The following is a 144,179-nucleotide window of genomic DNA, read 5'->3' as shown; positions in this document are numbered from 1 at the left end:
CAATGAGACTGTTGCCTGGACTGGGGGGATAACCCCACGGGTCAAGTCCCCTACGCCAGGGTGGGTGGCAGCATCTCACACCTTCTCTGGCTGTTCCAGCCCCTGGGTATTCTTGCCTCCCTACCAGATGTTCTGCTCCACAAAAGAGCTTATCTTTAGCAGGTTTTCCTCTGCTCTGTTGGGGATAGAAGTTGCCTTTAAGTAAAGGGAGAGGTGACAGAGAAAAAAAATCTCACTAATTCAGTTACGTGCTTCTGACTGCCAGAACCAGCTTGCATTTCACATACCTGCTTTAGGTGGTTGCTGCTGCCAGGACCTGGTGCTGCTCCATTTGACATTGGCAGAGAAGGCTCAGTTTTGGTCCTGGCTGACACCATGGATCCTTGGCTAGTGAACATCAGTGTGTCCTTGACCACTGATGGCAAACATGTTCCCTGCACATGAGAAAATGAAGCCCTGATAAAAATGGATCCTACTGCTCTTAAGGCCTTTTTAGAAAAGTTGGGGATAACTTGCTCTGATCACCTTTGCCTGGATGGGGCTTTCCTGACTTTCATCTCTTTAGTTGGTCGGTGGTTCATTTAATGCCCTTTCATTTTATCGAATGTTAAAAGATCTGTGGTTTTCCCAATTTCCCCTTGCTGTCCTGGGAGACAGGATGTTTTCCCCCTCACCTTCTCTCATCCTCCCCGAGGTGCTGGGGACAGTCCAGAGGTCTCACACAGGTCCCTCCAGCCCTAGGGCTGTGCATGGCTGTGTCCCACTGCTCTGTTCCTCTGCAGGGTATCTGTGCTCTGGCAGTCCTTTTTCTGCCTATGACAGCTCCTTTTCCTGCTAACTGTTATTGAATTACACAGCCTCTTAATTGTCTCCTTTTCCTTGAAGACTAAATCAAAGCAACTCTTTAGTTCATTAGTCTCCTTGCTGTCTGTCAGAACTGACTTTTTTGACTGAGCCTGTCAGGTGATGCTCCTCCTCCCCTCTCTCCCAGCAACTCTGAAGGAATTCAACCTCCAGTGCTGTTTCTTATGCTTCAAAGATGCATTTTGGGGACTCCCCCTGTGATTTCCAGTGAGAACCACTGCCAGTTGCATGGGGGGATGAACCGAAGTGAGGGGATGAGATGGCCTGTCCTGTCCCACCTGTACAGTGCTGCACCCCCAGTGGACAACTGAGCTTCCAAAACCACTCAGTTTGAAGCTGAAAATCTGACTGAGAGTGCCATATCCAAAGTTCCTGGCCTATGGGGCAGAAGCATCTCTTCCCCCAACTCTGGGACCGTCGGACCTCAGGAAACCAACAGCTTCTACTAACAAAATTATGAAGGGCCTTAAAGCTGAGGGGGTTGAGATTCAGTTAGTGAGGCTAAATACTACTTGGGACAAACAGTGTTATTTTTACATCATGTGAGAGCTGTGTTTCCTGACAGTCTGGTTTTCTTCTTTGGGACTCCTTGCAGAATACAGCAGTGGTCTGACTGCTTTGGAATGAGGCTGCAGAGATGCCATGGATCCAGATACATCAGACCTCAGCTGCCAAGATCAATCCCAAGCAACACTGAGACAAGAGGCAGAAAGGTAGGATGGTCCCTCTCTCACAACAAGAGATCACCCATCTGCGATGCAGAACCAAACCTACAGGCTTCCCCTTTGCCTGCCCAGTTTGACCAAACCTAGATAAAATGAGTCCATGCTATTTGGGTGTTCCCACAGAGATATGTGGGACTAGTCGTGTGTGAGAGTACAGCTGCACTTGGAGAAGGCTGGCAGGATCCGGCCCATGGAGGCTGACATATGGTAAAGCAAGATATGTTTCCAAGCATGTGGATCTAAAAATTATTCCTACAAGGTGCAGAGTTACATTGATTGTATTACTGGATTATCAAATGATTAAAGCCATTAACAATCCACTCTTGAGCAATCAACATAACAATGTTTAGTTGCCTCGCAGTAACAATTAAAAGATGAAGCAATTTGCAATAATTAGGTAGTATCTGGAAAAAAGTAGTCCTCATTAAGAGAAGTTAAAAAGACTTTTTCTTATGGTTGAGATGAACTTAGCAGGCCAATTTTGCTCCTTCTTGCCCTCTCTCCTTCCCTCCCTCCCCCCTCCATTTTAAGAAAACAATCTGTTCTTTTTTAGCCTTTTATTCTGGAAAAGATCAAAGGGGACCTAATGACTGGTTGTCTCCCTCTACACTCAGGGGATAGTGGGAATCACAGGACCATGGTGCTGAGTTTGGGAGCTCCTTTTCCTGGGGAAGCTGTCCTGAGTTGGTGCTGAGTTGTCAGGCTGTTTTGCTGCCCAGTGGGATTTCAGACTGCAGAGTCTCAGCAGTTTCTCTAGCAGGGGAGGTTTAGGGAGCGAGCACTTGTTCAGGCATGTGCCTGGCTCTTCCGCTCCCTCAGCCCCTCAGAGAGGACTGGGCATCCCTTCCAGACTTGTGTTGTCTTGGCAACTCATCGGGTGTCAGTGAGGGAAACGGGAGGCAGAGCAGTCTTGGACAGGGTCAACAGCAGACCTGGCTGCTGCAAGAGGTGATGTGTTCTCCTTGTGGCACTGAAGCAGCCACTTGCAGAGGGGTCAGAGCTGCTGCCCCAGCTATGAGGTGCTGCTGCATGCCCAGATCCTGCATGACCACAACAAACACATGCAGATGGGCTCACATGTGAACTCTTGTACATGAGAAGATAGTGCATCCTCTCTGTTCAGGAATAGGAAAGGGAATAAGAGCCCAGTATTTATTTTCTTTATAATTATTTAGCTGAACTCAAGCATTTTGGGGCCCTGAGTCAGGATTATGGATCACTTGATGCTGAACATACCACAGATGAACGCTGGAATTCGCTCTAAAGGGAAGCTCATCTATATACATATATTAATATTAACAGGCTTTGCTGGGTTTGGTGATTCAGAAGATGCTCCATTTCCTCATGCAGTGAAACAGTAGACATACTCCTCTTCTGAGTCCAGTCTCCAGGCACATACTTGGGTGATATTCCTTTGTGTTTGGTGCCATCAGCCACAGGGAAGTGGAGAAAGAGGGATGTGGGTTGTGTTTTGTGCTCAGGCTTTGAAAGAAACTTGTGTGTACAAGTGTTTATGTATGAAAATAAAAACTCATCCAGTGCCTGTGCATGGAAGTGAATATCCATTGAGGAGGTGTACTGATGAACTTCCAATAACAGGTTTCTCAGATCCATAGCTCATGCAGGGATGGGTATGTTACTTTACTGAAAAATAATCTCCTTGGTGACAGTCCAATCATCCTGTCTGGACAATTCTGCTCCAGAATGTCAAACAGATTTTCTACCTGAAGGTACAAGTGAAGATGTTCAGGTCAATAAGTAATTACAGACATTGGGATGTGGCTAGTATCCTGGGATTCCCTCTTCTCCTCTGGCAGAATGAGCAGTGGCCAGGATCTCCTCTGGCTGGCAGCAGGCAGGGCTTGGATTTTCTGCTCCACCCAAATGGCAGCTGGTCTATGGCCTCCAAACCATACTGGGACACATGTGACCCTGGAGAAATGCCATCTATCTCCACATGGAGTTCATAGCTATCCTGATGGTGCTCAGGAACTTGTGGGTGGAGCAGAAACAGTGCAAGCTCAGAACAGCAGCTTGGGGCAGAGTGCAGACAAATAGGGTGGCCACACTTGCCTGCAGCTCCCTGAAGCAGAAAACTAAAGAGGCCTCCACCACATTTTGGGTCTCTGTAGGATGCAGAAATGAACAGAGAACTTGAGATATACGATCCCCAACACCATGTACAGCCTTTAGAGAGAATATGTTGAGGGGGAAGGGCCTGGATTGCCACTGGTGATGCAGCACCAGTATGTCCTCCTCTGCTGTGTCCATATGGAGTACCATCTGGTGGCAGGATGCAGACTGTGCCTTCGCGCTTCCCTGGAACACGCAGCTGCTGGGATACGCATTGCCATTCGAGGCACAAAAATTAGAAATTATATCAGATACTGTAAAGTTGTCATGAACGATACGAACTGATAGGAGCCGATGTTCTTTAGCAAACTACTGCTGTCACAAATAGAAAATGAGAATGGATTGAGCTACATTAGGACTGTGAGAGTAAATCATCTGCAGTTTCTGGAATATTTAGAAATACGAGGATACCCTGAAGGTATGCTTTGCTGATGAGAAGACTGGAGTGAAAAAGGCATTTAAATAGTGGATAGACAGGAAAGATGTGGTCACTGTGATTATTTATATAATCCTCAGAAGCAGAGCAGCATTTGAAATAAATGGTCAAATATACCTCAGAAAATACTCTTGCATGTATTGCCTACAGCTTTTTTGGTCTTTAGTGTCCTGGCTGAAACAGGGCTGACACCAACAGAGATCATTCCATGTCTGCTCTTGGGTGTGATAGATGTAGATCAGACAGGTTTGCTCTCATGTTCAATGAAAGGTGAACATGGATTACAGGGCAGGTGTAGCAACAAGGCCCCGACTCTGTACATCCAAAACTAGTTGATGTTGACTTGAATACATTGTCCATTTTGAGCCCAAAGTTCATGCAAACCAAGCACTCCCAGCAGGATTAAAGCTGGGGAATCCCTGGCACACGTGCGGCTGGAAGGAGCCCTCAGCTCAGCTAAAACCTGTGTGGTTACACCAAACCTCAGGGAGAGAGCTGGAGGCAGGCTCAGCAGCCTGGCCAGAGCTGAGGGTCTGAGCAGGGCTGCTGTTGGGGTGTGCAGTGCTCTTGGGCCAGCTGGGAGCTGGCACATGAGGGTGGCAGAGCATGGCTGGGTGGCGTGGGCAGCGTGGCAGTCGCCCCTCACTTCTGCTCTGGGCAGGTTGGTGGCAGCCCTGACCTCAGTAAGAGGGGCTGTAATGCAAAAGCAAAGTGACTGAATGATGTTTTGATGATTCTCTTCACTGTCATTCAGTATTTCTTAAAGAATACTGCTAGCTGCATATTTAGATGGAAAACATTCTTTTTCCACTGCTGTCCTCTTCAACTGCTGCCCATTTTTTCTCAAAAAGTACCAGAGTGCTCTCTCTCCCACAGGGAAGTGTCTGCTATTAATCATTCCTTGTAGGGAGCCCTAAGGGACCCCAGCCCTCCCCAGTGCTTCTTGTTTGAGGTGCCCATGGGCTGTGTGTGCCCAGGCTTGCAATGAGAGTGCTGGCACTGGGTCTCTTGGGTGTTGGCACAACTCAACATGCAGCAGCAGCAGCTGACTTGTGATGAGGGTGGGTGGGAAGAAACCCGGGTGTGAGGCTGCTGCTTTCCATGTGGCCGCAGAGTGAGCCCCTTGATGATGGACCCAGGGCCTGTGGGCAGCAATGGGAGGATTCACACTTGGTGCTTTGACTTGTGCTCAGCAGAGGTAACGTGGGAGTCTGGGACAAGTGCTGCAAATGTTGGTGACAGACTAGCGTTAGTCTTGGTCTATATTTATGTTGCCAGCTTGGTATTCAGACTACTTCCCAGAGTAATGGGCTCTGCCAAAATAATTTATTCCTGATTTCAGCAATGTGTGTGCATCTTTCTGCTTTTATTCACAAATAAAAGTTATGTGGAATGCTGTCGTACAAGAACAGAAATATATTTAGTGATTCAGGTGGTGTTATAAAGCATGAAAATGAAGCTCATGTTGTCAGTCACTGGTAGGCTAAGACGTATTTATACCTTTGGTCATAATTTCATTGCTTTAAAATACCTGGTTCAGGGTTTGAAGTTGCATAGGAAAAACAATAGCACTTACAGAAGAAATGTAACAGAAATGCTTTAAAGTTCTGTGTGTGTTTGTATACGTATATCTAATGTATATTTTGTAATATCTATTTATCTGTCTATAATAGGTTTTAAAGAAAATATACTGTCAGTGCAAGACAGAGCCCTGTACTTTGCTGAATTTCTTAGGAATTTTCAGAGTCTGAGCATGTCATATGAGCCCTGAATTGGCAACACTTATTAATGCTGGGGTTTTTATTTTAATGGGGCTAGACACCCTGCTGTACTGGGCAACACACAGCTGCCTGCAGCAGCTCATGGTGCTGCTGCAAATTAATAGAAGTAAGTTATTTCCATTTTGGAAAGGGAGATGAATGGTATATTTGGTCCCATCCAGGAAATCTGCAGCAGAGTAGAAAACTGAGCCTCTGTCACTGAGTCTCCTCCAAGCACTGCAGACATGAGCCTGTCCCACCTCTTGTCTCTATCAAAGGTTTCCAAGAGTTTTGAAGTCTTGAGCTCAGTTTGGCACAGTTCTATGGTGCTTTTATGCCAATCCTGAAAGCAGTAATTATATAATTGCTTGCAAAATCACCTATAGCGAAAGATTACACAGTTCCTGACTACAGTTAGATCTCCTGGAATGCCTTTCAGACTGCTGCCCGCTCCCCTGGGCCATATCCAGGTAGATGTGAGGTGCTCCACACAGGTCCTGCTCTACCATCATGAAGACCACCTTATTTCTGTTTTCATCCCTGTGTGGGTTCCCATGTACAGCAAGCCAGCCATGAAGGAAAGCTGAGCCCAGGCTCTCTGACAGCTGGCAAAAGGAGCTGTTGGGGAGGGACTGCCATGACCACCTCCCATGTCGTGTTGATCCCTGGCTGTTGGGGCACGAAGTGTTTTGGGTGCATGAAGCAGACTGAGCGCTTCCATGCTATGATTTATGCTGGCACTACTTGTCCTTTTCCTCAGGAGGGGAACAAGGCACACCTGCCCTCTCAGCAAAGGAAAATCTCATGAAAGCAAGGTCCATGACCCTTCCTCCAGCCCAGGTGAATTTCCCTGGCTAGTGGCTGGTCATAAATTCTCATTAGGCTGGTGTTGCCACAATGATGGGTGGCTGAGGGTTGGCAAAGGATAAGTCAGCTCCTGACTACTCGGTCATATTCACACTTGGACTAATTTCTGGTTGCAATGACGGCTGCTCAGCAGCACACACAGAGCACAGTATGTGGGGAATTAATTAGCTGTGTACTTCTCCAAGGGAGTTATTCTGCTGGTGCCTTGGGCACTGCAGTGATAACGTGCCTTCTCGAAGCAGCAGGGTCAGCCCTGCCTTTCTGCTGCCATAGCAGCTCTAGAGCAGCCAGGGCAGAGTTTTGCCTCTGTTTCTGCATTTTTCTCTGCTGAGGAGGTGAAGGCACCTCCGGGGCTGTCCCTCTGGCCCCTGCTGGGCCAGCAGCAGCTCCCGCTCCGGTGAACGTGCTGCTCACCCTGCTGTGCTGGTGAGGAGGCTCGACCTGCCTGAGAGCTCTCTGCACCCACAGTAGGGGATTATTATTTTATTTTTTCCCTACTTGATCTTGTAATTTCACCTTGGGCTGCTGTGGAAATAAGCTGGGAGATGGGCTGGGTGGCAGAGTTGGACCAGAAGCTGGCCAGAGGCCCTTTGCATATGTAGTTGTTTGATGTCTGCTCCCCATCCTGATCTATTTATAACGAAGAACTTTCTGCAAATTTGATATTCGTTTTATGAAAACTTACCCAAACTTTCTTTAAACGCTTCCTTGTCCCTGCAGTTCTTGTGGAAAGGTCAAACTGTACTCATCAATGCATCGATTACGCATTTCTCCTTCTATTGATCCTGGTTAAAGACTCTCATGATAGGTGCCCTGGATACTAATCGCTAAGTGCACTGGAGGCTGCAGGAAAAGAAGAAGAATCTCCTAAAATTTTTTCAAGGTTTACTGGCTTTTTATATATCAGGCAATGATTTACCCCCATAGAACAGTCCTGAAAGCTTGGAGAAAAGATGATTCCTCTGATTTCAGAATTTTTGATGTTAGGTATTTAGGGAACAACAAAGATTTAGTTGCTCTGTGCAGCTTGAAAGGAGGAAGTGTTTTTTTTTTTTTTCCCTATGCCAGCTTTGTGAAAGAGTATCTCTTTTGTACCAAAATACAGAAGGAAAAATATAATCCCGGTTGAGACCCATCCACATGTAACTTGTCAGAAGTCTTTATGTTTCAGCCTCAGCAGCTCCTCACAGCCAGGAGGAGCTGTACTTCTTGTTACTGATGCAAGGCTGTGGCTTATCAGGAAATCTTCATTTCTTTTATTATGGGGCAAAAGACCCATGGTGGCAGATACATTTAGTTGAATTATCTCCTGTAGTGTTGTCACGGCTCTGCTGAAACTCAAGTTTCACTTTCTTACACCGTGTTCAGTCCAATTCTGTCAGCTTCATTGCGAATTCCTTTCAAGCTGCAGGATGTAACGCAGTAATTAGCACCATTCCCTGCACAAGCGCCGGAAAAGAGGCACCAGGGGATTGAACTAATATCCCCTCTGTAGGGGCTTCTTGCAAAGCAGTGGACAGGAGCAGAGGAGAAGGAGAAAGCCTCAACCAAAGTGTGCAGCTGAACACACTCCGAAGGTTTGGCACGGCAGGGGAAAGGAAAACTCCGGGCGGGAAGCCAGGCCAAGCGGGGTAATCATGTCAGGGATGTGATGGAGAAGTTCACCTTCACTGTACGAAGCAGATAATTTAGCAGGAACCTGTGGCTGATTATGTTTGAGCACAAGAGGATAGTTCCCGGTGGCACACCTGGCAGATTTCTGCTGTGCCCTATATAGCAGGGCCGGCTCCATGCTGTGCCAGCTCGGCACACAGAGCTCCTGGGATGAGGAGGAGGAGTGGAGCGGCCAAGACAGGGCTGTTTCTGCCACCTGTAGTGGTTTAGGTGACAAGGACAGCAAGCATGGCAAGGGCTGTCTGACCACCCTGCACAGAGATAAAAGAGAAGCAGGTGCTAACCACTCACAGACCCAACCAAACCGCCCTACGACCATTTGGCTCTAGTTAATTAGTTGCCAGAAAGATGGTAATTGGAGCCATCTTTGCTGCTGTCAGTAAAAGAATTTAATGTGCAAAGACCTCGTGCCATCCAAGACACTCGAGACCCTGAAGGCTGCAAGCAGAATGAACACAACAAGCTTCAAGAGGATGCTGGTCAATAGCTGCCTGGGTGGGAGAGGTGCCAGCTCCAGCACTGCCTGGCACAGCCCCTTGCAGCCACCGCTCCACGTTTGCTCAGCCGCGCTTCAAGGCAGAGCAGCTCTGCAAAGACAACATCGATCTGAAATTTAAATCCAATCTAGTAACTTAAGCATTTTCAAATGCCTCTGAATCAATGAAAATGATTGAAGTAAAAATCCAGATGGCCACATAGCTGTATCATATAATACCGGCCAAAGGTTGTCTTTTTCTGAGCAAGGGTATCTTCTAACACAGACTTAATCTTCAAAGATTTTTAAATGCTGCAAAATACTCATCCTAGCAAAAGTCTTTAATATGAGCCTTTTCTCAGCCCCCCTTAGTAATCGTCAATGCTGTCACTGGGATTGTGGTCTAATGCTTTATGGATGTTTTTCTGCTTCATGCTTCCTAACGTTCCGGCAGTGAGTCATGTGCGCTGGTGATCCCAGTACCAGAAGCGAATCTGATTGAAAAATGCACGGAGATTGTCTGAGAATACTCTCAGGGTCTCCCAGGATCTTTGCTGCAGACCGTCGTAGCAGTTCTAGCTGGATAAGCCGGAAGATACTGAATGTGATGGGTATTTAGGATTTGTTTTCAGAGCATAATCCTACTAATACTTCCCTCTCCATTTGTCTGATCGATGCAAACATCACTGAAGCAAGCTGGCCAAAGCCTGAAGGATGATTAGGTGGAAGTCATTGCCTCTGATCACACACAAGGGACTTGGAGAGACAAGGAGTGAGGGACCAGGATTTCTTATGGTACCTCCAAGGTCCTTGCACTGAATTAAGCTGTAAATGTATGGGATTTGCTCAGGGTACTGGACTTGAAGGAGGAGCTATCATAGAAGTCCTATCTTTAGAAGGCTTGACTAAGCCCATGCCCACGTGTGCCTAGGGAGTCTTCTCTGATATGTTTCAATTTAATATAAAAAAGAGCTTCTATTCCTTGGACATCAGTGACCAACAGCACTGTGTGCCTGCAGAAGGCATTTTGGGGCCTGCTGTACTTTAGTTTATACAGCATGGGAAAAACTTATTGCTTCGGTTTCTTTTGAATCTGCTATTAATCATTTCTAGACAGTGATATCTCCTACTTCTTGTGCTGTGGGAAACAGTAAATCATTGTCCCCTTTATTTTTCCTACATGACATTCCTGCTTTTATAGCCTTCTTAGTTATATCTATCCCAGGAGTAGGGAATCCCAGCCCAGGTGATGGCTTCTTGGATGGGAGCCCTTTCACAGCTATGTTCACATCTGTACTCTTTATGTATCGTTTCCAGTTGAACTCATCTGGAAGCTGCAAACCAAAACCGAGCATTTCCCATTTCACATAGAAATATGTTGGGCAGACTTGAGTGCAAATAGCTTCCTCCACTGCAAGCACTGACCATTTATTCCCTTTTTCAGTTTTGTTTCTTTGGAACAGTTGTTATTTCAAAAGAAATAACAGCACCTTATTTTCTTTAAAGACCCTTGGTGCCAACAGCACTTTGAGGACTCCCATAGGTTGCATCAGCTGGATCCCCTTTATTCCCACACCAAGGGGAAATAATCTGGTTTTGGTGCTTTCCACAGGTACCTCCCAGGACAGACCAGCTGATAGGGTATTTACAAACAGGTGGCATCAATGCCTGTGTTTCAATCTCTGTCCCACATCCTAAATTTCCAGTTTCACATGGCCTCTACAAGGTCAAAAATCCAAGCATGAGACACTCAGCTATTCCAGTGGTGAAGACTCTACGTGCACACAGGTATACATAAAGATTATTTCCACCTTCAGATTGGAATAAAAATTCCACATGGGCCATTTGGGACTACCCAATCTATAGATTTTATCGAGCTGGAATCCTGTCTTCTGAAAAATCCCTGTTGTAAGGTTTTGATTGCGTCTCAGAAACTGCTAGAGGAATTGTATTTTAATGTGGTTTATTTTCCTCTCACGGCTCTCGGGAGGCACACACCCACATGAGGCTATTCTAAATGATAGTGTCGTTACATTTGAACCCTTAGTAAAAGGGTGTTTTTCAGCAATTGAATTCAAATGTTTAATTTTAAATTTTTTATTTGTTTCTGTATACAAATTAAGGTCTCTGCCAGTACAAACACATCTTTCTAGTAAACCTGGAGGTGTTGAAATGAAAATTAGAGCTGTGCAAAGGTGGTGGGGGTTTTTGTTTGATTTATTTTTTTTTTTAAATGAGGTCTGTAAGGCATGGGTTTGAGTTTGCTGCAACCTGAAAGTTCAGTCCAGACCTGAATTACAGCAGTGTTCCCAGGGCCTGGCATTGTGGGACCCTTGTGAGTGATGTGTGACATGGGTGAGAGGAGCCAGCTCTCGGTGACAGCAAATGCACCCTTAATGCCCTTTCACATGCTGAGCAGTCACATGGAGTGGTGAAGTCATGGGTTTGGCAAAGTCAGGAGAACTTGTGGTAGCCATTGGGTCCTTTTGCACATACTAGGGATGCCTGTGTTAGGATGTAGAATCATAGAATTGTTTGGGTTGGAAGGGAGCTTCAAGATTATTCAGTTCCAACCCCTCTGCCATGGGCAGGGACAACTTCCACTAGAAAAGGTTGTTCAGAACCCCATCCAGCCTGGCTTTGAGCATCTCCAGGCATGGGACATCCACAGCCTCTCTGTGCAACCTGTGTCAGTGCCTCACCTCCCTCACTGTAAAGATTTTCATCCTAATATGTAATTAGGAACCCAATATCTAATGTCTAAACCTGCCCTCTTTCAGTTTAAAGCCATTCCCCCTTGCCCTGTCCCTCCAGGCCCTTGTCCAAAGTCCCTCTCCAGCAACCCTGTAGCCCCTTTAGGCATTGGAAGGTCTCCTTTGAGCCTTCTCTTCTCCAGGCTGAACAGTCCCAGCTCTCTCAGCCTGTCTCCACAGTACAGGTGCTTCAGCCCTCTGAACATTTTCATGGTCTCCTCTGAACTCACCCCAACAGGTCTCTGTCTTTCCTGTGCTGGGGACATGCTGTCTCGAACACTAAGGACTGACCTTTTTCCTATGACCTGAAGTAAATCATCAGAATGCTACTTTGTCCCTCAATGCACAAAAACTGTGTTTATGTGTCTTTCCTCTGGACATGGGATTTTACCACCTGTGCTCCATCACAGCAGAGCAGGAGCAACAGAGACCCTGATTCCTCTCCTTGCATTTTAAGTTATGATTTGGAAAAGCAGCAAGTCCTTACTTCCCACATCTGGGTTATGAGATATCCATGTCTTGAATTATAATGTTTTAATACAGACACATAAAACTTCCTGCCTTAAGACACAAAATGATCTGTAACTATTAGGGATTACAGTTGAATGTTCCTGTTGGGGGAGTTTGAATCCTAAGGCTGCTCATGGGATTTTAATACTCTTGTCTGGAACAGCTGGTGCCAGTGGAAGTGTGCTGGATGAGACAGGCAATGGGCCTTGTCTTATCTCCCATTCCTCTTTTCATATATTTTTATTTCCATCTGTGCCTGTGTTTCAAGATATGAGCAGAGAGCAGGCAATGTGGATTATCAGTGGAAAAACTGAAGAGGGAGGCAGGAGAGCCCAGAGAAGTAGGAATGCGGCAGGGAGACAAAGCAGAACTGGAGACCAGGAAATGGCAGAAACAAGTGAGGGTTTTGGTGGGCCATGAGTGATAGAAGCAAGAGAGTTGGATGGTGGAAAGGCAGATGGGCAAAAACTCCAGAGGGAGACAAAAATTGGGGATGGGTAAAAACAGAGAAGGGAAGAAGTTTGAAATGGAGAGCAGGCACTGGACAAGAAAAAGGCAAGGGTTGAATGTGAGGAGAAACCAGCAGAAAATATCTTGAGGTGATGCCATCCCTGCACTGCATCACAAAATATCCAAAGGGGAAGAACCAATTTCCCTATTATTCTGCAGCATCAGCCACAGATTCTATATCATGGAGCAGGACCACAATGTATGTGTTGCTCTACAAAAAACTTGTCTCCCCCTTACAAAACTTTTCAATTTAGAGAAAAGACAAACAGAAACACAGACATTGGAAAAGTAGAGGATAATAAGACCATGGTCTGGACATGCAAAACACCCTTTTAGATGCTGTTTGCAACACACCAACAGTCTAATTAATGTCTATCTTTTTGTAGCACAAACTGGTATCTTAAGGAAATATTTGGGGAGAACAACAGAGTGAATGTTTATGAAGACTCTGTGTAATCCTGAAGGGTAAAGAAAGAAAGTAAGAAAATGTTTCCTCAGGAATAGAATAGCAGAGGTCTGCACCATTAGGCTAAAAAAGTGAGTGTCAGTTTGGACTGGGGATGATGATCAGTTGTGTGGAGAACACGGGGAGATGTACAGGTTATGTTTGGTACAACAAGGATCAGGGCTATGGGAAGGCTGTACAGAGTGGTGATGTGGTCAGGAAAGGTGCTGATTTTGTCAGCAGTGTTCACTGTGAGATTTAGTTCCTCAAGATCAGAGAAGATGTAATGTTAATGGAGGTCTGGAGATAATGAGAGTGCAGACAACAGCTCTGGTGACGTAGCTGAATGCAAAATGCAAGGAGACATAATGCAGAACCTTTAAAAATTCAGACGTGCCCTGGATGTGAGGTTGCAAAGGCTCCAAGTGGGAGCTGGTGTCTGAGCAAGGTGCCTTAATGACCAGCACCACAGTGATAGTATGAGGAGAAGGGAATGACCATATGAGGGAAAGGGGTGTCCTTTGCCTTGAGAAGCTGGATCCACTGTCCGTGGAGGAAAATGAGGACAGCAGACAATGGAAAGAAAAAGTTATCTTCATGTGTGTAAGAAACATTCTTTTAGCACAGAAAAAATTTACCCAGGGCAAGAGAAGAAATAACACCACCCACCTGCTCTTCTCAGGCATCTTTGCTAATGCCTCACTTCAGTGTGGTACTTCCCCAGCTGAGGCAGACTGAGATGAAGAACTGTGGTGCGCAGCTCCTCCATTTACCCTTCTTTCATCCTCCCAGAAACCTCTCAAACATCCAAGTGCAGGAATATTGCAGGGTTATTGTTCATCTGTGAATGCAGAGTGCAAGTGTGCAGTACAGGCTCACAGCTGCTGAGACAACCTGTGCTTATACCCAGCTGGGCAAACATCTGCTTAGGTGCTTGAAGATGATGATTCTGTTGGTCATTTGTGTTTAACTCATCCTGTGTATCCCAGGATACTGTAGGGGAAGAAGAGAGAATCCTAAGCCATTAACTGTGAGCATTAACACCAAAGCATTGGATTTTATTCAGCGTCTACATCCTCAGTTTGGCAACCAAAAGTCCCTAAGGCAAAAGCCCACTTGCCAGTGGCTGTGCTTGTACCATAGGCTTGTGGTGACTTTCAAAAGAGCTGTTCCACAGTGCACTTCTTAGGGCTGGGAAACAGTTAACACCTCCTGTATTTCTCTGCATACTTCCCATGCTGCTCTACTTTATGCAGTGTCATTCATCACAGCATGAGAGGTGCTTAGTGAACACCCACGCCAGCCAGAGCATCACTGGAATGCCCAGTCTGGCTCCGTCCATGCCTTGCCATCCTCCTCACACCCATCCCCTGGGCTGCTCTGGGAAAAGACATCTCAGCCTGCCTCAGGAGCACCATTAAGGGAGAAAACAATCTGGCAGATATCAGTTTTGAGCCACTTTTATCTGATTTATTGTGGAAGTCACCTCTTTTGATTTAGGTGGTGCTGATAGTGAATGAGAAAACATGTGTTTCTAAAACAATGGCAATGAAAACATTTCTTGTCAGGGACTGTAGTTTATTGTCTTACTGCTTGAAAAGTAAAATATCCAGCAGGGAAGACACTGTGTCATCATAAAGCAAATGTGGATTATACAATACGACAATAACTTCACGGGTAATGCTCAGAGCCGCTTCTGAGCACAAGTTATATCAAGTTGTTTGTGCTTGGCGATGGTGCAAGCCCCCTTCATCACCCTGAGGTTTTCCAGGCCTGGCTTTCTACAGCTGAAAATGTGACACCTCTGGCTGTGACTCTTATTCTTCATTTCATATTAGCTCAGGGGAAGGATCCCTGTGGTTTTGTTCAGCACCTCCTTGCTTTCCTGTGTTAGGTGGCCCTCGCAAATGCAGCTCCACTGAGACACGTCTCAGGGCACCTGGGCGGAAGAGCCTCTTCAGAATCAGAATTTGTGTTCATATTTAGTGTCTGAGACAGAGCATAACTTTGGCTTCCCTTCTCAGAAGGAGCTGCCGGTGTCGGCATCTCTCTGCCCCTCTCATTTCGCTGTCTGCGCTCCTCTCCCTGATTCTGTTCGACGATGTTTTCTTTCCCCATTTGGCAAGTCAGCTCACCTCTAAGCCTTATCATATTTAAATGTTTAACTACTCTCAGACCTTAATTAAGAGTAGTAGCAACAGCAATAGCTGTAGCTGTAGGAATGGCAGCGATTTCTCCTATCTTAAATTTTAATGGCTTTTGTACAAGGCTTTCCAGAAAGGGTGATTAATGGCACCCAGAGAGGCTGAGGTAAATGTTTCTCCATGCTGATTTTTACCCTTTATATTCATGACCCCCTTTCTTGACATGAAAAACTAAAAAGTCCATTTAGAAATAATTCTGTGATTATATTTTCTCTGAGGTTCAGTAGGTGCTTAATACAGCACTTAATATATGTGTTGAATAGGAGCTGATCTCTTAAAGACCCAGCTCTTGGTGGTCTCCATGCCAACTCAGCTTTGCTTTGAGCAGTAATTACTAATATTGTTGGTAGTCTCCAAGGATTTGATGGGTTTTGGAGACTAGCCTTCCCTAGACTAACCTTTATTTTTTTCATCTTTATACCAGGCTGAAAAGAGTAGATGGACTTTTCATTTAATAGAAACATCAATACCTGAAGTTTTATTGTTTTAGGTTTGTAGAATGGGTCATTGAGTCATAAGATGTGAAACACCTGTTTGCATTTGCAGTGAGACAGCTAATAGAGTCTTAAGACTGAAAAAAAGAAAAGGGGAAAAAAAACCCCAACATCAAAAGATGCGAAACCCCTCAGGTCAAGTGGCAGCATCATGATTATTTGCTCGGACAGAAAATATTTATTGTGGCTTGTAACTATGTCCACCAGGCAGTTAATTAGCAAATTGTAGATATTGTCACAGTGGAAGAAGTGAATGCAATTCACAGAAAATCCTCCAAGATAAGCAGCAGACACAAAGGTGATTAAGCTGTCAATAATGAAAAAACACAGAGCAGGGGGAAAAGCAGGTGGACTTCAGTACATGCCCACAAACTAAACCTAGGCCACAAAGCAGGGCAATTGTTTACATTGATAATATTTGTACTCCCTCAATGCTCCTGAGCTTTAGCCATGAACCAGGTTCCCACACCACACTGATCCTGAGCAAGAAATGCCTCTGCATTAAAGATCTTATGATTTAAACATGAGCCGAGAGACCGTAGATGGGCAGGAGCAGACAGAAGCGTGTCCGTGGTGCCGGTGAGGACTGCTCAGCGTGGCGCGGGCTGGCCCAGCACGACCACAACCTGCCTGCTGTCATTTGCTTGTCTTGTAAGCAACATGGCAAAGGCATTGGCATTTTGACAGTGCAGATACCGTGCAGAGATCTTCCCAAACGTTAATTAAGCATCGTGGAGCCACAGCAGTATTATTACAATCCTCGTTTTGCAATCAGGAGATCCGAGACAGCTTTGTGATGCTGGGCTGGGTAGCCCAAGGCTACTTGGCTGCGCTGTGGCAGCGTGAGGGGATGAACCTCGCCATCCTCACCAGCATTCCCGTGCTTGCCTCTCCCAGCTGACCGCACACAGAGATGATTAATAGTGGTATTTACTTGTATTTCAAAGAATGTGAACAAAGGCAGTAGCAAAAGCAGAACTTTAGATGACAGAGTGAAGAAAAATTATAATACATTTTTAGAATTACAGTATTGTCATCTTGAGTTGGAAAAAGCTCAGATCTAAGCTCCCAGTTTATTTTTTTTTAGCTATGTAGGAGCATTTCTGCTTCCTCTTAGCTTGGCACAGTCTAAGATTAGCATGTGAGCGCCTCTGGCTTACAGAGCCTAGCTGTACACGTGCCTTCTTTCTAGATCATCAGAGTACTGGGTCCAGGTTTGGACAGGTTGTTTCAGATTATTGGGCCACTCATATGATGATGGACTTCTGTAAAACCAGTACTGCGACTCATGCAGTTTATAATAACATACACGTTTCATAACAGGTATATGGTGTTAAATCTAAAATACTTTAACAGATGTTTTTAGGCTGTATCTAGGAAAGACAGTAACCTTTGATGATTTTTATTTTGTCTTTCTGGAAACCTAATGTGTTTCCTATGGCTTATGACCACAATTCATTTCTAAGTGATTTTCCCTGGCCAATTTCCATTTATCATTTAAATAATCTAGCAACAAAGATGAGGTATTCTGCAAGAAGGTATATGACTCTGTAATCATTCTACCTTCATATCCCCTTTGGGGGGAATTATTTGAGACTAAATGACCTTCCTGGCTATCAAGCATTACCACTGTAACACGGATGGATAATATGACACCCCTGACACAGAGCCAAAGGCAGGTTGAGCTGAGTGTGCTGTACCCATACCTGAAAATGACAGAGATTTGATTAAAATGAATGTGAGAAAGAAGTCCAAGAATGATGGGAGCCCTCTGCCAGCTTGCAGGAGAGTGGGGAATCTCACTGTGATGTATGGCCTTTGCTGTACTTCTCATTTGGATCATGATGAGGGAAATTTACCGTCTTTACTGTCCTCTCGAGGGACTTTCTTCTGTTCTCTTCATGCTCTTTAGGAGAAAACCACGCCTAGTGGATGCCTAGAAAACATCAGCCACTGGCATCCTGTACAACAGTGTTTGACACTGGTGAAACTGAGTTTCCCCATTTGTCAGATGATGAGTATTGTACATCTTTTATATGAGCTGCTGAGAGCTTGGGTTGGTGAGCTTGAAGTATGTTGCATCATACAAAACTACACGGAAAAATCAATATTATATGTTAGTGTGACTGTTTATTTTTCCTTCAGAGACTTCTAGAGCAGTCAACAAAATACAAAATACTTTAGCACTTATTTACTCAACTTTTGGGCTGAGAAACATACATGAGATTTTTGCTTTTTATATTCTCAAGAGCTCTTATCACACTTCTTGGGTAGGCAGCCATATGTGGCATGTAACACTGCAGAACAGTGTCTCACAGATCTGAATTTGCAGAGGAAAGTCTGGAAAAGACCATATAGACCCTCAAACTTGAATTTGGCCAAGGGAAAGTAATTTTGTTAGTACTATCAATATTTTTGTTGTTAAGCAACATATGATAATATATCAGAATTGATATGGGAGTACTAATGGTCCCATTGTAAGCTTACTTAAAGACTAATTTAGGGTGTTCATTAATAAAGATAGGGCCAAGGGGACTGACCTGACTTGATGGTGAGGACTCTGGCTTTTGTCATGGCTGGTGTGACTCTACTTGTATTCGTATCCTTAAAAAACAGTGTTCTATTTAACACAAGAGTTTGCAGAAGGAATATCCTAAGGAGCTGTTTTCTTTAGATACCATCTTCCTTTAAATAAGAAACACCGAACCTGGACTGTCAGGGAGAAAAATAAGCAGGAGAGATGACCAAGAATTAACTGCCTCAGATGTAGGAAAGCAGGACCAGAGGCACAGCTCTCGACAGGAGCCATGCAAGCCTGTGAATCTGAGGGAAGATGAGTGGTTCCACTCATCAGGTCGTGTTAGTGCCATCGGGATGCACTTGCTGCTAAATATCCTGCTGACAGAGCAGAGAGGTCCTGAAGTCCTCTAACTTCGTTTTCTGGTTCATCTTCAGGAATAGCTGTGCAAAGAGCATGATTTGTCATGACTGTTATGGTGATCTACCTTGATTTAGTGGTGAAATTACAATGATGGATCATACTTAATTATGATCATTAAAAGACATCAAAAATGTAATCGGCTGTTCATCATATATCTTATAAAGGAAAAAAAAATACCTTGGGATTTTAAAGACTGGGACTCTAGCTGTTGATAAAATTAGAATATGTTTTATTCATGCTGTGACACAGCGTTCTTTCTTCACTGATCTCCTCACCTGGGCGTTTCTCTTCAGAGGCATTGGGGAAGGATTTGAATGAGGCTTTAATGAAGTATAAACAACCATGGCTCCTGGTTTTTCCATGGGCCCCGTGGGGTCCAGGTCATGCCCCATGTTAAGGAAATCCGTGGGGCTCTATCCACAAAGAGAGGTTGTGCAAGAACACAAGCTGCAGATCAGCACCCTGGCATGAGCTGTTTGGATTCTGGAAATGCAGATTTGCCCCCATTTGACCTTGATTAAAGTCTAGCACAGTTTAATGAGGCAACATAAAATGCAAGTCAAATGCTCAAAAGGGAAAATCTTGTCAGACATAAGGAACAATTGGGATCAAGTCAGTCAGGGCTTCCTTGGGCTTTTAATGACCTGTTAGATTCAGCTTTACTGAGGGTTTTATAAAAAAAATAAGTGATAATGACTGAAGGGAGCATCATTAGTATTGGAGTGAAATGGCTAATGGCTCCAGATTGCTCACAGGTGTCAGAGAAGAAAAGTTTCTCCCTAGGCAGCAAGCTCTGTGATCACCACAAGCGTTATTATTTGCACTGCAGGAGTGCCTATCAAGGTTAATGGAGACAAGGCCCCCTTTCTGCTGGGGAGCCATTGGAATTTGTGCAGAGGAGAGGAAAAGGGAAGAGCGAGCTCAGTGCTGGCGTCCCTACCTTGGTGCAAAACCCACTGAGGGGAGTTTGGCAAGATCTGGGGAGGAACCAGATGGCTGAAGGCAGGGACTGGAACATTTGATAAATATTACTATTAGAGTGTGTTACTAGAATAATTCAGTGCCATAACAGAAAAGGTAAGGTGTGCTTTGATCCTGGTCTGTAGCTATCTAAGCAGCAAACCTTTTTGTTGGACTCTCCTGCTCAGCAAAGTATGGGAGTCTATCCAGGGAGCTGAACACAGACATATCTGTCTGTGATGGTAATTAACATTGGCACCACTTACCACATTTCCTTTGGATCCTCAGAGTCTAGCTATGAGCAAATCAAAGCAGGATACATTTTCCAAGAGGTTTGCTTTGATTGAAAAGAGAATTCAGGGAAGTCCAGTGGCCTCTATTATACAGCACTCCAACTCAGATGATTGCTTATCCTATTTGGCTTTAAAACCTGTAACACATTATCATGCCCCAGTTAACAGATGGCAAACTGAAGACCAGAGAAGATGTGCCCAAGGTCGTACAAGGTTGGGAGACTCAGAGGGTATGGAAAACATCTGGTAATTGCATGTTGTAGTGAAATAGTGCCACAGAGAATCTCTGCCAGTGGTCAGCAGGAGAAGCAGAGAGGGTCCTCGTGAGGTCTTCACGCTCTTTACTCTCACAGGAGACAGCTGGGTACCAAGTAAAGGCACTGCTGCCTTCAGTGAACAACAGATACAGATTGAACACAGTGGGACATGACTGGTTCACTTTTTGCCCTTCTTCAGGGTGAGGCTGTGGCTCCCCTTGTAGTTGGGGTGTGAGTGCACTCGGTCCAGGGCTGGACTAACTGCTGGGCTGCTTGTGCATGAGTAGAAGGAACCACTCTTCCTCTTCTCACCCAGCTGAGACAGGTCTAAGTCTTGGGCTGGGGGCTGTGGTGGGGTGTTCCCAGGGAAGCTGGCATGGAGGAAGGACAGTCATGGTGTGGTGAGGCTGACTCAGATTTCTCCTTTCTGGAGCTGAGAGAGGTTGGACTCTAATCTGCTCTCTGCAGAAATCTGAGTCCCAGGCAGTGGCCATACAGCAGCATTTCGACCTTTTGGTTTAGAAAAGCTTCGCTTCTTGCCAAAAGGGCAAATACTTACAAGTGTGTTTCCTTCTCTCCTGTGGGCCCGGTACGCACATCACGCACTTTTCGTCCTAAGAGCAAAGTGTTTTTGCAGAGACAATTGAAAGAAATTAAGAATGGCACATCATGATCATTTATATCATGTGTATCTCAGAAAGTTCATCAATTCATATTACATTAGGGAATATGTAAACTAAATGTGCAGTCATTTGGCATAGTCCTCAGAGCAATTATTCTTCAGTTGATTTAGTACACTTGATAAAAATAAAGGTTAAGGAGGATGTTAATTTTGGATTTTTTTTTTTTTTAGCTGGTTTTTATAAAGTATTAGAATGCAGATTAATTCCAGACTTTATAATACTGCATTCAATTCACTATCATATAAAAATAACTTGCATAAATCAGAGAAGCGGGCCTGATCCTTGTGCTCTGACACTCGGAGGGAATTTTGACATTGAGTTCTATAGGAGTAGGCCCAATGTCAAAACCTAGATATAACATGAATCCGTGCCAGACACGTTAGAGCTCTGCTAGGAACATCCTCATTGGAGCATAATAATTTGTGAGAGAGAGACACACACTGTGAGCACTCCTGGGGTTGGGGGCCCTGGGCAAAATGTTGGTGGCAGAACTAATTCCAGTCTGAGGAAATGAGAAAGCCAGTGTTGTAAAATGTTGTTGCTTCCAAATCTCAGCCCATCAGACTACAAGGACCTACATTTTTCTGTCCGATTTTGGGGGTGGGGAAGTGTTGGCAGGACATCCTCTGGAGACAGTGAAAAGAGATAAAACTACTGAAGCTTTTTTTTTTTTCCTGAGTTCAGGAGAGAGAAGTTAAAAACCTGCCAGAGCTGCCCTAAAATTGCTAATGAAAGAGAGTGAGAGAGGCATTTGCTTCAATATGCTCAGCCAAAATGGGATTTTCAAAGGAGTCTGGATAAAGACATCAGACACAAAGAAATCAGTACCTAATAAAAGAACTTACCTGAGTCAATCCTGCTGATTGGCTTCAATAGCAGACATGTGGGTGTTGAAGCAGAATTCACTGCAGAAGTTAAAAAAAAAAAAAAAAAAGAGAATGAAGAGGAAAAAGAAAAATAACATGCAAGTAGCAGGGAATGCTAATAACATGAGTAGGAAAGGGTTCTTCCTCTGCAGGGTTAAAGGACTGCTTCACAGCATCTGGGAGGAGTGGTAGTAGCCTTCTCCCTTAGGAATAAATCAAACCTATATCCTGATGTGGATCTAGGAGCAGAAGTAGTGAGGGAAATCTCCCCAGAAGAAAAATGAGATTATAGAAGTATTGAATAAGGAATTACATGGGAGTTATATACGGGGGATTTCGCTGTAGAAAAACAGGGTTACATATATAAACCTGTGGCTTAGTTCGGAAAACTCTTATCCATGGTCTTCTGACTGAGGAATTGCATGTCTTCATTCTTTTTTATTTCCAGTCCCTGTCGCCAGTGCTGTGGGGACAACTCTTGTGTCCCTGGAACTGCCTCAACGCATCACAGCCATGGGAAAAGGATTTCTCCATGAATTTTTGCCGATGGACTAACCCTGCACCCCTGGTGCATTTGGGGTTTGCAGAGACCCATCCTCCCTGGCAAATCCTAGCGTCAGCTGCACAGCATCAGGAGCAGTTGAGAACTCACTTGCAGGGAGTGAGAGTTGCTCACCATCCTTTCCCCATTCCTTGGCATCACTGATCCTGGGAAATGTGTTCCAGAGGGTGCTCTTAGCAACTGCATCCGCAGAGGGATGGAAAGTCATTTTATCCTTTCTGCATCACCCTCCTGTTCCATGCCCAGGTGTGTCCGGGTTCTTCCAGACACACGTATGTAAGCAGGGAAGGTTTTATTTTGCTCCTTTCACATAGACTTTATTTGGATTCGTAGGAGACAGCTGGATTCATGAGACATGCCAAGTTTCAGACTTCCTTGGTCCAAATCCTGTTGAACCATGTGCATCCAATTCTCCTCCCTCCCCCGTGTCCGCAGGAGCGGGGGAAGCGCTGGAAAGCCCCGCGTGTGCATCACCGCCGAAAAGAGCCTCACCTTGGCTCAGGAGACAGGCACTATAATTAGGTGCAGATCTTCTGTCCTAAACACAATGTTCTGAGGATTTATTTCTATCATTTACCCATCCTTGGTTTTTTTTTCGGTAGCGCTCTCCAAATGTGGGCCTAGGGGGTTCCGCTGCGGGTGGTTGGGAGCTCTCGTCTGCAGGGGGGCTTTGCTTCATATTATCGGGAAGCACAGGCAGGCCCATGGTGCCTTACTTCCATTAAGCTCATTTTTTGGACCAATGAGTAAAACCACGCATTTCTACATTTTTGTAATAAGAGAAGCATGCTGAGCTGGAGTTCTTGAGATGCCAAATGTGATTTCACAGCCGCTATCCAGATAGAATTGCCCTTTAACATCATCCAAGAAGTTCTTACACACCAAAATTATTCTGTCATACATAAAATGGCCCAAGTAATTTGGAGCAAGTTATTTAATAAACTTTGCCTTGCTGTAATCCACGAACAATTTATGATGTTCTTGAATTTCATCATAATTCAGTTACTTCTTGCTAGATAAGTTAGATGAATGAGTTGTGGCCTGTCGACTGCATGCAAGTGATTAATTAATTGCACATTTCTGGATGCTGGAGTTTAAGTGTATTGGTCAGTTTAATTGGATCAGTAGGTCACATGGTGTACTTCTATTCTCAGATTGGATGGACGCTTCTCCTTGAAAGAATCCTCCAAGAATAAAAATTCCTGATCAAGCATTTAAAGCTTGAAACGCCAGGATGCAGGCAACCACAAACTCAATCAATTACATGAGTGCTATTGGCATCCTGGAAAGCGAAGTGCTGCATTGTGCAAGCCTTTTTCCAAAAGAGACTTTCAGCTCGACAAAATATTCATAGAAGTATTACCTAATATTCACTTTGCCAAGCTCGCTCCTGCCAGTAAGTTCAGTTGTAAAAACATGTGTAAAGTACAAGCTCAACTAAAGGAAATTTCTATGAAAATTATGTACAGCACATGCTTTCATCCGCTCTCCTGAGCTCTCGCAGTGCTGATAGTAGAAGGATCAGCAACACACCTCTCTTTGCACCATGTTTGTTGCAGTTTTCTATAACGTGAATGCCATGTACGTTCTGGCTTTGTCATTAATTTTAAGTTAGGTCAAATTCATACATATTAGATAATAAGCATTTTTCGTCCCCAAATGTGTGTGTTAATTAATTTTATTTCATTCAGTGTAATTGTCCTTATAGCTCTGTGCTCATTAAAAGAAGAGGTTTAGAATCCTCCTTTGTACTAGGCTTAATTTGGGTGGAAATCACAGAAGCTGCCTCACACCTTCTCTGTCAATGTAGATGAGTTCTGACTTGTAGGCAACCCCCCCTCCTCCCCACCACTGTTACTAACTCAGGAGTCATTTCCAATTCCTCAGTGTAAGCACACATCACTCTAAGGAGACAGAAATTACATCCAAAGGAGTAGAAATAGCCAGGAAGACCTAGTTTTGTGTGTTTTCCTTTTGAAAGATCTGAGCACATAGTACTGAATGGAAACACCTATAATGAAGCAGGTGCTGGAGGGCCTGTCCATCTCCCCATCATCCAGTTAACTTGTCCAGGGGATAAACACTGGCAAAACCATCTTTCCTGGGGGCACTGAGGGTCTGTTACAGTGCATGTGGCCCATTCAGTGGGTTTCTAATGTGTGGTTGACAGCAAGTATAGATATATGTGCACTGATACACTATAGTTTATAAGTAGTTCATGGGTGATGAAGTAGAGCTTGCAAGTATTATTTGTTTATTCATTTATTTTATTATTATCTAGCATTATTAGCAGGCCTTGCGTGCCCTAGACTTGTCTTTTCTCTTCTGCAGTGTCAAGAACTTGAGCCTTGAGACCACTGCTGCAGTTGCTCTTCATTAAAGAACCTATTTGTCATTTATTAGGAATTTGTAAATGAATCCTGAACAGACTGGTCTCTCAGTACATCCTCCAGTGATGGTAGCGCTGGTCCTCTCGTGTTTATGACTCATTTTTGCTGTGAGAGAAGGGCTCTTTAGGGGGTTTGATGTGGAGACAGTATTTGAGATGTTGGATTTATACAGGAGCTGTGGCTCACACTCAGCTCTCACAGATCAGAGAAGATGAAGATGTTCATCACCTGCTTGGTTGGTGAATATCCCCCAGTGAAAGCTGTGCACAGCTTCTACCTCCTGTCCCCCCACTTTTCACTTGCATTTGACATCTTTCCTGAGTTGACCAGACATGTTATACTGAACAACACATTTTAGCTCTGAGCTAGCTACTTTGAGGTGTGTCTAAAAAATATATGAAGCATTGGCCTGGGTCTTGGCTTCTTCAGTGAACTTCTGGAGATGTGATCAGTGTGGAAGTGTCTGAGGAGGAAGCAGTCCCAAAGGATAGGTGTCCCTCCAGAAGGTGATCCTTAGGGAATATAACAACTCAATCTCTTCTATAAACACACCATTTCTCCTCGTCTGAAGAGGGCACTGAGATGTGCAGAGTGTCCAGGTGATCATCAGACATATGCAATTCCCTGGCCAAAGGGGAAAAGGCCATCTAAAACCAGAGGGCTTATGGAGACTTCTCTTCCAGATAATAGACTTTCACAGAAAGTGCCTCTGATGGCACTTCACAGGGAAGCCCGCTTTTCTCCAGCCCTCTTGAAGGTTTTTTTTTTTTGCACTGTTTTTGCAGTGCTGATCTTCTTAGCTAATGTCTTGAATTCCTCTGCCTGGTAATGCAGTGTGGTCCTCTGAGACCCCTGGGCCTATTTAATTTCATGCATGTGTAAGATACCTTTTCCCTTTTGGCACTATGATACCAGCTGCAGTCACTTTAAACACTGCCAGTCAATCCTAGTTATCAGAATCTGTACAGGGGACAGGAGGAGGGAGAAGATAATGGATTTGCCTTGAAAGCTCATCTAGAAATCCATCCCTACACAGCAGACTGCCTTTGTAATGTATTACTTTTTAATAATGTAAATATATTAACATTAGAGCAGTCTTCTCAATCTTCAGTACCTAAACATTACATCACTATCAGAAGCAAATGTAATTAGATATCATAAATATGAAAAATATCAGGACATTAACATAGAGAGCACCAATAAGTTGCTTTGCTTGTCATGTAATTGGAAAGCATTAAGGGTGCACTCTGCTGTGTGCGTGGTGAGCAGGGATCAAGCCTAATGCGAAGGGACAGCTCCGGTATGCAGAGCCTCACCCGAAATAACTTCACAGGGACACTGTCAAGGGTTTTTTAGGTCTGAAAGTTAACATTTCTGTGAAGTTGATTAGTGCTTGCAAACGCTCTGTGCTATTTTCTAATCAGTGACATTCGCTCTCTTGGTTATTTAATGGTATTAGCAGCAGCAGAAGTGGAACCATTTGTTTCAGGCCAAGCAATCATAATCCTGCTCACTCTGGATGCTGGTATTTAAATATGCGTGGGATGCTGTTTTCATCCCACACTCCTATTCTGTTAGATTTTTGCTTTGCAAAGTTTTCCAGTCTCTTGGTCTTCTGCTTAGCACCCTCCAGGTAAGCCTGGAATTGAAGAAATGTCAACCATTTTAAATAAGGTACAATGCCAAAATGACAGATGAAGATTTTAAACTTCCAGAGCAAAAAGGAATTATTTAGCATGGCTCTACTGGGAGTACAGACTCAGGCTGAGAAAAAATGGGATGCTTTGAATGACTTTCTGGCAATGAAATCTGTGGAATAGCCCAAGAGGGAAATGTCAAGTCCTTGTTGCTGGGGTAGATTAGATCCACACTAGAAGATATCTAATCTTGACTGAAAGACAAGTCAGTGGTGCTTTCCCAATTGGCCGTACAAGGGATTTCCTAGGCTGGTCATGAGCTCCTTAGAGCACCTAGTTGCACATTATCCAGGTGCAGGGGAAAGGCTTGGCTTGACATTCTCTCAGTAAGGACAGGACTTGGAACCAAGAGTGACATCCTCATGGCACAGGGAGGAAACGGAGCAGTGCAGCATGACTGTGTGCAACCAGGAACAGTGTCTGGCCTTAGATAAGGTTGTCCCTCCTTCCCTCTGCCCTGTGCTGTTTCTCTGTGCTAGGTTTCTGAAGCATCCACCATTTCCTTACCTGCTACAGCACATGAACACACAGCAGGGATGTGCATGGTGCGTGGAGTCAGCCTGGGTTTGCACGGAGCACCTGCCCTGCTGGGCTGAGCAAGGAGGTGGGGTTTTCCTGATATGGAACACCCCTGAGCTCAAGCCTTGTCCTGAGCTGCTTAGTGCAAGCAAGCCCAGCCAATGGGGTGTTCAATGGGCCTGGTCTTACTTGGGCTTGGAGAGTAAGAAGTGGTCTGTCAGGAGGTGCTCTCTTGGGTTTAGGGTAGAAGGGGACCCCCCCAAGACCAGCGGTGATGACTGGCTGCTCTAAAAAAGCCTGTCACTGGCATTTCTTCATGTTTTCTCTCCTAGAATTATCCTTGTTCTAGGTTTGATGCCAAATCCTCTTTCACCTTCCTCCGTTTCTCTTTCTGTACACACCTTGTTCTCTAATTAGTTGAATTTCTGTCTCTGCTTTGCTTCTCCCTTAGTCCTTTTCCCAGCTCTGCGCTTAGATCTTACTTTTCTTTACTTTTTATCTGCCCTCTCATGGCTGGATATTTGTTTGCTTATTTTAATTTCTCCTGTGGGAAAGCCTTTTCCGCACCACATCTTGTAGACATCAGAGGATCCTCTAGGCCCCTTTCTGTCCTCCCCATCCCTGTGCCAGTGTTTTTCCTTTGCTCTCTCCCCCTCTGTGAGTTGTGCTGTTGCTCTGCTCTCACTGCCATGGTAACTTCAAAAAGACACGGCCATTTGATATACCAGAAGAAGGAGAAGTCCGCAGGAGTGTGTGCGTGCATGTGTGCGTGTCAGGGGAGGGGAGAGAACATCCTTTTCCTTTCTCTTTTCATTTTTAGGTTCAAAGCATTTCATTACAGCTGCTGGAAGGAGGCAGGCCATCTCTCTGTGGGACTGGAGCCATGAGCCCCATCCTTCTGTCCATCTTGGGGGCCAGGGATGTTCGGCTGCTCCCCAAGCCCAGCTCCAGGCTCTGCAGGAACAAGGAGATTAAAAAAAAGAGGCGGCAACATCTTAAAACTCTAAAGCATAGTAAGGAATAGCTCTGTTCCTGAGGGGAAACATATGGGGCATTAGGAACACTTTCCCCAGCTTGCACATTTATACTTGAAAGTTAACAGTGAAAGAAAACAAACACAACAGCTTCAAACCAAACAAGCCGTAGGGGATCCCAGGCTGCAGCAGCTGCTGAGGTGAAGCCAGCAGCACACTGAGGAGGGGAGTGGGGACCCACTGGAGAGGCTTGGCAGCATGTGAGCCACCCTGCAAGGACAAGGTGTGCTGGAGCTTTCACTAAGCATTTGGGCTGGAAGGGGTGGCAGTGAGGCCAGCCCTGCCCAGCTGGAGGTTTCTCAGGTGTATAGTCTCAGGCAGGCCTGTTAATTCCAGCTGGGAGTGCTGCACCCTGTAGCCGAACCCTGGGTGGGGCAACAGAAGCATTGGTGGAGGCTATTGCTGCAGTTTTCATCCCCAGAAACATCCCTACAGTACAGGCAGCACCATTAGCCCATGGAATCATAAAATCATAAATCACGGGATCACAGAATGCTTTGGGTTGGAAGGGACCTTAAATATTACCTCATTACAACCTCCTTTCCATGGGCGGGGATACCTTCCATTAGACCAGGTTGCTCACAGCTCCATACAACCTGGCTTTAAATACTTCCAGGGACTTCCCATCCCTGCCCTGCCTCCCAGCAGGCAGTAGCACTCTAGGTACTTCTGTGCTGTGCCCGGAGCCGGCTGTGGATGAGGAGGAGGAGCTGGAGCCGGGTTCTTTGCATGTCTGGCAGCAAAGGGCCCCTCCAGCCCTGGGAAATACAATTACTGTTTTGGACTCAGTGTATATTTTCTCCACAGTCTCATTTTGAAAGCGATAATGATCTTTTCCTCTCCCCTGGGTGCCAGGAAGCAGCTTGGGGAATTAGTTGCAGAGAGGGGCTGTGGGAACTGCTCCTGCTTGGGAGGTGCCTGCAGTGAGGAGGAGACCTCTGCTTCTGACTTCCCTAGTTTGTTAACAAAAGGTAAAAAAAAAACCCAAAACAACTGCAGAAATGCCTCTGTATCAAGATGTTTGTCTGTCTTGTCAAGTTGCTGGGCAGGAATCAGTCCCTCATGCTGGGGACAAAGAGGTGCAGCTCAAGAATCCCAACGGGGTTGCAGGACCATGGGAATTCCGTGTGCCACCAAAAGAAGGACTGAGATATGCACAAGGTGAGGGCAATGCAATCAAGTCCTCGTTCCCAGCTCAGGCAGGAGTGGCATCATCAATGCTGCGGCTAGCACGGCTGTCTGCATGAGGTAGGGTTGAAAGCAGCTTTTCTGCTGCATGGAGCTGGGGAAGAACAAACCCGCTGCTCCACAGGGACCAACCAGGGGATTCTCTGCAAAGATTTCCTCACATAAATACCCTCCTGTGGCTTTTAATATGGCTGGGGAGGAGGGAGGAACAATCTGGGCCAGCAAAGCCCTGGCTTTCTAATCTGTGAAAACCAAGCAGGGTAAGAATAGAAGGAGGGAAAGAGCAGTGGTGACCTTGCTGCGTGTCTTGAAGGAGCAGAAAAAGGTCCCTGAAATGATGCTTTACCCCACTCATCTGGCCCTGTCCCCCTCACACATCTACAGCTTTGTAGTGTACCTTTAATGACTGCATGAGGGATGGGGCAGCTGCTAATGAAGCACGATGTGGTTAAAGGCTGCTCCCTGATGCAGACAGAACTCACTCAGGTCTGTTATCTTTATTGTAATAGCAGCGTGGCCAAGCTATATTAATGCAAATACTTTTCATTTGCCTGGCATTATTAAGTTATTCATGAAAGGATTTGACCAGATGCACATATTCCTGCTCCTTGGCTTGGTGGAGATGATGGTTTTGCTGTGTTCTCACAAAGATGATGCAGCTTGAGACATGCTGCAAGAAAATGTAGTCAATCTTCTTTGACACCAGAAAGAAACAGAGGAACACCTGGCCAGGTAGGGGCAGGCTGCCCCCAGTAGTGGCCATCCCATGATGCTTGATGCAGACTCTCAGTTAAAGTGATATGGTTCAGGCAGGAATGGAGCCATGGAAACTCCTTGGGCTTGACTCTGTGTCCTTGAGCAGAGCTGCAGAGCTCCCTGGAGCGCTGAGAGCTGATGGGGACAATCTCAGAGGGAAAATTCAATGAAAAAAGAAATTGAAAGAGGAAAAGGGAAATGTGTTTCGGGTTAATATTGGTTTGGTTTTCACCTGAAAGCATTAAAAGAAATTGGAGGAAACTTGCAAATGAAATGATGTTCTGAGCTGAAAAGACGTGAAAGTCTGCTAGTGAAGGCTTTGACTTTTCTTTTTCTTTTCTTTTCATAAGCAAATAGCGGATATGTTTTGATGCTTAAGCTCATTTATTTTTGTTGGAAAGGGTGTTTGGCTGTTTGGTTTTGTTTTCACTGGCTTTATATTGGAGAGAAAACATCCTGGATGCAAATGGGTGATCCAAGGGGGAAATCTGTAAGTCTGCCACCAAACACATCTTTTCGGTACAAAATGTCTCCAGCACCAGAATCCTGGGTTAATTTGCCATTCTTCCTGGGCTACAAACTGTTTAGCTGATTAGAGATGTGCAAACATTCCCACCGTCTCATACACTGATGCTCATAAACTGATAAATAACAAACCAGAGGCTAGTTTTCCCTCCCCAGAGCCGTTTAGTCTTTTTCAGTCCTGCCCAGGTTCAGTGCCTGGTGTAAATATCAGCCTGTCTTACCCAGAAACACCTTTAGATTCATGAACTCTTGCTTTCACTTTGTTTTCTTGCTGCCTTCTCCTTTGCCGTCTGGAGCCGCCCCAGACCCCAGCAATGCTCAACAGGCTTCCCTTCAGCTGCGGAGAGGGGAGGAACTGGACCACATTTGGGCTGGGGATGAGGTGCTATCAGCTCACCTCAGGGAAGGAGACTGGAAAAGATGGATTTGGCGTGCCTGTCGGTGCGGTTTAGGTGGCGATGCGGTGGAGCTGGTGCACGTGCTCCATCATGAGCAGCCACAGGAGGATCTGCTCCATCTGGGAAAGGACAGGCTGGGTATGTTTCATTGCACTTGCCTTGTGGGCATGCATATGGATGAGGAGTGCATATGCGTAAGCATGTGCACAGAAGGAGATGGAGGGAGACTTATGGATTAAGGTGTCTAGAGAACCCACTCATGGCCATGGGGCAGAGAAGTGGGAGGACTCTCCAGATGGAGTGTTGTAAGGGGATGCGGGTCTCTGAGTGCTGTGAGGACAGGGCTGCTCCCAGCTGCACCCACCACAAACCCTCAAGTGCAAGAGGACCAGTGCCGACCCTCTCTGCTCCCTGTTTTTTTGGCCACCCCTTTACCCACGGCTGTGAGATCCTGGTGGGGTTGTTCTCACAGGGGAAATCTCGCTGGCCGCTCAGATGAGCTTCTTGTTGCTGGAGCAACGCAGAGCACTGTGAGCAGCCCTGAGTACCTGGTTCCTAAAATACTGCTCAGCATTAAAGCCCTACGGTATTTATGAGGCAGCATTACAGGGAGACACAAGTAGAGCTCTGCCTGCTCCCAGACCTGACCATCACTCCTGCCTCTGGAACACACAGAACCCAAATTCTCCTCTTCGGGAAAACAATACCCCACATCTCTTCTCATACAGCTTGGGAAAAATAAATTTAAAAAAAAAAAAAAAGATTTTTTAAATTGAACCTATATTTTTCAAAACTTCCTTTCTCTTTGTCCTTGAAGAAAGTCTCTTGGTTTCCTCTGTCTAGTCCCTGCAAATGAATTTCCTAGCAGGAACACCTTGTCAGCTTTTTTTCTTGGGCTTGAATTCAATTTTTCAAATGAAATACCTCTTTTAGTCTCATCTACTTCATCTACAAGAAGATGGGTGAAAAAAAAATCTATTTTCTTTCTTCTTTTTAAAAGATTTCTGTTTTCCCTCCTAGTGGCCTTATGGCTCCTTTTAAGAAATTATATAACAAATTGTGAAAATCTGGAAGGGAGCTGGTAGTTTGATTCCTTTAAGACTCTCCCTTCTGCCACTAAGACAAAGAAAGCAAAGTAACATTCAGTAGGCAAAAAAAATATAATAAAAAAAATCAGACTTCCTGTTTCACTTTTGAACAAGGTGCAAATTAGCGAATATTTGTTAAAATTTGAGACAGCAATTGTCTAAGAAAAATAGTTTCAAAGAGGAGAAGGTTGTTTTTCTTCTTAAATAAAAAAGCCCTCGAACCTTTCTTTCTTTTAACTTCAAAAGGGAGCCAGATTGCAGAGGAAGAGAGAAAAACCTTAAATCTCCTCTGAAGGGAAGCAAGTAACTTAGTCAAAGTGATCTTATTTTTGAGGGAATAATTTTCAGTTCACATTTTTTTTTTTTTTTAGATCTTGATCAAGTGCCTCATAAATTTTAAACTGAGCTGGTAAAACTTCTACTCTACTCACAAAGGTGTCAAATGGTCATTTATTTTAGGATGACTGGATTATGCTGACCTGCTTGTTTCCAAAAACTTCATCAGCAGGCACCAAGCAGGAGTTTTCCCTTGGCTTTGGGTAGGTGTTTAAAGTAGTACCAGACTGTAGGCAAATGCTTCCATCTCCCTATGAAGGTGTTTTGCACTTGCTTCTGCCTTGATGCAAGGAGGGGCAACACAGCCACACTGAAGGTTAGGCATGGATCCAGGGCTTGGTGGAAGATAAGTGGTGCCTGTCCTGCCTGGAACCTCTCACAGCCTCTGCATTTCCAAATAAATAGCAATGATAAAGAGGGGGTTTCAGATGTGATCCATAGGTACTTCATGTTTATGCAAGTGATAATCTCTGGAAAAAAGATGCCTGCTAAGGGGTGTTTTTGTGATATGTCTATGAAAGCCAGAGTCAGCCTTGTTCAGAGCAATATTAGCCTCCGTATGTGTCTATATATGCAGCATCTGCTGAGTCTTTGGCTGGGCTCATAGATTTGACATTGAGCTCCTCATTTCAATCTAAACTTTAATAACGTGTGAGTCGCCACAGTGCAACAGAGCACCGATTCATCCCGTAGCCGGGTCTGCCAGTGGCCCGTGCCAGATGCTTCTGAGGAGATTGCAGAGCATCATCATACAGCTAATTGGTGGGAACACGTCCTCCCGCTGCCAGCTGGTGTTCATCAGCTATGTGTCCTGCAGCACCAGGGGCTGATGAAAATAGCCATGTGTAGTGCTTCTTGCCTGCCTTCAATCAGAGGAGCACAAACACCACTGAATGAAGCCCTCGTATGCCAGGTATTGTGCTGGTGCTCTCTGTTGATTGCCTGATCTCAGGGGAGTGAGAGCCAGCATCTTTGATGGAGGCTCAGCAGTTAAAATCACCAATAGCATCAACACAGGGCCCGACAGATGAAGGGGTTTGTTCACTGCTGTTTGTGCTCTCCTAATTTCCCTTATGGTCCAAGGAAAGTGAGGCAGCTCCTGTGAGTACATGGGGAGCTGCCCCAGCAAGGACCACAGTGTGCAGCATGGTGGGCAGAGAGATGCTCCTGCAAGTGTAAGTAGGTTAAAAACATAGTAAAATTAAAACCAGCAAAAGAACACAAAGCTGGGCAAAATGTGACAACAGCTGGAGCCTGTGTGGGAGCAGAATTACAAACCCTGTAGCCCAGAGCTGGTCTCTGGCTGGATGTGTTTGTCTCCAGAAGATGAACAATTTCCTCGCTTTTGCAGAGCAGCAGAAGCTATTCTTGTAGCTGTCGAGTCCTTTTTTGAAAGTTAGTAAGGGTTTTCTTTTTGCCTCAATAACCTACAGCAGAGAGTCCTACAGGCTAATTATATGTTTCATTTTAAATACTTTAATTTTTTTGTAGTTCAAATAGATAACTATGTTTTTCTCCCACATCTTTGATTCAGACAGATGATTTGCTTCATTAATTGATATGTGGAGGAGAGGGGCTAGAAATGAGCTATATTTATGCTTCAAAAATAATCTTTTCCCAACTGTGTTTTTTCTTCTGTGAATCCTCATATTTATTTCAAAATTATCCTGAAGTGAATATCATCAGCCTTTGTCCAGGAGTCTTTTGCTGGATTAATTAGTCTATAATGAATCTACTTCTCACCCACTTCGATTTTAAACTTTCAGGTTGGCCTGGTGTCAGACTGCACCCAGAAATCTGCTTTCTCTCCTGAGGTGTCAGAGCAAGGAGGAGGGCAGTGTGCTGGGGCTACCTGCAAAACACAACAGCGTGGAAGAACTGGGATTTCGGTTGTTGAGGTGAGAAAGCACTTGGGAAGTGCTTCATTCCTGGAGGAGCTATTGGAAACTGGTGAGCCAGAATGGAACCATTCCACAGCCCAGCCTGGTCCTGGTCCAGACACTCTGTTGGATGGCACAAGCATCCCTGCACCAGTGATGAATTCACCTCCCAGAGGGGAAGATTTTGTGTGGCTTTGTCCCTTGGTGATGGTTGTTTCAGCTCTATCTCTTCTTCTTTGTGAAGGTCCCAGCCCTACAAAGCAGACACCAAAGCGAATCACACCATTGCACTGTCGTGCCATCAGCCAGGGTCTCATCTCCCCAGGGAGTTTTCCAGTGCTGCTTGCTTGCTGCTTTCTTCTTGGCTTTTTTTTTTCTTTGGCTTTCAACACACTTTGGTGAAAAAATGGGTGTGAATCATTTTTCATGAGAAACTTCCATTGCAAAAAGTGCTTTTTTTAGGAACTCAGCATCTTTATAAGTGAAATGCCAGAAATCTCACAAGCTGAAGCTGAAATGTGCTGGTTGCAACATTAGGTGCTAACAGTTGGCAAAGCTTGGGTCCCAGTGGCTAAAACACCAGAGAAAATGGCAGACAGTTCCTTGGCTTTTAAATCTGGGCTGGCTCGCTTGTGTGACAGGAGGAGAGAGGGTAGGACTCAGCTCAGGCTGGTTGGCTGTGATTGACACGTTTCATGGACAGCTTTTTATGGCTCTCATCATGGTGACATTCTGATTGCCTCCCCAGCGCTAATGAAGATCTCCTGTCATGGGCCTGCAAGGTGGGAAGATATTATTATCTCTCATTTCCAGATGAGCCTGCTCCACGTGGATGCATTTGCCTGACATTGCTGGCCCATGTGACAGTGGCAATGACATGACCCATGAAGGTGGTGCTGGTGCTCCTGATCCCATGGTGCAGAGGTGGCTGCACGGGGCTGGGGCTGGCCCCACGATGGGTCTCAGGGATACTCCTGAAGCCACCAAGAAACCTCTCAAGATCAGCAATATTGTTGGCTGAGAAACGTGGAGCAATTGCCATGTCCACAGTTGGTTTTGTCTTGAAATCATGTCTTGAAAAATAGGTTTGGGGGAGAATTGTCAGTGGTTTTGTCTAGAACTCTGAGAATTTTTATAGGAATGCCTGCAAAAAAAATGTACGTAACATGCTAGTAACAGTCTCAAGAAAGATGGGAGAGGAGATTTTTTTTTTTTTTTTTAAAGAGTAGAAATGAGTGGAGTATTTTGGGAGATTAGAAATGTTTGATGCTGGCACTAGCTTGGGGTAAGGTGGGGAGAAATGCTTTTGAAAACCATCATTTGACAGTTCAGGTCAGTCTTCAGGACACCACCATGGCTGTGACTGCTGGCTGGGCAGTTTGGATGCCTGCCAAAATTTCAGACCCTGCAACCTCTTTTGCAAGTTGTTGGGGACATACCTGAGCACCAGGCTCGAGGGTGGGACTTCCAGCAGTGGCACTGTGCCAGACACTGCTTGCTCCTACTTTATTGCCTGTGAGCAGCTGCAAGCTGATGACAGACACAAGTGGTTTATAGGCAGACTTGCAGAAAGAAGTGATGTGTAGGTCAGTGCCACGCTGGGGATGACTTGGTGGCCAGCTACTGAGATGAAGGATGATGCCTCTGCTCTGGTCCCCTTTGACCCAAGCCAAGCAGCAAGCTCAGCTTGCCCTCTGGGTGGAGAGGTGGCACATATGGATTTTGATAACTTTCTTCTGTTTAGAGGTCATTGTCCACTTTAAATATTCATGTTCTGAGGGACATTAAATAAATAATGCCAAATTTGTTAATCTGAGTGGCTTGCAACTTTTGCATTTTGTGTTTTGTTTGCAATCAAGAAGGGATGTGAGGCTGCTAAATCCAACCTTCTCTATAAGTAGGAAAGGTTTTGTTGTTCAGACCCTGTTATCTGCTCGCTTTTTCGCAAAGCAGGACTGAACTGGTTTGCAGACAAGCCTTCAAAGCAGGTGTCTCTGAGAGCTACAGGATGGCTTCCATTTTGGGGGGGGCAAATAGGAAAAAAATAGTGTTGCAAATCAACATTTTTATTTTGATCAACCATCAGTGCCCAACATGAATCACCATGTGAGGTGGTGGGCATTCCCTTTGGTGTCTGCTCTGGCCCTGCTGCAGTCCCAGTGCTCTTCTATGGCTCCTGACAGGCGTGTGGGGCACTCCCCACGGGCATTCATTATGTGGATCCCGATGCACTGCCTGTAGGATCTGCAATAAATGGCAATTTGGAAGAACTCTCTGTGGCATGAGATGGAAAATAAATGACCATCACCTCATATTTTATTTTTTTGTCTATTTGGTTGGTACCAGAATATCCCACGGTGTCTTGGGAATTGCAGTTCAATTCAGATACTCATATTTGCAAAAGATGGTTAATGGCTATGAGGTTTCAAGGTAGGAACCTTTCAGTGACATAAGATTTATGTAGGGACAATTATTATACTTCCTCCCACCCCCCCCGTCTGCTTCACAAAGGATATGAATCACCAGCTGAAGGCCTCCTGATTTTGTAAATCAGCTGAAACATAACAGTGATGTTGGGAAGTTGTACTGAGTTAACTGAGCTACTTCTCAATCTCAGAGCTTTACATAACCCCTTCTTAACGCACTGTTATTTCCTTTATAGATAGACTCATAAATTACTCCTGGTACACAAAATGCGTGGGAGGCTGCCTGTTTGCACAGCATGGGACCAAGACCTGCACATTCAAATATCGGCAGACAGCTGGAACGCAATCTGTGAAAAGGCGCTCAGAGCCTCCAGGTCTATTAAATACAAACTTAGAACATCTACCGAGAATTTTATATCTTGCATTACATGTGTAATGCCAAAAAGAATAGGTGCAATACCCCTGGGACTTTGTCAATAAATGTCACAGCAGAGCATCCAAAAAATCTTTCTTCCACGGGTGGGTGGAACGGTGTGTACGGAGAGGCTGGGGGGACATATGTGTGGTTGTGCGTGAATGGGTATTTGTGTATAACGATATATTTGAGTGAGGAGGATCAGCCTGTGATAGCTATATTTAATTTAGTATCCCATTTTGTGCTGAACTCTAACCACATCGATAGAATTAGGAAATGTGCTGCTTTGGGTTCTGCAGTCGTTTTGCCGCAGTCCTATAAAACCACAATGTATACAGAACCCAAATTGTACTTTTCTGAAGTTATTTGCTTCCTAATGTGGGGAATACCTCCATTATGAACAAAGTTACCATATCTGCTTCCACACTATGTCCAATTTACACCCACAGTTTTTAGCAGATGAGGCTGTGAGATGCAGCCATTAGGCTTATGGGCACAAAGGGAGGCAGGATTGAGACTACAGAGCCTCTGGTTCTGCTTCCATTTCATTGCCTTTTTTATCTTACTGCTTGAATTCTTCAAACACCTGGTTTTGAAATGTAGTCCAAGGGTCACCTCTTATCCCAAACCCTTCAGTGAACATTTATGCTGCTTTTACCTTGTGTAGCTGCACAGACTTTACTAATATATTTCAGTTTCCTGTTACCCACATCCAGTAATCAAAATTTGGAAAACTCTGGAAAAGTTTTACTTTGGCTTTAATCCAAAGGCCACCTCTTGATTAACCTGGTTTTGATACGTTTCCAACTGTGAATAAGGCCTAGGTATTCGGGCTAGTCATATGTCAGATTTGATTAGTAGCATAATCCATTGGGCATGGAAACAATTCACTAGCACTTCAAAGCATCTCTGGATGTTAATGGCTTGTAGTGTTTGCCATGCAGGAGATGGCTGGATATACCAGGATTTTGGAAACAGAGAATCTCATGATGAAAGAAATAATGCATCCAGGTTTTATCATCTAATCATAGAATAGTTTGTGTTGAAAGGGACATTTAAAGGTCATCTTTGTCCAAACCCCCTGCAACAAGCAGGGACATCTTCAACTACCTCACATTGCTCAGAACCCTGTCTTGACCTTGAATGTTTTCAGGGATGGGGCACCCACAGCTTCTCTGGGCAACCAGTGCCAGTGTTTCACCACCCTCATTGTAAAAATGTCTTCCTTATATCTCATCTCAATCTACCTTCTTTTAGTTTGTTGTTTCTTTTAGTTCCTTTAGATATGTTGAAGTGTTGTCTGGGAGCTCGTATTAGGTGGAGATAACTGCAGTGACGTGATCTGTGCTGCAGTTATTTGGGTGCTCAGGGAAGAATTAGGGTTAGTTAGGTTTAAGCTGTACAGAGTATAGCCAAATAGTATCATTTTCCTGAGAATCCATGGGGCAGTGCCAGGACCTGCTGTGCCAGTGGGGGATCAGACCTGTCGGCACCCAATTGTGCTCGACAGCGGGCACAGGCCTGAAACCATGTCATGGACACCATCCTTCTAGAACTGGGATAAAAACAGGTGAGAAACAAATCAGATTATCTGTACTGCTCCCAAGAAGTTGGTCATCTCTGGGATATTTTTGTTCCTTTGAGGAATAAGGTTTGGTCAGGAGAGAAGAACAGAAATGTAAAAACAAATAACACTCTTGCATGTCCGTTCCAAATCAAAAAGCCTCCTGTGGGTTAGGTGGGGGCTGGGAGGAAAGCCCCTTGCCAGCCTTGCTGCCTGCTCATGTGTAACATTATTTAGGTTGCACCAAATTTTGTTACCCTGGTGCATCCTTCAGTTGCTTGGGGATAAAAGCTCTTGCCTACAAGGCCTAACAGATGCAAGGAAAATGCTTTGGGATTTATCAGAAAGGGATAAAAGACCAAATAATTTTTTCTTATTGCACTGTTAAGGAATTTTAATAAAATTCGATTTAAGAGGCAGGTATTAGGTATGCTGCTGTGTAAGAACATCAATTAGCAGAAGAACAACAAGCAGTCATACAGTTTGAGGTTGTTAGCAACTCTTGCTAGAAATATTTGATGAAGAATTTCATGGGCATAAGTTGCCAAGAGACCTACAATTGTCTTCTTGGTTCTATTGGTAGCCTTCTGTTTTTATAGTCATGGGTAAAAAAAAAAAAGAAAAGATTAATGTATCTGGTTTTTAACAGTCTATCCAGGGTGTGGGAAAAAAACACCTTCTTACACTTTGCCTTTCAATTCTCCAATAATAAATTAACTATCACAGTTTAAGATGCAATTGTTGTTCTTTTAGGTCTCCAGGCTAATGCATCATGACACCTCGATTACAGGAAGTGTGGATGGCTTCTCCTGCCTCCTCTCTTCTAGGTAAAAGCCTGTGATCACATCAGGGGAATGTTCACCAGCTGCCTGTGCTGGATTTGCCCCATTTCTACACCAGCAGCAATGCTCAGGGTCCCCAGCTGTCCCCTGTACCAGTGGAGGGAAAAACACAGAGTACGTGTCCCCACACTACTATCGGACCTCCCTACTGACATCTTTGAAGATACAATGCTTTTATTTTTGCTCCTGTGTACCTGCTGTCCTTAAAAAATTTAAAAAATAAGAAGAGGGAAATTGCAAAGCCACTGGACCGAAACACAGTGGTGTGCAGTCAGAAGTCAGTGCGCCCGTGTGCTACAGCCACAGATGCTGTGTAAGTGAATGGGAGAATACAACCCACAGCTGTAGTGAGAGTAATGAAATGTTTTGTGACTGAGGCTGCCTGGCCCGGTATCTGCAATAATCAAATCCTGGTAAGGCAATTTAGCAACTTGTGGTTTTTTTTTTCCAAGAGAAAACAGTTGGTTGTTCTTTTATTCCATCAGCTAGGCTGTGCATTCCACCCACTCCCCTCTGGCTGCTCTGCCTTGGCCGGGCTCTGCTCTCCTAAGTGCCTGCTCACCACAGCTGGACCTGCAAGGCTGGACTGCCACTGAAGCCATCCTGAGCCTCATGACTATCTGAGTCCAAGTCCCTGGGCAGAACTGCTGAGTTTGGACACTCCCAGACAGAGGCAAAATTCCTTAGCTCATCTCCATGCAAACATGATTATTGCCATTACATACACACTGTGATACACAGTGTCTCTGCAATACTCCCTGATGAGCCCATGCACCAAACCTAATGGCTGCTGCTGTAACCAAACACTGAACTTGGCTGTGGAGGCACCACTGCGAGCTCAGCTCCCACCACAGATGAGTGGTTCGTGAAGCAGCCTAATGATTTTCTAGGGGTCTGAGATCATGGTAACACCATGAGAGTCGCACAAAAAAGAGAGATCTCCTTCCCTTCCCTCCCACTCCCTGCAAGGCTCATTTTGCAAACTGCAGCTGCTGAAAATGGAAAGCCAGCTAGAGCAGCACCACTCCGACAGTGTTATGGAACTGGGATGCTGCAACAGAAATCTGCAGATGGAGGATGAACATGCTGGGCTTCCAATGCACCGTGTTTCGATGGACTTATTCTCCCATTTGTGAGACAATAGACTGAGGAGCCAGTGGCACCACTGCTACGTGGATATGGTGACAATGCCCTGCCTCCTGCCAGCACCACCAGGGACATGTGTGGCCACATCCTGCTGGTGCAGCTGATGGCTGCCACCCTGAAGCACTCTGTGTCTGTCCCAGGCTTGGCTCAAGACCAGGTGAGTAGCTGGTGGCCCTGGGCTTTGGGTCAGTGTATGAATCTCCTCCTGCCCCATCCAATCACTACCACCTCCTTTGTTGTTTGGCCTCTCAGGAATCTTAATGTAACCCATAATATTTAATGGGTTTGCTAGTGATAATGTAATTTTAAGTGACATAGATGTGATAAATCGCTTCCACACGTCACTGAATTCTGTTTCTAAATTTTTATGTATTTTTGATAGGCCAATTTATCCCTGCTGCAGCTCCAGCCCATGCAGTCAATGGCATTCCACTGGGGGTGAATTTTGTCTGCTATTTACAGTGTGTGCTTTTAAGCAGTGATTGGTGTGACAGTGTGATCTGTACAGCTGTCTCTCTGTATTTATTCTTTTGCCTATAAGTTTGATTTATACTAGCTTCACAAAAAAAAAAAAAAGCTCATAGGTTTTCATGTGAATGACTTTAAATAACTGATTAATGATTATTATTAGCATGGCTATAATGGAACAGGGGGTGCCAAGTTTGTAGGCTTGGCTGAGCAATTGCAGGTAAAGCTGTTGTGTGTCCCTCTCCAACTCTAAACCTTTTCTGAGGTTTCCTTTATAATTGGACAGTGCCCTCTGGGTTCAATCTGACTTGATGTGTCTGACATGAGGTTCACGGCGGAGCTGCCTGTGAGGGGATGTCTGATGTTTGATGGCACCGCGCGGGTACCCGCCGGGAGCGAGGGGTGCTCTGCACCAACCTGCTCCTGCTGGGGAGAGGAAAATCCACACCCCCAGAAGACAGTGGTGACTTGCAGGCAGGCAGGCAGTGCTCAAGTGCTCTGCTTGAACTTGTGTTGTACTCGTCAGATTTGTTTTCATGAATTCTAAGAGCTTAAAATGGTGACTCTCCGAGGCAGAATCCTTTCAGGCTTGTGTCACATGAAGAGTCCCTAAAGCTCTGTTTATAAAGCCAGCTCTCTGTGCATGACTCTGCGGCTGCAGAGAGTTGTCTCCTGCCCCTTCAGGTGCTGATTCTGCCTCAGTCTTGATTTATTTGGTGCCACCCCAGGAATACCTGGAGATTTTTGTAGGAATGCAGAGATGAGTTAACCCCCTCTGCTTGGCTTTGTGTTTCTTCTCTACTTCTGGACTGACAATAGCAGATTCCTGGTGGCCAGGAACACCTGCAAGCAGCAAAGCTCTGCTCCCATGTGTCCGTGTGTCCCAGGGACAGCACAGGGATGGGCTCCTTGCTGCTGAGCCCTGTCATGGAGAGCAGCACAACCAGCATTGCCTTACACTAACCTGCCCTAAGGTGTCAATCAGTATCATTCAAGCAGCAAACTCTATCCCAAGAGAGTAGCTACTACATGGTTAACATTTTCCAGGACTGAGCCTTCTGAGATATTTATTCCAGTGTTATCCTGCTTGAACTACCACCTGTGGTACCAAATAGGAGGAAGGATGGCTACGTCAGTGAGATGTTCATGTCCTGCAAGAAGAAGGAACTTGCAAGCCAGGAAATGTTGTATGTGTTTTTCTGAAGGTTTAAGTCCTGAATATGTTTGTTTTGATGTGTTTGCAAAAGGGGAACCAGAAGTAGAACCAGAGGTGTTCTATTTTCCCCAACATCATGCAGTGCAGCCATCCAGCTACAAGTATCCTGGCTATTTGTCAGATTTGTCCCTATCAAAGTCCTAGGTAGGGAATAATATGAAGTTTTTTCTTTTTTTTTTTTTTAATAAGATGGCAGTGCTTCAAAAGTAATAGAGCATAAGGCAAAGTCTGGGAATACAAAACATTTTTATTGTTGTTATTATTAATCACAGCTCAAGCAGATCTGCCTGAGAATCACTCTTGTTATTTTGCCTGCTTTCCTCTGGTTTATGTTCCCTGAGTAGAGTTTGATTAAAAACTGTTGCATCTCATTTTACTCACAAGGGTTGAGGTGCTGTGTCGCTGTCACCTGTCTGCAACCAAAATAATATGACATATCATGGAAGAGGCTGGATATTTGCTACTGGTTTTGATCTTCTTCAAAATATCGTTTTCACTTTGTGTAGCTAAAGAATAGCCGGCCTCCTGCCGTTCCTATTCACTTCTTACCCTTGAATAATGAGAAAAAAATCTGCCTGCAATAAATGTTCAGCTTTTTCTAATACAGAAATAAAGCACTTTATGAAATAATGGTGCCATTCTCAGATAAACAGATATTTTTGCTGTTAACTTCATGAATAAGGGGTAGCAAGGAGGTCAGCTTTAGCTGACCTCATGCTAGAACTGCTTGGCCATTCAAAGTGTTTGGCCTTTCAGGCTTTTAGAGTTCTTTTTTTTAAAAATAAAATACTTTCAACTCACACAGATTTTACCTTCTTATGTCTAAAAAGAGCAGAATTATTACAGATGTAACAGTATGTCTGTGGTGTTTCAATAAATGTGTATTCCTCAGGGCTGATGGATTCCATGTCCCTGCAATCAGCAGCACAGGAGCGGGCATCATGTGCCAGGACAGGTGGGAGGGTCAGTGTGGACCTCTGTGCTATGGAATTGTTCATGTTTGTCACCAGTCTCAGTGGTGCTCAGGAAATCTTGCTGTTGAGCAGTTTGTCTCTTTCCAGCCCTGGGACCCTTTTCTGCTCCCCTGCCTGCCCTGGCAATGATGATGTGGACATGGGGATGCCAAGGAGATTGCTTATGAGTACCACAGCTGTATGAAACACACACATTTGCTAGCATGACTCTGCAACCAAACATCAGCTCAACTACTTTTTATTATTAATTTCAAGCTCCAGCTGCTGCCTTGAAGCATTGTGTTTTGTCATTCTGAGAGCCGCTGCTCAGAACAAACAAAAGAGAAAGAAAAATGAAAGCAAAGCCCCTAAAACTCACTACTAACGTAAAGTCTAGCAACGATGGCTAACCGTGTCTAATAATCCATCAGGGTGGCTCATCTGTCAGCTATGAAAATGTCATTCCTAGAAGTTTACTAAAGCTTTTTAAGGCCTAAGCAGAGTTTATTGCTCGTGGCAACAGCACTGTGATGGCAGTGTGTGGTGATGGTACTGTGCAGGAGCCAAGACAAACAGCCCATACCATGCAGGAGCAGCACCAGAAGCATGGGCCAAATGTGTATCAGCCCAAAGGACAGGGCCTCCTTCAGTCCTGGCTGCAGAGGACAAAGGCAGTTAGTGTCTGGGTATATTTCTTTGGCCAGAGGAAGCCAAAAAATCCAGCAGTATGGGGGTCTGACTCCTGGCCTAAGAGTAGGACCTGCTGCAGGAGGGTCCTTGTGTCTGCTTTCACACAACATGGCTTGTTAGTCTCTTATTCTGCAAAGCTTTGCTCAGTCGTCTCTGCAGTACCAGTGTCACAGTAGAGAAGACAAGGTACCTGTTGGGGATGTGGGGAGAGAAGGGACCAGCCCTCTGGCTTGCACTGTTCTTGCCAAAAGGCAGTGAAGGACATGCAGCTCTAATCCCACCTGTCCTCTGCCAGCACAGGCCCTTTCCTCCCCAGCTGGGCTCTACCTGGCCAAAGCAGGACAGCTGTGGTGTGGCTCCATGGGAGATAGGGGTGAGTGCACAGAGGGCACTAGGGCTCCCAATGAGCCCAGGAGCTGCTGAGGTTGGTCCATCTGGAGTAAACTCGTATTAAGTGCTTCACAAGCAGTCGTACATGGCTATTTATCACCAGCAGATACTCACTCTGTGCCTCTTGCAGTGTCTCAGTCACCTTCTCCACTCTCCCTTCCAGTGACTTTCCCTTTGCCCTCAACTAATCCATCATTTGGAAACAGCCTGTGGAGTATTTGCTGTTTTAAACTGCCGACCTTCAGACTTCACTCCCATGGCAGCTCCCAGTCCGCGTTGATCCCTTTTCCCTTTGGAGACTGTCGATACATTCTGATTTTGAAACAGCTTCACATAAAACTGGAAGGAGGTCTCAAATCCAGATCAAGCTTAATATTCACTGCCGATCCCCCACATCCACAGCCCTCCTGCAAGTGTTAAGCCATTCTTTTCACTCTGCTGCTTTGTAGGGCTAATGAATTTGCTACTGCTATTCCCTCTGATGAGGGGATGGGAACAGTCACAGAATTGCTGTGAAAGGCTTAGAAATATATTTAAGTGGTTTGGATTTCTCTGTGAAATCTGAATTCAAATCCCCACTCTGTAAAAAAAAAAAAAAAAAGGGAGAAGCACCAACACTGAAGAGCAACAACTTAAAAAAAAAATTGTTCATAGTGAGTCTGAGGTTTTACTGCCTTTATCTCTAGACGGGAATGTTGTAGCATTGCCTACAGAGCCTTTCTTCTCTGCATTAGCCGAGCGAGGAGATTTCATTTCATACATCATTTACAATGGAGTGCATCAAGAGCAGAGTTGGTGCATATTAACAGGGATGTGGGGAAAGAGTTGGGTTCTTTGAAAGTTTCAAAGCATCTCCACTGAGGAGGGGATCCCAGGCTGCTGATTCCCTTTCACTCTGTTGTAGAAGCTGTGTGAACCAAAAGCCCATGAAATGGAAGGAGGAGAACAAAGGCACTGAAAGGCCTATAATATGCCAGCATTAGTGGGAGCTGGAGTAGCACAGGGATGGTGTAGCTCTTCTGTCTCTTCTCTCTCTCCTCACTGGCACCCGCCTTCCTGTATATTCACATCGGAGTGAGCACAGGGTCCTCTCTGTATTTGGAAAGGGTGGTCATGGGTTGGGAGAACATGAGGAAGATGTTGTCCCCCTTCCTCTCCAGCCCATCTAACCAACAGCTGCCCATAATCAGGCTTTCTCCATTTCCTCCCACTGTACGTTAAGCCAGGTCTTCAGATCACCTGAATGGCCACCAATGTATTCATAAAAAAGTGTTTTAGACAATGATTTGGTTTAAGAATCACCATTATTCCTTGATAAATATATTTGAGTTGGTTTTGATTTCTTTCTGAAATTTGCAGGCATAAAATATACCCAAGAAAACTGGAAATTGTAACTCATGATGAGCTTCCAGGACTGTTGCACTGGAAACACAATGATTACCTTGTCTGCCCGATGCTGCTCTTCCACCTACACAGCTATAGGTCAAGGGATTGGGAAGAGATTTAAATAGGAGTTTCCATGGCTCCTGAAATTAACACAAAGTCTTAGTTGGCTGATGTTAATATAAAGGCTTTCCTGGCTGTTATAAGATTCACCACATTCCATTCTGGTGGGTCACCTTAGTGCTATAGGATCTGAGGGAGGGCAGAAACAACAGCAAAAATGCCCACCACATTTGGGAATGCCTACCTGTACTCAAACACCTTCAGGTTTGTTCAGTAATTCATGCTGAACAGAGATATTTCCCTGGATTTAGAAAGTTTATTTTCAATGTAACTGTTGACTGGTACTTGCTCAGCGTCTGTTTCCAGAACTAGTGATGGATTTAAGTCACTCAGGAGACATTCAGCTTGTTCCAGGTGACTTATACAAGGTTATAGGAGGAAAAACCAACCAACTGTCAGCTGCAATTTTTGTCCTGTTAGAATTAGGAAATGGAAACTTTCCCCATCCCTCCCCCATGACTGTGCTCAAAACTCCACAATCTGTTTTCTCTCACTCTTCACCTCTTCTCCTTTATATTGGCTGCTTTGCACCAAAAGTCCCATAGTTACATGCACTTTGACACTTGCATTTCAAAATGCATGATTGTGGAGTTCTGCCAATACTAGCAATTGATCTGGTGCCACAGACCAGCTTAATTATTCAAGGTCAGTCTCTCTCTGTCTCTTCTTGTCCAGGGAGCAGGAGCTACGGGGAATAAAACTTGAACAGTCTTTAAATTTTAATCATAAACTTTAGTAAGTCACAGATTTGTTTTGCTGTATGTGGGATTTTCTCTATTGTAGTTCCTGCAACTTTTTGAGCCTCCCTGCTCAGAGCATTCCTTTCCTCCTCTGTACAACATCGGGCTTTTGTAAAGCACGGTATTTTACACTGCTATTTAAAATGCATAAGTTGTGTGATCTAAGCAGATTCCAGTTCACTTCTGAGCTCCTGTAAAACGTATCCCTGAAGGCATTTCAGCTGAGCAACTAAGAAGGTGAGGGTATTAGAGGTTGTGAAATGGCTTGTCTGCTAATTCTTTCTATGTGCATCTCTTCAGATAAATCTCCTGTGACCTCCTACTACAAGCTGAACATTAGTTAAGTATCTTCTTGGTAATGGAGTGTCCTGGACCTGATCTTATATTATACTAAGGACTCTTCACGCTATCTGGGAAGATGTTTGCCTTCAGGGGGGATAGGAGAGGTGTCCCTGAAAGCACATGAGGCGCAAATAACTTCACTGAACAGTGCTGGGCTGACTCAAAGACCCTGGTCCAGCCCTGCAGCCGGTCACGGGCACCAAGTCAGGCTGGAGCCTCCCTGGGCTGCACTGCCTTAGGCGAGCTCTCGACTGGCTCATGAAGGGGTAACAACATCCATTACAGCAGCCTTGGGCATGCCCTGGATTCCATCTGCCCCAAGCTATGGACAAAAAAAGAAGCCTTTGAACTTCTCAGTCCATCCCTGAAACAATGTGGAGAGCTGACAGAGTCCAAGGGATTATAATTTTAATATTAAATCCTCAAAATAATTATTCTGTATTTTAGAATATTAATTATAAAATAATAATAAATCCTTAAAAAGAAGATCCAAATGGTTTTTAAAATTAATAATAGTAATAATAAATCCTAATGTGGCAGGGAGGCGATATTGCAAGGGTGCAGGAGGTATAATCACCTTTGCTGGGATCATTCAAAGGACAGTTGTGGGAAAGCAAGTTAACTGGGGTTGTTACACGGAGTTACAGTCATACTGATAATGGGAAAAGCAGCCTCCTGCAGTCAGTGCCACAGCTCCTGTGCTTGGGAGAGGAGCTGGAAACTGTGACCACAAGGACAGTGCCAGACCTGCCTGAGAAGACCTCTGCAGAGGTGAAGGTGGGAATTGAAGGCACCTGGCCCAGAGGCAGCAGTGAGGGGCACGGCTGGGCTGGGGATGCTGGGGTCACCCAGCCTGCCCACTGTCATAGGTGCTGCCAGCTGGCAGGGCTGAGGGGTGGCATTTCTTACATATTTTTTTTGAAGGGAAATAAAGCCCAGCAATCTTTGTTAATTTTCAAACTCCCGGCATGATTACAGTATCTCTGTTTTACAGCACCCAGCTATTAGAGAAAAGCACTATGCAAGTCAATTAATGATAATGTCTCTTTCCTTGAGATAAAATAGTTCATTCTTACACCCAGCCGGGATGCACAGCAAGGCGAGCTGTGTGCTGCCCTTGATGGTGTGGGATGAATAGCAGCGCAGAGCCGCTTTCTTCCGGTGCAGTTGCTGGCTTTGTTGCAGATTTAAAGCAGCACTGTTTGAAGCTCTGCCTCTATAGCTGTGTTATGTTGTCCTCCTTTGTAATGAAAACTTCTCCTTTTTCATCATTTTTAATTTCAAAGCCTTCAGGGGCTGGCTTCCCCAAGGCTACATCTCAGTCTGTGAAAAACAGGGTGTCTGGCTTTGCTCTTCCTCGCCAACCCAATGGCCAAGGCTAGTTGGCTTTCACCTTCTATAACAATGGTTTATAGCTCTTGGCTGGTGTTTACCCAGCACCTTGTCTTACTTTAAAATGTATTTCTAGATGTGAGGCCATTTGTTCCTGAGCTGAAGCACTTGCTGTTAGTTTGGGGGACGTTTGTTTACTGCAGTAACCAGCTTGCTTCGTATGTATTCCCATCACTCTCCCTTGCTATAACCTACAAATCTCTCCAACTTATTCAGCTCAATACTGGAGATGGTTTTTGAAGTCTTCTTTAAAGTATAGTGAGTGCCCTTAAAAATTTTCCCGGCTTTGAAAGATTCTACCTGTTCTAATGCAATTCCCTATTTTAAAGATAGGGAATAAATATCTTGGGGATGGTTGGCTCACATACAGCTCCTATCTCTTAAAACATTAATGGTCCATGCTGTTTGATTCTTTTTGAAAGTACTCCATTCCTGCTTTGTTTATTTAAGTTCTTTTCTCTGCACTGGGACTTGCCAAACGGAGTTGTGTCCCCCCCCACACCTCCCCCTCCATCCTTTCATTCACAGAAATCAGTGAGATGTAAATATGGCTCATTTAGTTTTAGCACTGCCAACTTTTGTTTCAAAAATCAGACATGAGGTCCCTTGAATTTTGAAATGGGTTTCAGAAACCTTTGTTGAAGAAATAAATTCTGAATAATTTCTGGTTTTGCTTTCTGCATTTTGTGCCTTTGAAGGTTCACACTTCTGAGCCTTCATGTACAATCATAAGAGATTGAAACTTGTTTTACTGTTAATAATTGCTGCATCCCCTGCAATCACACAGCTCCAAAAGAGAGCCACTGCAGGAAATGAGCCAAGTCAAATACTGCAGCTTAATAAACTTCTAAGACTTGACAACAACAAATTTTGCTCCTAAAAATCGCCCATTGGTTTGCCTACAGCAGCTACGAATGCTGGGAAAACACTGGCAAAGGGAGCACCACGACTGCACTCAGGGCTATGAGACAAAATAAATCAGGCCGAGGGATGGGGGCATTGCCTTCCACGCAGTGGGATCGGGGATTACAGACATCGAGTTTGAAGATACCAATGAATTTGTGCCCTGAAGGGTGTATTGGCCCTTAAGGGGTTTGTCAGAGCTCAACACTACTTTGTGTTAAAGCTGGTCTTTCAGCCCTGGAGCCAAGCTTGGGCTGCTTGAACCTCCCAGCAACACCCCTCCAGTTTGCCCACAAGCGTAAATCACTGGGCTTATTAGCTGGAGCTGTCTCTCCTATATTAGTGTCATTTTAGCTTGTCCTGTCCTGTGGCAGGTATCCATGGTTGTTTGGCTGGGTATGACTGATGTCTTCTCTAATTCATGTCACATGTCAAGAAGAGAAAAGCTGGAGGAAGAGGGAGCTGCCCTTGGCCAGCACAGGGGGCTGGAGCCGAGACCCTGCTGCTGTTGCTGGCTGGGGAAAGCCGGGCTGGGACAGATACCTGAGCACCTTTGAGGGGAGCACAGCAGTAAAACTTCTGTTGGTCACATATTAATGGCATAATTTTGCTGTGGGTTTTGTTTTTAGCAGCTTCTTGTGCAGAAGGTGAGCAGGGGTTGAACATGAGATGAAGATGATTTGGTCTGTCAGAAATATGGACTGTTTTTTCTCTGCTGTTGGGATATGTTGATGACATTACACAGATGGTCAGGAGACGAAGCTCGAGATGGCTGTGGCTGGCCATCTCTGCCCCATGTCTGGGTGATGTTGACAAAATCTTCGCCAGTGAAATCTTCCTGCACATACGGACCAGTACTGACACCAGCAAGAGAGGGAGACCAAAAACATATGTGCAGAGACGTGGCAGTTTGTAACAGAAGCATGTACAGGCAAGGACTTAATTAATCAGACGTTATCTGGGAAGCCAGGGCTGGCAGGCAGGTCATCTAAACACCCAAACTTCAGTCAGTGCACCAGAATCCCCTGTTCTTTTCTGCCTTTTAAGTCTTTTATCTTTCCAGTCTGCAAGATGTGAGATAGCGGCACAATTTTGCTGCTTTCTTCCTTTTTCCCTTACACACAATATATATATAAAAATATATATAATTTATAGATAACATATACATAAAATAATATTCTGTCTAAATACATGCAGACACACACGAAGCATGTTGCAGAGCCTGTGGGAAATACTGTCTGCAATGGAGTTTGCTAATTATAGCAGCTCTAGTGGCAGCTTCCCCCCACCCTTCCCAACAGCAACAGAGATCAAAACCTTTTTTGTTTAAAATATTTACTGTACAGCTTGCAAAGCTTTAATCAACGTAACATGACGTTTCCTTGCAGCAGCCGAGTAATAAATATGCAATTAATAGGGAATTGAAATACACCCATTAGCTGTTTGCAGAGGCTCCACTTCCCCACTGTAAAAACGCTTTCAGAGCATTTAATGCTCTGCCTACAGTCAGCCGTGCCGCCGGAGCACAGGGAGCCAGGCGATCCCCCTGCCTTTCGGTGGGGAGGGGGATGAAGGGTTTTGGAGCAGCTTTGGGAAGTTTGCAGTGGGAATCACTATTGCTCCTGCTTTGGCGGCCGTGAGAAACGACACGGGCGGATGGTGAGGTGACAGCTCCACCCACGATTTATGTCTCTCCCGCTTGGGAATTGGGCTTTTGAGGCTGCTGGTTTTGCTTCAGTAAGTGTGACTCTGCACAGCTCACAGGTTCGGGAATGCTCTTTTCTAGTGACTTCGTATTTGCCCGGTGCAGGGCTGGCAGCAGGGAGCAGGGTTCTGTACATGCCTGGGTCCTGTGGACCTGAGGTCACAGCAGGGCTTCCCTTGAGCTGGGGTAGCCCTTGGGCAGCCCGATGCTTGCTGCATGGGCTATAGCTGTGGCTGTGTTCATTCTGCAAGGGCCCCTCAGCCAAGTTAGCATGTGCTTTCTGCAATTTATAAGCTGCTTTAAAAAATGTTAACTTCCCACCAGGGTTGTAGCACCTGGTTCTGTCTTGGGTAGCAGGAGACAGCACAGAGGTGGCTTGAATCCCCTTGATACAAAGTGGTAAAATATATATGGCATAACCATCCACTTAGGAGTATTCTCCCAATCCTTGGCCCACAACTAAAGCCACAGAGTGAGACGAGCCTGAGCTGAAGCAACAGCTCTGGCAGCTTCGCCCAACAAGCTCCTCATTGGTGGGGCTGAACATGTCCCTTGTGGCCACCCCGCTCAGCACTGCTCCAGATTGGGTTGAGCGATGCCCAGGAGGGTGTTGGTGCACTGGAGCTCATGGAGCTGTTCTGTACACAGCCAGAGCAACAGCCAGACACTGCTACCCAGCAAAGCCTCCTCACTGCACGGGGAGGAGGCGGCGCAGAGCTGTGTGCCTCCCAGCTAAGCATTAGTGAAGCTTTTTAATCTCTCACTGTGGGATTTCTTTTTGCTTCAACATCGCGCCATAAAGTATTTCAGACAAGGTGACATTTTCCATCTGCATAAAGTGCTTGCAAACAGTGTGAATTTAACTTTTATTGGCCTGATTTAGGGGTATGGGACTGTGCATAAGTCTTGGTCTCTCAACCTATAGCCTTGCACTTCAAGTGATGAATTAGTCAGTAAAATAAACAGGGCATTATCTAGCTGTACACACGTCTGCATCTTCCAAAGAAAATTAAACCGTGTTTGAACGTACAAAAGCTAATGATAGTGAAATCAACTTGGCTATAAATTAACCAAAACTCAAAACTAATCCCAAACTTTCTGGGAGCTTGAAATTGTTCTGCTCCCGGAGCAGAAAGCTTAGCAAGCAGGAGGGCAGTGGGTGACCATGTTGAATGGCTGCATGGCTCTCTCTGTGCCACTCTGTCCATCCATCTGTCTGTCAAGGTTCTCACCACTCCCCATGAGGTTTGAGCAGTGGATGGGGGGAGATACTGATGTTACTGTAGTTCCCATTCCCATCCCCACGTGCTGAGGGAAAGAGTGATCCATCAGTTACCATCTGCAGCGATCGACAAATGTTGATGTCTTAATGGCAACCACCATACCTGCACCTGGGGTGTGATGGAATACTGATAGAGACATTAGTACCCAGGCTGGCAATGTGATTTTATATTTCATTTAACCCAGTACACAACGCACTGCAATGTATACATTTGTAACTGCTCCCTTGATGGTCTCTCTGGAGTATTATAAAGATTTATCATGTAGTGTTTGGTCAATACTAAATACCGTGAAATGTCAGTAGAGCAGTTCTTGGGATTGCTTGAGCAGTAAATAACAGAATCCTACAATATCCAAAAAGAAATGAGCAAGTGAGCAAGAAACCTTGGAGAAACAAAATGAAACAAACACAATCCCTAACCTTTAGGAAAAAAAACAAAGCAGGAAAAATTTTATTATTAAGTCCTCCTGACTTTTAATAAGGTATGTGAATATTTGTCATGTAGGTGCATTGAAAAGCCATCTAGATCTGGAAAAGCTGCACCATAGATATTCAGAGTCAGGCACCACATCAAGTTTTCTCTCTTTCTACCCCTATGAAACCCTTGTACCTCCTGCTCCGTGACCCTGTGGCAGCAGCTGTCTTAGGGTTAGCGAGACAGCAGGAGCATCCTCTGCATTCTCCTCTCCAGAAACCTGTCTGAGAAACAGCAGCTGTTTCGTGGGAGGTGGGGTGGACAACCCCTCCCAGTGCTGACACGTTCCCTCCTAATCACTCCCCAGCTAATGGTGGGGATTGCTCTGAGAAAACCTTCCAGGATTTTTTTTTACAGGTCAGAAGTTGGCTACTGCTTAAACATATGTTCCTCTTTCCCTGTCTCTGACTTGCAGAATAGCTGCTAACTAACCAAAAGACAACATGGTGAGCCAAGGCTATTAGTGAATAATAATGCCATTTGCAGGCAGCAAAGGCTGAAAGGCTTCCAGAGCAGTTAGCAGTCTGCAGGCATCTCCCAGAAATGCATGAGCAGAGCTCCCGTGCATCAGCCAAAGAGCAATTATTCTTGGAAAGCACGTCTGCCTCATGCTTTACAATCTTTTCTAGTGTCTTGAGTTTAAAAAAAATAAATGTGCTGAAAGAAAGCAGAGAAACTGGAGTAGAGGACTTTACATGCTGTGAATGAACATGACTGCAGGTATGGGCACCTCCTGGCACCCTCCAGCTCCATACTGGGTGCCCCACAGCAGTGACAGCCAGCTGGGGTGAATCCAGGATGAGCAGCCTGGAGCCTGGCCTGGAGGAGGAGGTGTCAGCCAGGGGATCCCCCCTCTCTGGCCTTCCCAAGAGCAGAGATACAAGCAGCATGCAAAGCTCCTCAAAAATTGTATTTTTACAATGAACTTCAGTCAAGCAGTCTTGTTTGTTGTTGTTTATTTTTTTCCTTTTGGCTTTCCTGTGGTTTTTTCCCCCAACCATCTCATTTGTAGCAGAAGATTATATTCCTAACGGGGTCTTTTTGAGTGCAGTATTGTACACAGTTCTGCTCTTTAAAGAACTAGCACGGATCCTAACAACTCTCCAGGCAGGAAATCTGGTGGGAACTTTGCTTTCCTGCTTACTGATCTATCGCTGAATCCAGCGATCCCACTGAGCCCATCAGTGCAGTGCCTTGGTAGCAAGTAATGACACAGGGAGCCACCAAAGGACTGTTTTATGGTCCAAACTTGTTAACTTCAGAGAATATTTCTTTTACAACATTATTATATTTTTTTTGGCAATTCACTGAGAAGTTTGCCACAATTTTATTTAACCACCATGGTGCTATATTTTCCCTTTAAATTACATATTTCAGTTCCTACATGAGACTTACTGTCAACATTTGTGTGTGTATGCTGTTACATCTTTTATTTTTTTGGTTCACTTATTTTAATTATGCATTTTATTTTAAGTACATTGTTTTATGACATCACTTGTTAATTCTTCAATTATAACTCTATTCCTCCACTGCTCTGCAGTGTGCAGTAGCCTTGAAGTGCTGTAGGAGTGTGCCACAAACAGTGAGGAAAAAAACAAACGGCCTAAAGACCCAAAGATGCTTTACAGACAGTTCTGTGCTATTTAATTACATGTTGTTTGACAAATGATTGGTAAGAAATTAGCTTCTTTCTCAGTATTGTAAGAGCTTTTGCAGTTTGCTACTGGGCCCTGCTGGGAGAAGCCTGCTGCTCCTGCATTGGGCTGAGCTCATGGCATGGCCATCAGCCTGGGAGCAGGTGACACTGTGATTTCCATGGATCATGACTGGCAGGACTCATGGGGTTACATTGAGACATTCTTGGAACTTCAAGCACCTCATGTCACCACAAACATCAGCATGGGGACTGTGCCAGGCTGTCAGCTGCTCTGAGAAGGTGCAGGTTAACAGCATGTGCATTTAGCCATCACTTCTTAGCTTCCTCAGCTCACCTGCCATTAGAAGTCCATGTTCCTACTCTTTCCTTTACTCCTACACCAACTTACTTACCACAATCATGCTTCCCACCTCTCCTTGGCTTTAGGGCACCAGCTCCCATTACCCTTTGCATCTTCAGTGAGGAGATAGAGCCAGTGGGCTGCATCTCTTGCTGCCAGCCCCACCTGAATTTCAGAGGAAGTAATTAAAAACAGCCCAAACCCCAAGTGATGCAGCTGCACAGTTAGTTACAGGTGTGATGCTGAACACTGTATCTGCGGATGCAGAAGCCGTGAGGTGCACATGTTTTGACAGATGGATGAAAGGTGTGTTGTGATTTGCAGATGCAGATCTATTGAGTGGCTCAGTTTCAGCTTGGAAAGATAATGTCCCGTATTCTCTCTGGCAGGGAAAGGACTGGCACTGGCCTTGTGCTGCCTGAGCAGTTGCCCAGTGCAGACAAAGGCAGCACTGCCCGGCAGTGTGTGCAGGTTGGTGTCAGGGTGGTCGAGTTTTGAGTAACTCCCACTCAGTTTTGGGAGACTAAAAGGAGTGATGAAGAAGTGCCCAATTCCTCTCATATGCTAAGCCCAGAGCTCTGTGTGACATGTAGCTGTGCATATCTTCTATCATCTTTTTTATCAAACAAATCCAAAGACAGCCTGGAAGCCAGTTTATAACACTAAACTGTTCATTATTTAGCTCAGACAAAGCATACCAGGGGTGTCATGGCATGTCCGGGTACAAAACGGTTTCATTTGCAAATCCATACTGTTTACTAATTTGGAAAGGATGTGCGAGTTGATGGCTCATGTTTCTGTTAGGAATGCAACAGTTTGCAACCCATTTATAACAAAAACCTGAAAGAGAACCAAAGATGCTGAGATTCCCCATATATCGCTGCAGTTTCTCACTTGTTTTACAGTAATTTGATGCTGCCTGCACACAGTAGTCGACCTTTTTTTTAACTCCCACTTGCAGGGTAGAACAGCAGGGATGATAAACCTTATGCTTTAGTTCAGAAATAGCACACATCAGTGAGAGGGACCAGGGTTGCACCACGGGACAGAGGGGGTTGTGGCAGCTCAAAGCAATACTGATTACTGAGGTTTATTACATATACAAGAAAACCATACTGCCTGCCAGAAAAATTGCATGTTGGCCAAAAAGACTGCTTAGGCTTTGTTTGCTTTTAAACTCTGGCTCAGATCTAGTTTTATGTCCTTTCTCTCCTGCAAACTGTGTTCATTTTAGAGCTCTGAATTAGTCGGAGTCCTCAGAACCTGAAATGGAGACTTTCATGAGCACTGTGATGGTCCTGCTCCATCTGGAGCTGTCAGTGGCTGGAGCCTGTGTCAGTTGAACACATGTTTAGGTTGGTGTTCCTTCCTAAAAGGCAAAACTGGCATTTCACAATACCCCAAGTATAAAGAAACCTGTGAAATAGCTACTTGAGGCTGAAAGGGAAGCATGATGAGTGCATGAAGGGGAAATCTCACTCTGGCCATTTGCAATTGTATTTGTGCCCTAAACTGGGGAACAAAAAATCAAGAGTAATAGTGACTTTGCCTCCTGTGTAGCCTCACTGTGCTTGGGCTGTGGAGGACCAGCTTTGTTCTTGGGGCAACATAGTTGTGGGGAAAGGTAAAACAAACGACAGCACAAGGAACATGGAAAAAAATTAATACAGAGAAAACTAGCACAGGATGAAAGCAGCGCTCAAAGTCATCTGGGTGCTGGATAGCATCTGTTTTTGTGTATACAGAAGGAAACATGGCATGAGAAATGGCTCTGAAGCCATGCTGGATGTTTACTAAACAGATAGGACTGGGCAAATGAGAGCATCACCTTTTCAGTGAGGCTGTGCACAATGTGCATGACTCGTGGTGACCACAGACCTCAAGAACACTGGGCAAGCACCTTCCCTCTAGTAAACTGTATAATCTCTTTCCAAAACCGTGAAGCCCAACCTCAGAGATCACAGGGATTTTGCCTGATTAAAGAGCAGAATAAATTTAGAGGCCAGGTTGTCTGGCTGTTGTAGCAGCAAATGTGGGAAGAAGAGCCTTGGGCTATTTTCCTTGACATGGAAAAGTTACATGACAGATCATTTGATGTGTTGATTCTATTTTTTAAACATTGCCTAGCACAGACATCAGAGCTGGCTGCAGCTCAGCCAGCCGTCAGCTCTGCCCTGCACAGTCCAACACTTCTGCCTTCCAGGGCAGGAGCTGTGCCCAGCCCCTGTGTCTCTACTGGCAAGGACTGTGCTCCCACATGGGCAGGAGTGGGATTTCTCAGGTGTCTTCCTCACACCAAGCACAAGCTAATAATAATCCCTGTGTTACTCCATGAACCATTTACATGAGCACAGCCAGCCTTTGGCACAGCTTCGTGCTAGTGCTGTAACAGTAATGGCCCTCCCATAATGACTGTGCTGCCACCAGCTAAAACTGCTCCACAAATTATCTCACCTGGCTCACAGTCTCCAACTCATCTGTGTGGGGGTCAGCAGGGTGAATAGTCCTGCAAGACACGTGGCCCCAGGTGACCCTGAAATTATTTTGGCAAGTTCCAGAGAAAGTATTGAATCCCTTTTGCTTGTCACAGTAACTGGAAGATTCCACTGGAGCGTCACTGGCTCTGGGGCTCATCGTCATGGGTGACACCTGGGGAGGGAAACTTTCATGCTGGGAAACTTTGCTGAGCTTTTCTTGCATTTCATATGCATGAAAGGAGACATTCTGAGGAAGGAGTTTCATGGGAGACTTGAAGTGACATTTGGCTGGTGGGATCTCTCTTACTGGTGCTAGTGTGTGCGGAGGACAAAAAAGAGCCCAACTGTCAGGTCCTAGGAAAAAGTATGCTCAGGAACAGGAAAAAAAGACAAAACTGTACTTTCTGCTGTGTTGTTCATTTTGTAAATAGTTTTAAAAGGAAAAGCAATCCTAAACATTCAAGGTTGAACCTTTGGCTCTGTCAGATTTTCTTTTCAACACCAGCACTTCAGAGCTTGTGGACAGACCTTTAAAATTACATAAAAGGGTAGTGTTGAAATGCAGAGACAGCTGAGAATCTTCCACTTGGAAGTATTCTCCAATCTGCACTTCCTGACAGAGACAATGGGAGATGGCAGATGGTAGGTGGCATTTTGTTTACCAAAACAAGGACTGTAGGATCTCTTGAGGTGCTGGAAAAACTATACAGCTGAAGTGAAAAGTTGTCTGTGTGCCCTTACCAGCTATTTCCTCTGAACTAAAAAACTTCTGTTTGGTGCAACGTCAGAAAAAAATTAATGTAGCCAATGAGAATCAATAGGGAGGGCAACAGTCTTGTGCTGGGTTTGGAGGTGAGGTCACCAGGGCTGCTCCTACCATCATCAAGAAGCCCACAGCTTTGAGCCTAGAAACCATCACTGAGGGTTGGAAGGGCATCCATGCCAGGAGGTAACATCAACCCCACTGAGAACCTCAGTTCCAGTCATTTTAGACCACACTTTTCAATGTGCTTTTTTATGTTCAGGTCTGTGGCATCCAGAAAGTGACTGGTATGCTCTCATATTCTGTCTTTAATATCTAAAATATTCAGAGACTATTTGACTGGAGAGGCTGTAGGCCTGTTGGGTTGGGTTTTTTCCCACACATGAATATTGCCAGGTTCCATAAGAAATGCATGTTTCCCAGCATTTCTAAATGCCTAAAACTATCCCAGTTTTGGCCTAGAAAGGGCAATTAATCCAAATTATTTCTTGCATGCTCCAAACTCCCAAATAACTGGGATAGCTGCAGCAGAAAGATGAGGTGCTCAAGATGCCAGACAACTGTAGCATCCTCATGGGAGCAACCTAAAAACTGGAGGTAAATGCCTCTCACAGAGAATAGTGTAAATTAGCAGGGACTTCCCTTACCGTGGTTTTTGGCTGCTTCCCTCAGCAGAAAACACTGAGATTGTTAGGTAAGTAGCAATTTACTCTACATACCAAAGCAGATGTGTACCCAAACAGATGTGGTCATTCTGCCACTGGGGCAAAGCCAGAGCAAGCTTTAGGGATGAGAATGAAGATAAATTGGAATAAAAAAAGGTATGGGAGGAGAAGTGGAACCTTAATGTGGCTTTTTCTTTCAAACTGATCTGTACACATGTCACACAGTTGGATGTATGAATAGTAAATTATTCTATTCATTTCTTACTCTTGATGAACAGTAAATTAGTCTAATAACATTTACTGTTCAATTCATTGATTGTCAGAGGGAGATTAGAAGCAAATAGCTTTTAAGTCTTTCCAGCTGCAAACATTAGAGTTGTCTAAACTTATGATTTTTGACTGTAATTAGCTGCAGCTCTGCAGCATCCCCACCCCAGCTCCATCCCCACCGTGCAGGCACACCTCCAAGTCCTGCCCAGCCCTGCTTCTGCCAGCTCATGCTGCTTTTGTGGTGGCAGGGATTCCAAAGGGTCACTTCAGCTATGTGAGCTCCTGTGGCAACTTTGAGAAAGCAGTTAACAAAAATAAGGTTTTTTAAAAAAATACCTTTACTGAAATGGCTTAGCAGTGCTGCACAGCAAGAACGTTGGAGAGCAGAGAATAAATCTGAGAGCTGTGAGGCTGAGGGGGTGTAAGGGTGTGTGTGTGAGTAAAGTCAGGCTCTGCACGGCATGAAAAGCCTCACTGTTCTGTGTCTGGAGGGTCTGAAGTGCTCTTACACAGGAGGACTTCACTGAAGTTGCTGTACTGACACCAGTGGAATACAAGTGTGCGAGCGAGGAGAACAAGGCCCATAAAACAGCAGACAAGTCAAGCTAATTTAAGATGGATGCCTGCCTTGTACCCAGTGTGCCTCCCCTTTGTCATCCTCCTGCCCGTGGCTTCAGCTCTGCACTGGGATTCAGTCCTATCTGTATGAAGGCGCTGCTGGCTATTTAACAGACATAGAATTACTTGTAGCCAAAGGAAACCATAAACAGCAGAATCACTTCAAACCTTGCCACAGCTTGGAGGTGTTTATTACCTTTATCTACACCCTCACCCCCCCTTTTCTTTCACAAGACTAAAGAAGTAAATAAAAGTAGTCTTCTCTTGCTATGCTAGTCAGGTTTTATCTCTGTTAGAGACGTTGTGCTCACTGCAAGCTGCAGGTGGGCTGAGACACCAGTGCTTTGGGGAAATCATCCTCCTGCCAGCACCAGAGCCCTGCTCAAACATAAAATCCTGGAATGGTTCGGATTGGAAGGGAGATCACCTAGTTCCAACCCCCCTGCCAAGGGCAGGGGCACTTTCCACTAAGCTAGGTTGCTCAAAGCCTTCTCCAGCCTGTCCTTGAACACTTCCAGGGGTGGGGCATCCACAGCTTCTCTGGGAAACCAGTGCCAAAGCCTCACAGGGAAGAATATCTGCCTAATATATAATCTAAACCTCCTCTCTTTCAGTGTAAGGAGGGTCACCCCTTGTATGACCTCCCAAAGGGGATCATTACCTCTCATCCTGTCACTTGAGGTCCTTGTAAAAAGTCCATCTCCAGTTGTCCTGTAGCCCCTTAAGGTACTGGGAGGGGCTCTATGGTCTCCCTAAAGGATCAGCCATGGTACCCAGCACTGCTGCTACAGGCTAGAGCAGCAAGAGGAGCTGCTGGGGAGAGCTCAGGAGAGGTTCCTGGCAGAGCAGCTCCTGGCTCCTGGCACAGTGGGGTCAGCAGGGGTGCCCATCCAGCCCTGGTGCAGGGACAGGCGGGTGAGCTGAGGGCACGGGCAGCCACTGGCACAGATGGGGCTGGTTCAGCTGCTGGAGCTGCAGCTTCTGCTTTCTAAGCATGTGGGCTGTACACAGCAACAAAATGCCACTTACCATATTTCAGGGAAATTCGTTTCCATCAGGAAATGGAAATCTGTTAAAACTCTCTGTGTGCAAATAGTTGATTTTGGGTGGAATATTCCCCTGAGAAATCTGAGAAGGCATTTCATTGACTTGGAACACGTCGGGTTTGGTCTATATTTAGTTCCAGGCTCACCTGGGCTGTCGGCATTTTCTGTGAGTAGCTCTCCATTTCCAGGGGCATGGTGTTGGCCTTGCTGAGGCTGACTCATTGCCAGGGTTTGGGCATGATGGGAGGGGAGCACAGGATGCAGAAGCTGAGGGGAAGAATGGGCCCATGACTCCTGCAAAGGCAAACAATACCTCAGCTGCAGATAGGCATTAATGTCAAAGCAAGATCTTATTAAAGGCAAGGCTTCTAATTTAAATTTCCCTGAGTATTTTTGCTCACTTGCTTTGCTTCCTCTCCTTCCCACAGAATGACCCACAGTAATGACAAAATATCAGAACTTGGGGGAACTGGAGTTGTTATTATTTGGATGGGGTTGATTTTAAAAGCTTTACTGTTCATGTCTTTCTTATCCTAAGGTTTTCAAACAGAAATACACACATACCTTAACAACAAAAGACTATAATGACTGCATTGTCACTAGATAAAACTGTACTAAAAATAAATAAATGCTGCAGTTTAGCATGATTCAGTAGGCAGGGTCCTTATTATTCTTCCACCATTGAAAGGAAGATTCAATTTTAGCATAATACGCCTCATCTCTGTAGCATCCCTTATTTGACTGGGGCTTCTTTTAGAGTTTCTATCTGCTCATGAATGCAGAGGGTTAAGAATAACCACGGGTGCGAGTGTTGTGGTCACTGATGCATGTTTTTAAGTAGCAGGACGCAGTGAAGAATCTTGGTTTAAGTGTAATAAAAGTGAGGTCCCGATTTGTTAATGAGGAGCATTGTCTGCTGCAGACACTAATTTCACTACAGGGTGCAGTCTTCAAACTTTTCATTCTAATTAGAATGCATTTCCATATTCTTTATCAATTTCTTCCCTTATTGAAATCTTCTCAAATGACCTTTTTTTCTTCACTTATGACTCATCCAAAGATTTTTATTTTTCCCAAAACAATCATTCAGATGCAACTGCATTTTTCCAGTAAACACGTTAAAAAATAAATGACCTTGCCAGCTCATGCCTACACAGTGGGAGAAGGGCATTAGCAGTGCAGAGGCAGCTACTAATAATACATGGGAAAATTAAGTATGGGAGAAGACCATCTTCTTCTAATTCCTTGAGCATTTAATTTCCAAATGCCCTGCAGTAGAATGTGTCTCGAGTAGGAGCTTAATGGGTGCCAATGGAGTTCCAGCAGTGGGAAAACAAGTCCCAACAGAAAAAGGGGCATTTTATGCACATAAGAAAATAGGTTATCTGCTAAGGAGACTTTTTTTTTTTTCCTTCAGTCCTCCACAGCTGTGTCCAGTTCCAATGTCTATAATAAAGTAAATTATTAACTCAAGTTGACGAATTGGTTGGTGTTGGTAATAGGCTTTCAAAATGATTAGTGATATATACTCATTACCCAAATTAAAAAGCCATATTAAAAATAAGGAGAGGAAATGTAGCAGCATTATCAAAGCAATAATTTCTATTTAGTGCGTATCTTTCCTGAACTTTGGCAAATGTTGAATTATGCAAGACAAACACTAATCTGAAACCGTTCTAATTAATGATGGTATTTCTTTGCTATCAAATTAAAACCAACACATTCACAGTGCATCTGACTTAAATGTTATCACAAGTTCTTCACACTTTGAGGAAAATTGTTGATATGTTTGAAAATATTATACCTATACCCAAGCTACCAGGCTTGAGCCATGTTCTTCCCTTGCAGAATAATTGTTACTGGGAAAGACCTATATAATTGAAAGTTCACCCAAACATTTGTTTTGTTATTCAATCATCTCAAGGATAATAATAATAACAACAAGAATAATAATAATCAAAACAGATCCCAGAGATGAGTATCTTGACTTCAATTAATCACAGTGCTTTGTAATCCAGGGTTTGCTATGGTTTTCACCAACTAACAGAATCAAACAGTTGCTTTCACTTTAAAGTTACTTTATAGATGAAAACACATTTATAAAACTTCTCTCAGAATAAAACAATAATCAGGCAGCTAATTAAGCACATTGTAAATGCTGAGCTTCTGAGTTAAAGACCTGTCCAGGCTGCAACATCATTTTTACTTTATTATTATATGCAGAAAGCTAATAAAAATATAATTTTGAAAAAAAAAATCACATTAGCGATTTGCCAGAGTGAATGTAGATGTCAAAAATGCTAATGCAGAGAAGCTGTCAGGAGTTTAAATAGATTTTTCACTGACTTGCCGTTCTTAATTATAGCTCAGCACCCTGTACAGGTTAAAAATGCCGGGTTCCTTCGAAACAAACTATGAGCTCCCTACCATCTCGTCAAATTCTCCTTCTCTTCCTTTCAAATGGATCAATCAGATGCCAACACATAACATTTTTCATTTACATCTTTTCTTAAGCTTCCTTATCCACTGCAATTATATTTTTACCCAAACCTATCCTGAAGGGGATAGAAGAGATTTCATGGAAGAAGCATAATTGGAAATTGAGCTTGCTCTTTCGTGGGCTTCTTTTATGAGAAAGGATAACGTTTTGTGTGGTAGAAATTCAGCACTTAAATTAGGGGGTATGCTGGCTACTTAGTTAAATAATCTAGAATAATCAGGTCAGGAGGGAATAGCACATAGATTTCACTTAATGTTTGTATTAATTTTTCAGATAATGTAATTCCACGCACTAACCAAGCATTCAAGAGTGCATCAAAAAAGTGCTACGAACTGGAGGATTGACAAGTTGCTAATCCAATCCTCTGACAGTCACAGGGTGCCATGTAAAAGAGATCCTTTGTTCTTTAAGAGCTGATTGAGTTCCATTAGTATCCATATTCAGAGCCAGGGGCACAATATTAATGCTAATACCGTTGTTACGGAGATGGAAATCCGTTAAGAATGAACAATAATCAGCTCACAATATCACTGGACATATTCATGCAGCTTGTAGTGGGGTGAGATCTGATAGCTCTAAACCTTTCTAAAGAGAAAACGAAAATCCAATTAACATCTTCTGTGTAAACCTCCTCAGCTACTTTCACTGGAGATGACCTTGGGCAGCTGTGTTGCAATTTTGCCAAACCTCAATTATGTCTTTAATTCAGCGGTGTTGTTGGGTTTTGCCCAAACAGAAGGCCTGGCTCTGCAGCCTGCCCCTCATGCTGGGTAGGAGTTGCTCACACAAGTCACCTCAGCAGCCTTTGGCATGTTCAGCCCTGAGCTGCGACACAAGCAGACAGCAAACAGACTTTGGGCTTTACAAGTCCCTGGGGAATGTTCAGGCCAACTGGCAAGAAAACTCCTTTTCTCTCACACTCCCACCTCCTGTAAAAAACCCCAGTTCTTAGGTCATAGAATGGTTTGGCTTGGAAGGGACCTTAAAGATGATCTGGTTCCAGCCCTGAGCTGTGGGCAGGGATGCCACTTGATGTGGTTGTTCTGGGTAGGACAGGTGGTGAGACCTGGCAAACGGTTAATCACACTGTGCTGAGGAAGGATGTGGTGAGGGGAAGAGATGCTCCATGTGCCCCCATTCAGGACTCCTCTCCAGCCCAAGGTTCAGTGGCAGATCAGACCTTGTAGCGCAGTTCCCTGGACTCAGGGTAGTCCAGCCTATATTCAAAGGAAAATACCCTCCTTTAGAACAAAGTTTCCTTGCAATCAGTTTGAGTTGAACCTAGAAAAACTCTAATTATCGGCAAAATTTAGCCTGATGGGGGAAAAAATGGAGTGTTTTATTTTGGAGCAGGACATGAATTTACCTGCAATAATTGCCCAAGGTAGGGAGAGAAAGCAACTGCCATGATAGAACTCTCAAAAAATTATTTTCAATGTATTTTACTGTACTGTCCACTCAATGTTTTTCATTAACCCAGTAAGAAAACACAAGTTTTCATAGCCTGTGCTCCCTTTCTCTTTTGTTTCTGGCAAGAAGCCTGCAATTAAACTAGAAAATACTTCATGACAATGAACCCTCATCCTGGTGGCCACGTGGCTCAAGGCTTCTATGGGCAACATCCTCCATTGCAAGGTCTGGTCCTAATAACCATGAGCAGGACTCTGAAAGGAGAGAGAATCTTGATGGAAAGAAGCACATTCGTTCCCGGGGCAGCTTCTGGACATAAAGCTTTTCCCTCCTGTAACTGTACAATCCACAGGAAAAGAGGTAAAAGCCTTGTTACTGACTGTGCTAATGCCACTGAGATGTTCAACATGAATGTAAGTTGTCTTCAAACTGAATCTTTGTTGCAGCTGCTGTCAACACCACAAGTGAAGATCCCAGAATATAAAGCATTTTGAACTCACTCTTTTCATTTCCTTTTCATTATACAAGGACGATACTGCCTTATCTCAAAGACACACTTGCATATTTGCACTCTATAATGGAGAAACAGCACTACATACAGGTCCCTAAAAGTAAACACCAAACTCTGTAAATCTTGCATATAATTAGGAAATTTCTTCTGGATTTATTATTTTTTCCCCAAAGCTGTTACTGCTTGATTTGGCTGTCATCTGTGTCACTTCTATGGAAAGATTTTCTGTGTTAGAAAGGGAAAATCAGAGCAGCAAGCTAATAACTTGTTACAACAGGGAGATTTAAGGAAGAAAGTAATGAAGCCGAGCTGCTGACAGCACTGTGGTGGCTGTACCTCCTCTTTAAGTGGAATCAGCCTTTGTTTCAGAGAGTCCCTTTTAGTAAGAACCCACACAAACCTTGGACTGGATGGACACACAAACATCCTTCAGACTGCAAAGAAAACAGCTTCCCCCATAAATATCCCCAGCCCAAGACCAACAAAACAAATTTGGTCTCAACTTTATAACTTTGATTTAATTTCCTACTATATTAATTTTGGACATTCAATCTCACTGATTTGTTGTGACCTTGATTCGATTGCTTAATTGGCTTAGCAAAGCCTGGATGCATTAGCTCTGTAATGTGCTTTCTTATTCTTTCTTGTAAGATCTATAAAAATAAGCAGAACTTATTTTACATTAAATGGCAGTCAAGCTTAGAAATCCCAGGCCAAAGATAATCTCAGGTATATGGAGGGCACTCTCTAGTCTAGTTCGATCTTGCCTTGTTCAGATCTGGCAATGTTTGAATGTTGACATGTGCCCTTCAGTACAACTTTCTAGTTTGAGATCACTGTCCAGTAACAGCTTGGATGAGGCATGAGTGCTCATTTTTTTCTCAGATGACTGCTATGGGGGTTGTTTCTGCTGGTAGAAGCAGAATATGGAGCAGCTGGTGGCAATACCTTCTGCAGAGACAGTAAAACTTTCTCATATGCTTCACTATCATCATTATACCTGACTGAACCCAACCTCTGCTGCTGATTTTAAGTTTGCCGATGCAATGCAATGGCATTTCTGAATTTGCTTCATTTGCATTTAAACAATCAAGAGTTTTAATTAAAATGCATAAATGAATCATGCACTAGAAGCCCTATCTCCCATGTTATTTATTTTTTATATTAAACCTTCAGTTTGATGGATAAGCACTGCCATTGGTCATTTCTGCTAAAATGATCCCATCAGCAGTGAAATATTTGACAAATCTGATGTTAAATTTTTCATCCCTAGCTTTCAGCACTTGTGGTCCATTGAGATAAATAGTACGTCTCACACTTTTCATCTATTCTTTGAAGCTCTCTGGGACCAGCACTTCGTTAAAGAGGGAGAGGTATAGGTCAAAGGATTGTTTGAGATCCAAACAGTGTTCTCCTTATGGCTTTTTATATGGCCTAGCACATCCACAGTGGTGAGAGTGTCTTTAACTTCTTCAGTGTCTTACATTTGTGACAACTATTGCTTCTTTCTCTATAGTGACAGAATTTTGGGTTTTGGTACTGACCTGTTGATGAAACAGAAAGCAATGTGGACTTTCTCCTAAGTAAAACACATTTTCTTAATGCTTTTTAAAAATTATTATTATTTTTACCCTGTGACAGCGGTATCTGCAGTCATCACAGAAGCTCCTGCTACTTCCAGAATGCACTACTTTGCAGCATGGTACTGAAATTTAACTCCAAGGAAAGTAATTTGTCCCAAGAACTGCATCCTATAGAGAATAAGGCAAAAAACACACTCTGCTGGTAGCTTCTCTCAGAGGATTACTGTAAAACTAAGCTAATAACAATGCAACATTCCTTCAAAAACTGAAATCTTGCTCACATGCTAAGAAGCTATAAGAGTAACAGCATCATCTGGTGGCTTCTGCCACAAAGAATGGATTAATTGATTTTTTTTTTTTTTTTTTGGTTCTACTTTCATTTAAATTCCTCATCTCTCAGGTGAGGCCAGGTCCTGAAGGAATGTGTGAGAGGAAAAACAGACGGAAAAGGATAAAAATGAGAGGAGGTAATAATGAAATCCTCAGCTATACTGAAACATTAAACTGCATCTGAGTATCTCAGATCTTTTTAAAAGGATTTTTTAAAGAACATTGAAAAACACCATGCTCATTGAAGTCAAGCTTCATTTACAGCAATGCCAGATGGGTTGGGATTTTCGAAGCGTGCATTAAGAACAGGAACAATGCTGCTAAAGGCCTTGAACCTTAGATAAGGATTGGTGTAAACCCCCACAAAATCTTAAGACAATTCCTTTTCATCATTTCTTTTGTAAGTGCCATATCAAATCCTTCAAACTCCTCCTGCATCTTCCTTTCGGAATTCTTATTAATGATCCTCTTAACACTTGGAGAGGTGGTATGTAAAAATGAGATGAACATACATTAGTTTTCAAAAGAGTTTCTGCTGTGAACAAGTGCTATTGTGATTATGACTGTAAAACAAGCTAATCCACCAAAGCTTACATCTATGGTTAGTGTAGTACTGTAGGCTGAATCAGCCTGCCTGAGGTATTAAACCTCCCCGACCTTAATGGGCTGAAGTATTCCCAGAAATGTCCAAGGTCCCTTGTAAGAAGTTTACCACAACCCAGATGAAGCATAAGGGCCATACTAGCCCACAGAACCCAAAGTCTCCAGGATTAGTTGTTGCAAAAGCTTATTAACAAGGCAATAAAATGAAAATTATTCCTTCTGGCTTTATTGGTGCACAATGTCTGTTTTACATTCGTACAGTTTCTGTCCTATCCTTGGCAGTTGTCTTCTTTGTTGTATTCTTACAAAGAGAGAAATATCAAAACATTAATTTAAGCTGTCACAATGCAAAGGGCTGACAGTCATATAAAGAATTATCATTGTGGCAGAGAATGAAGACAAGTTAGCGAAGGAAAATTAAAGTGACTAGCTAAACAGAACCAAACTTCTTGAAAAATCTAGGATATTGCCATGACAATTCGAATCACTCCAACTTTTTCTTTTTGTGTTTTCAGCACTTTCCTACACAGTCTATTATCAATCTGATGGGGAAAAGAAAGAAAAAGAAATCGCTTCACACATAGTCTAGTTTCAGTGAAATATGTATTTCAAAAGAGAAGATTCATCCTGTACCAGTTTATGCAATAAGATAAATTGCAACTAACATCAATCTTTGTAATTTTCCATAATTGTAGAAGTCAGACTGACCAAGATTATAGCCTGTCTAATCTTTTTTGCTAATGCATACCATATAGAAATGTTTCTTTGTCCTCTCCAGGTCTTTTTTGCAAAATAAAAATTATTCCTTTCTAGCAAACAATAAGATTCCTGCAGGTGGTGGCTTGGGGTCTCAAATTGCTTCGCATATTCTTAAGAATAATTTTAAATACTTTACAAATAAGAAAAGGAAGAGACTGGTTAAAAGAAGAAAATAACCACTTTACTCTTGTGTTATGATTTTTAGCTATAGCTCTTGGGACACTTTACTCTGGCTCTGAAGAAAGTGAGAGCATGAGAGAGAATCTCAAGGTGCACATCAATGCCCAGCAAGCCAGAGCACTGCAGCCTGAATAAGTTGTTTTCTCCAGCAAAGAAAATCAACAGGATCTGTGTCATAGGACAGGTTTTCAATGCTTAGTCTTGTGCTCTGGCCTCTCATCATATGCTACGCAGCTAAGAGGTGGAGGCTAAGAATTAATTGCAAAGAGTTGGTGAAACTCCACATCCCATGTTCCACACAAATGTCCGCTGCCTTCTAGCTGTGGTATCTGCAGTGCAAATTAAGTCAGTCAGCATTGCTGTGGCTAACAGATCAGATTACTAATGAAGCATGAGTCCATAAGGTTGTTTTATAGAGTCAAAATTCATAATTAATTCCCATACACATAAGCAATCATTGAGTTCACTCAGCTAGCACATCAAAACCCAATGAAAACACCAAAGGCTGAGCAAATCAGTCTTCCCAAGGTAGATGAATGAGAGGCTTACATGACTAATGCCAGCAGGACAGAGGCACAAAACTCCCTGTGGATGTAAGGACATAAGATCCTTTCCACTTGTTCATCATCCTTACCTGTCTTTAAGTACTGTAATCCTGGAATTAGAAAAGCAGAGTGTTTAGAAACACCGCAGTAGGTTGTGTGTATATTCAGCAGCAGTAGGCACTCAATCCAATCAAACCCAATGCCTGCCAGCATTACCTGGTAGAGCAGGTTGGCCAAGGCCTGATGTGTCCTTGCAGGGTTGGACCCTCTGCACGGTGAAGTCACACCTAAAACATCAGTCCAGATCATGACACAGAAAAAAAATAGCAGGGAAGGACTGCAATCACTATTACTCTCCAAATAAATCAGATGTACATTATGAGTTGGGAAAGCAGACAAGAAAACACTTAGAAATGTAATAAATGTGAATTGCTGCAGTCACACCAAATGCAGCTTCATTCCCCTAATTGTATCAATTATTTTTTATGATTGTGATCTCAAAGATGTTAAGTTTTGTAAGAAGACTTATTTGCAAATCACTTTGATTACTACCTGTGCATAGTGTGAATGTGTTTAAAAGCTTCTGCATATTCTCTTTGGCCCTCTGATCCCCCTTTGCAGCATCCTGAATCAGCTGGCAGAACATTAGGCACTTTAGACACTTCTACTTGAAGCATTCAGACAATCCTGGAATTATTGGGGTTACTCAAATGGAGAGTCTTTGTCTAAGCTGTCCTTTCATTGATCCCAGGGCTCTTATGACAGACTTTGCTTTTCATATTTCTGTGTCTCTCTTTCATTTTTTAATCAGATATGTTTTACTGTGAGGAAGAATTTGACCATTTGCTATTGTGTTCTAAGAAATAAGCCTACTAGACCAAGCATTCAAGGTAATTTCATTTCTGCAATAGGAGGTATAATTGAAGAATCATATTTTCAATGTAAGACACTATCTAAAACTAGTCCCTGGTATGAACCCTAGTCAACTATATACAATCCTCTTTAATATGGCCTTTGATAGCATTCATTTAGCACTCCAGTGCAAAGCCTCCAAAAGGGCATTGAATGAAATTAGTTTCCAAAAGGACTGGAACAGTAACAAAAGTCTCTTCCTCTGAATTAATGGCAATCTTAAAATCTCAACTGCTTTGAAACAGCACATTAATCCACAATGAAAATGTTTGCATAGCATTAAAAAAATACAAACAGGATTAACAAAGAACTTTCCAAGGACAAGATATATTCACTTTGATTTTAAGAGTGAAAGGAAAGTTAAGTGCCTTAACTTTTTTTTTTTTTTAAAAAGAGAGAATTAGAGAGAGATGTTCCAACTAGATGAGAGAAAAAACTAACCCTGCCCTCCTATTCCCCAAACACCAACTTGAATATTGCTAAGTTTATTTAGTAACCACCTATCACCATCACAAATGTAAATCTAACTGCTCATTGATGCAGCATGCCTGGCAATGGGTCTGTAACACACTTGTCACAAACACTCTTTCCAGGCCGTGCTGTAAGGCAGCCTGAGCCTGTAAGAGCCCCTTGTACCCCAGAACTCCTCCATGCTCATACCGGGATCAATAACAGCAACTTCACTGGTGCAAGGAGTAAGATCTGTGAGCAGATCTTTTCGGATGTTTTTGGTCATGCAGCTCTACAGACTGTAAAGGGAAACACCCAGATCATCACCTGAATAATTATTCACTGAAGGAAGGGGAGGTACTTCCAGAGCAGGAAGTCATCCCCTTTCAGACTCTATTTTATGGTGGCAGAAAGTGACTCCTCTTTTTGTTGACTGCAGAAGAAGATTAAGCAACAAGCTTAGACTAGACAATAAAGCTTCAGAAGGCTAAAATTAGATTGGGGGAATCCTACCCAAAATATTTTTGAGTTTGGTCTACAGCTAACATATGTACAGCTAGCCCATTCCCCTGATGAAGTGTGTGAAACCATTCCCCCAGCAAAAGTTTGCCTTTTATAATATACACAGTCTGGATCCAGAAGGCAATGAGCAAAAAGCTTCTGTAGGACAGAGAACAAAAGGCTGCCAAAAGAGAAGCCAATTGCCTTGATTGCACCTTCATGAGGACACTGGTTCCACCTAGAGACTATGTTTCTCCTTGAGATTTTTCGGCAGCTTCTCATTTGTCCTTCGTGTTCCCTTTTGGGCTGAGCAGAGCTGTAGCACCAGATCTCCTCTCACCATCACTGTTTAAGAGTGGTTTCAGTGCTGTGCAGCACGAGTAAAGGACAAAGGCAGCCTGGAGTGGAGGTGAGGCTCTGAAAGATGAAACAGCGTCATCTACAAATTATCTACCTGAGAGGTATGGGCTTAGGAAGGCTCATCCTCCTACAGCAGAAACAAATTCTTACCCTGGTCCAGTCTCTGACTTCATTTCTCCATCAAGTCAGGGCTGGCCTGGTGACCACTCTGCTGAATGTGCTGAATGCAAGATGAAGCCTTCCTGCCCTCTCTGTCCTCTTCCTCACTTTTAAACCTGCACATCTGCACACACATCTCAGCACCTGTGCTGGGGCACCTTGTTTCTAAAAGTGAATTTAAAATGAGATGAACAGGGATTGTTTAGGGAGCAAAGAGCAAACCTCTTTTAAGCCTTAAAACTGTTCTTAGTAGAGTTTCTGATTGCTCCAGGGTATATATGTGCTCACATGTATGTTAGAAGTGCAGCAAAAATGATTAAACACACGAGGGAAGAGGCTTGCATCTAAAAAGTGATTAAAAAGACTAGCATTGTTTAGTTTACAAAACACAAGAGTAAAAGATGATATAACAGAAGCAGGGAGAAGGGGCTATTTATTTTGTTTTCTCTGAAGCACAAATATGCATGGAAAGGTGAAGGAAAAATGATGAAAACATTTGTGCAGTGTATAATCAACCCTGCAACTCATTGCTGCAGGATATTAGGCAAATTTTTCAAAAACATTTCTAAATGTGTTTGATGCTATGAATAATAAGCCTCAGTTCCTGAGGTGAAGGAAAAGCAAAAACAAACCATCTCCCCAAACTGGAAGGACAGTTAGTCCCTGTCCTTGTGCGTAGATTGGTTAGAGATGGAATTTTTGTCTCCAGAGGGATGGCATTATTTATTTATCAAGTGCATGATATGGGAGTGCTCGTTTCCTTCAAGCAGGAGGTTCTGTAGAAGGCAATTAAAAGGGTCAGCAAGTGCAGCTGTATGAAGTCATTGCCGAAAGATTTGCCCCAGAATGCATAAACTTAGTAATGGTGAAGTGGCTTGGGTTCAGTTACTTTGTTCTCAGCTGGTTATTTTCCTCAAAGAACTTCAACTACACTAGGTAACAGACAAGGCTGTGAATGAAAATGGAATAAAATATATTTATGTCCTTGCAAAGTTCTTCACTAATCCTGCTTGTTTCTACACGCTTGCACTTGCCAAGTAAACACTTGCGCTGCAGATACAGCCTATTTTGGGTATAAAAGGGAAACTGTTGTACCTCCAATATTACTCCAAGCTAGCAGTGAGTGGAGTCTGGATTTTAATGGTCCCCTCCATACCAACCAGTGCTGAGAGCAGCCTGAGAGGGAGTGGATCTGGGTGCTGAAGTGACATGGCAGCCCAGTGCCGCGCTGCTGGGGCTGCCGTCGGCTGCGCTCCCACATCCCGTGCGGCTGCAGTTGGTGCTGTCAGATCGGGAACGAGCTGGGGAGCAGGGGAGGTGCTGCTGCGAGCAGAATTAGTACCTGCTTAAAATGTATATGGAGAACAAACTGTCTTTTTAAAAGAATTTTAAATGCTACTTCTAGCTTATGAATAGTTTCCTTGCAACTGTCAGGCCATCTGCTTGGAGAGGGGTCTGTGCAGTCATGAAAAGGATCTTAAAATATACTCTCCTCATAAACATCTTTTGTTTGGAAAATCCACATGCATCACATAATGCAGTAAATGGCAGCACAGGCTGAAGTGAAACATTTTTAAATGCCGAGGATGCAACCTTGGATACAGCTCCCCCCGCCCCCCGCCTCCCCTCTATTAATAAGCACGCTTTAAATGCACCCTCAGACACATTCTCTTACAGCCTCAGATTGGCAGCACCCACCTGCTGGGAAACATGCTAAGATAACTTCCTTGGGTACATCCAAAATACCAAACTGGGTTGTGGGCAGAAAAGAAACAGGCTCCTGCAAAGCAGCTCTCTTGGAGATTACATCATTCTCACAGCCAATTTTCTGCCTACACTGCACCATTTTCTATGGGGTGTGTGTGTGTGAAAAAAAAATAGCATACGTTCGTGTGTACACAACCAAAAAGGCCAAATTAAGGATGTGCAAGCACATCTAATTCTAGCATTTCCTAACTTTTGGGAGCTTAGGTTTTCAGAACTGCTTGGTATGTGAATATATACAATATATACATATGCACATAAACATTTATTTGGTTTGCATGCTTAGAATATGAAATCGTGTGTATGAGAAGAGTGTTATGCTTTCCTTACATTTTTTTCTGTTTATTTTCATCATTCTTTGGTCATTTTTTGTTTACCCACTTTTTGTTATTCTAATGTAAGTTCAAATATACAAAATGCTAATTTTCTTTTACATAAAAATGTAATAAAACTTTCTGGCTTTCTTTATAAACAAATTTTAGCAGGAGTGTTGATGGGATGCTGTATACCAAGTAAAGAAGAAATACTGTTTAATTATCTTCCATATAAAATCCAATAAAACGTTCTGGCTTTTCTTATTTTTCTGTACTGGGGATTAACATCAGTGTCTTTGTGATGAGAAATCTGCATTCATGGCTCCTCTATTTAGATTTAAATAGGAATTATAGTTCTTGGCAGAAAGGGATCTGTCAAATATCACAGCATTTGTGGCAGGTGGTCACTGCATTGCTTAGTACAGACACTGCCTGCTTAACCATAGCCTGAAGTAAACATCAAAAGTCAATTATTCTCTTTGTAAATATTTTATTTATATTTTGGAGGCTAACAAACATCTTTTCAGTGCTTGGCTGAGACCTTCCTCCACGGATCATAATCCTACCGAACCTGCATTTGGGTGGTTAAGAATGTGTTTAGCAATCCAGGGATACCAGCTTAGTTACCACTGTATATTGGGTTTCATAACCCAATTCTCTGCTTCAAAACCTTTAATGACTTGGCTGGGTTGAAGTGGACAGAGCTAAAACTTGTCATGGTTGTTACCACTGCAGCTGCCAATTAGTACGACAACCATGTATTATTTTGCCTTTCCTCAGTTAAACTGTATTTTGAATATAAATAATGAAAAAGAAAAAAAACCAAACAGGGTCCATTTCCTTGGATTTAACACTTTGGGGGTGGGAAAGCAGGAAGTCTGGTTTAATAGTAAGATAAGTGTGTGCATAGCGGCCCTGCAGTGGTAACTTGAATGCACATTGAGTAGCAAATGTGGAACAAGAGCTGAACTCTGAGGGTCAAATGCCTTGAAGAAATGTCTTATTGCAGGGTGAACCTACTAAAATAAAATGACAGTATCTGGTAAGTTATGCATACATGGCAGAATCTCTCCCCAAACCACTATGGTGTGGAAAACGTCGAAAGATGCTGCAACACATTTTAGATCCTTATTTGAACTCTGTCTGAACTCTTTGGGCCATTAACTAATCAGATCATCTCATTTAAACAATGTTATAAAAATAATCAAGTACTTCTGCCTACATAAATACACTTTGAATATATTTACCTTAAAGAACCGGGATTTCTTGGGTGTTTACTCCTGACGTTTGGGAAACAGAAGGAGCACAAAATGTTAAGGAGGAGCAGAATTCTCTGAGATGGGGCTCTAGGTAATTTTCCCTGTAAGCCTGTTTGGTGGCAAGTTAATTGACTCCCACATTACTGAAACTGCAGTGTACTAAAGCACTGGGTGCTCGTTTTGCTGCACTATTTGACTGGCAAAGGCCATCTGTTCTATCCCATCCATCCACATGCACAGCGTCTATTGTTGTCAACAGGATTCACGTACACGTGGATCAAGGCAAGCATGTGCCTCAAACTGTTTTGATCCCTAGAACATGGATTTTTCATTTTCTTTGTTTCTTTGTGCTCACCCAGTAATAATACTTGTCATCTGAGAATTCATATTGATCTTGTCATTGCCTTAAAATTGGATGACAATTACTATCTCTGTCAAAATTCGATCTGATGAAATGGCTCCAATTAGGAAGGAAAAAGAAGGAATCCATCACAGCAGGGAGCATTGCATTTGGCTTTAGAGTAGAAAAGCTTCTATTAAACGGGAACTGTTGGAAGAAGCAAATGGGAACAAACTTGACAGATATTAGGGCACCAGTCTCAAAATCCATAGAAATTAGGTATACATATGAAATGAATAGCCATTTAATATTTGCAGTCCGTATCTCTCTGCAAATCTGAGTTGAAGCTCCTCTGACAATAAATGCCATTAACTGTTGTTTTCATTTTCTGATTTGGTCAGACACACAGTGACAGTTGACGCCAGGCTTCCTACATTTTCCAGTCCAGTTCTGATCACCAGTGTAATTATAATACATTATCAAGAGTAGATTTGCTGAAGTTTGTGAAATGATAACAGCATAAATTACATCTTGTTTCCAGATACTGATCTTACCTTGAAACTAAATGGGAAGAGGTAGTGAAAGAATTGAAAACAAAAGAGCAAGTGCACTTCCATTGCTACTGATATTGACACTAAAACAAACAACTTATCCCGGCCAATTACAAATAAAATTGTGCTAATTACAGATTTTTTGGTTTATAAATTAGCCCTGAAAAATTAGTGCGTGCATTTGTGTGTGTGTAGGGGTAGGGGAACCTTTTTCCAAACCAAAGATGTTTGTTTCATATCAAGTTAATGTCTTGTTCAACTAAAAAAACCTGACAGTGTTCTGTTTCTGAGGTCAGGTTCACCTGTAATTCTGGGCAGGTCTTACCTGGGAGCAGAGTCAAAGGACTGGAAGCCTCCACCCACCCAGCAGAATGATCTCAGCTCAAGGCCATTCTTGCATTGGTTTCTCTGAATTGGCCCAGTAAATGCTGTTTCTTCACAAATAAAATCATGGCAGGAACTGGCTTTTTGATTTGTACAATTATTGAGCTTCTGAACATGAGACTGCACAGTTTACCTCCCAGGAAAATCATGTTTTCTTAACTATATGGCAGAGCTCCTCAAGACACTGAGGGAACCCAACCAAGCACACTATGCTTTTAGCAGGTGGTGACTTTCCAAGCTAAAAATGCAGGATCTGTGTGATGCAGAGATGAGTCACCACACGTCACACAGCAACAGGCTCTTTGGTGAAAGAAGGTAGGTGAGCTGGTGCTCACAGGTCTTCCTCTAGCAAGCTGGGTAGACATGATTTCCTTTTCCCCAAACCTTTCTCCCCCCTCTGTTTTCATTAGCTAGAAACCTACTTACTGACTCTGACCTACATTTGCAGTAGTTCCGGAATGCAACAGAACTGTGTTTCTGGGGAATTTGCTATTTGCTAAAAATTTTAATCCAAGTCATTTTGAAATGTTATATGTTAACTGAGCAAACACAGCAATCAGAAAAGTATACAAACCCCAAGCAATTGTCCTGGATTTGTTTACAACACACTGCTATTAATGAGCGTCTGGGATGAGTATGGGATCTTGTACTATGGATCTCATGATCTGTACAATAATGGCTGATTTTAATTGACTTTTGCTTCATATAGCAAATCCCAATTGGAGAAGTTCCAGGATGCTGCTAGTGAAGAACTGTGGGCGGGTGCATGTTTTGAAGTGATGGTAAACATTGTGACATATACTGTGTGTACCACATATTCTCATATGCACATTTTGACTTTTGTTGCCTTGGCTTTCACACAGCATTTCTAACATAGACATTCCTATTTGCCAGTTTGAGTGGAAATCTGTTAATATGTGAATACTGCTCGCCAGCACGTACCAGCATCGCTGGACTCTCAGTACTTCTCTTCTCCCATGGAACACCCAGCCCTGCGTGCTCAGAGGGGCTCCACAGGACTGCGGCATCTATGTGAGCAGGACTGGCAGAGCTGTGCAAACAAGGAGTGATGAGAGCTGCTGTGAGAAACCATAACTTTGAGAACGTGTAACTCAGCTCAGTGAGTGATCCACTAATTCCCAATGTGAGTCACATCACCAAGAAGGCCTCGCTCTTTTACTGCCATGGATTCTATTTGCCTTTCAAGAGATGCTGGTAGCTAATGCCAAATTTGGTCAAGCTGTTTTAGCACTTGGAGTACTGTGGGTATTAAAATACCTTTAAAGGTCTGGGATTTTGAGCCAGATTACCTGTATGATGTATTTTAATGACTAGCCAACCCTTCTGCTTGAACTGAAATTTGTCCTGAATCCACAGTAGCTCTTTTGGAACCTGGACTCAGCCAAGATTTGCACAGGTTTTTTAATTTGATGCATTAAAAAGTCCCCTGCTACATATCCCATTCTGCCTGGCTGCAATATCATGGCCAATATTAGACTAACAGTTTGGTTTTAGGCTCTTTTCACAAAAACATTTGCATCACACAGACCAAAGCTACAAGGTATTTATAGGCACTGAAGCTATGTCTATCCTCTCCCTAGCAATAAGATGCCCTGAGCACAGGGAGGGTCTCTGCTGCTGCCCACACCACTGCCTGTGTCTCCAGTGACGTGGTCAGAGTGTCTCTGATACTATTGCAGCAGCTCCTCTACTTTAGCCTTAAAATATTTTTTGAAAAAGGAAGGAAAAAAAAAGAGATAAATTTTCCTCAGTGCAGCAGAACCACTTCTCACAGAGTCCACCTGGTTGTTAGACAAGAATTGTGCAAGAGAGATTTGCATGTGTGAGGAAGCCAGCGTGAAGTAGCTGCTCCAATGCACTGTGCTGCACACAATGAAACGAATGCTGGTGAATGGGTATTTCTGTGAGGTAATACTTCCATCACATCCAATTCTAATGTTATCCAGCACACTGCCTTGCCAAGAGCCTTCTTTGTATTGCAGGAAGCCATCTGTGATGGTAACTAAAATGGGAACGGAACAGGATTCACTTTGGAGCGCCCGTCAGAAGTGCTCCCCTCCGGCATGCGCTGCCAGCAGCAGCATGTCTTCCAAGGTGAGGAAGGCACTGTCTGAGCACGTCCCAGAACTACCCAAAATGGGTGTTGTGCTGCTCACCTGCCATTTTCATGGGGGGTACATACCATCTCTATGCCTTGAACCATAATGTGTCCTTGGTGGGGACCATTAATTGCTATGGAGATGGTGGGTGGGACGATGGATCATTTTGAACAGGTTATCCAAAGCCTTGTTTTCAGTCTTTTAAACATATCTCCTGGCAGAAAGTGCTGATTGTTTTCATTGATCTTTGCTGCTTCTGGTTTAATTTTTCTTTCTCTATCTTCAAGTCTCTATCTTTGTCCCTTTCTTTGCCAAACTATTCATTTGCTGCTGGCTACTCACAGGTCTGTGTTTCAGAGAGCTTCCTGTTTTGTCCATCTTGCTGTTCTATTTTCCATATATTTTTTTTCTCTGCAAATTTTGCCTTATTGTGCAGTGGCATGTGACTATCTGCTAATGCCAATATTACTCCTTGAGAATGCTTTTTTCTTGCATCATCAAGGGTTTAAGTGGAAAGCCTTCAGCACAGTGCAAATTTCACTCCTGAGAAAATCCATCTTTTGAGGTAGCTGATTTTAATTAAAGAATACTCTCTCTCCCTCTCTCTCTCTCTCTCTGGATTATACTTTAATTTCAGTCTCTATCACAACAGTAGATACTTCTTAGATAAAATGTATTTTTGTCTCTTTTCATCCATGATTATCTGTAGTTCTTAAACACTTGGGGTCAGCAGCTGGTCCCTAGTTGATGTAGTTCAGGAATAATTCTATTCAAAGGAATTAATTCAGAACAAAATTGGTTTTAAGTTCAAAATCAGGCAAAATGTTCATAATATTGTGCCCTTATTACATATGTGAGTGAAACTCCCAGAAATATCAGTGATAACAATCGTGGTAATAAACAGTAATCTCTGAAATGTATAACCCCTTCCTCCTGAGCATTTTAGACATCAATGCATTAAGCTGCTGTCATATGAAGAAATGTCATTATCATAATTTTACACAAGGGGAAAAAGGGTGACAGGAAGTTAAGAAAGTACCTGAAATTCTTGTAACAAGAACTGAACCTACATCTCCTGATCTCCTGATTCTAATGTCCTAAGCACAGAGGGAATCTCTTCCCAAGGGATATAAAACTGAGGTCTTGAGAGTTAATAGTCATGAAAGAATCAACACTATTCAAAACAAGTACAGTTTGAGTTTCTGCCTCCATCATCCTGCCAAATTATGATTGAAATAATATCAGTATCATAACTTAAATTGTTTATGCACAATTAATTTGCACATTTAAACCATTTCCAGATTTCTCACAGAAATGGCTGAAGCATAATGCTGGGTAGAGAAAGTCTTGCTGCAGATTTAAAACCTTACTGGTGCGAAGGAAGCTGGAGTGAAAACCTGTCACTTTTGAAGCCAAAAGCAAAACTTCCCCTTATGGCAGAACCAGGATCCTGGCCAAGGTCCCTACGGCCATGAGGACTCCCCTCAATCCCCCCAGATAAATGTTTCTTCATGTGAAACAGTAAGATATGGGTGTGCATATACACACGTGTATATATGTGACAGGATGCAGGCAGATGCATATAAACCTACACAGAAATTATGGGATGAGTTCAAGCTGGCAAGACGGGGTTGTTCTATTTTCTGTGTGCTGAGTGACATGAAGCAAGTCGTTAAGTCATTGCACCAGCCATTATGCATTTTTCCCCCTTTCTTTCCTCTGCTTTTTGTTTGTTTGTTTGTTTGTTTTAATGCCCCCCTCAGCCTATACACAACACAGATATGTATCTCTGCTTAGTCATGCACTTCTTATCTGAACAGAATTAAAGAAAAAAATATGTATGTAGGATAAGTGTAGGAATAAAATGTGCTTTGGCAAAGTGCTTTAAACTGCCTTTCTGCCAGTAAGCCATTAATTTGTGCTGCTTTGTGTTCTCGAAGCTCAGAATAATTCCCATCTGCCTTGACTCACTATCTAACACAGAAAGGAAGAGGTCCTTTTCTGAGCATGGATGAAATAGGAAACTTTTTGTATAAATGAAGAATGGAGTTTGGAATTCTAGTGTTTCTACCACTGGGACCTAAAATAACTTGAGGTCCTGCTCTTTTAATTAATTTCATTATGATGAGCCTGCCTCTCCTGTCCGCGTATGTTTTTCCAGCTTTTGTGTTCCTGGCCTGCCTGAAATACATATGTATTCCCCTTCTTTCCTCCTGCTGAAGCTGAAGATGCAATCACATCTTTGAACCATCTGGTTTTTAATTTATTATTTTCCCCCATTGCATTAACGGGCTCTCTCGTTTTTCTGTCAGGCTAACAACTTGGCTCCTGTTTATCTTAGATATGTTAACATGCTGTTCCTCTTCTGGGCACTCACTCAGTCTATTGTATTTTCTGAAATTAAACACCAGGGAGTTTTTAATATTATTTTCTTCATCAGCCCAGGGAATATCCTCTACCTTTACAGCCTCTCTTCCTCCTTTTGTTGTTCCAGCGAACATTTTATGACTCTTGCTAAATTTAGGTTAATATCTTATTTTTCTGTCCTCTCTAGATCATTCCCAAGATGATTTGTTGGAGCCTGCCTAGGCATGTTCCTGTGTGAGGAACTTGGTGAGCAGCCTACTCATGTGAGGCCAGAGAGCATCCAGGATTCCCTGAAGGAGGCAGAGGAATCCCTGCAGAACTCCTCATGCGTCCCCATGGGACAGGACACAAGATTTGGGAAAAACCTTCCATGCCTTTGTTAACTCATGCACAAAATGAGCGGATTGGTGCAGTGGAGCCCCTCACATTGACACAGCCAGCTCTTGTCCCAGCCAGGTGAGGCTGTGCCAGGCAGGGCAGCCTGGCAATCCTGAGACATAACAGGGAGCTGTACATCCCCAAGATGGCTTGGAAGTTCCAGGTAATCACAGTATGGAGCATAACGTGGATTTATATTTGTTACTTTACTTGCCTATGGTACCTCCCAAGAGCCTTCTGAGGCATTCCATTCTTTAATAAGCTGAAAGTGCTCCGAGATTTTTCTAATGAAAATGATATAGGAGCACACAGTGTTATTATTAAAACCTCTCTCTTTTTCTCTAGGAACTGCTAAAATACATTTACAGTTTATATCCTTTTTGGTGAGCATTAAACTTTCTAATTTAAAATAATAAAGCCTGGTTTGCTCGCTTTCTTTCCCTTCTATTTCAAAAATATAAAAAACTGACAGTTTTCTAACTATTCTTATTTTGCTGAGTGATTTTTGGATTTCAATAAAAGTAACACTGTGGTTACAACACTTTGTGAGATAAGCAAAGAGATTTTTTTTACAGCACAATTATGGAAATTTCAAAGAATCTTATAAATATCCTGCTATTTGCATATATGAGATAAGCATATTTTAGTAATGGTTATGACAGGCTAGCAAGGAAAATGTGTGGGACAGCTATATAGCAAATACATGCAAACATGAGGGGGTGTCTGTGCACATGCAAACAGAGAGAGGGTGTCTGTGCACTTTTCCAGTGAAACCCATCCTCAGTGGGTGCAGGCTCCCCAGGAATACATGGTGCTCCCAAGGAAAAGGACCACCCCTATCCTACGACTCAGTTTCCCCCCTCACAGATGCAAGATTAGCGTTATTTTTCTAACACAACAAGGCATTTTGGTCGATCCAGATGGTGAGCACTAGATAAGAGTTAATATGCCAGCTCTGAGTTTTGTTTCCACTTACCAGGGTACAAAGGCTGGGATTTGCCAGGACCTCAGGGTGCAGCTGTGCCGTATCTCAGCTGTCCAGGCTCAGGGCTGGGGGACATGGGGATGCCTGCGGTGTGCACTGCCAGCCCCACCACTCTGCTGCCACAGCCCTCACACCTCGCAGGGACAAGGGCTGAGCCTCACCAAGGCAGGTCACTGCTGCCAGGGCTGCTGCTCAGCAGGCTACTCCAGGCTGCCTAAAAGGCTAACATAGCCCTAAGTGCTCCTGAAAAGCCCATGAGGCAACTAAGGCCAGCTTGGTCTTCAACACATACCCAAACCTCCACTCAAAATCCCATGAGAATGGAGCCATAGCCACCTAAGAGGCTTTCTGAAACGAACCTGCTTTTATTCTGTTGTTTGCCTTTGTATTTTTAAGTTGGAAATTGCTCCTCGGGTTATGCCTCAGAGCTGCTGGGAAGCTCCGAGAATTAGTGTGGCAATTTTCTCAGTCCTTTGTTGAAAAGGAAGAGTCCACACAAAAAATACACTGGCATTCCAGCTGCATAAACAGTGTAAATTGCTGTCAAACAAAAAGACGATTTAGCTAAAATAAACCCCAAACAAACAATCCCCTCCACACACACTTTTCTGTCCCCATTAGAACCACAGGTTTCTATTCTGTGGACCTCCCATCCATCTGCTTGGCCCTTGAAAGAGTCCTTGAGAAACAGAAAAATGAAAACCACTTACTTTCTGAAAACTAATCTTGGCTTCCCAGTGCCCGGCTTTCAGGGGAGTTCCACTTGAGGCTTGATTTCTGTAAGTGCAGATTCTCAGTATGTCCTGAACAATTAGATACCTTTGAGGATGTTGAAAGCAAGACATAAAAAACAAAATCAATCATGAGTCTTGTTTGACAACTGACACTATTTCTAATGCAAAAAACCCCAAGCACTAAATAAAACAGTAATAATAATAATAAAAAAACCCAGAAAGCTCAAAATCAAAAGAGAATCTACCATACTAACTCTCGTCTGTTTAGGTTTTAAAACACACATTTTTTCTACAAAAATTTTTTTCATTAGCCTACCTAGAAAAAAAATACGGAGGTAGAGATCCATCTTTTTCCTCCCCTGCTGAGGCAGATGACCTTTTTCAGAAGCCAGAGTGAGTCCCCTGGCTTGTGCAGCACAGCCAGGGACCCTCAGGAGGTTCACTGGGGGGTGCTAATGGATGTCTTCTGGTGTTTGCAAGTCCTCCTTCCACACCATGAAACTGGAGGGGAGATGGGGTGACAGCATTACCCAGATCCTACAGGAGCCCATCAACACAGCCTCTGGGCAGAAGGTGAGTGCTGGCATGAGGAGTCTGAAGGCAGTGAGTGGGACTGTGAGCTGCCCAAACTGTAGGCAATTATGTTGTAATTTCTTCCCAAGCTCTCACAGAAGCCTGTCTCTTCTGTAATGGAGACAGAAAGGATTACAAGCAACTGCTGCCTCCCAAGCAGTTGATATTCACAAGAAAAATAGAAGAGCAAGGAAAGGGGCAGTTTTACCTCGTCAGCTAATGATCCTTGACTCTTTTGCTTTGTGTTTTTGGTAGCAACCACAGAGAGGTCACACATGAAACTGTGGAAGTATGAGGTATCTTTATTAAATATATCAATGGAGTTTATTAAATGGAACACACAGTACTGGGTAGTGTAAGCCACCGTTGGATGGGCTCAGGGTCACGCAGGCCTCCTGCCTTGATGTCACTGGCTTTCGGATTAATACTATGAGCTCACAGCGTGGGCCTGATTAGAAGGCTGGGTCCCAGGTGGTTTCACCTCTGCCCTCTGCCAAGGCTTTGTTTGCAGCGTGAGCAGTCAGCTTTTCAGCTCATCACCCAGCCAAGGCGGATCACGGAGGTCTTTTACCACCTCTGGCAGATGCGGGGCTCACAATTCCTGTCTGGCGGGAGGAGGCCGCAGAGGTGGAATCATTATCTCCTATTGTCTGATTGACTGTTTGGGCTCTTGGAAAAGTCTTCTTTTTGAAGATCTTTCTCTTTTCTTCATTTTTTTTTTTAATCTCCCCCCCTCCTTTTCTTCTCATTTTCCACGTGCACCAGGAGGGCAGAACAGAAAAGGAAGCTCAAAGATGTTTTTAGCTTGCTTTCTCTCAAGAGATTCTAGTTCATGGCAGAAAAAACAAGTCCCTCTGACAGGAAAAAGACTCACCACCGTAACAAGGCAGTTTTCCCTTTTGGAGCCATTGGATTGCTTGCACAGGTTGGGGGCAGGCAAAGATGGAGAAACAAAGGAAAGAGAAGCCCAGGCTGTGCTGAGGGGTGAGGGAGGATGTAGTGTAATCCAGAGGAATGCAGATGGGAGGAAGGGATTTAGCATGATGGTGATCACTGTGTGATTAGAGGTGACAGGAACAATAGTGCATGGCTGTGTCTACACTACTTGTTAGCAGCACGCTGGCCTCTCAGGAAAGAGGGATGTCTCCTGTTAAAGACAGTACTTTTAAATTGAAGTGGATAGGACTGCAGCATGGAGGGAAAAGAACAAAGGAAACAAAACATAAGGACTTTCAAACTGTTGGGTGAGCCTGTGTTTTTCTTACAGCCACGGCAATGCATGACTACCTCTGTGAAAGTGGTGCTGATGTAGTTTTAAGCCATCCTTACATGCAGTTGTGGATGACCAGGGAACTTGGAGATAAAAGCCTGAGAGCTCCATGCTGCTGCCCAGGACTGAGTACATCAAGGCCTACGCACTGGTTTTATCCCACTAACCATCCACACTGCCAGCAGAAGGTGCTTAGCTCAGCCAGAGAGGGTGCAAAACAGTGAGGAGGCAGACGCAGCCATCTCAGGGAGCATCCCTGATGGCTCTGCTCATTCCAGTCCTGTCTGCCCAGTGCAAAACACTGGCAACACCACACTGCATGCAAACTGTGCACTGACACAGGGGCCAGACCAGAAAGCACCCAACACTATTCAATAATGTTCCTAACTTCAGTAACAGTGATGTCCAATACAACAGCTGGAAGAGCTATTCTTACACACCACAGCAGCTCTGTGTTTCTACACTGATCCAAGTCTGCTGACTGGTTAACACTCATTCCTTTCTGTCATCTGAAAAATAAAGACAACTTTTCATGTGGTTTAGTGTTTTTTCCTTTCCAAAGTTTTGTCTGTGATTGATGAAGCTGCCTCACACATTGTCAGAACTCACTTGAACTAATAAACAATGGAAATGCCTTTATAAATGCTAGTGCTAGATCCATCCTCCTTACAGCCTAAGGTGTGCTCTTTCTTGGGAGCCCATGATGTACTACTTGCCATTCTTCATGTTGATTATTTAACATTTTATACCTTTTATCCATTCTATGAACATTTTGTCCTAATTGCTCAGCTGTTTGTTGATTATCCTGCTGCAGTTTGTCAGATCCTTTTATCCATTAATCTGTGAAACCCTTCAGTTGCTATTCATCTGATGAGGAAGTTTTTAACCACTTTAGAAGCTAAATTCTTCATATCCTGAGGTTTAGGGGCATTCTGCTCTGTGTAGTTGCTGCTTTATAACTAGATGGGCAAAAAACTTGTTCAGCAAAATGCAGTCCTTCATCCTTGTTTGCTCAGTCCGTGGGGAAGCACGCCTGACAAAGCCTATGGGATTTCTGCCACTTGTACTGAGCGAGGTGAGACCTGCCCCACTGCCTCCTGCTCTTCTCTGCAAACTGGAGCACATCTTATGCAAGGCTTACTCCACGGGAACCTGAACCACCTGTAAAGCAGATCTCTGGTTTATGTGGATGTATTTTGACAGAGGCAATTAAACCTGCACAGGCCACTGCACATCAGGAGGCTGCAATATCTGACTCATGTTCAGCACCCTCCACCACTAAGGTACAGAGGTGCTTGTGCCACATGTCCCATTCCAGCTCTAACTCTCCGAGTCATTCACGTCAGGGTCCATTTTGCCAACCCAGAGCTCGATACACACCATCCTGTGCTTTATTGAACACATTGTATTTCAAGGAAGCATGACTGGTGCATTATGCCATTGGCTTGGCCTTCCTCCAACAAGATAATCCAATTTTTCTGATTTCCAGACTAAAGATACTCATTCCTTTTGACAAGGAGTTGTGGTGTCAATAAGATTTGAGATGCACAGACAATAGCCTGTAACACGGTATCTTTCTTTTTGTGCCAAATTGGCACTTTTTTCCTGGCTGACAGAGACAGACCATGCATGAGAAGGTTTCCTGGGTCTAGATAGCCCAGCATTGCAGTTTGGGCTAGGGCTGGCTTCAGTTTGACTGAACTACCTGCTTTCCTGCACACTGCTCCCACTGCCTGGTTTTCTCTAAAAGCTTAGCTGGAGGATGACTCACTCCAGTGAACATCAGAATAAAATCCTGCATACGATTAAATGTGCTGAACAGTGCTCTTAGGTAGGCAGAGTAGTAGGGCTGGGTAGCTTTGGAATTAATGCCACACTCTGTTTATCAGGACTATGGCCTTCAATACCTAGTATTGCTACTAAATATTTTACCTCTTGTTGCACTAATTGAACCTTTTGTCTGTTGACTTTCAATTCTTCCTCCTGGATTGCAGCCAAAACTTCCAGGCTGCTGATATGCTTGTTCTTCTGAATTCCCTCAATTCAGGTGTGAGCCACATATGATGACAAACGCTTCCTAGACCTGCAGGCTAATTTCTCCCACGTTTGGGTGATGTGTATGTGGCAGACCACAGGAACTTGTAAAATCCTTGAAGAACTCATGTGAATTTTTTTTTCCTCCTGAACTGTAAAAAATAAACTTTTACCAACATTTCTCTGCTAAAGGGCTGAAGAAAAATGTGTTTGCAAGATCTATGACCAAAAACCACTTAGCTCCTTGTACTGCTGCAGCCGTAATTTCTGGCATTTTAACAAGAAGAGGTGATGTTTGCAGAGTTACAGCATTTAATGCTCTGAAATCCACAGTCAGATGCATCTTTCTATTTCCCTTTAATACCAGCCACACAGGGGAATTACACACACTGGGTCATTGCACTGGCATTCCTCGATCCACCAGGCTTTCTGGGCTCGCTTGGGTACTTACACCATTTCTGCAGTCTTGGATCAAGCCCTGCTATTAAAGCAAAGGCATTAATCTTTCCATACTCCAACTTATCTCAGGCTTATACTTTCAGAAAGGTAACTGACCCTCATCCTGAGGTGTTCTGACTATTTCAAGAGCCTTTACAGGAGAACATAATTTTGTAGGTAAGGTAATTATGAGTCTTTCTATTTCTATTATGCTTCCACAGTTAGTCAGATCTAAAGTAACCTATTTAGTTTAAGGAATAGGCTGCTGAAAAGCCCATTTTTTATCCTGCACATGATGCTGAATACAAAAAGTCTCAAGCACACTCTCCAGTAAGCAGTTTGCACTGGGAGTGTGTGTAGAAGCAGAGCTGACACACTCCCTGCACCAGAGGAGACCATTGTACACTTGTGCTTGTGTGGTGTACCTTATGGGCAGCCATACTCTTGCAAAATAGTAGTTTCAACAGTCACTGAGGCACCAGAATCTAATAACAGTTTGAGCTCCCAGCAGCTTGTTTTTCATTGCTGTGGTACAGTTCTGCCAATTTATGCATTAAGACGCTAATGGTTTTTATATTCCATCTAGTCAGATCTTCTCCCAGGCTTTAGTTCCCTCCAAACCCTATTTCATGTCTACTTCAAATGCCATTTCCAAGATTCATCCAGTCCAGACAAAATATCCTCTGCCTTCCCGCAGGCAGAGAGCCACATACTGCAGGACTGTGAAGGTCCCTCTCATCCTCCACAGCTTTGGGTTTGTTTGTCCTCAGGAATCCTGATTATAATGAATATTGCTGGCATCAGTTGCTTTGACTAGATTTTTTCTAGTTCATCTTCTTTCAGAGAATCCTTCCGGCCCTCCCAGCGTGTCTTTCCACTCCTGCTCCTCACGTGTGTTAGCAACGTTGCCAGGTCCCTCAGTCATGCCTAACATCCAGCACTCTGATTCTGAATCCAAGTTCATTATCCATAGCACCTCAGTCTCCTCAGCAATGGAGCAGCAGATATCCCAGGAGCTGTTTTCTAGCAATACATAACTCCAATCCCTCCTTTGATTTTTTCTTTTCTTTAATTTTTTTTTCTAGCTTAGGCACAAAACCAGTTCAAAATCTCAAGTCATCACAACCATCACAACCTAGTGCCTCTCACAACTTCTGGAGCTCAATGTCAAGCAGAGTCCAGTTAGTGGGCAGTCATTCACTTTTACCTCCAGGATTTACCAGAATTGGTTTAACTGGGATGTTCGCCTAAAGCCACAATCTGCTCCACACAAATATCCCTATTTGAAGTCCCAATTCATAGTGAAAGCTCAGCCTTGAGTGGTAACCAACTCCATTTAAGTGTGTCTTTCAGTGGTCTCTCTTTCCCACCAGTCCATGTCTCCCTAAACTAACAGTATTCTTTATCCTGATGGGATCCTCCTATGCTTGTAGCTTATTACGCAAAGGAGCATAAATTTCCAAGGTATGTTCTTGTGAAACGGGACCATTCTGAATGTCTCCATTCCAGTCACCAGGGTCACTACTCCTCCAGTTTGTACTGCAGTCAGTATATCCAGTTTAGCTGACAACTTCTGTTTATTTTTCTCACTAGCTTTCTCACTGGAGTCTCAGAATTCAAGTGTTTTTGTTCACTCTGTGTGGCAATGATTTGATTTCTGTTCCTACTCTGCTCAGGCTCTCACAGCCTCACTCTCATGGACCTGACTGCTGGGTTACCATCAATCTGCCACAGGTAAAATGCAGCCTGGTGATGCAGTCAGACACCCCCTTCCCCACCAGGGCAGAGCAGAATAAAAATGGCTTGGCTAATACCTCCTTTACTAAACAAAACTCAAGACGCTGACAAGTGCTAGTGCTGCCCTTGTACCAGACAATTTTTGGGCATTTACATGTGCATTAACATGCTCAAATGCCAAAGCCAAGGGAAGACCAAGCCTGTCAGTGGTGAGTCTTTGTCCAGATCCCTGGGGTAGATGCATGTCCTGCCTACTGGTGAGGACCATAGCATCCATGCTCTATTATAGCCTCCTTTTTCTCCTTGTATAGCTTAGTTTCAAAGAAAACCACTCCTGATCTGACAGTTCAAGCCCCTTTTTTCTAGGGTTAACTTTGCAAATATAGCAGTGGGTATGACTGTATCACATACAACTAAATGATCATTCTGAGAAATAGATCCCAGTTCCCAACAGTTTCCCAGCCTACTCACTTCAGATCTACCAAGTTACTTTGAGCTGGCAAGAGACAATGTGTGACTAAGGCACTTATGGAAGTTGTGCTGTAGCCAGTGTCACTCTCTGTATCATAACCCTTCTCAAGAATGATGTCCTCACCTTAGCTCTTCCTTGCCCATCCAAGCTGCACAACTCCTTCAAAAATGTGTTGTTGAAGAGGTGAAGCATATGATAAGTAGATTTTCCTGCCCTTCCATGGCACAGCCCAAGGATCACGCTGCCCTTCCCTGTCTGTCAGCCAGGGTCTAGGGGCTGAAGGATCATGTGGAGTAGCAGCTGCCTGTGAGGGTTTGCCTGCCCCATGGGAGTCCTTTTGCAGTTCGGGGGTCCCTGATGACGCTGCTTCCTCTTGCAAGTCTGAATGGGGAAGTTGTGATCTCCCATGCTACACTGTGGCAGTGGTGCTGCATGTACAGTGAAGGACTCCGTGATTTGTGGTGCTATAAAAGCTGAAAACTCCATCATTGCCTTTTATATATAATTGAAAACACAATAATTGACTGCAGTGTCAAGTAAAGAAGGCAGCAGCACCCTTGGAAACACACACACTTGTTCGCACGCACACGTGCACACACAGCCTCCTGCTGCCAGCCAGGCAGTGCTGCGTGACTTGTCTTAATAGAAAGCTTAAAATAAATCAGAATTATTTCCAGATTAGAGGGAAAAAAATCCTGTGAAGATGTTTCAGTCAAGCACAGAGAATACAAAGAGAGCAGTCTCTCTGCCAGTCAGCACAGCATTTGCTTTCCTCTGGTCCTTTGCTCTCTGTCCTCCTGCTCCCACAAACTGGTTTAACCTCCTTTTTTGTCTGAGGCAGGTGAACACACAACATTGTAAAGCTGCTGCATCCACATCAATGTCTCTGTGAGCAAGTTACGTGTTTCCCAGCCATTCCCTTTTAATTTTCTTGACAGAGGTCTCAGCCAAGCTCACCAAACCAATGTGATTCTTTTCTGAACTCAATTTCAGCAGCTGAAAATACCCATCTACAGCCACAGTGTCCAAGACAATGAACTCTGTTCCTCCTGGTATCACCCGGTCAGGTCCTAACCCTATGAAGCCCATTGACCCATGATCATGTTGTCTGACAGAGTTCATAGCAGGGACCAGGAATGCACGGGAGCACTGTTGGCATCTTTGCCAGCTCAAGGGTCCCAGATGCATCACAACGTCTGGTGGAGCTGGTGCTCCCACCTCTGTTTGATGCTCTGAACGGTGCCATTTCAGAGCAGCGTGACAAAGTTTTCTCTTCTGTGGTGGGGAAGCCACTGCAGGCAATTCACTAATTTCAGTGTCAAAGCACATGGGGATCTTGCATGACTTCCCTGATGCTTCCACTGGAGGATGAAGCCTGGAAGACCTGGTGTATGGTAGCATTTAGCACAGCACATGAGGACAGGGCATTGAAGGAGATGGGAAGGATGAGGGAAGACGGACTAAGGCTGAAAGAAAACCGACACCCCCCACCCCAAAATGCCACCAACGTCCTCCACTTCAGCTATTTAAATTAGGAGAATATTTCATTTTTGACTGCTCAAGTGTGTTGTTTTGTTTACCTCAGGGACTTTTAGGGCAAATTACAGAAACAGGCCAGTTTACTTCACTCTCATTTTTAGACAGTTTCACTTTCAGCTTCTTCTGCACAAACAATGTGCTACAATTTGGGGGTTGCAAAGGCTTCAGGGAAATATTGATTTCCTCACAATAACACTAAAACAGTTCGACCCAACATTTTCTGAAGGCTTTTACAAAACACACATTTTGAGGGACAAGTTTGGCTTGACAGACTTCTTTAAAGAGAGCTGCCTTTCTTGCAGCTGCCTTAGAACAGTTATTTACCACTTTTTATTACAGAAAGAGAATTGTTGATGCTAGAAAATTTTTCTCAGGTAAATCCTCTAAAGTTTCAGATTATCTGGCTACGTGAAAACCTGCATTGTAATGCAAGAAAAATTCTAATTATTCAGCTAATTAAAAAAGACTTAATTATAATAAAGAATAATTAATTTCTTTTGATACTTACAACTCAGACACTCCCTTGTATACCTCAGGGGTGCAGAAGTCTTAGCAAATGCAGCAACGGGAATTGCTCCTCAGAAAAACCAGCTCTCTAAGGCTTTTCTTAGCTTGGCAATAGTTCTGTATATGAGAGTAGGGACTGATGGCCAATAGTATAGCTGGAGATTCCTGAGCCATCAGATCTCAAATGCAGAAGGTCATATGCCACCTCTTCTATCAAAAGCGTTCCAAAAAAAGACACCGAAGTATCACAAACTGCGATACTACGAGTGCACTACTGCACTACGTGCACTGCAGCTCATCTCATCTTGCCATCACAGCCCCAGTCGCAGCCCCCTGTGGAGTACCACTGGACTAGGAACTCCAGAGCCAGCCTTCCTTTAAACCCCTCTGTCCCACAGTTTCATCACAGGCTTCCAGTCTATTCCTGCCTTGTGAAACTGCTCGGTGTCATCCAGTCAGCTGACACTCCAGGAGCAGAGCTGCTCCTCTACCACACACGGGAGCTTTAATGTACGTTCTGCCACAGCTGCACTCGCAGGGGGCACTGGGGATCACAGCTAAACCCTGTAGGGATGAGTAGCTCAGATGGACACACAGGGTCAGGAGATGCCAAGATGGGAAGGAGGCTGATGCCTCCACTCAGAACCATCACAGTGACCTTTTTCCTCGTTTTATGCCATTTGCCTCAACTACAGAGCCCTCCCTGATCAGTTTAATTCAAGGAAACAGATCTTAGCTTCAGTCCTCCCTGCCTCATTTAGCCCAGTGAGCTGGGTGGCAACTGCTTTGCCAGTTACTCCCCCTAGCCACGAAAACAATCCATGAAGGATGTGGACTCCATTTGCACACTGGTTCCCCATATACGGACTGTCAATTTGCAGGGGGTAGCAAACAGATACCCTAAAGACTGCTGACAAATATTGAGTATACTCATATGTTACTAACCTTGAGATTAAAGGTTGCAGTGCAGGGCTTCTGGGTCTGCCAAGACAGGATGTATTTCATGGGACATTTGCATTTTTCCAAAGTTAGCTAATAGAAAGGACTTGATTTCATGAAGGCCTGCAAATGATTGCTCTGTGAGATAATATCAGATAACATATTACTCTAGCATTCAGTACACCTTCACTTTTATGTGTTCTCCCTTTCCAGGCCCAAGTACCAGTGGAAAGCAGCCACTGGGAAGGATGATGTGCCCAGGGAGAGCCTGCTGACATGCAGCCAGCTGATACTGAAGATCCATGCTATGCTGACTCTTTTCCTCCAGAAAGCATTTTAAAAGGAGAGATTTCTGAGAGCTTTGGAGTCTCTCAGGTACAGCATCTTAGTCTTAGACTCTGTGACACCCCAGCAGCACTTCTCTCTCTCTCTATTTCTTACAACATGTCATGTAATAGGATCTTTCCCCATCCCTTCATCCTCTTGGAGGTTTCTGGAGATCAAGGCAGGACAATAACAGCCACACATACTGATGGACACTCAGTGGAAATGGTAGTTAATACTACTCATAAAGAAGGACACATTTGCCCCATTTCTGCTCTTGGTGGTGCACTAAATCCCAGTGAAAGCAATTGTGCCATCTCATTTCTTGCTCAAGGCTCTAAATATCCCCTGCACCCATTCATGTGGCATAGATAAGAGCTGCATTTACATCCTCGCAGTCACACCCCACTGCACAAGAAGGTAAAGCCACTTCACTCAGGTTTGTTAGTAATGCAAGACTCTTTCCCACAACAACAAACTTCTTTCTGCCATCTTTGATGATGAAATAGGAAAATTCAATTACATTTCAATCCCTAATAAAATTCACTTATCTTTCATCTTTTTCTATTTTTAAATTATACCTTCATTTGCTACTTTTACTGGATCTTTTCCCTCTTACTATTCAGTAAACCTTGTCTGCATCCTCACTCATCTCCTCCTCTGAAGAATTAGACAGAATTAATAAGCTGGGATATTTGAATAAAATCCTTTTTATTTCATGGCCTGATTTTACTTCCATAAACTCTGCATTCATAGCAACCTCATAAATTACCAACATATACAGAAAATAAATACTCCTTGTCTCTCCTACTAAGCCTGCAGACTTAGCAAACAGATCTCTCAAAATCACAGGAAAAGGAAAGGATATTTTCTTTTCGACTCATTCGACTGGAAATACAATTTTGAGAAAAGCAAAGCAGTGTTTCCCTTTCGCTGTTTCCATTTCATTTGGACTGATAAATGCCTCTGGGACATAGCATTTCTGGTTTCACCTCTTCTCAGCTGTCTGTCTTTCTCTCTTTCCTTTTCTCTCTTTCTCCCTCTCCCCTGCTTTTTCAACTGACCTAAAAATAAGTGGCACCTGGCAGCTGCAGAGTGGTGGCTGTCATAGGGGTTGCTGTTATGTGACCTTCTGTCCATGGCAGAGGAGGACTGGTTTCCTTTAGACAGGTGTTGAGCAGGCTGGGAAGGGGTTTGACTCCTCACTGACGACGTGAACCAAAGGATGTTCCAGAAGATGTCAAAGTCCTGTGTTTCGGTAGACAGCAGATGTGAATGACGGGACTTTATTGAAAACAGCCCCATCCAATAAAAGCATGTTAAGACTTTGAAAAAGAAGAAAGCCACTGTGAATTCATGTCCTTCTTTGTGCTTCTGCTGGCAGCAAGGCACTGAATTAGTGCGAAAATTGAGCAAAAATTAATCTTTGCCTCATAATCCATTATTTAAAAGGGAACACTCACTCACTATAATTTTCAAGTCACTGCTACAGCAAAGTCATTCTGAAATCTGTAAGTTTGCCATAGGGGAAAAATAGCAACATAAGACTAGGTCTTGAGATTTGCCAGAGTGCCAGACTCTTAATCTGCTTACTGCATTTACCATTTGCAATTTTGCATTGTAGTCAGAGCCTCCCCAAGGTCACCCCAAACATCTCAAAGCTCTTAACCATCTGCCTCTGATTCCTAAAAATTAACGCAGAGATGGAGAAAGACTATCTGACTTGTTAGGGTCACTCATTTACCACAAAGAAAAGCCCCTCTGCCAGCTGCACTGGGAGTAGAGCCCTGGGCAGCCATGGCAGCAAACCAAAACCCTTTGGTCCTCACAGCTAAGGCCAAGGCTACACCACATCTCTGTCCCTGAAGCATCTGGCTCCATGCTCCTGTAAGGAAATGATAGGCAAGCTGGGATCCCACGTGCCAGCTCCACCAGCACTCACCTCGGCCAGCCCCAAATCCTGTTGCAGGAAGAGATATGGGACTCAGAACCTCTTCACACCTGCCATGGCTTGACTGCTCATTGTGCAGAGAGCCTCAGGCACAGCCTTTGTTCAGCCAGGGTTTCCCTTCAGCACAGTTGCCTCTTTCACATCCATATTTTGGTCTATACCATGCTTAAAATGAGCAGAGTTGTGCAAGAGACAAACTACACAGCTGTGCTTCATTTGTCATACAACTGCCCACTGCTCTCCAGCTTTCCATATGATTTCAGAGAGCAGGAATAAGGTTGAGAGGATAAATCAAACAGATAAACAGTCTTGTGGCTACAGGAAGCAACCACAGATCTTTGGGAAGGCTTGAACGAGGTCACTGAATCGCTCTGGGTCTACTTTCCCTTCCTGAAGCATGGCAGTAAACACATTCCTTGCTTATGTATGTAGATTGTGATGCTGTTTGGGCTCCTGCTGGATGTTTTGCAACCCAGGATGCCAGGCACTGTTGGAATCCATAAGATTTAACGTAATATAACAACAGTACTAACAACGAAATACATATGTTTCTGAGCATGACACATACACACAAATCCAGCTCCTGCTATGACACAAGAAAGGACTAGCAGAGAAATTTGTATTTTGTTTCTGCTTTTAGGAAAAAGCAAAGGAAGCAAACAATAATGGTAGACTATAAAACAGCAATAAAAAGAATGGAGATTAGACTGCAGCGTGCAGGCACTTAAAAAGAAATAAATAGTAAAAAAAGTCTAAATTTGTTTCAAATTGGTTCTGAAAAACAAATCTGAGACAAAAAAAATCCCCCTGCTCCCTCCCCAAAAGCCACAGGCTACCTAAAAAAAGATACAATGGAAGGAAAAGACTGATGAATACTTTGAGAATGCGTTAACTTTTGAACAGCTTGAATATTCAAACTGGAATAAAAATATTCCTTCAATTAAAAATTATTAAAATTAGCTCAAAGTATTTTTTTGGTGTGTTCTCTGCAAGAATTTAATAGGATCTAGTACTCAGCAAAGCTTTGAAGCAAAAATAACGTCTCAGGAGCTCATTACGCATTAAATCCTATCAAAAAGCAGAATCCCACTATGAAATTAACACAATTTGCAAATCATTATTGCAGGTTACTCCTTCCCTTGCTCTTTTGGTCACTTTTAACTTGAATCTGTGATGTTGTGAAAAGCAACAATAACAAAAAACATTCACAGAAAGATGGTGATTGTAACTGAAACATCCTGAGCTGTGAACAGCATGGTACAACAGTCACACAGAACAGCACACAGGGGAAGTTGTCAGGAAATCCGAGAGGTAAAAAGTGAAGTGAATCAAGGGATATGGATCAAAATTGTGTTTGGGTACTTTTCATATGGTAGGAAATGTTAAATCTTGTGCCTCCGTGGGCTCCTGTAAATGTAGTGGTGTAGTTTTCAGTTTTCAGCCTGAGTCTTAACATGGCTGAATTAATTGGTTATTTTATAGGATGTGTTCACTCACAAGTATTCATGAAATATGAAACACTGGACAAAGTCTCCTTTTAATGAAATGCTGGTTCTTGTTTCCTCTTTTCTGAATTGGAGGAAGAGAAAAAAAGACAATCAATATAGTCTGAAACAGTGATAGCTCATTAAAATTCTAGGCTGTCAATACAGAATATGTCTATCACTTTGGAGGCTACTGAAGTGTTGGTGGTAATGGCACTTTACTACTGTATTTGCTAAAGTACTCGTGGTGTCTGCTAAAACTTATCAGGTGTTGGCTGCCTTCAGCATTTCTGGGGGCCAAAAGGAGGTGACAAGAAAGGGAGAGTCATCAGTCTCCCAACTGTCCTCAGTTAATGTGAAAACCAATGTAGCTGAGTTGGGGGATTCATCTCCTTAGAGCCCAGCTGTTATTTTTAATGCAGTATGTGGAATATTAAACTGTTTATCTTGTTATTGAAGCCATAAGAAGGCTCTTTCATGTCATCATTTCTATTTTATTTTGTTTAGAGTCCTTCATTAACTTTTCATATGAAAGATCTGTAATTTAGATCTTCAAAGAACTTTCAAAATGTAAGTTTTAGGGACGACAAGTGCTGTATGTGTGCAGTTCTATTCTGATGGCAAAGTCAAATTGCAAAAATACCATCAAGAATGTTTCTTCCTTTCCTTTTTTATTTATGAGTAAAACACAGGGGATTTCTCTGGGGAAAAAAGAATTATTCTGACTTGATACTAATCAGCACAAGCAGAAGGCTAAAACAGTGCTGCCTCTGAAAGGCTTTATCATCTATGGTCCAGGGCAAAAAGCCCTAAATTAATTAGAGGTAGTTTAAGACCAGGAATATTCAGCATGTAAGTATTGGGTTTGTTTTGCAATCCTAATTCTAAGCAATCAAAACCCGAAAGTCCTTCAAACCTGCGGGGGTTTCAATCCTCCTGTTAGGTCAGGGAACATGGCCTGATTTTTGGACACCTGGGAGCAGAGAAAAACCCTGGCCGGTGCTGTTAAGCTTTATTTCTCTGTTATAGTGTTCAGTCCTGATAAGAAGTGCAGCTTGGAAGACCATTTCACTGGGACATTTCATCAGCAACCACAGCAGGGTTCAGAAGCTGTATACCAAATCCTTGCCCCACAGAAGTCTGCACCAACATCCTGACAATTCAAAAAGGTTTATTTTACTACATCCAAAGGAGATAACCTTTCTCAGGTCAAGTTGCTTATTATAAATCAGTTGATCAATCCCCAAGATTGCTAAAGGATTCAGTTTCACGTTGTGATGGTAAAGCAATTAAAAGCTCAGCCCTAAACAAATTAGATTTTGTATGTTTGGTTTTACAAATGTCCAGAAAGGGGTCAGATCTTTTATCAGTGTTGTCAAGGGGGAGGGAGAGAATCCATCAAGTCGCACAGAACTAATTTACACCACTTAGTGAAAAAAATTGGAGCTATAAATGGTAATCCAAGTAGAAAAGTTTCTTTTAGTACAGAAATGTACCAGGCTCTGTTGAAGCCTGACGGATTGTGAGTTGCTACTAGCTGAGGAATCAAAAGAATTAGGGACATGCTGGAGAAAAGGGACCTCTAGCAATGACTGGAAAAATGCTGGAATCTGGAGTTGTCTGGCCATGTTTGTGTATGTAGCCTGTTATCTCATGGTGGTATTTCCTTATTATGCCCTGGAGCTAAATATCCCTGGCTGCATCCCTTGCTCTGGGCATTGCTTTACTGCACTTCTCTGCAGATGTGCCCAGCTGTGCTCACCTGGCATCTCCCATGGGTGGTGGTGCTCTCATGGCACTCAGTTCCCCTATTCCTTTGATTGACCCCATCCTGCTGCCTCCCTTGCTTGTCAGGCACTGAGACAAAAGCAGCATCACACTGAGATGGGCTGACAAGATTTGGAGACTGTACTCAACCCTGGGTGATGCCAACATGTTTGGGTTAAATTTCTCCTTATATTCTCTCAGCAAGTCCACCCAAGCTGAAGAGTGTGAACTGCTCAGAGTAGGGACCATCATTCACTGTGCCTTTACTCATCAAGGCACATGCCTAATGCCTTATCTTTAATGAAAGTCTCCACATGTTCCTGTACTATAAATAATAATTTAAATATTGTATGTCTGAGCTCCAGTGGCTGAACTTGAAGTGATCATTTTGGAAAGATGGAACAGCTCTCATCTAAAAATACGTATCTGAAAAACTATTCTGGAAGAAGTGAGACTTATAAATTGATAAATAGGTTGAAGCTGGGATGGAGAACTGTGATGAGAGGAAAAATTCAGCTCTCAGAAGGAAGAAAATGAAAGGAAAGCAAGAATCATTCCAAGACTTCTATTGTTTAGAATTAAGGATTTGAGGCGTAGCAATATAACAACTGGGAAACTGGCATTCTGAAAATGCTGACCTAGATGAGGAGGTTTTTGAATCCAAAAAAACATCATTAAGGAGACTTTCCACTTAACAAAAATAAGCAGGAAAAATGGAAATTTTTTTAATGGAAATATAACTTTGTAGGAGATTAGAGAAGCATGACAGAAACCAAAAATGAGGATTCAGAGGAAGCATATCTCAGCCAACTAAATAACTTTGATCCTAATTGATAGGAAGCACAGATACAATTACTCTCCTTCCAGTCCTCTCCATACAAGCAACAAGGCCAGACACTAAATAGGAGTCCATCCCTCCACTTGCTCCCATTGGATTTAGCTGCTACATCCAGCCTGCTGCCACTGGTGGCAGGATATTTTCATGACTGAGGCTTTGAGGTTGTACAAAATTATACAATTCTCATAAATAAACAGTATTTTTATATCTTAAACCTACTTTTTTTTTCATGGAAAAAAATGCAGTATTTCATATGTTTTTTTGACACCAAAAAGCATTGAGTACGAACAGCCCCTCTGACATATTTCCTTTAATAATCCAGTAAAGTTCTAGCATATTTTCTTTTGCATGCCATGTAAAGAACACAAAACCTTTCTCATTTCCATTTGAATTTTATCACTTCACTAATACAAAAGACATGTACTTCTAAGCATGACCTACCAAAGGTCTTCGAATTTTATAGTGCATGGACCAAATTAATTGCTTTATTAACGATTTTGATAAAACCAGAGTTTTACTTCTTACTTATGAAAACCTGTTTCTCTGAGAGCCTTTAAAATGTAAACACACGAAGGTGAATGCATCCAGCTATACCAGCACAGTGGATGGTGAAACTTGGGGGAGGGAGGATGCAGAAAGGCTGGAAGACAAAGAAGAGAAAGCAGCAGAACATGGAGCAGAATCCACTTTTGTGGCCATAAGGAATGAACAACTTCTGCTTTCAGGAACAAAACAACCTCCCTACAGTCTTACTTCAAACCAACTACATAGATGGAGGAGATATCCATCATGTGGTGAGTCCTTTCACAGAGATTCATTTGAAGCACACAGAAATCAGTGAAAACCTATAGCACTGCAGTAGGTTTTGTTTTGACCCTAAAACCTTACAGCACCTACCAAAGTTTCAATGAAACTTGGAGCTTTATTGTGATGGTGAGCAAAAGCTGCAGATGACCATTTCATTGACTAGAAATCATGCACTAACAAATGGAGAGAAAGAATGAGCAGATGATGGAGTGAACAGCTAAGGCTGAACTAGGGAGAGAGAAAATGAGTTGCTGCTTTGGCATTAGGGTATGGAGGGCTGGGCAGTAATGGGAAGGGTTAAGTCTGCATTTATCCTGTACTGCAGTTCAAGCAGGAGACTTTTATGCTGACAGAATGCAGGCTGGAGAGAGAGAAGAAGGTTGATTGATAGGAAAGAATCAAGCTAGTGAAAGTGAATAATAGAGGAGCAGACAGTAATTGTTGAAGGAGATTTGATAAACTGTTTCAGAGCAAGACAAGGAGTAAGGAGTCAAATACTGTGCTACCATAAAAGCCAAAGTCAGAAAAAAAATAATAAAAACAATGTTTTTTTTCCCCTCTCTCAGAAAACACCTAATAGGGGCTACATGAGAGAACAATCAATAGAGTGATTTAAAGTGCGCTAAAAATTACTTTTAAAACAATTCAAATTATTCCACTCAATTTAACTGATGAATCAGCAAGATCTACCATATAATATATGAGACCAGGCTGGAGGATTATGAAACAAAGTTCAGGGAAGAGCAGGGTTCCCACAGGAGCCCTTTACAAGAAGAAGGACTGAGAAAGAAAACATTGAGCAAGAACCTTTTAGCATGCACTAAAAACATGACCAACATTTCAGCCTTGAGGAGATCACAAAATAGTGAAGAGAAGGGAGATAAGAAACAACAGTTAAATGGGCCCAGAAAAGACAAGATGCCTCCATTGGTTGGATGCCACAGCAGGAGGAACCGAGGAGGAGGAGCTGTTTTGCTGAATGCCATGACTTCCAGAGATTACCCATGGTTGATGGATGCACTACAAACATGGTAGCAGGGCTGGGAGGGGGAGGGCAGAAGGGTTTTCAGCCCTTCTTGTCCTGGGCCTGGTAACTGAGGAAACAATGAGGACTTGGACAGTCTAGATTCTGAAGCATAAATTCAGGAACAGCACTTTTCTTTTTTTATTAAAGAGATAAAAACTTGTTTGATCCACTGTTTGTACTGCTTCATACTCTTCTGAGAAAGAACATGAAGCAATGGGGTTGCTCTGCAGTCTCACAGGTCTGAGCCCACAGTGCACACACACGTGTATTTTCATCACCAGAGCTTATATGTTCATGCTCCATGGGGAAAGATTGTGGGGTTGAGCTGAGAGTTTGTGATTATGTGTGACTGCAGGTTCAGTTGGCATTTGCACTTTACCAGTTGCTGGTCCAGAGTCTAGAACAGTGTCTGAGCTGCAGGTACAGACAACAACTAGGAGGTGGGCTGGCACTGAATGGGGATCACTGAGGCTCCCTTTGAAGGACCACTGTTGGCCTTCCCAACCACGTTGAACTCCCTCTGTCCAGAGATTAGACAAGATCTTAGAGCTGGAACGAGCTCAAATATAAAATACTGCAGTTGGCCCCTTCCCAGAGATGGCTGAATCTTTTTAAGTCTGGCTTTACAACTAAGCATGGCTGTCCTGCCTCCCCCCAACCCCTCCACTCCCAAATGCTTACTGATGGAAAAGCCCAGATCATGTTCAGCCCTGGATAATCCCATGCCCTGACAAAGGTAGAGCAACACTAGCATGGAAGACAGGATTAAGAAAGAGCTGTTGTCTCCTTTAGAGTACAGATCACCTTTAAAAGGAGAAAATCAACTACAAAAGGAATCTCAGGAATGTAACGAAGCAGCACACTGGGAGAGTGCAGGCTGGAGCCTCGCACCTCCCAGCATGTGTGAAACACAAGCAAGTGTAAAAGCAATCACAGATTAAAGTTTTGTCTCTTCACTGACTGGCCTAAGGGAGACAATAGCAGGATTAAAAAGAATAATAATAACTATGAGCCTATGGGGGTAATTTTTAATAAAAATACCGTGCTCAGGAGGAAGTTCTGGCCCGTACCTGTCTGTGCAGAGGCTCCCAGGAGGGAGGCTGCTGCTCCTCTGTAATCAAAAGAAGCTGTGGAAGGGGCATGGGAGAGTGCAGTGTAAGTCTATAAGAGTTAGGACACGTGAGTAGGGGAAGGTACGGTCTCAGCCACAAATGCACTGCGTGGGAGTGCAGGCACAGACTACGGATTCAATGGGGGAAGACTTCAAGCGCGTGAGGGGGCTGATGAAAGCGCTGACAGCACATAGACACTAATGAAGGCATGAACTGTGTGGCAGGGTTTTTTTTAAGGACTGCTTAATGAACTCCACTTTTAGATACATCAAGTAAAATATGTAAAATATTCACTACAGGGGTGAATCTCTGAGAGGCCAGGAATAGACACCACTGGGAAAACACAGCTGCACCTGAGACTGCAAAACTGCTCAAAGGGGCCATCAGACATCCCACACCTGCCTTGCTGGTCTCTGGCAGGCTGACACCACAGAAGAGTTGACACCAGCGATATATATGCCACAGTGGGGGTATCATATCACTTCTGTGTCTCATTTTGCCAGTCTAATAATGGATCTAATCATATTTACCCACCTTACAATAGAGCAGTGGAACTTAATGGGGTGCTTTGAATTCTTGGACAATACGCCCTATAGAATTATAAAATTGTAACAGACTTCTTCTCAAAGATCCTACAGTGCTTCATCTTACTGCAACTGCCATGGTAACTCACTGCCCAGAAAACCTTTGATAAAAACCTCAGTTGTCTGTTGCACATCTGCTTCCAAAGCAATGGTAACCCTGAGTGTCCTCTACTGTGATCAGAGACACCATTCACCTGATGCTTTTGATGAATGCCCTACCAGGGTTCCAATCAGACCATGTCCATGGGCATTTCAGAACAACAATTAGATTTACATCCCCAAAGCACAACTGATGAATTAATGTGGCTCCAGGGCTGATGGGCAAAATAAACTTATGAGACACAAACAAACAAGTGCAAAAACGCCCCCCAAATCAAGTATCATATTTAGGGATGGTTAGTTCTTTTCCCTATGCATGAAAAATTTGGCAAGGGCTGTTGCAACAGAACAATATTGTTAACATACATTCCTCTTTCCAGCTGTTGAATACATCATGGCAAACACTGTCCTGCCTTTTAAACTCTTTGGAACTCATTTTTTCATACTTTCAACAAGTACATGCCAACACCTCCATGGACTTAACCTTCTTTAAAGAAAAATAATGATAAAATGGCAGAAACAGAAAAACCTGACCCTTCGTGTACAACTCCTGCAACTATCAGTTCAGTCTTTATTCCTCAGACAAAGGTGGAAAAAGTACAAATGAAACTTATTTCATCAAGTACAAATGAAACTTATTTCATCTTTGCTCTAGAGCAAGGAGTATAACCTCCAAGTCTGTAAATTGTGGTTTTTTTGAGCAATAGATTTTCCTATAGCACCAGTCTATGGTGTCAGACCCTTCAAAAGGGGCTGAAAAGAGAGAGATTGCTCCACTTGCCTAAAATACAACAGAAAAAGGGACAGAGCTTAATGAGAACAAAGCTGATCCCATCTCTGCATAAAGAGTGACCAACAGAAAGACCAACTTGTTGCCTTGGGAACTGAGCATCCTCCCTAAGATGAGACATGAGGACCGTGGCAGGGGTTAGGGCAGACTAGGAAGGTTGGCACTTCAGTAAACATAACCTGCCCAAACCCCCACATTTGAGCAAACTGTGACAGGAGGAGCTGTGGTGGTGATGGAGGGGACACTTTGCTCAGGGTTACATCAGTAGGTAAGGATGAGAGGGCTCTTCACAGAAAACTGTGTTTTATTCTCAAATCAAAGCTGCTACTTCTTTCTACTGAAACACACTGAGATAAACTAGCAAAAAAACTCTATTTAAGATAAAGACAGCAAAGTTTGTTTCGAGTACTCACAGATCTTGAGAAACTTAAAAAGTCACCTTCTCCCAATCTCCAGTGGAGCCAGGTGGGTTAATTTGGAGAAACCTCTGTAAGGCAGCATGTACAGCATCACTGCTCTGCACACCAGCTGCAGGAAGGCTTGTTGTGGTCCTCAGTGCCACCCAGCCTCCATGCCAGGCAACAGGGATGCTCATGGAAACACTGCTCAGCACAAGCAAAGGGCTGCAGCATCTGGGCCTTGGCCTTCAGCAGAGAGGCTGGCATACAGGACTAAAAATCCTGGCTGGCTCAGCTGACAACACCTGCTACTGCGTCCTGATAAGCTGGGCTACACAAGGACATTATAAATGTCTCCAAGACATGTTAGAATACATGTTTTAATTTAATCAGAGAGAACAAAAAAGCACATTAATCACTGCTCTCTTAACAGCAAAGATGTCCAGATATTTGCCAAGATAGCAGCGTTTTTTCCAAACACATCAGGTACAAAAGGACAACAACAACAAAAAATTACAGCCTTACAGGGGTAGGTACAAGGCCAAGTTCCACCTCGTGTTGTGCTGAGCTGTTGCCAGCACAGACAGCTGGGGGAAGGGAGGAGCCAGGCAAGGCTGCTGGAAAGGTGAGTGGCGAAGGTCTCGGACAGACCTCCAGCTTTTTCCAGAGAAAAACCACTAAGAGCTTTGACACTCCGTCACACTAACACACCTGACCTCAGGGGACCTTGGCAGGGAGTGTTTTCTTTCTGTTTCTTCTGTATGGTAAACTGAAAATTATCAAGAGAACATTCCCAGAAATGCCAATTGCATGCTGATGTACCAATCACATGCTGATGTACCAATCACAGGGCTGATCAAGGAGCTTAGTGACGTGTGATGGAAGGATCAAGGAACTCTCTGATGTCAGAGCTATGTCCTTTGCTTACCATTCACAGAAGAGAAGATAGCTCTCATTGTAATAACTTACCTTTTTTTTGCATTCTGTGCTCTGCTTTAACCACTAGTTGCCCCTTCATAGCACCCACCCCTTCAGGCTTGTTTCTGATTCTGCTGGTGGGGTTTATGACCCAAGGCTGTAGCTCCCTGTTTGCCTTGAGCAGATGCATTTAGGTTTGAAGCTCAACTGTGTATCCAGTGGAAATATATATCAGCAGGTGCCCAGGGGCAGCCACAGTACTGTTTATTAATAGCTGAGTGTGAAGCATCTTCTCAAGTCTTCAATAAAATAAAGAAGGAACAACTAAGAGAGCTAAACACAGCTAAGAGAGAAAGCACAGCTGAAGAGGCACTTTCTCCAAGAGAAGGTTGAGACCCCTGTGTTCTAATACACATTGCAGAAAGAAGCAAGCTCAGCTTTAATTTTTAAACCCTAAAAAAAAAACCTCTGAAAGTTGCATTGGTGGTTCCTATGAGAAAGAATCTTTCAGAAAGTCTGGTCTATTATCTCCAAGTGCTAATATCTCATTTGCCAGCTACAGTGTTGTGCTTCTAGCAAGGCCTGGCTGGACTGACCAGGCACCTTCAAAATGTGCCAATTTTAATGGTATACGTGAGCACGTAGACTTGTTTGTGCTGCATAACTCCCTGTAGGAAGTCTAACTTCTCAAATTGAGCTTCTTATGACATGAGGTCTTCTTTCTTCCTACTGTTGTTATTTTTTCCTCTCTTAAATTAACACGTACAGCTGAGTTTGGAGGAGCAGAGTAGGGAGTAAAGAGGCACTAAGTAATAATCATCTTCCCTAACTGTCAAAGGATTTTTTTTTGTTAAAGAAAAATGCAGGCAGTTTGTTGACAGAGATACACTGCAGAGGGATGATTTTGCTTACCTCTCATAGGCTAAAAAAGTACGTAGGGAAGTTAGACGGATGGAGTGGTTTGATCTCGAATGGACAGCAAATCATAATGATACATTCAACTGAGAGGCTCAACCAGATGGACAGCTGAGAACGTTTGGCAGTAAGAGATAAGTGATAATGATCTCCATCATGCATTTCTACGGTACCTTTTTATTCCAAACCACAAGAGGTTCTTTCCTTTTCCCTTCTTAGTCTGGGCTACACTTCTTGTGGGGAAAGGAGGAGTAGGGAGAAGAGGAGCTGACTTGTTTCAAACAGCTGTACAGGAGGAGTGCTGAGTGGCAAATGAAGGTGCCAGAGGCTGTGCTTTGATAGGCACACTTAGATGACATTCCTGAACTGCGGCCTGGGAGAAGTCCAGCTGAAGTCAGTGAGACTGTTCATGTGAGAAATGATGAGAAGGATTAGGTCTAGCTGGAACACACTGATAGCATTACTGAAGCCTTTTCCTGAGCCTTGTAGTCGGGCATCCCTTGCTTGGGTGATTTAACAGAATTACTTGAAATGTAAATTCCAACAGGCACAAGGCCACCTTGTGTCCCCTTCAGGTTGACTGTAGAAATTTAAAGCGTTTTTTGTTTTACTGATCATCCTCACGTATCTCTGAGAAATAAAGAGCAATTACCCTAAGACTTTGTTTAGAGACACTGCTTAACACCCATCCAGCACATGTGATGCAGTTGTGCTGTGGCACATGTTAGCACTATCCAAGCTCATCTGACAGGAACTGGAAAACATCTTTTTCATCTGAAGCCACAAGGGAATTTAAAGAGGGAAAGCAGAAAGTACAGAAAAAAATGCAAAAATACAAAATCAATTTATCTGTGGGATTTGGCAATTCAAATTAACCTCAGCTTATTAGCATGTGGCTATTCATTAATTTTATCTTTTTATTCTTTAGGTTGGTAAATGAATGATTACTGCTTAGCCATATTTGATCAAATAAGCTACTACTGTTTCCATTTCACTTCCTAAAAAAACTTTGAGGAAAAACAGTAAATACAGACAAGTGAGAAACACTCTGGAAACATGATCACATGAAAAGCCTGGTGTTTGTTTTTGCATATTTCTTTTCTGGAATCACACTTCACAGGAGGTTACTTAAATTGGAATTGATTGGAACAACCTCTTTCAAAAGTGCAGATAACTAATGACAGGGTGTGCCTAGAAGCTTGCTTTACATGTTGTTGGAAACACTGCATCTTTAGTAGCACAGATGTGCCATTATTCACCTACTAAATCCCATGGAGATTACTCTTCAGCAGTCCAGCTATTTCTTAGAAGTCACCATTCAAGTCACCTGGACTAACCCTCTTTATGTTATGTAAGCTGGCAATATCATAGTGGAAGGTAGCTGTAGGATATGGAAAAGCAATGGAATAAACCATTTCTTTATCAGGAAGGAGATGAAGTGGCCTTGCAGCTCTTTGGTCTCTTTGGTCTTTGTTTCTGCAAAAATCATGAAGTTGGTAGCTGATGACAAATATCTCTGCCCTAAGATGAATATCAGATTACTGGAGAGTACAGAACAGTAGTTGATCATTTATTGAAGAGCCTTGTAAAATGAATTGAAACTCAAATCCAGAGGCTTTTGCAAGTCATATCAGTATGTCTGAAGGCTGTACAGTGCTGTGCCAGCTACTGGCTCATGTCATGATGTGCTGGCACACCTTGACACAGCCTCCAGAGAAGGCAGCTGGATTCCAGGTCTGTAACTAGACTTCCTAACTTGCCAGCTAAATCTGGAGGCATGAATTAAAATGTAATTACTGAATTTGAGAAACAGTAGGGGAATGGTCTTAGCAGTATATATTTATTATTCTTATTAAGAACATTAAGAATACTATATCAAGTCTTTATTTATAGGAAAAGTGGTAACTCTCTTTAAACTGAAAGAGGGCAGGTTTAGATTGGATATTGGGAATAAATTCTTTACAGTGAGGGTGGTGAGGCACTGGCACAGGTTGCCCAGAGAAGCTGTGGGTGCCCCATCCCTGGAAGTGTTCAAGGCCAGGTTGGATGGGGCCCTGAGCAACCTGGTCCAGTGGAAGGTGTCCCTGTCCATGACAGGGGAGCTGGACCTAGATGGTCTTTAAGGTCCATTCCAACCCAAACCATTCTAGCATGATTCTATAATTTTAGAGGAAGGTTTTATTGTTGTCCCAAATCAACCTGTTAAAGGAAGGGAAGAAAACAGAGCAGGTCTTCTGCAAAAGCTGGGAACAAACAATGGACAGGACCATGAGTCTGTACTCTGCCTGGCTACAACTGAGCAATTTCTTAGCTACATTAGTGCTTCCAAAATTACACATGACTACTGTGAGGCTATGAAAGCAGTCACTGTTAACATCCAGCTCTCCTTCATTTGAGAGACACGCCAAGCCTCTGCTCCCACTGTCAGTCAATCTGCAGGCATATTCTAGGAGCCAGCCCTGCCTCAAACTTGTATTTAAGCACAGCTCAGGAAGTTACGCAACATGACTCCCAGAAAAGCAAAGCTCTGTGCTTGCTACAGGCTCTCCAGCAGCAGCACAGGGGCGTTGACAGCAGCGGAACAAGCAGCAGCTGTGCTTGCAACAGCCAGAGCGAGGAACCAGCATCCGAGGATGTCAGAGAGCATCAGAGATGTCAGCAGGCTCCTGCCAGCACCTTTCCCTTCAAACCCTTGCCTTGTTTTAAAACTCCCTATGTTTTAAGCATATGCCTGTACACTGCATAGAATAAAGAGGTGGGAAGATGTGCTTTCTTTTCTTTTTATACCACATGAAAAGCTGCGTATCCACAATCTTGTAGACTTTACTGGGTCAACCAAAATATCAGTGCTTTCAAAAGGATTACACTGGTAGTTTCCAAAACAAGGGTCACCTGCATGGGAACTTTCATGAGTGGAGGAACACTGTAGCTACTCCATTCGTGTAGCCTGCAACACTGTATTTAAGAGTGGAGGCTGCAGCCTTCTCTGGGTTTTTTTCTTGGATTATTCTGAGGTTAATACCTAGGCACTGCTAATAAGCAACCTGGGCACTGCAGCTGCAGGAGAGATGGGAAGGAAAAGGTCAGATGCTCACGCTCAAAGCAAAAGCATTTCACACGTGTGAAGATGAATCTAGAGATAGAAAGATGCTGCCTTCAAAATTCCTTAATTTATTTGAGGAGTTCATTACTAAAAAGACCTGCATTCTCTTTCACTGAGAGCACAGCAATACAGGGGATTTTTGTTCCCTTTGCTTTTGCCTTCAGACTCTCCTCACTGCACACCTTTCAAAGATATTAGAAATCTCGTTACATTCTTTAACTGACAGCTCATCATCACCCTCCTCTCACGTCACCTGATCCAGTCAGCTTGAAAACTGCTTGCTACCCTTTCATGCATCATCTCCCAGACCACTCTGAACTCTCTTTTGAGTGGTTAAGCACCTCCTAGAGACCTTCAAGAGTAGCAGACGAGCTCTCCGCTCCCAGAAACAGGAGACCTTCGGCCTTGACAGCATCCCTGCTACAAGGGTATGTTTCTCTATGAGGAACTATACCAACCCCTATGCCCTTTCCCAGGTACTAGGTTCTGTGGAGTCACCCATTTCTACCCCAAATCATGGTCCCTGGAATGTGTAAGAAGAGGAAACAGAGAGGCACCACATCAGTTAGGGGCTGGGATACATTGTGCATAAGGAAATGCTGAGAAAACTGAGTACAGCCATCCTTAAAAAGAAAAGGGGAGAGGATCTGACTGCTGTCTTCAACTGCCTGGCAGGGTGCAAAGAACTCAGAGCTGAACCACTGGATGTGCAGAGATGACAGGATGAGAGGTCGAGGACAAGAGATGTGATATGAAAAATCTGAGTAGATGCTAAGAAAAAAAAAATAGCAGTCCAACACTGGAACAGGCACCCAGTGGTGCTGTGAAATTTCCATCTGATGAGACAGATACTCAGATCTGGACTAGACAGGACCCTGAGCAACTCGATTTAGCTGGCCCACCTTTATCACACACAACTCTTAGAGTCCACTGCTTTGTCAGAAGAGTCAGTATGCTCAGGTGGTGGTGGCAGAGCCAGGCAATGGACCAAGTGCTCCATCCCAGTCTCAGCTAGTTCAACCACACATTAACTAGATCCATTACCTTGATGTAAAGCCTCCACAGAAACTGCCCTGTCAGCAGCGAGAGGTTGTGGAGCCTTTCAGAACTCTTTCTGCAGGAGTGCCATAATTATGATCATAAGTTTGCAATAATGATAATGGAGCCAACAACAATACCATTTCCAACTGAGGTAAGCTATGGATTTGTATAAAATACGTATCAAATTATTTCTAGATTTTTTAAGTTCAGAACCGACAGGAGTTTTTTATTATAATGATTTTGTATTGACAGAACAACGACTTTGAGCTAAGCGGTTAGGACTATATATTTCCCTCATGGCCTCCAAAAGCACTGTAAATTGAAATGTACATTAAAAACAGTCAATCTTTGTTTGCTGGCAACATTGAAGAAGAATTGAATGCGTTTTTATTAAAAAAGCTCGTATCTTATAGTGACTGGACTACAATGAGAAGGGATATTAAAGTGCTTATTAAAGATAAAAAAAAATAAATCCTCTACTTGACTAAATCCATAGAAGCATTATTTTGCTCAACAAAAGTATAAAGATGCTCATTAATGTCTTCTCAAAACTGGTGCCTTGATACAAAGCACTGAAGAATACGAGGACCAGATACTCTGTCCTACACTGACCCAGCCCATAAACATGTTACCTACAGCTGCTCCAGCAAGCAAACAGGACAACTTGCTCTGTCCTGGTTCCTGAAGAGATCAGAGATTCATAGAATAGTTTGGGTTGGAATGGACACCTAGTCCAACCCCCCTGCCATGACCAGGGACACCTTCCATGAGACCAGGTTCTTAGAGCCCTGTCCAACCTGATATTGAAAAAGTTTTCAGGGATGTGGTATCCAGCACCTCTCTGGAAAACCTGTGTCAGTGTTTCACCATCCTCATGGTAAAAAACTGCTTTCCTATGTCTAATCTAAATCAACCCTCATTCAGTTTAAAACCATCACCCCTTGTCCTATCACAACAGGCCCCACCGGTCTGTCCCCATCTCTTTTCAAGCTCCTTAATTCACAATATTCAGTACAAAGCCACATGGAGAGTGGTAAAAAGACCAAGAAAAAGATGGGGTTGGTAAAGAAAAAATTCCCCTGGACCTTAAAAACTTCTCTGAGATAAAGAAAAAAAATAGTATCTAAAAACTAGAAATGATGAATGACAAGACTTGGTCAGGCCCTAAGGCTGTCTCTTCTGCAAACAAAGTCATCTGTGCAGAAGTGATAGGTGTTAATTAATAAATAGTGCTGCTTTTTCTTTGCCAATTACTTATTGATACTCCTGATACTCCTCTTTGATAAGCCAGTCCAAATTGATAATAGCTTTTATCACAGCTGTGAGCAACTAGAATCAAACATCCAGTGCCTTCTCTTTTAAGTTGTTTATCTTCTGCTGTTGCAGAATTCTCTGTAGAGTTTGTTTGGAATTGCAATGAATTAAACACCTTATTTTTTAATTATTATTATTTGTATTGTAGTAATGCCTAGAAATCCCGCTGTGGACAAGGGCTTTGCTGCAATGTGAATACAACTCTGAGCACAGGAAAAGCTGTGTCCCAGAGAGCTTACCCCTGGGCTTTGTGATTGATTGCTTATTCGTATTCCTTCCAAATGTTATCTCTGAGCGAGTGTTTTCTGTAATTTATGTCATATTCTATCTCCTGTCTTGGTTTTTGTCTGCATTTGGGGATGTAGTTTGCACGAAGCAGCTGAAAACATAAAGCTGTATTGCACAGGCCAGCTGACGTATTCCACCAAGTACCGAGATCTGCACTCTCTGGAGAATGAAACCAAATTCAAAGTAGAAGAATTGAAGATTTTTCTAACCATATCAAGTAAGTTCATGAGGAAAAGATCACATGAAAAAAAAAAAAGGAGGCAACGAGATCCCTAACCAGTACATTGGCATTGATTTGGAAAACTCAAATACACTGTCACATAATGTGATCATTTCGCTTTGTTTTCTTTAAGAAAAAACCCAAACTGAAACCCAACGTAGTAAAGGGAGCAGATTGCTGGCCTTGGAGCACTGAGCCTCCAGAGCACTGATTAAAGGCATCCACCCTGCAACACACACAACTCCTCCAAGAACTAAAGATATAATGAATGCCCTCACAACCTATTAGCAGGCTTTGTATTCTGAACAAGAGAACCCTGGGGCCCAGCCCTGAAAGGTCAGGAAATTTTTTCAGCTCAAACTAGACCTAATCAAGGTTTTCCCAAAAGCAAATGCAGGAAAATAACGATTTCTAAGAGGAAGAATTTTAAAAAAGAACATAATTCTCCCAATCGTTAGAGCATCTGAGTGTAGTTGCAAATGAAGGGGGAAAAAAAGTTGAAATTTGTTCTGGAAAAAGACAGAGGGGCTTGTTTCTACAACAGGGGGGCAGTGATGGAGCCAACACCCACCAAACTGTGCTTCAGTGATATAACAAGGTTTGAAAAATTCTAAATCATGTTTACTACTACCAATGACCATGGGGGTTCTCTGTCAGTAGAGCCTGCTTTACCCTAGCTTTTGCTATTCTCAGCAAATTTCTAAGTCAATCTTGAAGATGTGACATTTTCTTTGCTAAAAACAGAGACGGTTTCTTTTCTTTTTCTTTGACTGCAGATTTACTCTCACACCCAAACTGTCCTCTCACACATACACTTTCTCATGAACAGAGAACACCTTTTCAGACACCTCCTAAATCGTCACTGGTGATATTATCTACAGCTTTTGTTAATGACAAAGAATTAAGATGGGCTCATAGTGCCATGCAGGACTAGTTAGAAAGTTTGATGGTTTATGGGAGAAAATACATCAAATAACAAAACCAAGTTTACCACACACATTTTTTGACCTTCTCTCCCCTTTTTTTTAGTAATCAAAAATATCCCACAAGGACTATTAGTTGCAAAAGAAAACTATTTGCTAATGATACAGCTTAAAAGCAAAATCAAAACGTACAGCTGTCTGCCTCAAAGATGCCCTCCTACAGTTCATTTATGGGTTTTCAAAGTGAAGGATTTTAGAAATGTAAAGAATAACTGACATTTTTATATCCATAATGCATTTCTCCCTAGGCACATTTACAGCCTATACAGTTTGTGGTATTTAAAAAAAATATCCTGAGATATAGAACCAGTGACTTAAATACAAAATCATTTTTCAAAGCTAATGTAGTTTTATCAGTGGCAAGGATCCTACGCTGTCTCTTTGACTGTGACCTGTGCTTCAGTGACATTAATCTGCATGTTGGCCAGCCCTGCTTATCAGGAATTTGGTATTTGAGGTGAAGTTCTTTTTCAGACTCTTTCCACTGCACCATTTGTGTTCATAGCACAGATTCTCTTTTCTCTCAGCTATTCCACTGACATCTTTGCTTGACTTCATGTTCTTCTATCCACCCCCCAGGCTATGGCTGCCTGCTTATTTATGCTGTCGGCTTAATTTCTTGATTGATATTCTCACATTCCCCCTGCTACTTACTTATTTACATCCTCTGCTTGTTTCCAAGTCCTGCTCCTTTAAGATCGCAATGCTATTTTATTTATGGAAAAGAATCACTGTTTTCCACAGCATGTTCTTTATGCTTCTGTCACGACCTTCTACAGTACCAGTTAATCATCCCAAATATTGCTACGCTCCAAGTGCCGTGTTTTTCAATCCTCTGTGCCTCTCTGGTGGAATTCTCTTCCTGGGGACACCTCACCAGCTGAAGCAGTGCATCTTTTTTATTATATTCATTATTTAGCACCTAAACAGCACTACATTCTCTAGGTAAATAGAAAGGGAAGGTACTTACGCTACATTACTCATGACCTATGATTCTGATTTACCCTTCTCCAGGGTAAAACAGCAACCATTCCCCACAAAGAATTTACCCCTGGGTAAAACAAATTGGCAAAGAACAAAGTACCACATGAGCTTATGTGGCAGTCTGATGGCAAAAGATACAACATCCTATAAGGGTAGGGAGGAAAGTGGTTACTCTTACCTATAAAGCAAATGCTCTGGGAAGCTTGAGAACACATGGAGGCAAAATGTTGGCTCAGGAAAGGCAGGAGCACTGGCTTCAGTAGTGTCATGGTTTCACTGGGGTTTTTGGTTGCTGAAGGATGAACTAGACTGCGAGTATCAGGGCAGGAATCTCAAACCATTATTTGGGGTGAAAGAAAGGATGTAAGAAAGTAAGATGTACACTGGCCAGCAACTAAGACAGAGTTTCACCTTGACCAAGTAGTCAGAAGTTGTCCTACCCAAAGTGCACTGCTCCTTCCAGCTACTGCCAGAACATTTTCATTCCTCCAGCCAAAGGTTTGTCATGGGAAAAGGTTGTACCAAGTTCTCTTTGCACACAATTTGTTGTGTTCTGTGGGCTTCTCCTAATCAATGCTGCTGATTTCTGTTGAAGTGGTGACCTTGCACCTCTGAACCAGCACAGAGGGGACAGGGAGCTCAGCTCTGCTGCTCAAAAGCACTGTGCTGCTGCCGGGGTTTGCCGTGCCCTTGGGCACAATGCTACACTAAGAGTGATGAGAAGACAGGCAGGAAGAAACCGGGAATGTGACTGTTTAGGTGAATTCCCAAGTGTACCGTGCATCCCACATAGATTCCTTTTTAGCACTGTCAAATCCAGCACACTTAGAGTCATGTGTGAGTGGCATCTGGTCCTGGTTATAGCCAAGTTCACAATCTCGTATCCAAAACTCTCCTCAACATGCTGGAGACACACTCCAGGCTCTGATGTAATATTTAAAAGGTACAAGTGGAGTGCTCTGAGATGGACATGCTGAGCTGAGGTAGGGAAGCCTGCCTTTCCTTTGTAGATATAAAATGTGGAATGCTCTAAAAACCTAAAATGCAGTAAGTTGGTAAAACAAAGTAATTTGTGCCTTTATTTAACTGCCTTGCTTAATTTGTTGGCTGTTAAGAAGTTTTGTTTCACTCTGGGGTGGAGAGAGAGTCAAACTCTGTCCTGCTTTTGTACTGCACTGAAGGGGAGGGAATGAGCAGAAGTTATTCATTTAACAAGTGGCAAAGTGGTGGTGCCACAGGGGGGAAAAATAGATGCAGCTGTGCCTGCAGCATTACTTAATCTTTCTCCTTCCATTTCCTTCCATGAAGATTGAGCCCCAGCCAGCAAAGAAATAGCTGCTGGTGGTTATACAAAATATAATGCCCAAGTTCAGCCTGTAGCTTGGAGATATGTGTTTGGTTTTCTACACAGCACCTTTCGTATTTAAAGGTTCACAAAACTATCCTCATTGACTCTGTCCAAGGACTGTGCCTTAGTGCTGGCAGGGAGCTGGGGAATGCAAAAGAGGAATTTGTTTTGAAGCAAAAGTGCAGGCAACAAGGCAAAAGCTGGGTCAGCAGTAGCAGGGCTGATAGCACTGCTCTTACTGCCCTGTACACCCTCAGTGGCTGACAGGGAATCTCAGCTGAAGCTGCCCTCAAAACTCTGCTCCCCCTCTCTGTGCCACCACACTGTGAGCTCTGCATCCATGTCACATTGCATGGATCATGCTGCCTTCAGTAAAGAAATGCAGGACTGGAAAGGACTTCCTGGGTTACAACCCACTATTACAGACAAGCATTTAATCACAAAGACATAATAATAATAAAAAGGCATAAATACTCATTTTTAATTCTCAGTTATATAAAGGCACATCCAAATATAAATCACAATGGAAACTTCAAAGAGAACTAAATTGCCTGATCCAGTGAATCGGATCCAAAGCAGCCTACTATCTAGCTGCAGAAATACAGCCCACAAGACATTAATTAATACAGAAGCAGAAGGGAAGATTGATGCCAGATTTAAATAGGTGTATTTCAAATCTCAATCTGGTCCAAAGCATCTTGAGTTATAATCTGGAATGACACAATTAGTGGTGGGTGGTAGGGGGTGTTCTACCCAGTTGTAAGATTGTCCCCTGTAATTTTGGCTACCATCAAACCTCAGAGCACTGAGATTTCAGTGGTCTGGTTTTACTCATTTACACATGAGCTCATCCGCTCAGACAGAACAGAAAGTTTCAGTCTTCTATTCTCTGATGTAAAACAAAAATGATAAAAAATGACAGCAAAATCCAACTATCAAGAGTCTGCCAGAACATGTAAAAAGGAGAGAAAGAAGGATTAATGGATCCCAGCACCATGTCTCCACTTTATATCCTGTTTGGAGATGGTCAGTAGAGACACCATGGCTATTTTACCATTGCTTTGGCAAGAACGCAGAACCTGATGGAAGAGGCCTGGTCATCCCTCCATCCTGTCCCACCCTTGTACACCTTATACCAGGGTTCCTACTGTTATCTTTCTGCTACAGGGAACTGGCTTCTCTCTCTCTCCTTTAGGGCTGAACTGATTCTGGGTGGCTGTGCTGAGGTGGAGGGAGCCCCTTCTACTTCCCACTACACCAGCTTGCTGTAGATGAACCAGAGTGTGAGGCAGTCAGGGCAAACCCCAGCTAGCACCAGCCAGAATTTCACAAGTGTGTGAAGAGAGAACAGAGCTCTATGGCTTTCCTGACATCTCACTGCTCTGCCTTTGGATCCAAGGTGGATGAATGCCTGAGGAATGGTTTCCAAGGGTCACTGACTTCTGATTCCTTAGAAGAGAAGGCTTCAGGCTGACCTAATTGAGGTCTTCCATTACCTGAAGAGAGCCTACCAGAAAGATGGAGAAAGACTATTTACAAGGGCATGTGGCAATAGGACAAGGGGGAATGGCTTCAAACTGGAAGAGAGTAGGTTTAGGTAAATATTAGGAAGAAACTCTTCTTGTGAGAGAGGTGAGACATTGGAACAGGTTGCCTAGAGAAGTTATGGATGCCTCATCCCCAGAAGTTTTCAAGGCCAGGTTGGATGGGGCTCTGAGCAACCTGGTTTAGTGGCAGGTGCCCCTGCCCAAGCAGGGGGGTTATAACTAGATGATCTTTAAGGTCTCTTCCAACCCAAGTCATTCTACGATTCTATGATTTACTTAAGAAAGGGCCATTTTAGTTCTCAGAGTGGTAGTGCTTAGTTCACACCTCATCTTTAATTCTTGCAGCAGTATTTTCTGTCATGGAGAGATCTCCCAGAGGACCCTCCTTCAGTATGACTAACATGCTTCACTGTACCTTGGCACATTATCCCGTGCTTGCATATTTGCAAAGCAGCCAGGATGTAACAGTGACAGACCCTGTGAGCAGTGCCTGGCCCAAGTCTGAGGATGACATGTCCTATTCATCTGACGAGACATCTATTAAACTTACTATTGTCTACCCTAAGGGGAGAGCACGTTGTACAGCAGTCAGACCTTTAAGAAATCCTCGAGGCTGGCTGAGACGCTGGCTCTGTGCACACAGACAATGAGCAGCTGGGAAATTCCATATGGATCGCAGCCTGACTTAAGTCCTGACTTAAGTGCAGCTAAGGTGAACGTGTGGGCGTAAGGGCATTCCTAAAACTGAAACTATTTATAAAAGAAAATCTGGCTTGAAAAGAAAACAAGCAGTCGGTTTAGTCAGATGCTTATTAAAACCTTGTGCATTACCTCTTGACCACAGTGTTTTTAAGATCTCACCCTACAAAGCACTGGCACCTTCTCAAAGGTAATGAATGTTCTTACCTGACAGCAAAGCTGGACAAAGGGAGCACTCGGTGACTCTCACAATGAGACTCACAGAGACGATGGAGGAATGAGAAAAGCAAAGCCTCAGGCTTGGATGATCAGAAAATCCTGAAGGAGTTCAGATGCTTTTCTGAACCTGCTCTGCCTAGAAATCACAAAGGATCTGCTTCTCTCATGTGAATCACAATACTGTTCTGGTTTCAGCTGGAAAGTACACCATATTTCAGCAGATTTTTCTGCTTTCAGTCTAAAAGCAAAAATTGCAAGAGCACAATAAACATTCTGTTAAGTCTGACCAAACTTCTACCCTCAGAAGAAATACTTATCCTTGCTTTATTAGACCCAATTTGGATCACCCATCTGTTGTCTGAGGGAGTTTGAAAGCTCATGGGTGGAATAAAAAAAAAACTTTCCATCTTCTTAACTATTCCACTGGCATTTTCTTAGTAGTTTGCTGCCAACCAAGAAGTGTCTGAAGGGGACAGCACCTGAAGCTTTTTGGAACTGGCTTAGTTCAAGCTCCACATAACAAGCAAGTGACAAGTGCATTGTGTATTTTCACGGGCATCTTTTCTCATAAAGAAAAAAAAGCATGTATAGATCTAGAGTTATTTTCCCCACTCCTCTTTATTACTTTTCCTTTGTTCTCTTGCTTATCTATTCCTTTTTAATGCAGAAGATAATACAATTCCTATTCTCCTGGCTTGTGATGTTCAATGCATTTTGACATGTGATGCTGGTTGATGAAATTGGAGGAGAAAAGCTGCATGATGATTTAAAGTGTTATTTTCATGATTGTGCCACTCTTGAGTATGGCACAAAGGCAAACATGACACATGAGCCTCCCGAAGAAAATAATCAGGATGACAGAACGTTAAATTAAAAATTAGACTGTCCTGGTTAAACCAGGATGTCTGGACATCTAACCTTATAGGATTATATCTAACATCCTTTTACCAGCGACAGTTAATGCTTGAAGGGATTTTATTCTCATGTAATCCCTGCATTGCTTTCAAATCTGCTTGTTTGGGAGATATAATTAAAACTTATTATTCCTCCTTTCTCTGCCAACCAACTGTCAGAGAGCAGGAACAGAGAAAACAAGATTTCTTTACCAGTGAAAAACCTTGTTATTTTATAACTAAACCCTTATAGATATACTTAATTTCAAATCAAAGGATCAGTACAGCCTTTTTTACTGGCAAAATGTAGTGGACATGACAGGCACTAGTATGAAATTTCCTTAAAGAAAAATAAAATGAAATATTGACATATCATTGGAGGAAATAGAGTTTCAGAAACAATATCTTTCTCATCCTTCTTTCTCTTTGTTTTGCATCTTGTATCAGATGACTTTTGCATATGATGCAGTAAAATGACTAGACAATCATATTTTTTCATACTCCTCTATGTATTTTGTGTATTTGATGAAAAAAATGTTTAAAAAGCATTATATATAGTACACACACATCACTGGATAATACTGGAAACCTCACAAGAAATTTGGGAGGTACGCTCTAACATACATATAGTACATGTGAGCAATACTGTGCTGTTTAGATCCCTGAAGGAGTTTCAGAGATTTGACAATCTTAAACCCAGGGATGCAGGACTTTTTATTGCTGATACACTCTCTCATGTCAGTTCAGGTTGATCTTAACAGCACAGATCCAGGATATGAAAAATGGCATCTCTACCGGTTTCAGAGAGGACAGAGAAACCTGAAAGGAAAGTTTTATATACCACATGGCCAGAAGAAATTAAAGCTTTGCTTTTATGTTTTAAGCATTTAAATAAACTGATAATGGCAAAACTCAGGTAGTGTAGAGTAAAGGGTAGCTGGAAAATCCCTGGTGTCTATCAGCTGCATTAGAGCAAACAGGCTTTTATTTCCCCTCTCTACAGACATTTGTTTTCTTGATTGTGAAGCAACCAAATTTCTCCCTCCTGACCACCCTTCCTTGCTTCACACACACTGGCTCTTCCTCCACCCGCTATCCAGAACAGACACAGCTCAAGCTCTTCTCCTGTCCTGTGACAGCAATGTACAAACAGATCTACCCTGTGCCAGCCCCCAGCCTTCACCTCGTGTGCCCCTTTTGGCTTCCCCTGTGAAGTGCCACAGGAGATGTGGATTTATACAGCTGTGACACATTTCCCCCACTTCTCAAGGCTGACACACTCTACATAAAGTTGTTTTGTGGTGGTTAGTTGAGTCACCTCATGCCTCATGGGGTGCTCACAGCTTTATTGTTAGTGTGATATTAATATCAATATTAATATTGGCCTATTCCTGATGGACAGGCAGTATCAGAGTAATCCTGCCCACAGCTCTCATCTCTTCCCAAGCCACCAGCACCCCTCAGTAACTCTCAACTGTCTGCACAAAGATTAACATGACCTTTCTGGAAGGAAATAAGACCAGTCTCTAGTGCTGAGACACCTCTCCAGTATGGGCACAGCCATCAGACTGTGTCCAGCAGGATCCCAGCCACGCTGCCTGCTCTGCCTGTGGGCAGCTCTGACCCCACCACCTGGGCACAGCAGGTGCCTGGAGGTGGCTTTGCTTCCCTTGGAGAGGAAAATGCAGCCTGCCTGGAATTACTTCTTAGCAGCTTTCAAAGGACAAGCCAGACAGTTCCTCTAAGAAGAAATCCACAGTGTAAATGATCCTATTAAGTTTGGTGCACAACTACGTCCTGAAGCTGAGAACAAGAATGATTTAATAAATTAAAGAGTGTAGTTTGAAGGTACTCTCATAGGCACCAAAGATCAGCGATCACAGCAGTTACCATATGGCACTAAGGGAAGCTGGGATGTGTGAGGGAGGATGGAGGCTCCCAATTATCACTGAGTGGGACCTGGCAGATGATGGGCTTTCATTGGTGGCACCATATCCTTCACCAAACAGACCCCACAATTATACCACAGCAACCTGTGTTTGATCAATGAGGTCACAGCAGTGTCAGTGCCAAGGAACTACAGCTCCTTGTTTTCTTAAGATTTTCTGAACAGTAAAAGAATAAAAATACTCACACCAATCTTCCCTGCTAAAGTGTGGGTGTGATTATCACATGGTGTGGATCACTCAGCTCAGCCCTATGATAATTGATGGGGCTGTACTCATTTAATACCAGCTTGGGTCTGGCACATAAACATCTAGCATTCCCTTCAGCAGTCAAAATTAAACAGGGTTTTGCGTTTTTTGAAAGCTAGGACTGAATTCACTGAACATTTCATTTTTTTGAAGAACACTATTGATTATATAAGTAAAGAAATTCCAAAAGAAGCAAACTTTCTGGCAGCTGTTCCTTCAAAGAAAGAAAACAAGTAGGTTTTTATTTACCTGGGAGAACTCTAACTAGCAATTCTCAGTCACCCAGAGGTGGCTGACTGAAATACTGATTAAGGTCTATTTCCTGCATTATGCTCCTGTGGCAGCTTTGTTGCAGCTCATTTTTACACGCTAAAGCAATGCATTGTTTGGGAAAAAATGCTGTAACTAGACCAGATTTTTAAATAATTTTAAGGCTAAACTAAATTCAGCATGACTTTTTTAACTCTAGCAGACACAAGAAATACAAATCTTCTCTTCACAGGTCCTAATCTTGAGATGGAGAGTTTGTATTTATGAATGATGAAAAGATCTGGATAAAGGATGAGAAACTTTTGGACAATGCTCTGAGGCACACTGTGGAATTCTTGGGGTGGTCCTGTGCAGAGCCAAAAGTTGGACTCAGTGATCCTTGTGGGTTCCTTCCAACTCAGAATATTCTATGATTCTAAAATACTTCAGTCTCAATGTGCTAAATAGTTGGCCCAGACACTAATGCTATAGTAGAGTCTAAGATATTTATACTGGTAGTGTAGAACTTGGCCACAATCCTGGATATGACACATTTTACCCTTTTTCATTCCTTCCTGTTTCTTGTTCTTTCCTTTTAGATCCTGAAATTCAATTCTATGTTCAAATACATCCCTATTCAGAACAGATCATAAATCAAAAAATTGACCACTCAGTTTTAGTGTGAATAAGGAGCTCAGTAGTAAATCAAACTTTTTGATATTACTTTTGGATAACTTCAAGAAAAAATCCAACTTCTGTTTCTGGGCACAACCCAAAACATGAGTGATGAAAGACAGAAGAAGTTGGCAAAAGTGCTACAGAGCTTCCTGATTCAGTCAGTCTCTTCCTTAAAGCAGCTTGAAGTAGCAGTAGATTTCAAAAAAAGTCCAGGTAAGATTTCAGTATATACAGTAAGTTCATAATCACTTTTCATAAGCAATGAAGCAGGTATTAGAGAATAAAAGATAACAGCTGAAAAAACCAGTTCCCTTCATACCATGAAAAGCTCTTTGGATGGGGGACTATGAAAAATAACCAGTTTTTAATGAGTTTGTGACTACAAAAATAAGTAAAATTTGGATAGATAATGTATCCACTCACAGTTTTTCTACTTGTGTGCAGTAATGAATTCAAGTCATCACTGAGACAGGGACAAATTCTATCAAACAATGTCAGAGGAGTTAAATAAGTGATTTATGTCAGGGTAGAATTCGCCTTGTGAACTGGATTTGAACCCAGTAATCTATTCAGAAAAAACTACATCCCCTATAGCTTGAACCCCTGATAAACCATCGATATCATGGTACTGATTTCTCCACTCCCATTACCTCCTTTCACCCACAGAGCCACTGCACATTGTATCACCCTAGTTTTTGCTATGATATTTTATCTACTTTTAAACAGTAGTTACAGACCATATTAACCCATTGCTGGAATCCTTATACGAAGAAATGTAATCCTTTTTATTGCACAGCACTTTAATGACTTACTTTGTAAACAGCCCATTCATTACAGATAGTTTGATATGGCAGTTCCCAATTGGATTCAGTAGCTAGCAAAAAGCTATGTTATCCTTCCAGAAATGTAAATATATTATTTCATTCCTATATGTTGATCCAGATTCTAACCTAACATATGATTAAGGTAATGTGAACGTCTTTTAGCAGCAATGTGTTTTTCCAAAATGCATGCTTCAGTGCTGAATTAAAACTAGAGCTGGGGAATCTGCAAGTTCTGCTGAAGTAAGCAAGGAAATGTCACATGTCAGCAGCAGAGATGAGGGAGGATGAAGATCATGATAACTGAAACTACCAGAGGAACTCAAATAAGAAGTTAAATGCAAAGACTGGAATCTGGCCAGCAGATCTAGGTTAATGGCCTTCCCCTTGAAAAACTTCATAGCAAGTGCTCAGCGCCTGGGCTTTACAACTCATCTTGGATGGTTAGGTGATCAACTGCACTGTAAAGATGGTTTTGTTTCAGAGTCAAAGTCTGAAGGAAGAGAAAAGGGCAAGAGCAATGAATAGCAATACCAGCTTTGCTCTGTAAACCTGGACTGATCCTCAGAAATTTTCAGTCAAGTGTAGTCCAGAATCAAAATATATAGCCCAAAATACAGCTTGAGGTCTTAAAAAAACTCAAACAGTAATATTTAAATATAAAACAAAACACCAGAGCATGCTTGATTTTGGTTTGTCACTGCCATAGGGTTCAAATAAGTACTTAAATACAACACTCATTATATTCAATTAAAACTTTCTAAGCCACAAAAGCTTAGAAACACAAACCTGTCCCAGCCTACATTCAACAAGATGAAACCCAGTTAACTAAATACCATAAGACTCACTGGGAACACTGACATATGTATGCAAGTTATTTTAATTAGACTATGCAAGAGAGACACACACAATCTGCTCCCTTATGAACACCCAGATGCAGGCTTAGTACATATTACACCTAGAGTGAGGAACACTACCAGTCTCTAAGAATTCTAAGGAAAACATTCCAATCACCAGCCTCTGGAAAAATAATTTCTTTCTAATTTTCTAAACCAGTCCATCCTCTCCAGTACTCACCCTGAAATAACTCTTGCAGGTAACAGTCAATTACTACAGCATCTCTCCTACCTGCTTTTATTTAAAGTATCAGTAAACAGATATTTTGACATCAGCAGGTGGAAGAGCTTCATTACTTTGCAGACCTAAACCCACAGCTTAATTAGCGACATAAACATCTATAAAGGAGCAAAAGGTAAGGGACAGCTTGTTTAGCTGAGCTCCCATTAAATGATTGCCTAAATTTATGTGTACTGATCTACCTGCTATAATAGCTTGGCCTCTTTCTCCCACATTCTTCTCTGGTACAGTGCCAGGCTCAGTGCAGGGATCGTAGCGGGTTAAATGAGGACTGTGGGGTGCCTTATCTGCAAACACACACTTTCCCACTGCCTGTGGTATTTTGAGTTTCGTACTAGTCATTGCAAATTTTGCTGACTTGAGCTTTGTGAAAAAGTAATCAGAGGTAAGTAGCAGTGCCAACCAGCAGTTTGAGAAAATTCAAATCAGAACATAGATTAGCAGCTCGCTCAAGTAAGGAAGATTTACAGTACTGGTGGAGGCTCTGCCTCCTGGGAAAGAATTACCAGGTGAAATCCATTGCCCCAGAACTAGGGTGGCTGGTAGAAGAAAGAATGTCTTGCAGCACATCACAAAACTGCACAGGGTGAGACAAGCATTTGGTAACTTTACCAACTGAAAGTCACATTTCTTTCTAAAATGGGTGGAAGTCAATAAATTCTTATGGATAGAAGTAGTTAATTGATTTTGCTGCCACCTGTGAGCCAAAGTAAGCTGTGAATATAATATTACTTGCTGGCTTCTTCACACTATTGCGAATCTTTCACACAAGAGAACTCCAGACAAATTATTCTAGTCCTGTGTCTTTTTATTGCTGCTAATAGCTTGTTTCAACAAAGAGTCAGACATTCCAAAATTGATGGGAAGAATATTGACATTGGCTTAATAAATCCTTCCAACCAGAAAGAGTTGAACAAAGGGAAATAGGTTACAGTTTTCCTTGTGGACCTGTTCCGTAATTAAGGAGCTTGGGGTAGAATTTAAAGACCAAGAATTCCAAAACATGTGTCAGTTTGTAATTCCTCTGATCATTTCTTCCCTCAGTGTGCCCCTCTACCATCTAAATGCCTTTTAAAGTCTGCCCCTTGAACATTTCTTTCCTTGGCAATTTGTGCAGATCCTTTTTGATATGCAGGAAGCTTAGATATACCTCATACTGATGGCTAAAAGTGATGGGCTGCAGCAATAAAGCTTTAGCTAAGATGAAATCAGAAAATCTGGAAAACTACAGGGTCAAGGTTGCCTGAGCAGCTTGTTCTAAGATTAGTGGTGTGCAAAGTTGAGGTTTTAATACAGCCAGTCTTAAGTTTTTCAGATATTCAGAACAGAAATTATGTGGCCTTGAATTCAGCCCATCATAGGCAGTTTAGTACCACTTGACTGCCAGAGCCAGACTGATTTTTATGATTGTTAATATCGGCTGCATAATAAGCTCATATGTGAAATCACAGGCAACCTTGATTAATACTCATGGGACAAAGTGGTAGTGAAATAGGAGAGGCATCCACGGTCAGAGGTAGAAAAGGGAGGACTCACCTACTTTGTGACTTGTGTCACCCAGTGTGGGATCTTTTTATCTCACTCAGCTGCATAGAGAACAGGAAAAAACCCAGTTTATTAAAAGAGATCCAATTTACTTAGACAGGAGTATATGGGGGAAAACAGAAGGGCAACAGGGTCTGTCATTTTGGTGAAATATGGAAAAATGCTTTTTAAACTCTTTTGGTCACTTGACAATGAATCGCAGGGGCACAAAGTAAAAAAAAAAACCCTTACAGTTTCCACATCTCGTAGATAGATCCGTGGTTGATAAGACCTATAGGAAGAACTTTAAAAACATACCTTTACAAGCAAATATCTTTCTATCCAAGGAACTAATATAAGCAGATAGTTTTCTAATCACCTCCTCCTCTGCCAGCTGTTTTGCTCTCTGAGGGATGATCCCATGTTCAAGCAGACTGGGATTTACAGAAATTTTAACAAGCACAAAGGATTTTTTCTAAACCCTTCTCTGCTGTTGCATGTAGAGTTTTGCATGCCTCATTCTCCTTTTATTCTCTCTCTTCCACGATACCTTTTATCTCCCTCTTGCTCAGTCTGTGTGACCAGTCCCTCTCAAAACTCTGCGCATCTGCTTGGCCCATTGCCTCCACTGTAGGGACAGAGCTGTGCTCACTGATCTCTCTGAGTCATGAAGCATCAAGCCTAGAGCACTTTTGGGAAAGATGAGAGGCTCTCTCTTCTGCCTTCTTGTCTACTTGGAATGTCATATTCAAAAAGGATAATGGAGATATTTGGGAGAAGAACAGGAGCCCTCCCACACAGCAGGACATGGTACTTATGAATGCTATTTCACATGGAAGGAATAAATGAATTTTTACTCCCTAACTGGCTGGACCTGTCATCACTCCAGCAAATAAATAGTGAGGATAGGTGTGAAAACTGGCTTTCAGTCTGATCAGAAAATAATTTCTGAGCTACAGGAATGACAGTGCTTTGAGGCTGACTACTAGAGGAAAATGTGGCTCTGGCATGTGAGAAGGGGGTATAAGGAGAAAGCTGGGGTGCTTGGACTGTGCACAAAAGCTCTGAAGCTTTGCTTCACTAATTTTCAACTCTCAGTGAAAATTTCCTCTCCCTGGTTTATAGGAAACATAGGTCTATTCCAAATGGCTGTTTGTACAAGAACAGAGTTCTTTGAATGTCTGGCAAAAGGTCCCTGTGAAAACTGCTGAAAATTCCAATACCACTGCTTTACTTTTCATAAGCAAATATCAAATTACCTTGCTATCTTCATGAGGCATTGTTCAGTAAATAAAAAGTACTGATAACTGACACTAAAGCCACACATTCAAATTCCAGAAGGCAAAAAAAAATTCCTCCATACCAGTGCTTTGATTCCACCCTGATGCAGCTGAACTCTGCCTACAGAGAACTTCTATTTAAAAACCAGCAACAAAATAGCCTGTTCTTTCCTTTGTACTTTTTTTGTGCTTTGTGTTAGGGAGTTGTACCGACTTTGTGGAGTCATTGCAGTTACTTGTAAATGATGTATGAAAAGAAAAATTCTTGTCCTTTCCATGCACCAAGAGAACACTGGCAGCTCTCAGCAAGCCCAAATTTCCTGCTTTTTTATATTAAATTCGAACCCATCAAGATTCTGAATTTAAAGATAATTCTCATCCACTCAATATTGCCACTTCAAAGGAGACCCTTTTCAGGCGAGTCTTTGCCCCTTGATCTCCCCCCAGACCACCTTCAGGTTTTAAAGATGTTGTTTTTTAAGGATAGCATTTGAAGTTTAGAGGGTAAAGCTTGAGGTGGGCATTTCCAAAGGCTTTTCATTCTCTTTGACACCACTGGCAAGAATTTCCCCAAAAACTGACCCTACAACCAGAAAAGACATTGCTGTAGTTGTAAAACCCAGAAAAAGATCCCACGGCAAGGATCATGAGACAAACTGAGTAGTTTTCCTCTCTTAAATTCACACACCCTTGGTCCAGTGGGAAATCCAAGCTATTCCGTACAGGTACTTGACTTTCACAGTAATTAAAGACTTCATTGTGTAAGGGTCTCTTACTGAAAAAAAATCAGAAATTAGTATGATCCCCTATTCTCTAAGAACACCCTAAGATGCAGTACTCCCTTTGGATAGGTTACACTGCCACAATAGTGATTTTTTTAAAAAGGAGACACACTGAATACAGAATACAGTTTGTCTTGCTCTCAGCTACAGGTGAAACCACAGACTCTGTTGTTACAGCGCTGTTGATTTCATAGCCTCAGAATTACATCTTTTTTCCCTGCCATGCCATTTGATTAGGGGAAAAGTCACCACAGCTCTGCTCTCTGCATTTAAGCATCTTTAACACATTGCCAGCCAGCTGACAAAATTACTCTTATGCATAAAATACTTCACCTTCTCAAAGCTGCACGTAAAGGGGAATGCAGATTTTTATTTTACTCCCTTCCAGTGCTCATATAAGCAGCCTATTCTTTCAGAAACATGAATTGCCTTCCTTCCGTTAGCTGCCTTCCCTAACATGCTGTTCCACTACACAGACATGTAAATAAATTACCTTATTTTTCCCATGGGAATAACATATTGATATTTAATTCTAACTAATGCTTCAGGGGGTAAAAGATGGGAAGAGCTGGGTCAGAAAAAAGTATTCTTGTGCTGTTTGGAATGAGAAGGAAAGAAGAGACAGATGGCAGCTTTCCCCTCTTTCTGAAGCAATAGTGTCTTAAAGCTCTTGGATGCTGTATTCTTAAATCTGTAAGGAGGTTTGAAAGTGACTGTGTGTGAGAAGCTGGCAAGGGTGTACTTATTTATGGGAAGTATTCCTGCTATGGATAGGGTAATAAAAGACAAGGCAAGAAATGGCTGGGACATCTGGACTGTAGGTTTGCAATGCTCTGTACTGATCTAGTACATTTAGATTTCAATTCAGTGGCTGGATATTTGGGGAAAAAAAAAAAGGAAAGAAATATGTCTAACTAAACAATTCATCTTTTAAAATATCACCCCTGCAAATGCTCCTGTATTATTGCTTTTGATCCCACATCATCTTCCCCTCTGCCTCCCTCAGGGTTTTAGAAAGAAAGCTGAAAGAGCTTCAGCAGACAGTGATCCTTCACCTCCTTCCTGGCTGCTCTACTCCTGCAAGCCATTCTCCAAAGGGATGTATGGGCAGACTTGGAAGTTAGACACAAAGAAGAAAATCCATCCAAAGCCAGCATAAAATACTGCACACTCTCATCTCCCTGGTTCTTCCACAGCAGACCAGCAGTGATCATCTTCTGTTACAGCCTGCCACAACCTGCACAGGACAAAACAATTTCACAGAAATCCTGTTTTCAAGATTCTATTTCAAGGTGAGTCACGCTCTGTCTTCTGCGCCACGTGGAGCTGTGATGTCTGTCCACAGAAATACCCAGTCGGGCTCATGACCCACTGTGTCACAGACTGTATGAAAACAGTTTTAGTGAGAAAAGAGAGTACAGAATGATTAAAGGTGTTTGGCAGGAACTCTTTGCACCTTTTTTTTAACACTCCCTGCATCATTCATTTCTTCTGTAGTTTGAGTTCGGATCTTATCAAAGCCTTCAGTGACTGAAAGTTGTTGCCAATTCTTGCTTGCTCCAAGTAGTTACTGTGTTCTAGGCACAAATACAAGGAAAATTAACACCTTAATTAGCTCCACTGTTGCTGCTCTAAGGTGTTTCTTTTGTCTCCCGTGGCCTGTGAGGTTGCTTCAAGTCACCCAGAGGCCACACAGGTCTGCACAGGCCTGAAGTGCAGACAGAGTGAAGCCAGCTTGCAAGCAACTCTTTCACCCTCACCCCCTCCTGTCCTACGCATGGGTGGGGGATCTTAGAAATAAGATCTTACATGTTGTCCCTTCTTCAGGGAAGAAGAGTATTTCAGAGTCACATTTGAGAATCCAGTGACTAACACACCCCAAGATTTTATAAGGAGTAAAGCAAAAGTCAACTTTAATTCAATAATACTGGCCATGGGATTGATAATGGACTTGGAGCTACACTACTCTCTCTCCAGCATCTCTCAGAAACATTATATTAATTCAAACAGTGGAAATAAGAAGGTCAAGGTTTGTTCTGGAGTAGCTCTTACTAACTGAGTAACAATTGCAGTAGTTTGTTTTTTGACTGAGACTGCCAGATCTCAAAGGCTTTACCTTGCAGGTGTCTTTATACCAGTAAGTAAAACTGAGGTGCTTCACAATACACTTGATTGCATCCACACAGAATTGTTGAGTGCACTAAGACCTGGCTCTGCAGGGCTCCTAGTGAAGGAAGACACTAAGAAAACAAGATTTTCTAAGTGAAGATGAAAAAGTGACTTCCTGTTTGCAAGAGTGATGCTGCCTTGCTGGGCAAACATCTCTCTGTTTGAGTTTGTATGCTTGTGTTTACTTAAAGTTGACATGGTTGATCTCTGTGCCAATCACACACAAATATGTACATCAAACTCTATTTGCATAAAACAACTCTGCAGTTAATTAAGAAATACAGGAAGATTTAATCTGGATTTACATTGCCAAACTAGCTAAAATGCAGAGTTATGTTTTTCTATTCCATACCAGTTCTTGACTAAGGAATCCCATATTTCAAACTTGTATTTAACTCCACCTATTCACATACACAATCACTATGGGCTTATAATTACACTAGAGACATGATGCCAGACTTCCTAGGTGACATTTAGTTTTTTTGCCAAGTCATTAACCTTACATCCAATTCATTTTCAATCTACTGTACCTCCTGAAGGCTTGGGATATTTGTTTGGTCTATCAGTTCTTGTAAATCACAGACTCATTTGAGACCTGACCGTGGTTTTGCCACTGGAATACATCACAGCCCTAAACATAAGCTCAAGAACAGCACTGCTCTGTAGAAGCTAAAGATCAGGCATTCCAGGAGAGAGAGGCTCCAGCTTTACTTTGCCTATATCTTTAAGAAAACATATACAACAGAACTACACATGGCACTCACTGATTGTAAGACAGATTGCTATAGGTAGCTCAGGCAAGGTATAAACTTTTTTCAGATGTTTTTAAAGTATCATATATAAAACACTAAAGGAAGCGCCGCTATCTGGCATTCTTGAGAAAGGTGAAACATTGGACGTTATGTATAAAATATTTAAGAAATGTAGTTTTGATGTGTTATTTTCCACGTCTTTTTGCCTGCAAGTGGAATGGTGGATGGGATTCCCAGAGAGTCTCTTTTATAGATTCTGCTGACAGCTCTACAGATCCAGTTCTTTTCAAGCCCCGATGGTTCCCTTTCTAAGGAAAACAAAAAACAAAACAAGTACATAACCAAACTTTACAAAGGAAAATAAAAGAAACTTTTCTTTACAGAGAAGTTTGTTTTTAACCATTTCACTTTTATGTGATTCCATTAACTCTGGGTACCTTGAAGCTCTAAGTACACGTAGAAAACAAAAAACAGGGACTTTTGCCTTCACTCAAAACCTGTTCCTTGCCACCAACATGCATGGCAGTCTCACAGAGCTGTATTGCCAGTAGGTTTGGATGTCTTTAAGGCAATATATGATGGATAAAAAACCACACAAATCCCTTTTAAAATCTAAATACACAAAGCCCTTTTAAAATCTATGCTCTATTCCTTTCATTTGAACTCACAAATCTCTAGTGGCTGGGAAATGTGAAACTCCATGGTTAAACCCCAAATATCTAACTGTTCAGTGTAATTTTTTTTAAATGCACTACAGAATAATAGAATGGATTGGGTTAGAAGGGCCCTTAAAGATCATCTCATTCCAATCCCCCTGCCAAGAACAGGAATCCCTTTCACTAGACCAGGTTGCTCCGAGCTCTACCCAGCCTGGCCTTGGACACTTCCAGGGATGGGGCAGCCACAGCTTCTCTGGGCAACCTGTGCCAGGGCCTCACCACCCTCACAGTAAAAGAATTTTTTCCTAATATCTAATCTAAACCTGCCCTCTGTCAGTGTGAAGCCATTTCCTTTTGTCATCACTCCATGCCCTTGTCAAAAGTCCCTTCCAGCCTTCCTGTAGCCCCTTTAGGTACTGGAAGATGCTCTAAGGTTTCTCCAGAGCCTTCTCTTCTCCAGACTGAACAATCCCAATTCTCACACCTTTCCTCACATGAGAGGTGCTCCAGCCTTCTTATCATCTTTGTGGTCTTGTCTGGACTCACTCCAGCAGGTCCATGTTCTTCCAATGCTGAGGGCCCTGGAGTGGGCAGCACTCCAGGTGAGGTCTCATGCAGAATCACCTCCCTGGACCTGCTGGCCACCCTTGTAACTTCCCTTTTCCCTAGTCTTATACTTAATTAGTAAACCAGTTGTGACAGTCAGCATGTAGAACGAGTTTTGAGATCCATGGATTAAAGGTTTCTAAAAGTTTTCAAACTTTCAGCTCCCATATTATTATCAGCTATAACCTGCTGTCAAATGCTAGGGGAAGAGGTAGAGAGGGATGGGGAACAATCAATAAAAATACCAATCTTCTACCTTCAGGTCTTCTATATTTATGACCTCTGTCATTGTTTAAGGTAGTCTCACGTTCTTTGGCATCTGTCATACATTGAAGGTGCTGCAGGAGGCTGGCATGAAACAGGCAGAGGCTGAGAAATCCAGGGATCAGCCTAAAATTGTAATGCCAGTGCTGCTCAGAAGAAAGGGAGGAAATATTCCCCCTCCTCTCAGTTTTCTCTGCCATTTTGCTATCTCTTCAGCTCCCCACTGCAACATTAGTCCCAATTAGCACCCCCAATGGTAGATGCCCTGTTGCACAAGTGACTCAGGTCTCACACGCCAATGCCTTTGTAAGGGCCTGAGTTAGGCAATGAATCTGAAATCTTTCTAGAGCTAATTCACATTAAGGCAGACCCACAAGACATTTTTGCTTTATATAGCTGCTCCTGCCCACACAGTTCTGAACAAAAACACAGAAAAGTTGGTAAAGTTCCCTTTTGCCAGTGATTTGTTCTCCCCGCTGCAGAGCTCACAGTACAGCACTGGGCCTTTGCCAGCATCAGTTTTTAAAAAGCTTTACCTGAATCACTGATGCTTGTTGTATCAATCCCTGTAAATAATGGTTTATAGTATTGCTCAGGTTTTACACGTTAGGACTACCACTGCATAATATTGCCTCTACTTAAGCTTTTGCAGGAGTTGGAGTCAAGAATATGTTCTGCACCTCAGCTGAGGCTGAGTAAAACAACCACCTAAGAAATAATTTGGGGAGCTGCGTGAACAAAAATATACAATTTTTAAAGTAAGTTTTTCAGTTCAGCTGTTACTGGTCGTCTTTTAACTCCTGTTTGCAAACACCTGCTCACACCGGGATTTTCTTACACAATCCCAAATGTTTACATAAGCAAGGTATCAGAGAGCAGCTTGTTTCACAGGTAGGTTTCACCTGTGTAGAAGCTCATACATTACAAAAACCCTAGCATAGCCTGCCTCAAAGCCCAGCAGAGAAGCAGGAAGCCCCTCTGTTCCAGGATCCAATCCGTCACACATGGAAACCAGCCTGCCTCCATCCATCAGCAGGGACACGCTGATTCCCAGCAGCTGGCAATCTGGCCCCATATGTCTTAGCTGACCAGTCACATAGCACAAATAATGAACAGTCACAGCAAAAGATTAATGAACTCCCACAAATCACCCATGCAAATGATTCTGGGATTACCAGTGTTTGTGAGCAGCGGACACAACTGCAGCCTCTCGCACAGATACAATGGAGCCACAAAGGCCATGTGGAACAACGCGTGTGTGAAAGCCTCAGCGGGGCACAGCCATTATCACAGGATTTCAAACCACGCAGACAAGAGCAATGCATACAGATTTGATCAGGAAATCAAATGCAAATTTTGGCTAAAAAAAAAAAAAGTTGGTGAATAATAAGTTTGTCGAGAAATGCTATTTTAATAAGATCATAGCCACCATGAGTTCAGATTGAATTTGATAGAACTGTTTTGGCTTTAAACAATGAAGACATTTTTCCAATACATGCAAAATAATTTAGTTCTGCTATTTTTCAACAAGAATGTCATGGCTTTCTATTTTTCAATGAGACTTCTACTAGTGCTTTAAATACCTTACTTTGAAATGTTAATAGAAGGTGTTTATCATCCTGAAAATGAAATTAAATATTTAATTTTGGACCAAATTGCTCAAGTTTGGATCAAATTTGGATCCTCACCCGTAATAATAAGAACACAAAACTAGATATAAGTATATGTACACATGGCTGTATGCATGCTTCGTTTCAACTGGTTAGGCCACTGAAGTGGAAAAACCCTTCTGACAGCTCTACACAAATATTTCTATCAAAACAGCAAAGCTTTTCCTTCGCACCCAGAACACACAAAAACCCGAGTTGTTTTTCTGAGCTTTTGCAGCTCTCCAACCTTGCACTGTGGCCTCATCCTCCCAGCTCTGGAGAATGAGCTGAGCAGATCTGATGGGTGTGCAGCATCCCTGGAGGTACCAGGGCAGGTTTAAAGCACACACTTCTCCAAGACTGACTGGCTCTGCAAGTCTTCCAGCACTTGGAACTGCAGCATCTAAGATGCCTTGGATCCCCCATGACAAACTAAGCATACCCCTCCATCTGACCGGAGCAGGGTGCCAGGGGAGAACTAAAGCTTTTATTACACCAGGCTGCAGAAGGAAGAATCAGATGGTTTCTGAGATGTTGCAAATGTATTGAGGAAAAACTCAAGATGAATTTTGTAGTTGTTAATTTTAGATTGCTCCCCTGAGGCACCAGCCTTCAGGGATTTCTGCTGTGGGAAAGCATGTGGCAGGGAGACTTGCTTCTGCTCTCCTGAAAGCCTCCCTGAATGTGCTGTGGGGCAGGACTGGCATTCGAGCAATTCTTTCCAAAGTCTGGAGTTAAATTTGCCCTAAAATGAAGCAATTTGCCATTGTGTGCAAAGCACTGCTTCTGACCTTTAACATCTACAATGTATATATCAAATAACACATCTTCTCTCATATTCCCCTTTCCCCTCTCCACTTAAAAAATACTTTAGAATACGTATGGAAATAATCACAGAGAAAACAAGCATTCACTGAAGGTTTTCCAGTGAACAGGATACGAACCTCTTGGTTAACAGCAATGTCACAAAGAAGCTGTAAAACCCCCGAAGTCATTTCCTCCTTCTAATTCACAATGACATTAACAAGATCTGAACCCTGACCTGCAGGTGACTAAATTATGTTGCCAAGCAACTACACTTTCAAAAAAGAGAGAGAAAAGGAGTGAGCAGAACATGCACATCAGGCTGCTGCTGTGGGATAAACACGTCTCTTGTCCGACTCCCTGTGCACCAGATCCAGCTCCACCGTGGGAAAGCTCTGGGATTCCCCACAGGTGTACATGCTGGTTTGGTTTTTTTTTTTCCTTGAAATTCCACACAGATAGGTATACAAGAACATTGCTACAGCTAAAAATGACAAAATGAAATATAGGAGCCATTTTTCTCTGGAGAAGAGGTGCTTATAAATTCACTTCGTCCAAAGTATCTCTCGCTTCGGCAATACATCAAACTATGCAGCCCCATCAGTCTGAATCAATTAGAAATTACTCACCAAGTAAATTACATTGAAAAGCTTTGATTTGCTACTGGAGTTTGTTACTGTTCTCTTCAATCTTAAAAGACTGAAAGCAAAAAAGTAATAATGTGACAGTGATAGTGAAATGTAACTTTTATTGAGATTGATGGGAACCTATTTGCCACAATATTTGCTTTTAATAATTTAATTTTTCAAACACTGCAAAGGGAGCCATAAATATTTGATTATGAAGTTCTTCCAATTTATGGTACACTGGTTTGCACTGGTTGCCTATTTTCTCAATATTTTGTATTTCATGTCTAAAAATATTTCTACCAACCATATGTTCATAACCACCTTTTACTTTGCCTTCTAACCGTATTCTTTTAACTTTCATCTGTTGCAGGTTGGTAACCTTTCTACAAAAGGCACTTCAGGCACTGAAAGAAAACACAAAAGAATGACTCCCTTAAGAAAATATTGGTTTTTACAGCTTTGGTTCATTTTTGAATTCTGTAAAAGGGCTGGCTCTTTCTGACACGAAGGTCACTGACAAACTTCCAGCAATTTTGGTGGGAGCAAAACTTGCTTCCCTCATTAGCATTGCTTACGGTTACTGGGGCTGCTGCACGACCAGAACGCAGGATTTTGTAATTGGCAAAACAGAAGGCATTTCTCAGGCTAAAACTTACAATAACATGAATACCGTCGGAGTTTACGCTAATCATAGACAAAGTTTCTAGCTAGAAATTTTTCTTCTTGTACAGATAGGTTTGTAAGTGCTTAGGCCAGAGGACTTTGCTGTTTTCTGACAACAAAAAAGCAGACTAAATTGCACAACTGGACTTTTCTGATATCACAGCTCATACAGATGTGTAGAAAACAGGTGCAAGGGCCGATCTGTCACTTTTCACCTGGTTTTGAGCCATAAACATAAGGAAGGATATGAGGCAAAGCAGCTTCTACCTCCCCTTATACCCAGGTTGTTAACAAAGCAAGGAAACCACAACAGGCCTTGCTGCTGAGTGTCCAGATTGCTGGATCCCATGGACTGAGACAGACTTTCTGACTCCTCATTGATGACTGGATGCTACCACCTTCTGCTCAGCTGCCTCGACTGGATATTAAACTAGGTCATTTTACAGATGCCAGCTACAGATTTTCTGGTAAAAAATGCTAGTGTCCACTGAGCCTTTCTGACAGGTTGGCTGCCTTCTAGGAGAATTATTGCACCTCATACGTGGCAGGAAGTTCTGGTGCTAGAGATACAATACCATCCCCTCCCTACTCCCAAACCTCTGCCATTCCTGATCTTATATTCTTATGGGAGGATTAGATTAAACAATGTGGTAAAATGTAGTAGTATGTAATAGTAACAGCAAAAATTAAGACAAATGCAATCTAAAACCACTTCTAACACCAGCGTCCTATGTAAATGTCAAATTCTGCAGTGTGTCATTTGCAGAGAAAATTACTCAGAAACTGAAAGACAAGGCATAAAGAAGAGTCAGGTTAAGTTCTTCTAAAGGCTAGTAATAGATGACAAATGTAGTTCAAATAGCACAGGTGAAGAATGAGTCATTATTAATGACCAAGAGCTTTAGTTATTGGTGCTGAATGGAAAAAAAATCATTATGTTTGAAGCTTTATACTGGCATAGAGTGGAAATTATATGCAATCCCTGCTAAGTGCCTGATTTTACTGCTAGAAAATCCCTCTGACTGAAATGTACTTCAAAGTAAACTACTTTAGAATTTCTTTGCGCTGTTGGATGCCCAACCAAAGGTCATTTTCTCTCTCTATTTGTGCATCATTTTAGCAATTTTTAAAGTTTTTTTTCTCCCCCTCTTCTGCACTACACTTCTATTTTCCTACACTTCAGAGGGCCTAAACTGAAAATTGGATAACTGCGTTTGGAAATGAAATGCAAAATCAGAAGCCTACAGTGATTTAAAATGAAGATGTTTATTCATTATGGACCTTTTCCCACAAGGCACTGGCCACCCTCTTGTGCCATGGAACTCAGTAGCTGCAATGGGGTTACAGAGCCCCAGCCCCTGGTGGGAGCCAGGGGCTGGAATCCAGCTCTTCCCCTCCTCCTGCTCACTGCCCAATTACTCCCAAGATTTACTTTTCCCTACAGCAAATTCCCACCATGCCCAGTAAAAATCCTTCATCAAGGATACTTTTTTCTTAACGTTCTGGGATTCTCTGGCTCTCACAGATTTCTCGCTCACTCGGTGTATTTTTTCGTCTGCTGATAATCAGAGCACTGATACTGCACCCTGGTTAGAGCCTGAAAGGAGAGCTTCTCCCTTTGGTGTTGAACACATCTGCTCCCAGCGATAGTGAGGAGCACTTAAAAGGTGGCAGTGTTCAGAGGGAAGCAGAGGGCTGTGCAGAGGAACTATCGGGCATGTCATCCTCTTTCGTTACTTCAAGAGAAACCCCATCCCAAACCTTCCAGAAACAGCAAAGATCCTCAGGGCATAAATTGGGGTACACTTCAGTGTAGGTACAGGCAGCTTACATCTGCCTGCTTCGGCTCTGCTGCTGCTCTGGTTAGGACACTGTAGAGCAGCCTGAATGTGACTCCAACTTATCTTGCCTGAATATCAAAGGTATGTGGGCACTTTTCCCTCCCCGCCTATGATATACATGAGCAGGTGATGGAAACACATGATTAAAAACCTGTAAAAGAAGAGAGTGCCAGAAGATCCTCCTTGGAGCAGGGCAACAGGGCTCTTGGGTTTATGAACAGACTGTAGAACAGCAAAGCAGTATTAGCTGCTCTGATTTCGTGATTGCTTCAAGACTCTCTCTTGGACTGTTATCAAAAAGAGCTAATTCAGCTGAAAATTAATGTTGCCAATCTTCTTATCCCCCCGGAAAAAAAAAAAAAAGTTAGCATTAGCCTTCAGCTTACCAGGTAGCTTACACAGCACTAGCACCAACAACGCCAGTCCCTGGGCATTTGGATGCTCCCTTTGGCAGCCTTCCACACTACTGAAAGATCTGCAGTGAAAAACCTCATTTCTTTATTTTCTTTCTCTGGTGCACAAACAGCAAGTAGCTTTTGACCAGCATGTGATTTGAAGGAGTGAAGGAAACACCAGGAACAAAAGAACAGTTAGAAGTCATGAGGGAAGGACAGGCATGCACATTTCAGCAATGTGGACTGATGCAATAGGAGGCATTATGTTTTTTCTTACTATTTTCAGTAACAATAATATGACTTTTGTCTTGCAAAATGGCATCCTATGTTGCAAATAGAGTATGTCCCGAGGCCCTTCAATGTTTTTGGCGGAATACAAAATTGTACTTACATGTATCTCTGTACTACACCGACAGGAGGAAAAGAAAGGGGAAAGAAACAGGACCAAAAAGCAAAAACTGTTCAGGGCAAACTAGTAATAAAAGACATGCAAAGTTTTTAAACTGGCTAGGGGATCAGCACAACACTCATGAGAAACCTATGTGCAGTTTCCAATTTCTGGTGCAGCTCCTGACCAGCTCTCTTCATCTCTCACTTCTTCCTTTTTTATTTATTTTTTTTTAACCAAAAATGACACTACTAACCACCTTGCCTTATATTTGTGTTGTGAAGACTAATTCATTATTAATAGAAGAGAGGTTCAAAAGCACAGAGATATGTGCCACATGAGCTGGCAGAAACTCTGCTCTCCCCCCTGCACCATGTTTCATACAAAAGGAGATAAAGGGGTTGATTTCTAGCAGGAGAGCTGTGACTGCTGCAGATAAAGGTTCCCTACAGACTAAAGGAGACACTGTTTGAAGATATTTAATGCTATAGCTTTCCTTACACAACCATCTTTACATAAAAGCATATTTACAGAGTCCAGACTTCAATGTGCTATGGAGGGGCAAGGAAAAGAATTTTTAAAGGGATTTTTTCACCCCTTTTCCCCCCTTAGTTTTTCCCCTAAGGGTGACCTGGATCTGTCTCCTGCCCCAAGCCATTCCTGGGGTAGCTCTCTTCTTACCTGTACCATCAAACAGCCATGAAAACCTCTTCCTTCAGAGCACATGATCATGTTGCTCCCTGCCTCTGAGGCCAGTTTGGTTTACCTAGTAACACACTGAATGGATCATGACTTGAAACCTGGATTTGTCCTCAAGAAAACCATGTAACAAAGAACAAAAGCAAAATTTGTCTGAAAAAACATCCATTTCTCTTCTGAACACCTGTTCAAAGGAAGCTAGAGGATGGAAAAAGTCACATACCACATTTCTAACTGAATTAGTGGAAGCCAGCGATACACAGTGGTACTGGTACCACTGCAGCAACAACTGCCATCCTCAGATGCACATGTTTAGTGTTTAAAAGAAACCTTCTGTGGGGAATTGGGCTGTAATGATATTGGGAGCATCACAGAGCAGTCCTGGCAGTGGGGAAGCTGCTTGTCAGGAAGAAATCCAGGTTAAAAGGGGATCCTGTCAGCCCAGACTGAGGCTCAGAGGAAGGGTGAAGGAATCATTTGATATTTAATTTGAATTAATTCTGCCTTTTTGTAATTTCTTCTTATTTCTGAATAATGTAATTGTCTAACTTTATTGTTTTTTAATTTAACAACAAAAAACCCAAACAAAACCACAAAACAAAACAAAACCAAAAAAACAAAATAAAACTAAGTAGTGTGAAGCTAAGTTGAAACATGTAGCCACAGCTGTAGTAGGCAATTCAGACATCTGATGGCAAAAGTAGTGGTTGGAAATTCTGGCACTTCAGAATTCATAGAAGTATAAAAAAATCCTCCAGATTTACCTGAAAAACTTACAAAAAGTTGCATTGTGGATGACAAGGACAGGTAAGGGGTCTAAGCAGCTTCCAGACAATTACAGGACGTCTTGTGACACTCCACCAAGCAAGCCAAGCATTCACAAGGACAGTGGGACCAAATCTTCAAAGTGTTCAAGGTCAGGAGGTTGGATGGATCTCTGAGCAATGTGGTCCAGTGAAAGATGTCCCTGCCCACGGCAGAGGAGTTGGACTACATGACTTTTAAAGATCCCTTTCAACTTAAACCATTCTATGATTTGATGATTCCTCTGATCTTAGATTAGACTACATAGGAGCAAGGACGACACAGAGACCAAAGTCAAGCAAATACGTTCCAGCAAATACAAACACTCCTCCTCACAGGATTTATGCCAGTTGACATTAGGATTAACTTATTTCTTAATTAGGATTACACACACTTTGCTAATACAAAATGAAAAGAAATCCACTGCCTGATGAAATATGGCCCTATATGTTGTCTCATAAAGGTCTTAATGTAAATCTCCACCCAAAGAGGAAAAGGTCAGTGATGAAATATGAGCTGACCTCCAGGATCTGGAGGACTTTCTGCCCTTCAGGTGAATGTTTTGGAAAGTAAATTATATCACCTGCATGGCAGGTTCAGAGGCAGGAACAAGGTCTGCTGTGATCCATACCTTCACAATTCCTGGGATAAACTAATTTCTTGTCATCAGACCTCTCATGCCTATAGTCAATTTTTCTTGTACTGTGGCGAAAAATGGTAGGTTGGGCAGAATCCAACCTAGCATACTCATAGTAGAATTATTTCTGTAAATAATGCCTTTAAACCTGCAAGAGTGTCTGGAAAATGCCCTCTGGTTTATATACACAGAAACAGGATTAAATCCTCCAAAAATCCACACCGCATTTTACAAAGCTTCCTGCTGGTAAAGAAGTTCATGATTTTTAATTAGTACTATGCAGACATGAGGCCAGACATGCAATGTTCAATAAACCAGTTAGTTTTTACATCAGTAATGAGTCTTAGAATATTAATGTAAGGCCTTCAGAAGTCAGAAACAGAAGAGGGAATGTGCAGTGATCCTAACATTACCCCTAGGTGCATGTGAGTAGCAGAGATATTAACAACCTCAATAGAGGAAAGTTAAAAAAAAAAAAAATCCGTGGAGGTGGAAATGTGTATTTCGCATGGGTTAATATAATCAGCTGCAGGTAGATTTCAGAGGATTATTTCCAATCTTTTGAGAAGAGATTTCTTTTGTGGGCATGATAAAAATTGTTAATATGTTGCTGCTGTTTTATTCAAGGTGAAAATTTTGCTTTAATCACTTTCAAATAAATGCGAAACTCAACCATTACTCCCTTCTAATAATACTGAAGAAAATAGTTCACACTAAATCTAACATAATGAACACAGCATGTTCATAGAGAACTGAGTGTTCTGAGCTTAAGTCCCCTTTAATCCATAATTCCTTTGGAACTACATATTACATCCACATGAATACCAAAGAGGTTTACGATTAATGTTATTTTAATGAATAATAAAAAAAAAAGATGATGATTTATACAGTTATTGTCAGGTTTTTTTCACATAAAGATTTGTTGGTTAGAGACTCTAGTGTATGTATAAAACAGAGCACTACAATCTGATTGGGATGGTAATGCTTTTGCAAAAGCTTCTAAGCAATGTGAACACGTAGCCGAATTGAGCTGGGAATAGCTGCAAGCTCTGACAGGCCCCAGGTACTCCGTGAATTCTTCCCTTACCCAAGCTGTGCTGAGGAAGCACGATAAGAAACACACATTCTCAGGAGAAGTGACTCTGCAAGCTTGAGTAGCTGGGCCTAATTCTCACCTTGCACTGGTTTGCCTCCAGAATTCCTACCTGGTTATGGCAACACATGTCAGATGAGACCTGTCCATATGATGCATCACTCAGTGCAGGAGAATGCTGGGTCCCAGCTCCTGCCCTTGAGCAAGATACTCAGCTGTTCTAAATGCCAGCAAGGTCACAGGCAATTAGTTACACCAGCACAATAAATGACAGCAAACCACAAATGGTGTGTATTCCAGAAATAACGGGCAGTCAGAGAGCTTTCATTTAAAGACAGAGACTGGAGTTTCACAGTACCTCAGCACAGTTACAGCCTAAACTTCAGGAGGGCTTTTACTGCATCAGCCAGCTTGGATGTGCAGACACTGAAAGCTGCCCCAAAAATGCTCTGCATATGGAGTGGGATTACAGTGGCTGGGGATCTCGAAGGCTGTGGCTCTCACCCCATTCTCTGGCACAGAGCTGCAGTACTGCTGCCTCTCACCCTGTGCTTTCTTGCCTTCTAATCTGAGACACTGGCTCTGGCCAAATCTATTTGGCTCATCTTTCCAAGAAAGCCAAGAAAGTGGAAGAAGGGCTGTGAAGCAGTGATAGCACAGCATAAGCCTGCATATACTGTATCCAAATAACCTAATGAAAAGTCTTTGGCAGCTATTTAAATGCTGTGAGTATAGAAACGTCTGCAGTCAGAACTCTGTGGGATCCCTTCCTGAAAATGTCATCCCCATGTTGTTATAATTAAAATAACATCCCCTCCAATGCCAGCTATCTTTATTAGGTACCAAACACTGAACCTCTTCCCAAATCACTGGGGTGCAAATTACTTTTCAAAAACATTTTTGGAACTGATAACCATAAGTTTTCACACTGGAATGAACTTTTCCAGGGACAACCATTGTGTTCCTTTCCCCAGGCTATGTGCTAGAGAATTGTGACTGGATGCTGGAGTTGGTTTTCCAGACTTAAGTGTTGATAGACTCTAGATCATATTCCATAATGACATTTTTTAATGTTTTTGTCACTTTGACCAACCAAAGAAAAAACCACCACAATACCTCCCAGGGGACTTCCAAACCAAGGTTTAGTCTGGGAAAAAGCTTGCAAGTGTGGCACCAGGAAAGGCATGAGTTGAGTATGAATGCCCACCTAAATTAACTCAAGTGCTACAATTTTCTGTAAAATAACTAATTAATCATTCACATTTCAGTGTGCAACCGTGAAAGTTTCTCACTGAAGGAAAGTTACAGTGTTGTCTGCTTTCCCACACACCTGTCCAGAGTTGAGATCTAGGCCAAATCCTGTGTCTTGCTACTGTCAACCCACTTCCAACATTGACATTATTTGACAGGGTTCATTACTTCCGAAGGTAAGAGTAGCAGCCCATAAAAACTGCACTCCTACTCGTAGTTGGCATTTTTTTCCCTAACAGTTACTCACAGCCAGCTCAGGGATGCCCAAACTGCTCACCTCTCCAGTGAGAGAACTTGGTGCTTACCCTGGAAACGTCCCTCTCGGGACCCAATGTGGTGAGGTAGAGCCTGGGGCAGAATTGCTGAGTCCTATTCCTTAGAACAAAGACCCCAGAAGGATTCTGAATCCCTAACCATGAACTAGAACAACCTGCTTTCTAACTAGAGATCTGCTGCACAAAACAGAATCAAAGGCTTTGACAGCAGATCTCTCCCTCTGCCTTTCCTCCTGTGTTCTCATCACAGAGAGTATCCAGTGGCTTCCTTTGCCCCAACAAGTTATGTACAGGTGACAGAAAGATTCTGGGAAGGGACAACTGTACCAATGCACTGGCATTCTGTGCCTCTTGAAAAGCCACAGGATCTCTGAGAGACCAGGTCTTTGGAGGGTGCAGGTCCCCACAGGTCACGTGCCTTATCAGTCTGATCCTTACACACAGCTCAATACCTTTAGGTATCTAGAACCACACTATGTATCAGGGGTTAGGTAAAGGATCCCCACACTCTCAGTCATGTCTGAGTCATGGCTTCTCTCTGCTCTTCTCATCGGTTGCCACCAAAATCTCTCACCATCTCTTTTGCCCTCTCTGTGTTCCAGGAGCATCCCTCAGGCCTGCCTGTGCTCACAGAGCTTGTCTGACCAGCCTGTAGCACATGGTACCACAGACAGAAACAAGTCCCCATCGCTGCCTACTGACACCCTTCTAGAGGACACAGTAAGCTGCAAACTAACAAGCAAAACACACACAGGGACTCTCAAAGGAAACATACAATTTGAAGGCTTCTAATCCAATTTCACAGGTTGAACACCCTCTGTATTTGTTGGAGATGATGATCATACCCTCCCTCCTTTCCAAATAAGCACATGCTAATGGCCAAATTTTCTCCATCCCTTTTCCCATGCATACTTCAAGACCTTTAACTAAATGCCTACTGAAATAATTATAAAGTATTTTCATAGTATAAATTTTATATTCTACAATTTAATCTATATTCTGGTCTTCATGAAACAAGAGCAGCTTTTCCTGAGCAGCTATCTGGCATCAATTTACCCTGCATTTTCTGAGGGCACAGACCATCAGACTGGAGAATATTTAATTCTGAAGATACATCTTCTTGTAAGCTTTATATTGCCGCTTAAGTTATTTGGCCCACTTCCAGTTTTTTTAAAATTACCTTAGTTTTCTAGAGCAACTTGGGTACTTAATAAACAAAATGTCATTTCTGTGCCTCACAAGATCATCATGCATATCTGCTAATAAGGTCAAAGCCATCCTTCAGAAACTTAGGCAAGCACACCTCAGAATGACTTTTCCTGTTTAAAAAAATACTGGACCACTTGCTGCAACTAAATGTTTAAAACTCTTGTTCTCAATGTTTATAACCATAAAAAATACATAAATGCTAAGGGAGACAAGCAAGCAAACAGATTCTGTGTGTGCTGGATGACCTCATTATTCCACTGTGACCAGCTGGAAACCTGCTGGTTTGCAGCCAGCCTCTCTTGTGTCTGTAAGACCAACAGAGAGCTGATGCAAGCTGCTGCTGGATGGACTGGGAGAGGTGGAAACTGAGTTTCACAATAGATTCACTTCTTCCTGAAGGGTCTGTACCCTTCCCTTTAGAGTAAAAGGCAAGAAACCGCTCACTATCTCCTACTATTCAACAGCTGACAACTCTTCCAGCTTCCCACCCATCTCCAGTCTGGCCTTCCAAAACATCATCTGGGCTACCACAGTTATTGCCAGCTCCGGAAATACAATTACTAACAGAGGAACATCAGAAGTTTCTACTATCAGCAACATTTTCTGCACTGGTGTTTCACCTTCAGTGTTTTGCTATCATCTTTGCCACAATCACGTTTTAGCATCTGCTGTGTCAGCATCATGTTTCAGCATCAGCATTTAACCATCAGCTGTTCCACCATATGGCACAAGAAGCATCAGCAACATAGCACTCAAAACACATACAAGCAAACAAAAAGCACTTGTAATTCCCCTCCACCCCCTCCATTACCCTTTCTTCATGCCACTGCCACCTTTCCCTGGGACAATGCAGTCTTTATCTCTTTTTTCCACTAAGAAGTATATTCTGAAGAGAATTCAAAACCAAACAAAACCAAACAACTCAGTTCCTCTAGGCAAATTTGCAAGAGTCTCTCTTGTGATCTGATTTTCCTCTGAGGTTCACTCAAGCATTTTTAAAGTCCTATGCTACAAGAGCAAGCTCAGGGTCACTGACTGTCATGCTTTTAAT

At 42.9% G+C, this 144,179-nt stretch overlaps 2 long non-coding RNA genes across 3 annotated transcripts; both read left to right on the top strand.

The window, feature by feature from the left end:
* The first annotated feature begins 39,379 nt into the window (after window positions 1-39,379).
* Window positions 39,380-67,993, top strand: LOC113948128. Of its 2 annotated transcripts, none has more exons than XR_003528005.1 (3): window positions 39,380-39,455; window positions 39,956-40,773; window positions 64,554-67,993. It is a non-coding gene; the product is annotated as an uncharacterized LOC113948128 (long non-coding RNA). The 2 variants fall into 2 exon arrangements; XR_003528004.1 differs by having other exon boundaries at window positions 64,551-67,993.
* Window positions 67,994-75,893: 7,900 nt separating this feature from the next.
* LOC113948127 lies at window positions 75,894-81,177 on the top strand. The gene is made up of 3 exons (XR_003528003.1): window positions 75,894-77,073; window positions 77,933-78,044; window positions 80,604-81,177. It is a non-coding gene; the product is annotated as an uncharacterized LOC113948127 (long non-coding RNA).
* Window positions 81,178-144,179: the final 63,002 nt, after the last annotated feature.

Source organism: Corapipo altera, unplaced genomic scaffold (genome assembly GCF_003945725.1).
Source record: "Corapipo altera isolate COAL_440 unplaced genomic scaffold, ASM394572v1 65, whole genome shotgun sequence".
NCBI lineage: Eukaryota > Metazoa > Chordata > Aves > Passeriformes > Pipridae > Corapipo > Corapipo altera.
This window is presented reverse-complemented; position numbering and strand designations above follow the sequence as displayed.